This window comes from Bufo bufo, chromosome 1 (genome assembly GCF_905171765.1).
Source record: "Bufo bufo chromosome 1, aBufBuf1.1, whole genome shotgun sequence".
In the NCBI taxonomy this organism is placed as follows: domain Eukaryota; kingdom Metazoa; phylum Chordata; class Amphibia; order Anura; family Bufonidae; genus Bufo; species Bufo bufo.
The window spans coordinates 362,685,881-362,830,059 of NC_053389.1; the positions used below are offsets into that span (position 1 = coordinate 362,685,881).

The window sequence follows — 144,179 nt, forward strand, 5'->3', positions numbered from 1 at the left end:
TGAACTCACACCAAAAGCTGTGAGTGCATTTCATGCATTAAAACTCACTCTCACCACAACACCAGCATTGGGCATCCCCAATTACAAACAAACTTTCACATTGTATTGTAACGAGCAAGGGAGATTTGCCTCAGGTGTACTGATGCAGAAACACGGGGACCGTATGCGGCCCATTGCATACTATTCTACCAGTTTGGATTGTATTGACACACCACCAAACTGAAACATTTGTCCAGAATCGCAAAATATGAGATGACACTCCTCAGTCCCCACATTACCTTGCAGCGATGTACTGTTCTAAATCTAGCTACTTTGATGCCGGTGGATTTAGAAGAGGAGGGGGGAGTGGGAGTAGTAGAAATGTCTGATCCAGTTGCAAATCATAACTGTCATGAATTGATGATTGCAGAAACAAAAGGGTTACCAAATGTTACTGAAACACCATTAACTAATCCTGATGCTGAGCATTTGAGTATTTTGTAGATGGCTCCAGATGGTGGAATGATGAACAAGGACACTTTGTCACCGGGTATGCGGTAATCCAGGATGGTAAGGTAATCATACAAAACCCACTCCCATCTTGTGCGTCTGCACAGGAGGCGGAGTTGAAGGCACTCACTGATGCATGTACAATGGGTAAGGGACTGAGAATAAATTGTTATACTGATTCCAGGTATGCTTTCGGGGTAGCACATGACTTTGGTGTTATCTGGAAAACTAGGGGATTTCTGACTTCATCAGGCAAACCAATCAAAAATTCAGAAGCAGTACAGAGCCTCATAGAGGCCCTAGAGCTGCCCACAGAGGTAGCCATTGTTAAAGTGCCAGCCCATGTGAAGCAAGATGATCCGCTAGCTGTGGGAAATGCTCAAGCAGACCAAGCAGCCAAACAAGCAGCCGGTCTGCCGCTCCTGACATTGTTTTTTCCAACTATGCCAGATTTGTCGCTCTTGCAGGAATTACAGGCCCAGATAACGCCTCAAGACAAAAAAGGTATGGATGGAGGCGGGGGCTACGAAGACAGGAGAGCTCTGGCAGGTAAATGGCAGAACATGTTTGCCTCGGAGTTTGTATCCGATGATGGCCAATTTAGCAAATGGCCCTACTCATTTGTCGAAAGGAGCTATGAGCGCACTAGTGTTAGAACATTGGTTTGCACCTGGAATTTAGACCCTCTTTGAAAAGTTTGTTCAGGGTTGTCTTACATGTGCCAGACATAACCCTGGGAGGTTTGTAAAGACCCCCAAGAAATACACTCCCAAACCCTTGTACCTGTTTCAAAGAGTACAGGTGGGTTACATACAGCTACCCAAGGTGAGCACATATGAGTATGTCCTTGTAGCCATTGATGTATTCTCAGGCTGGCCAGAAGCCTGCCCAGTAACTACAGCTACAGCCAAAAATACTGCTAAGAAAATATTGTCAGAGGTAGTCTGCAGATATGGGATTCCAGAAGTGATAGAATCAGACAGAGGTACCCACTTCACTGGAGAGATAAATGGGACACATACTGAAGACCCTAGGGATCGCACAAGCTCTACATTCTTAACAGTATGGAGTCACTATAGTGGTGGTCCCAGATGGAATCACTCATGTTGTACGGTTACTGCGTTTATTACTTTCTGTTCTGTATTAAGTAGCTCTAGGTCCTAAGTGGAAGTTCGGATGGAGACACATCTTTGGCAGGAAGGAAGTGTCCATCCCAGGTTTCCCATCACTGAAGTGTCCATAACGTTGACTAGAGGAGGATGGAGGTGGACTTTCAAGGCGGTTCCAGGCCTACTCACCATATTGGTCAAGGGATATGCCATGATTGACAGCACTGTCCAACCAAGAGACAGCAACGCCCAAGATGATGTTCATCTTCCTGATTCTACAACAGAGGACCACAGCTACACAGAAACTTTTAGGCTTACTGCTGATGCTCCTAGCAGGTATAGCTAGAGATGCTCCTAGAGATTCCAACACAGGAGCAGAAGAAGGTGTATCCAGAACTATGGACAATGATGCATGGAACAACAATGCTGCACCTACATCCACTTAGTGTGTTTGTGTGCTGTATGTGGTTTTAATAAAATGTATGTATGCTTAACCGAAGGACAACTACTAGACAGACTGGAATCGATGCTTGCATCGCATGGTCTATGCAGCTTATCTGTATACTCTGAGAAGTACGGGCTGTCTAAGGGGTCATTTGTTTGTCCAGGCAGGTTAGTAGTTAACACACACACACACGATACAATGAAGCCTTCAGAACTAAATGTCTACCACGTGAACAGAAAAATTGAAAAAAAAGGAGGGAAATGTTAAGGAAATTATCCAGCTTTTCTGAAAGTGGATATAAAATTCATAAGATGTTTTCATTTTCTCTGTATACGTGATATAATGTGGTGACATTTGAAAAGAACAAGCATAAGCTAAAAAACCTATAGAAGTGAACTGTGTGTGTTAAGAGAAGATAAGATTTGTACGTACTACTAACCAAAAATATGCATCTCTTGCGGAAAACACCTAAACTCATTAGTTAACACATTTTTGCTAAAGTGAAACTGGTAAAATACTAACCAATCAATAGATTGATTCAAAAGCCATTATTGAAATGTCTGTAAACCAATCATGTTTTACTTTGAGGGGTTACACCCTTTTGAACTCTGTATAAATAAAGGGTGCAGGACACATTATGTTGGGATCCTGACAAGGTTTTGAACTAAACTCAGACTTCTGTCATTTTCCTCCGTCGACGTCATTCACCTGAACATGAGGCAACGATCATCACGTGGCTGACCCTTGGCCTGCCACAACACCTGTTATAACCCCCTCCAGTTGTGCTAAACACACTTTCAGACAATACACTGTCTGCAGGGCAAGCCAAAACCTCCAAGGCGTAACAGGGAAGCTCAAGCCATGTGCCCAATTTGGAGAACCAGAAGTTGCAGGGGGCAGAACCATCAGTCAGTTTGTGTAGGCGTGTGCGAACATACTGCCCGACCATGTCGCACGTCTCCGTGATGTTCACCATCCAATTAGATATCTGCTCTATCAACTTTCGATGTTCTTTTCTGCACCTACCATGTTGATAACGGTTATTGGCGAATCAGGGTTCCACCCTGGAGAGGGAGCATGAGAAAGAGAGAGACCACATCCAAGGGAGATCAATAGATGAAATTTAATTGTGATCGAGCGGAAATGTGGGAGAAGCTATTAAAACGGAAGAATTGAAGTAAAGGAGGGGCGCGCGGCAATAATCCACTCCCGACTCGGGGAGGTAGTGACGATAAATAACAATACAGGACTCTTAAGATGCCCTGTTATTTGAATGATTAATAAAAAATTATAGGGAATGTCACTGGGGTATTTTGGATTTGGAAACGTTAGCCAGGAGAAGCCCTGCTGCCGCTTTGTTGACTCTAGATAACTTCTGCCTGATCGCACGTCCCTGTGACGTCCGCCATCCATTTGGATATCTTCTCTATCAACTTTCAATGTTTTTTTTGAGCCTACCATGATGATCACGGTTATCGGTGAATCAGGGTTCCAAGCCAGAGAGGGAGCGTGAGAAAGGAAGACCTCATCCAAGGGAAGTCAATGGCTGCAATGGGATGAAGCGGAAATGTGGGACAAATAATTAAAGCAAAATGATCGAATGAAAGGGCCAATTAAAGATGAATTTTAGAAATTTAAGTCCCTGTCACCTATGCAGAGCAGGGGTTTAGGTAGAACAGTGGGATATCACACCCAAAAATTTGCAAATTTCACCTAAATATGTAACAGACAAATTAATGTTTTTTTTTATTTTACCTGTCTACTAGGTATAGTAGTGGTATATCACACCCAAAAATTGGTGAATTTCACCCGAAAATGTAACAGACAAATTAGTTAAATGACATAATAAAATACGTACAAAAAAAAAAAAAATCTTGATTCATGAGGTGGAGGTCCATATGGAGTAGGAGTTTGAGGAGGTGGACGTAGAGGTGTAGGTGGAAGCGGCGGGGGAGGAGGACAAGGTAGCCAACATTGGTTTTTGGTTTTAATTTTGAATTTTTTATTTATTAGGATACACTCCAAAAGAGTGTGAAATATACAAAATACATGAATGAGCAATTGCGCTGTAGTATAACAATGGCTGCTTAAGGCCGGTATACACGTCTATTCTGCACAAGGTACGGACAAGTCCTATGGGATCCATGCCTGGTTCATTTTAATGAACGTGAGCTTGTCCACATTGGCTGTGGACAGGCGGCTGCGCTTGTCTGTGATAACGTCCCCTGCCGTGCTAAACAAATGTTCAGATGATACACTGGCTGCAGGGCAGGCCAGCACCTCCAAGGCGTAAAGGGCAAGCTCAGGCCACGTGCCCAATTTAGAGACCCAGAAGTTGAAGGGGGCAGACTTATAATTCAGTACTAGTAGGCGTGTGCACACATACTGCTCCACCATGTTGCTGAAATGCTGCCTCCTGCTAAGACGTTCCATATCAGCTGGTGGTGCTGATTGTTGTGGCGTGCTGACAAAGCTTTTCCACATTTTGTCCATGCTAACGCTGCCTTCTGAGGTGCTGGAGGAGCCCAGCTGCATTTTCAAACTCTTTATCGTCCTCTGCCTTCGCCTTGTGCTTCCACTGTGCCCCCGCTGTCAGGTGGGAATGCCACCAGCAGCGCGTCTACCAGCGTGCGCTTGTACTTGCGCATCTTACGATCACGCTTCAGTAAGGGAATTAAGGACGGTCTGTTGTCCTTGTAACGGGGATCCAGCAGCGTGGCCACCCAGTAATCAGCACAAGTTAGAATGTGGGCAACTCGGCGGACAGGCTTCCCAGAGGCAACGAAAAGATGTCCTCTGTCGGAGGTGTATCGTCTGTGTCCTCAGTATCCCCCCAGCCATGCACCGGTGATGGCCATGAGCTGGTCTGGGTGCCACCCTGCTGTGAACATGGTACCTCCTCCTCCTCCATCTCCTCCTTCTCCTCATCCTCCACCTTGTTATCCTCCAGAACTGTGCCCTGGCTGGACAATTGTGTACCTGGCGTTTGTGGGTGCAGGAACCCACCCTTGGAGAGACTTGTAAATGACTGGCCGGAAACCCTATGAAAGGATCCCTCTTCTTCCTCCTCCTGTGCCACATCCTCTTCCATCATCGCCAGCAGCGTTTTTCAAGGAGGCATAGAAGTGGGATAGTAACGCTTAGAACGGCATTATCAGCACTGGCCAGGTTGGTGGAGTACTCGAAACAGCGCAACAAGGAACACAGGTCTCGCATGGAGGTCCAGTCATTGGTGGTGAAGTGGTGCTGTTCCGCAGAGCGACTCACTCGTGCGTGCTGCAGCTGAAACTCCACTATTGCCTGCTGCTGTTCGCACAGTCTGGCCAGCATGTGCAAGGTGGAGTTCCATCTTGTGGGCACGACGCATATGAGGTGGTGAGCGGGAAGGCCGACGTTACGCTGCAGCGCTGACAGGCAAGCAGCAGCAGGGTGAGAACGCCAAAAGCGCGCACAGACGGCCCGCACTTTATGCAGCAGCTCTGACATATCAGGGTAATTTTTAAGGAATCTCTGCACCACCAAATTCAGCACATGCGCCAGGCAAGGTATGTGCGTCAAACCGGCTAGTCCCAGAGCTGCTGCGAGATTTTGCCCATTATCGCACACCACCAGGCCGAGCTTGAGGCACACTGGCACCAACCACTCATCGGTCTGTTGTTTAAGGCCCGTCCACAGCTTCTGCGCGGTGTGGGGTTTGTCCCCCAAACAGATACGTTTTAAAACTGCCTGTTGTGGTTTACCCCTGGCTGTGCTGAAGTTGGTGGTGAAGGTGTTATGCTGACCGGATGAGGAGCCGGTAGAGGATGAGGAAGCAACAGTAGGCAAACTTAAGCGCCCTTTAATCCTCGGTGGTGGAAGGACATGCGGCAAACTTCTATCCGCCTCAGGCCCAGCTACCACTGCATTTACCCAGTGTGCTGTTATGGAGATATAACTGCCCTGACCGTGCTTACTGGTCCACGTATCGTAGTGAAATGCACCTTGCACAGATGGAGTTGCGCAGTGCACACCTGATTTTGCCCCCCACCTGGTTGTGCAGGGAAGGGATGGCACGCCTGGAAATGTAGTGGCAGCTGGGCACGATGTACTGTGGGACAGCCACCGCCATAATGCTTTTAAAACTCTTCATCTCCACCAGACTGAATGATAGCATTTCAAAGGCCAGTAATTTTGAAATGCTGGCATTCAGGGGCAGGGATCGCAGGTGTGTAGGGGTGGGGTACTTCCTCTTCCGCTCCAGTGTTTGGGAGATGGAGAGATGAATGCTTCCGTGGGACATTGTGGAGATACTTGGTGACCCAGATGGTGGTGTTGCTTGCAGATCCTCTGTTTGCGGAGTGGCAGGTGGCACTGTCACTCCAGAGGTGGATGAAGAGGCCGAGACTGCAGCAGAAGAGGAAGCAGGAGGAGCCAGAGACCATTGTTGGTTTTTGAGGTGTCTACTCCACTGCAGCTCGTGCTTTGCACTTAGATGCCTGGTCATGCAGGTTGTGCTCAGGTTGAGAACGTTTATGCCTCGCTTCAGGGTCTGATTGCACAGCGTGCAAACCACTCGTGTCTTGTCGTCGGCACATTGTCTGAAGAACTGCCATGCCAGGGAACTCCTTGGAGCTGGCTTTGGTGTGCTCGGTCCCTTTCTGCGGTGGGCATTAGCAGGCTTACTGTCTAGGGGACGGACGCTCCGCTTTTGCACCCTACTCCCTCTTCTGCTCTGCTGGTGGCTCTGTGCGACCACCGCATCTTCCTCTGAACTATACAGTTCACTCGCATGACCTTGATTCCATGTGGGGTCAAAGACCTCATCGTCCTCCACATCATCTTCCACCCAGTCTTCACCCCTGCCTTTTTTGTCGGTCTGCACACTTTCGAAAGCTCCAGCAGTTGGCACCTCTGTTTCGTCATCATCCGAGACGGCCTGCGATGGTCCTCCCATGTACTCTTGAAACATAAGTGGTTGGGCACCGGTGCACTCAATCTCTTCCACTTCTGGGGCAGGGATAGGTGGATGGCCCTGGTAAACCCTGCTAACAGAGTCATCAAAAAGCAGAAGATACTGCTGCATGACTTGGGGCTCAGACTGCTTGGCTGATTTGCAAGGGTCCGAGGTGAAAGACTGATGGACATCGGCTACAGGTTTCAACTCTGATCTTTCAGCAGGAGACAATGTAAAGGAACTGGAGGCACTGTCAGCAGCCCAATCTACTATCGCGTGTACTTGTTCTGGCCTCACAATTTGTAGAGCCGCATTAGGCCCAGCCAAATAACACTGAAGGTTCTGTCGCCTACTCACACCTGAGGAAGAGGTTTCACTTGTGCGTGTAGCTGGTACAGATTGACCACGACCTCTCCCTGCAACAGGAGCTCCACCAGCAGCACCACGACTGCGGCCACGTCCCTTATTTGACGCTCTCCTCATATTTCTCAAATTTAAGATCTTGCCCTACGTAGTTGTTTTTTGAATAGCAGAATAGAACAACAGTATCTAAAGGGTGTATCTCACAATGACATATGCAGCAAAAGCTGCAAAATTATGATTTTTGCCCTTAATGGGTGTTTTTTTTTAATACCAGAATAGCACAGAAGTATCTAAAGCGTGTCTCACACGGACAGATGCAGACAAGGCCGCAAATTAAGTATTTTGCCCTAAATGGGTGTTTCAAGCTTGTTTTAACAATAACAGATGCAAAGACTGCAATATTAAGTACTTTGGCCAAAAAGGGTGCTTTTTTAATAACAGAATATGACAGCAATATATAACGCTTGAATTTCCCACATACAGATGCAGCAAGGGCTGTAAAATTTTATATTTTGCCCAAAAATTGTGTTTAAAAACCCAGAATCTTAAAGCTGTATTTCTAGCTTAAATTGCACACTGACTAATGCGGCAGAGACCACAGATAGAGGGTATTGCAAAAAAATGTGTGTTTTTTAAAACCCAGAAAATTTTTGAAATATTTAAAGCTTGTTTTAACAATAACAGATGCAGCAAAGGCTGCAATATTAAGTATTTTGCCCAAAATGGGTGTTTTTTGAATAACAGAATATGACAGCAGTATATAACGCTTGAATTTCACACATACAGATGCAGCAAGGGCTGTAAAATTGAGTATTTTGCCCAAAAAGAGTGTTTTTTAAAACCCAGAAAATTATAGCATTGGTGTTTTTTTTTAAACCAAGATTATTATTACAGTATTTCAAGCTTGGATTTCAATGTCACAAAAGCACAGATGCAGTGCTGGTGCACTGAGCTTGCATAAAATGGCCGCCGCCACCCACCAAATTAACAGACGGAAAAAAGTTATTTTTCTCTGTCACTGGGCTCAGGGCAGGGTAAAAAGATTGTGCACTGTACCCACACAACAATATCTATGTAGATCGCTGAGTTCAATTGCAGTTCTGATTAAAGTTTCTTTCCTATTCTCTCCCTCGCAGCAGCAGCATCCTCTCCTTACACTAGTAACTACGTGACTCCAGTTTATATAGAGGCTGGGTCACATGCTGCACTGGCCAATCACAGCCATGCCATTAGTAGGCATGGCTGTGATGGCATCTAAGGGCACAGAGTTAAAAGCTTGTTGATTGGCTACTGTGCAACTTTAAAAAAGCACCATTAACTCGCCGAACACCGAACCCAAACTTTTACTGAAATGTTCGGGTTCGGGGTCCAAAAAACCTAAAGTTCGGGTTCGCTTAACCCCATTCACAAGTTTTCTGAGACTGCCAGTTTTCTGAATATGTATGTTAATAATATATTACATTCTATGGCTCATAATGGCTTCTGTTTATAACAGACTTTTCAAATTCAAATATATACACTGCGTGCAGAATTATTAGGCAAATGAGTATTTTGACCACATCATCCTCTTTATGCATGTTGTCTTACTCCAAGCTGTATAGGCTCGAAAACCTACTACCAATTAAGCATATTAGGTGATGTGCATCTCTGTAATGAGAAGGGGTGTGGTCTAATGACATCAACACCCTATATTAGGTGTGCATAATTATTAGGCAACTTCCTTTCCTTTGGCAAAATGGGTCAAAAGAAGGACTTGACAGGCTCAGAAAAGTCAAAAATAGTGAGATATCTTGCAAAGGGATGCAGCACTCTTAAAATTGCAAAGCTTCTGAAGCGTGATCATCGAACAATCAAGCGTTTCATTCAAAATAGTCAACAGGGTCGCAAGAAGCGTGTGGAAAAACCAAGGCGCAAAATAACTGCCCATGAACTGAGAAAAGTCAAGCGTGCAGCTGCCAAGATGCCACTTGCCACCAGTTTGGCCATATTTCAGAGCTGCAACATCACTGGAGTGCCCAAAAGCACAAGGTGTGCAATACTCAGAGACATGGCCAAGGTAAGAAAGGCTGAAAGACGACCACCACTGAACAAGACACACAAGCTGAAACGTCAAGACTGGGCCAAGAAATATCTCAAGACTGATTTTTGTAAGGTTTTATGAACTGATGAAATGAGAGTGAGTCTTGATGGGCCAGATGGATGGGCCCGTGGCTGGATTGGTAAAGGGCAGAGAGCTCCAGTCCGACTCAGACGCCAGCAAGGTGGAGGTGGAGTACTGGTTTGGGCTGGTATCATCAAAGATGAGCTTGTGGGGCTTTTTCGGGTTGAGGATGGAGTCAAGCTCAACTCCCAGTCCTACTGCCAGTTTCTGGAAGACACCTTCTTCAAGCAGTGGTACAGAAAGAAGTCTGCATCCTTCAAGAAAAACATGATTTTCATGCAGGACAATGCTCCATCACACGCGTCCAAGTACTCCACAGCGTGGCTGGCAAGAAAGGGTATAAAAGAAGAAAATCTAATGACATGGCCTCCTTGTTCACCTGATCTGAACCCCATTGAGAACCTGTGGTCCATCATCAAATGTGAGATTTACAAGGAGGGAAAACAGTACACCTCTCTGAACAGTGTCTGGGAGGCTGTGGTTGCTGCTGCACGCAATGTTGATGGTGAACAGATCAAAACACTGACAGAATCCATGGATGGCAGGCTTTTGAGTGTCCTTGCAAAGAAAGGTGGCTATATTGGTCACTGATTTGTTTTTGTTTTGTTTTTGATTGTCAGAAATGTATATTTGTGAATGTTGAGATGTTATATTGGTTTCACTGGTAAAAATAAATAATTGAAATGGCTATATATTTGTTTTTTGTTAAATTGCCTAATAATTATGCACAGTAATAGTCACTCACAGATATCCCCCTAAAATAGCTAAAACTAAAAACAAACTAAAAACTACTTCCAAAAATATTCAGCTTTGATATTAATGAGTTTTTTGGGTTCATTGAGAACATGGTTGTTGTTCAATAATAAAATTAATCCTCAAAAATAGAACTTGCCTAATAATTCTGCACTCCCTGTACAGTACCAGTTATACCGACAGATATGTTCACACTTGGTGGATAAGCTACAGATCTTTCTTCACAGAATTTGGGTGCAAAATCTGCAGCGTTATACGGTACCAACAAATCTCATATGCATATTTTATATCTGCACATATGCTGCAGGCTTCCATTGCAAATTTTACTATTTGCAATGAACAGTGCCAAATCCACTACATACACGCTTGAAATATAGGAGGAAATTTAAATCAAGTGAAGCAAAAAAAATAAAAAAATTGGCTTAGTCTCTCATAGCAACTAATCAGATTCCACCTTTTATTTTTCAGAGCTCCTTTGGAAAATGAAAGGATCAATCTGACTGATTACTATCGGCAACAAAGTCAGTTTTCCTTTGCACCACTTGATAAATCTTAGAGATATAGTTATTTTTGACAGCAAAAATAGTACACTTCAGATTGCACTATTTAAAAAATAAATCCTAAATACTGGGAAGGCAGTGGATCCCCTTAACAAAAGTGTGAACAGAGGCTGATATTAGTATTGTTTATTGTTAAATACTGAATGGTAAATATGGGCACAGCATCAATAATATCATAACAGAGAAATATGCCAGCAGGAAATCATTAAATCAAATACATTTTTCTCCAGTTTTGAATACAAAACATGTAAATACACATTTTGTGCTGTACTGACACAAGATAATGTGTCATTAGCCATGCTCCTTCACACTTTCTTGGTGTTTTGTCAACACAGTGTTAAAACACTTAAAGGGATTCTGTCATCAGAAATGAGCCCTATAAGCTAAACATATGGCGTTGTCCCTTGTAAAACACAGAATCCTAAAGTGAGTTTATCAAATGCCCCTGTGGCGCTATATTCATAAAAAAGCGGTTTATATCACCTGTCTATCACTTCAAAATGTGTCCAAGGGGACGTCTCATGGTGAAAGGTGCCCGGCCGTTTAGGTGCCCAGCGCCGCCTTGAGCTGAAATCGCCGCCCTCCCTTTCATTCGATCCGCCTACCTCAGGTGACTAACCTTCCTTGTGCCCAGCCGTGCCCAGCCACGCCCGCCTGTGAAGGAGCCCAGCACCGCCTATGTCTCCTCCCTTCATCAACGATAGATAGCCGTAATCTCGCGATGCGTGAGCTCGCGCATGCGCAGTGCCGGTATAGTGTTCCTTCCCTGTGTCCTGGCATCAGCCTCAGGGAAAGAACTGCGCATGCGCGTGTCACGAGGGTGTCGAGGACCACGCCTGACTCCGTTATACCCGGGGTCAGGAAGTCGCAGCGGTTGGCTGCACGCTCTATTTAAGATAGGGCTGTTTTCCTTATGGTAGCTTTCTGGGTTTGCTTAGCAAACCCTTTTGGCTCACTCAGGGATCCGTAGCTCCTTCTCCTCAGCTGTTCCTTGTCCAGCACTCCCAGACCTCCTTATATTTCTCTCTCACACTTCTCTGGTTGCCAGAGATAGAGCTTCCTGCCTGGACATCTATTCTGACCTTCTGGAGCTGTGTTGCTGCGTTCGCTGGTAGTTGGTCCAGTACGCTACCCTCCAGATCCCTGTTGGACCTTTTTGGTTTATTGTGGTCGCCCACCTGGGTGTATGTGTTTGTATGTTTTGTCTGTCCTCTCCCTGGTGTTTCCCTCTTAGTGATAGTGGTGTGGACTAGCGATCCCACCGGCCTGTTCACTATCCAGGGCTCATATTAGGGAAAGCCAGGGTTTAGGCACGCGATCGCCGCACGGGTGAGGAACCCGTCTAGGGACATCAGGGCAGTCAGGTGCCAGCCGCAAGGTGAGTTAGGGGTCACCACCTTTCCCTCTCCCTTGGGCAGGGCTTTCCCTGTTTTCCTCCCTGTGCGTGTCGTCGGTCATTACATTATCTCTGGCCATTATTTTGTGTAGGTAAAAAAAAAAAAAAAAAAAAAAGGTTTTACCTACTTAGAATCCAGTATGGATCAAATTGCTGCTCTGTCCAAACAATTTCATGGCCTGTCTTTGGAGGTGGTAGGGTTGAAGGCGTCGGTCCTCCAGCAACAGCAGCAATTACAACTGACTGCAAGCCCAGCGGTTGCTACTGGTAACCAGGTTGTTGCGGAACCCAAGGTCCCTCTCCCTGACAGATTTTCTGGGGGAAGGGACAAGTTTTTGACATTCCGTGAGGCCTGGAAGTTATATTTTAAACTGCGCCCTTACTCCTCTGGTAATGAAGATCAGCGGGTGGGAATTGTTATCTCCCTGCTGCAGGGGGATCCGCAGTCCTGGGCGTTCTCTTTACCTACTGATTCCCAGGCTCTTCGGTCAGTGGATGAGTTTTTTGGGGCCTTGGGTCTCATATATGGTGACCCTGACCGAGTCGCCCTGGCTGAATCAAGATTACGGAGACTCTTACAAGGAGAGCGGCCGGTAGAGGAGTATTGCTCTGAAATCCGTAGGTGGGCTACGGATACCCAATGGAACGACCCGGCTCTCAGGAGTCAGTTCTGCTCTGGGTTATCCGAAAGGGGTGCCTACAATCTGATTCGTATTAAGGAGGGGGATGAGTGGAAGACAGCGTTTAACACCCCTGAGGGGCATTATGAAAATCTAGTTATGCCTTTCGGTCTGACCAATGCTCCTGCCGTCTTTCAACATTTCGTTAATGACATTTTTAGTCATCTAATCGGCAGGTTTGTGGTAATATACCTAGATGATATTTTAATTTATTCGTCCGATCTGAAAACACATGAGGTGCATGTCAGACAAGTACTGCAGGTCCTACGGACGAATGAATTATATGCTAAAATTGAAAAATGTGTCTTCGCCGTTCAGGAGATACAATTCCTGGGTTATTTTTTTATCTGCGTCAGGTTTCCGTATGGATCCTAGGAAGGTCCAGGCAATTTTAGATTGGGATCTTCCTGAGAACCTCAAAGCACTACAACGGTTCTTGGGCTTCGCGAATTTCTATAGGAAATTCATTAAAAATTATTCACTTATTGTAAAACCGCTTACTGACATGACTAGGAAGGGGACTGATTTTTCTAAATGGTCTGACGCCGCTAAAGTTGCTTTTTCCTCTCTAAAAGAGAGGTTTACCTCAGCACCTGTACTGGTCCAACCTGATGTCTCTCAGCCTTTTATTGTTGAAGTCGATGCGTCAGAGGTGGGAGTGGGGGCGGTGCTGTCTCAGGGTCCGTCTCCTGGCAAATGGCGTCCTTGTGCTTTCTTTTCTAAAAAACTATCTGCAGCAGAAAAGAACTACGATATTGGCAATAGGGAACTATTAGCTATTAAACTTGCGTTTGAGGAGTGGCGTCATTTCTTAGAGGGGGCAGTCCACCCAGTCACTGTAATTAGGGACCACAAAAATCTTCTGTACCTCGAATCACCTAAGCGTCTCACCCCTAGACAGGCTAGGTGGTCGTTATTTTTTACCAGGTTTAACTTTGTGATTACCTATCGTCCTGGGGCAAAGAACACCAAGGCCGATGCACTATCTCGTTGTTTCCCTGGAGGGGGTAATGTGAGTGATCCGGTACCCATTCTTCAAAGAGGAGTGGTTGTTTCTGCGGTACACTCTGTTTTGGAGGGGAAGGTGTTAGAGGCCCAGGGGGACGCCCCGGTCTCTTGCCCCTCAGAGAAATTGTTTGTACCATTGAACTTACGTTTCGAATTATTAAAGGAACATCATAATTCGGCACTTGCTGGGCACCCGGGTAGTAAAGCAACCTTGGAACTATTGTCTCGTCGTTTTTGGTGGCCAAGGTTGCGTCAGGATGTATTGGATTTTGTGTCTTCTTGTTCTACCTGTGCGCGCGCAAAAGTTTCACATACACGTCCTGCAGGGTCTCTATTACCACTCGTCATTCCCAATAGACCGTGGACACATCTGTCAATGGATTTTATCACTGACTTACCTTTGTCTGCGGGTAAAACAGTTATTTTGGTAGTAGTGGACAGGTTTAGCAAAATGGTACACTTCATTGCGTTACCCGCACTACCTAATGCTAAGACTCTTGCTCAGGTATTCGTCAGTGAAATCGTGAAGCTTCACGGGGTCCCCTCCGATGTTGTTTCGGATCGGGGGACCCAGTTTATTTCTAAATTTTGGAAAGCTTTTTGTTCTCGTTTGGGGGTACACTTGTCCTTTTCCTCTGCTTTCCATCCTCAGTTGAATGGACAGACTGAGCGTACCAACCAAAACCTTGAGACATATCTAAGATGTTTTGTGTCTGAAAACCAAGAGTTGTGGTCATCATATTTACCGTTAGCTGAGTTTGCCATAAATAATCGTCGTCAGGAATCCACTGGCAAGTCACCATTTCTTGGTGCATATGGTTTTCATCCCCAATTCTGTACTTTCAAAGAGGGGGGGTCTTCTGGGGTTCCCGAAGAGGAACGGTTTTCGTCATCTCTTTCATCGGTATGGCAGAAGGTGCAAGCTAACTTGAAAAATATGGGAGGTAAATACAAATGCATGGCTGATAAGAGACGGTCGCCAGGTCCGGACCTAGGAGTGAATGACTATGTGTGGTTGTCTACTAGGAATATTAAATTGAAGGTTCCCTCTTGGAAACTGGGTCCTAGGTTTATTGGCCCTTACAAAATTGTAGCCATCATCAACCCCGTGGCTTTTCGCCTGGAGTTACCTCAGACTTTTAAAATTCATAATGTTTTTACATTAAAAATATGTTCCACCTCTAGAACCATCACCGCTGCCACCCCCTCCTGTTGTCGTGGATGGTAACCTAGAATTTCAGATATCCAAAATTGTTAATTCTCGTCGGGTCCGCCGCTCTCTTCAATATCTGGTGCATTGGAGAGGTTACGGTCCCGAGGAAAGAATGTGGGTTCCTGCGTCTGAGGTAAACGCCGACAGGTTAGTTCGGGTTTTTCATGCCTCTCATCCTGGGAGACCTGGTCCTGAGTGTCCGGAGGCCCCTCGTAGAGAGGGGGGTACTGTCACGAGGGTGTCGAGGACCACGCCTGACTCCGTTATACCCGGGGTCAGGAAGTCGCAGCGGTTGGCTGCATGCTCTATTTAAGATAGGGCTGTTTTCCTTATGGTAGCTTTCTTGGTTTGCTTAGCAAACCCTTTTGGCTCACTCAGGGATCCGTAGCTCCTTCTCCTCAGCTGTTCCTTGTCCAGCACTCCCAGACCTCCTTATATTTCTCTCTCACACTTCTCTGGTTGCCAGAGATAGAGCTTCCTGCCTGGACATCTATTCTGACCTTCTGGAGCTGTGTTGCTGCGTTCGCTGGTAGTTGGTCCAGTACGCTACCCTCCAGATCCCTGTTGGACCTTTTTGGTTTATTGTGGTCGCCCACCTGGGTGTATGTGTTTGTATGTTTTGTCTGTCCTCTCCCTGGTGTTTCCCTCTTAGTGATAGTGGTTAGAGATGGCCCGAACTATCCGACGGCGAACAGTTCCCGGCGAACATAGCTTGTTCGCGTTCGCCTCTGCCGGGCGAACACATGCGATGTTCGGTCCGCCCCCTATACATCATCATTGAGCAAACTTTGACCCTGTACCTCACAGTCAGCAGACACATTCCAGCCAATCAGCAGCATACCCTCCCTCCCAGACCCTCCCACCTCCTGCACAGCATCCATTTTAGATTCATTCTGAAGCTGCAGTCTTAGTGAGAGGAGGGAGACTGTAACTGCTGCTGATTTAATTGGGAAATCGATAGCTAGGCTAGTGAATTCAGTGTCCACTCCAGTCCTGAAAGACTCATCTGATCTCTGCTGTAAGGACAGCGTCCTGACAGCACCCCAAAAAGCCCTTTTTAGGGCTGCAACATTAGTCTGCTTTTTTTTTTTCCTTTATATACATATTGCAGTTGCCTGGCCTGCCTGTGTGTGAGGAGCTGCAGGCCCACAGACTGTAGTGTGCCCACTGCCAGTGCTCACCCCTGTCATTCCGTGTGGCACAGGACTTTGCTTAAAAAAAGGCACTTAATTTTTACACTTTAATCTAAGGTTAGTTGCCTGCCAGTGTGTGTCAGGCTGACTTCCACTGACTGTAGTGTGCCCACTGCCAGTGCCCACCACTCATACCGGCTGGCACAGGACTTTGCATAAAAAAGGCATTTAATTTTTACACTTTAGTGTAATTTCAGCTGCTTGCCTGCTGCTAGTGTGTGTCAGGCCGACTTCAACTGACTGTAGTGTGCCCACTGCCAGTGCCCACCCCTGTCATCCCGTGTGGCACAGGACTTTGCTTAAAAAAAAGGCACTTCATTTTTACACTTTAATCTAAGGTTAGTTGCCTGCCAGTGTGTGTCAGGCTGACTTCAACTGACTGTAGTGTGCCCACTGCCAGTGCCCACCCCTGTCATCCCGAGTGGCACAGGACTTTGCTTAAAAAATAGGCACTTAATTTTTACACTTTAATCTAAGGTTAGTTGCCTGCCAGTGTGTGTCAGGCTGACTTCCACTGACTGTAGTGTGCCCACTGCCAGTGCCCACCACTCATACCGGCTGGCACAGGACTTTGCTTAAAAAAGGCATTTAATTTTTACACTTTAATGTAATTTCAGCTGCTTGCCTGCTGCTAGTGTGTGTCAGGCCGACTTCAACTGACTGTAGTGTGCCCACTGCCAGTGCCCACCCCTGTCATACCGAGTGGCACAGGACTTTGCTTAAAAAATAGGCACTTAATTTTTACACTTTAATCTAAGGTTAGTTGCCTGCCAGTGTGTGTCAGGCTGACTTCCACTGACTGTAGTGTGCCCACTGCCAGTGCCCACCACTCATACCGGCTGGCACAGGACTTTGCTTAAAAAAGGCATTTAATTTTTACACTTTAATGTAATTTCAGCTGCTTGCCTGCTGCTAGTGTGTGTCAGGCCGACTTCAACTGACTGTAGTGTGCCCACTGCCAGTGCCCACCCCTGTCATACCGAGTGGCACAGGACTTTGCTTAAAAAATAGGCACTTAATTTTTACACTTTAATCTAAGGTTAGTTGCCTGCCAGTGTGTGTCAGGCTGACTTCCACTGACTGTAGTGTGCCCACTGCCAGTGCCCACCACTCATACCGGCTGGCACAGGACTTTGCATAAAAAAGGCAATTAATTTTTACACTTTAGTGTAATTTCAGCTGCTTGCCTGCTGCTAGTGTGTGTCAGGCCGACTTCAACTGACTGTAGTGTGCCCACTGCCAGTGCCAACCACTGATACCGGGTGGCACAGTAGCTTGCCGATAAATAAGGCATTTAATTTTTAGACAGTAGTCTAAATTCAGTTGCTTGCCTGCTGCCAGTGTGTGTCAGGCCCTCTTCCACTGACTGTAGTGTGCCCACTGCCAGTGCCAACCACTCATACCGGGTGGCACAGTAGCTTGCCGATAAATAAGGCATTTAATTTTTACACTTTAGTGTAATTTCAGTTGCTTGCCTGCTGCCAGTGTGTGTCAGGCCCGCTTCCACTGACTGTAGTGTGCCCACTGCCAGTGCCAACCACTCATACCGGGTGGCACAGTAGCTTGCCGATAAATAAGGCATTTAATTTTTACACTTTAGTGTAATTTCAGTTGCTTGCCTGCTGCCAGTGTGTGTCAGGCCCGCTTCCACTGACTGTAGTGTGCCCACTGCCAGTGCCAACCACTGATACCGGGTGGCACAGTAGCTTGCCGATAAATAAGGCATTTAATTTTTAGACAGTAGTCTAAATTCAGTTGCTTGCCTGCTGCCAGTCAGTGTGTCAGGCCCTCTTCCACTGACTGTAGTGTGCCCACTGCCAGTGCCAACATCATACCTGATCGTATACACACACTGGATGTTTTAAAGCACGTTATTCCAAACAATTTAGGAATGTTAGTTGATTTATGCCCTTTATGGATTAAAACCCGACTCTGCGTCCACTACGTAATTTTCCATGGGAGTTTTGCCATAGATCCCCCTCCGGCATGCCACAGTCCAGGTGTTAGACCCCTTGAAACAACTTTCTCATCACTATTGTGGCCAGAAAGAGTCCCTGTGGGTTTTAAAATTCGCCTGTCTATTGAAGTCTATGGCGGTTCGCCCGGTTCGCCAGTTCGCGAACATTTGCGGAAGCTCGCGTTCGCTGTTCGCGAACTGAAAATTTTATGTTCGCGACATCACTAATAGTGGTGTGGACTAGCGATCCCACCGGCCTGTTCACTATCCAGGGCTCATATTAGGGAAAGCCAGGGTTTAGGCACGCGATCGCCGCACGGGTGAGGAACCCGTCTAGGGACGTCAGGGCAGTCAGGTGCCAGCCGCAAGGTGAGTTAGGGGTCACCACCTTTCCCTCTCCCTTGGGCAGGGCTTTCACTGTTTTCCTCCCTGTGCGTGTCGTCGGTCATTACAGCGCGAGCTCGCGCATCGCGAGATTACGGCTAGCTATCGTTGATGAAGGGAGGAGACATAGGCGGTGCTGGGCTCCTTCACAGGCAGGCGTGGCTGGGCACGGCTGGGCACAAGGAAGGTTAGTCACCTGAGGTAGGCGGATCGAATGAAAGGGAGGGCGGCAATTTCAGCTCAGAAGGCGGCGCTGGGCACCTCAACGGCCGGGCACCTTTCACCATGAGACGTCCCCTTGGACACATTTTTAAGTGATTGACAGGTGATATAAACCGCTTTTTTATGAATATAGAGCCACAGGGGCATTTGATAAACTCACTTTAGGATTCAGTGTTTTACAAGGGACATCGCCATATGTTTAGCTTATAGGGCTCATTTCTGATGACAGAATCCCTTTAACTAGCATTAAGAAGCAAAGTAGAAGATTTGAATTGGATTACATGATGAGCTGTTTATGAGGGTTAATAGCAAAGGTTAATCAATATATATGGAATATCTGCTTCCAATACACAAGGTTTATTTTTTACTAATGAATACTTATTGCAGTTATTGACTTGCTTTGAATGACAGGTCTGAAGGCACTTCAGCCTTTTCTAGATGGATTGGATGTGATGGTTATTTTCTTAACATACATGAACTCTGGCATGGTGTAGTACTGCTATAGTCATAGACTCTTTGAAATGAGTAGGAAATGAAGCACCACCATGGCCAGTTTTTACAATTATAAATAACACAAAATAACCAAATATATTCTCACATTGGTGTTGGGTGTTACTGTCTCTCTAATTAGAATCACTGAAGCACTGATACGCTTTAATAAATGTTACTTTGGATGCTCCAGATGTTAACCCATGTTTTTTTCTTGGAATATATGGTTTTAATTATTCCCATGTGTATTAGAAGTTAATTGGTAAATATAGATTAAGTGCAATAATCACTTATTGTGTATACTTCAACGATGATTAAAGTTCCCCAGAGTATCAATAAAGTTACCTTTCCTTATTAAAGGAATTTGAAAGATAAGAGAAAAAAAGAACAAATGGCAGAATTTAATTTCCCAGTTACCAAAAATTAAAGCATATAGATACACAGATAATGACTCTTGGCTGTATTTTCTTATTAGAATTTTAATGACAGAAATGACCTCTATAGAAGGGTAAGGCCTCCTGCACACGAACGTGTGCTGCCCGTTGCGGTATTGCGGATCCGCAATACACGGGCGCCGTTTTGTGGGCATTCCGAATCACGGATGCGGACCTATTCACTAGAGATGAGCAAACTTCTCAAAAATTGGATTTGGCTGGTTCGACAAATTTTCTGAAAAAATTTGATTTGATCCGAATTTATTTGCGGCAAATCGCGTTTCCAAAACCTAAATTAGATCATGGGGCGGTGATCAGTCCAAGACCTTCAAGCAGCAGCTGTCACCGCCAGATCTCTAAGAAGCTCTGACAGACGTTCTTCTGTACCTCCTGCATGAGGTTCTTTTGTTTTGCTTTCACTTTATCATCTCTTTTCCTTCTCCCAGCTGTCATCTATTCACACTGATTGCCTCCCTTTATATCCCCTCCCATACTGCCTCACTTTGTGCTTTATACTACTTCCTGGATTGTGCTCTCTGCTAGAAGCTGCAACTGCTGGTTCCTCAGATAAGTCGCTTCCTTTATTTGTGTTTTTCTGCTGGCTTGATTCTAGGTGACCCTGACTCCCTCCATATTAAGTGCAGGGAGCCGGTGGTTGTGTCCCCTCACTATTGTAGGGTTTTCAGGTGTCATATAGTCGAGGCACGTAGGCATGCAATTATCTATCATAGAGATCTTTGCATGGGCTGAGCAGTAAGGGAGAGCTTTAGGGCTGTTATAGGGCTTACCCATATGTTCCTTAGTTTGGGATCAAGTCAGTCTGATGTTTATTTGTGACTTCCAGTTTTCTGCAACACCATCCGTGACAGCAGCATGATGATTAAAATGAGTGGCAAGGTGACATAGTGTGGAGATGGAAGCATAAGGAGGCCACATAGTGGCATGGTGACATTGTGTTGAGATGGCAGCAACATGATACCACAGAGTGGCAAGGTGACAGTGTGGAATTGGAAGCATCAAGAGGACACAGAGTGGCAAGGTGACATGGTGTGGAGATGGATGATCGAATCTGCTGCATCAGACATCGGGTGGAAATCCTTCTCGATCCACGTATGAGTCATCTTGACAAAAGTAATTCTCTCCACATTTTGGGTGGACAGGCGAGTTCTTCTTGGGAAAACGATGGCCCCCGCTGCACTAAACACCCTCTCTGATGCCACACTACTGGCTGGGCAGGACAGCTTTTCCAGGACAAACTCTGCCAGTTGTGGCCACAAATCCAGTTTGGCTGCCCAGTAGTCCAGCGGATCTTCAATGTGTGGTGGCAGGGTGCTGTCCAAGTATGCCACCACTAGATATGTTGCGAACATAAAATTTTCCGTTCGCGAACGGCAAACCGAATTTCCGAAACCGCAAACTCCCCATTTGCACAAGGTTGGATACCAAACTAGCCATGTCCCATTCCTTGTCCTCACTGACGTCATTGAAGGTCTCTTCCTCCACCCAGCCACGTACCAAGGGTCCCCGAAAGGTGACAACAAGCCCCCTGGGACGCCTGCTGTGGTTGGTCTTCCACCTCCTCAAAGCCACCTTCCTCCTCTGACTCCTCTTCTTCAGACTCCTCTCTCTGCGTTGCCGCAGGTCCAGCAATCGACGACGACAAGGCTGCTTCTGGTGGTGATGGTGACCACAACTCTTCCTCTTCATGCTCATCTACGGCCTGATCCAGCACTCTTCGCAAGGCACGCTCTAGAAAAAACGAATATGGGATGAGGTCGATGATGTTGCCTTGGGTTTGACTGACCAGGTTTGTCTCCTCCGCAAAAGGAGGCATGAGCCTACAGCCATTGTGCATGAGAGTTCAGTAACGCGGCAAAAAAATACCCAGCTCCGCAGAGGCTGTCCTCTTTTTTTTTTAATAAAAAAAATCTGTTCTTACCAGTTTAATCTCTGTTTTGTCCCCTATCAGGGGCCGTTAGTGGTGTATCGAATAGATTTTAGGAACCGGGAGATGGAAAAAGATGCTTGGTTGGTCCTCTTACTTCCAATTTGGGGCACTGCACATGCGCCATGCAATGTACTGTGCCACCCGATATGAGTGGTATGTTAAGTAGTACTATTCCAATCAGTTTAACCCCTTAAGGACGCAGGGCGTACCGGTACGGCCTATTTCCCGAGTCCTTAACTTAAGGACTCAGGGCGTACCGGTACGTCCTAACTTTAAATGAAGATTCCGGCGCCGCGGGGGTTAATGGGAACGGGATGCCGGCTAAAATCATTCAGCCGGCATTCTGTCACAATGCCAGGGGGGGTCATGTGACCCCCCCTATCGGCGATCGCCGCAAACCGCAGGTCAATTTTTTGTCATCTTACGTCACAAAAAGTGTAATAGCAAGCGATCAAAAAGTCATATGCACCCCAAAATAGTGCCAATCGAACCGTAATCGCATCCCGCAAAAAATGAGACCCTACATAAGATAATCACCCAAAAACTGAAAAAACTATGGCTCTTAGACTATGGAGACACTAAAACATTTTTTTTGTTTTAAAAATGAAATCATTGTGTAAAACTTACATAAATAAAAAAAAAATGTATACATATTAGGTATCGCCGCGTCCGTGACAACATGCTCTATGAAATTACCACATGATCTAACCTGTCAGATGAATGTTGTAAATAACAAAAAAAAAACGTGGCAAAAAATATATTTCTTGTTACCTTGCCGCACAAAAAAGTGTAATATAGAGCAACCAAAAATCATATGTACCCTAAACTAGTTTAAACAAAACTGCCACCCTATCCCATAGTTTCTAAAATGGGGTCACTTTTTTGGAGTTTCTACTCTGGGGGTGCATCAGGGGGGCTTCAAATGGGACATGGTGTCAAAAAAAACAGTCCAGCAAAATCTGCCTTCCAAAAACTGTATGGCATTCCTTTCCTTCTGCACCCTGCCGCGTGCCCGTACAGCGGTTTACGACCACATATGGGGTGTTTCTGTAAACTTCAGAATCAGGGCCATAAATAATGAGATTTGTTTGGCTCATAACCCTTGCTTTGTAATTGGAAAAAATATATTAAAATGTAAAATCTGCCAAAAAAGTGAAATTTAGAAATTGTATCTCTATTTTCCATTAAATCTTGTGCAACACCTAAAGGGTTAACAAAGTTTGTAAAATCAGTTTTGAATACCTTGAGGGGTGTAGTTTCTTAGATGGGGTCACTTTTATGGAGTTTCTACTCTAGGGGTGCATCAGGGGGGCTTCAAATGGGACATGGTGTCAAAAAAACAGTCCAGCAAAATCTGGCTTCCAAAAACCGTATGGCATTCCTTTCCTTCTGCACCCTGCCGCGTGCCTGTACAGCGGTTTACAACCACATATGGGGTGTTTCTGTAAACTTCAGAATCAGGGCCATAAATAATGAGATTTGTTTGGCTCTTAACCCTTGCTTTGTAATTGGAAAAAATATATTAAAATGTAAAATCTGCCAAAAAAGTGAAATTTAAAAATTGTATCTCTATTTTCCATTAAATCTTGTGCAACACCTAAAGGGTTAACAAAGTTTGTAAAATCAGTTTTGAATACCTTGAGGGGTGTAGTTTCTTAGATGGGGTCACTTTTATGGAGTTTCTACTCTAGGGGTGCATCAGGGGGGCTTCAAATGGGACATGGTGTCAAAAAACCAGTCCAGCAAAATCTGGCTTCCAAAAACCATACGGCGCACCTTTCCCTCTACACCCTACTGTGTGCCCGTACAGTAGTTTACGGCCACATATGGGGTGTTTCTGTAAATGGCAGTCAGGGCAATAAAGATACAGTCTTGTTTGGCTGTTAACCCTTGCTTTGTTGTTGGAAAAAATGGGTTAAAATGGAAAATTTGGCAAAAAAATGAAATTCTCAAATTTCATCCCCATTTGCCAATAACTCTTGTGCAACACCTAAAGGGTTAACGAAGTTTGTAAAATCAGTTTTGAATACCTTGAGGGGTGTAGTTTATAGAATGGGGTCATTTTTGGGCGGTTTCTATTATGTAAGCCTCGCAATGTGACTTCAGACCTGTAGTGGTCCCTAAAAATTGCTTCTAAAATTCTAAGCCTTGTAACATCCCCAAAAAATAAAATATCATTCCCAAAATGCTACAAACATGAAGTAGACATATGGGGAATGTAAAGTCATCACAATTTTTGGGGGTATTACTATGTATTACAGAAGTAGAGAAACTGAAACTTTGAAATTTGCTAATTTTTCGAAATTTTTGGTAAATATGGTATTTTTTTATGCAAAAAAATTAACTTTTTTGACCCAATTTTAGCAGTGTCATGAAGTACAATATGTGACGAAAAAACAATCTCAGATCGGCCTGGGTAAGTCAAAGCGTTTTAAAGTTATCAGCACTTAAAGTGACACTGGTCAGATTTGCAAAAAATGGCCAAGTCCTTAAGGTGAAATAGGGCTGAGTCCTTAAGGGGTTAATCCCTGTTACGTCCCCTATCAGGGGACGTGTATGGAATAGATTTTAGGAACTGGGAGATGAAAAAAGAAGCTTGGTTGGTCCTCTTACTTCTAAGTTGGGGCACTGCGCGTGCGCCGTGCAATGTACTGTGCTACCCTATATGAGTGGTATGTTAAGTAGTACTATTCCTATCAGTTTAATCCCTGTTACGTCCCCTATCAGGGGCCGGTGTATGGAATAGATTTTAGGAACCGGGTGATGGAAAAAGATGCTTGGTTGGTGCTCTTACTTCCAACTTGGGGCACGGCGTGTGCGCCGTGCAATGTACTTTGCTACCCGATATGAGTGGTATGTTAAGAAGTACTATTCCTATCAGTTTAATCCCTGTTACGTTCCTCTATCAGGGGACGTGTATCGAATAGAGTTTAGACAACCGCAAAGAGTTGTCAATAGTTGACACACTCATGACATAAATTTTATTCCTCTATGCGTCAATCTTGGTGTAGTGATGACTGTGCTCGTGCGCACGTTTGGGAGATTGCAGGCAATGGCGGTTTTTCAAAGCCTATGGTCGTGCTGAGGTAGTTCAGTGACAGTTAAGTGACCCAGAAAACAATGATTCTGCAGTGTGGCCTAGTAGGCCTTAACCACCTCCGGACCGCCTAACGCAGATTCGCGTTCTGGAGGTGGCATCACTGCGCACAGTCACGCCTATAAGGGTCATCTCGCGAGACGCAAGATTTCGCTCAAAGCCGGCCCGCGCATGCGCATCGCGGGCCGGCAAAAGTTAAAGAACAAGTTCGTCACCAGCCTGCCAGCAACGATCATTGGCTGGCAGGCTGGCGATTTTCAAAAAATCCAATCACAAGCCATATAACAGATCATATTAGTAAATATTATCTGTTATATGGCTTCTCTGCTCCTCTGCTGGTCCTTTTCGTCAGTTGGATCCAGCAGAGGAGCAGACTGAACTGTGAGTAGCACCAAACACTTCACTGTAGCCCCAGATCACCCCCCTGCACCCCAATTAACCCTTTGATCACCCCTTTGATCGCCCCTGTCAATCACTAGTGAAAGGAAAAAAAGTGATCAGTGTAAACTGTCACTTTTTTTTTTCACTGGTATTGACTGTTGGTTAGGTAGTTAGCGTCAGTTAGCGCCCAGCCCACCGCACCGCAGTCACTTTTATTCGCTGATTAGCGTATCGCTAATCAGCATTTGTACTTTTATAGTATCTGTAAGTGATCAAAACTGATCACGGTCAGATCTATAATTGTATTAGTGTCACCTTAGCTCGCCTTCCACCCAAAACGCAGTGTTTGCCCGATCAGGCCTGATCGGTCGCCCACACTTGCGTTCACCCACGCCCGCCCCACCGCAGTGACAAAAAATATATATTTTTTTGATCACTGCACATTCATTTTACACGCACTGCGGCGATAAAAAAAAATCTGTTTTGATATTTTTTATCAACCGCAGCGGCCTCCGGTACTTCGCTAGCCTCCCCTTTGTAAGACAGGCTTGCTTTTTTTCTTGGGTAGTCTCAGGGAATACCCCTAAATTTAGTAGTCCAAAATGTCAAACAGGGGGTATTCTTCTGAAGAGGCCTACAGGATTCTGACCCAGTCGGATGAGGAGTGGGAACCCTCATTTGATGAATCTAGCGGGTCAGAATATGAAGCTGTAGAAAGCAGTGGCTCTCTGACCCAAAGTTTGGACGAGGAGGTGGAGGTCCCTGATAGCACCAGGCGTACCAGGCCCCGTGTCGCTAGACCACAGGTTGTGCAGGATCCGCTTCAAGAGCAGCAGAGTGGGGCTGTCGCTGCCGGATTACGTGGTGAGGCATACACCAGCAGCGCAGCCCTCCCTGGACCTAGTACCAGCACTGCCGTACAACATGGTGACGTGGCGAGCACCAGAAGGGCAGTTGAAGCTGGTACGGTGGCACGTGCAGTAGTTATCCCGTCGCAGCCACCGCACAGACAGGCCCGTAGAGCCCCTAGAATCCCTGAGGTGCTGGCAAACCCTGATTGGCAGTCACCAACTTCAGCCGCACCATTAGTTCCCCCTTTCACCGCCCAGTCTGGAGTTCGGGTTGAGACGGCTCAAATCGGTTCGGCCCTGGGATTTTTTGAGCTGTTCTTGACTGCGGAGCTCTTGGACTTAGTCGTGGCAGAGACAAACCGGTATGCCACACAATTTATATCCGCCAACCCGGGAAGCTTTTATGCCCAGCCTTTCCGGTGGAAACCAGTCCAAGTTTCCGAAATTAATTTTTTTTTGGGCCTTCTCCTCAACATGGGTCTAACTAAAAAGCATGAATTGCGGTCATATTGGTCCACGAACCCAATTCATCACATGCCCATGTTCTCTGCTGCTATGTCCAGGGCACGATTTGAGGCCATCCTCCGTTTCCTGCATTTTAGCGACAACACCATCTCCCGTCCCAGAGGCCACCCAGCTTTTGACCGGCTCCACAAAATTCAGCCACTCATAGACCACTTCAACCAGAAATTTGCAGATTTGTATACCCCCGAGCAAAACATCTGCGTAGACGAGTCCCTAATACATTTTACCGAGCGCCTTGGCTTCAAACAATACATCCCAAGCAAGCGTGCCCGGTATGGGGTCAAATTGTATAAGCTCTGTGAAAGGGCCACAGGCTATACCCACAAATTTCGGATCTATGAGGGAAAAGATCAGACCCTGGAGCCGGTCGGTTGCCCTGACTACCTGGGGAGCAGTGGGAAGACAGTCTGGGACTTGGTGTCACCCTTATTCGGCAAGGGGTACCATCTTTATGTGGACAATTTCTACACAAGTGTGGCCCTCTTTAGGCATTTGTTTCTAGAACGGATTTGCGCCTGTGGCACCGCGCAAACTAGTCGCGTGGGCTTCCCCAAACGGCTTGTAACCACCCGTCTTGCAAGGGGGGAGAGGGCTGCCTTGTGTAACGAAGAACTGCTCGCGGTAAAATGGAGAGACAAGCGTGACGTTTACATGCTCTCCTCCATTCACGCAGACACGACAATACAAATTGAGCGAGCAACCCGTGTCATTGAAAAGCCCCTCTGTGTCCACGACTATAATGCGCTCATGGGAGGGGTGGACTTCAATGACCAGATGTTGTCTCCGTATTTAGTTTCCCGCAGAACCAGACGCTGGTATAAGAAGGTGTCTGTATATTTAATTCAATTGGCGCTGTATAATAGTTTAGTTCTCTACAGTAAGGCTGGGAGAACACGATCCTTCCTCAAATTCCAGGAAGAGATCATCGAGAACCTCCTTTACCCAGGAGGTTCCGTGGCCCCATCCACCAGTGTAGTTAGCCGTCTACACGAGCGACATTTCCCCAGTGTCGTTCCTGGTACCTCAACCCAACCGTCACCCCGAAAAAGATGTCGTGTCTGTAGCAGGAGTGGAATAAGGCGTGACACCCGCTATTTCTGTTCTGACTGTCCTGACCACCCTGCCCTATGCTATGGAGAGTGTTTCCGGAAGTACCACACACAGGTACACTTAGCATAGGGATTGCATCTCACAGGACAGGCACACAGGGCTATTAGGGCCAGGGCCGCTGATAGAAATCATGGGGCCCCGTACAGCATACATGACGGGGCCCCCTTCAGCTCCACCCCCTGATCCCTCCTTCAGCCACACCCCTGGCCCCGCCCTTGGCCCCTCCCCAGACGCCGCCTTGAAACAACATGCAGATTTGTCTACAAGTGATATTTATGGCGCTGGGGGGTCGTCTGTGAATGGCGCTGTTATGGAGGGGATCTGTGAATGGCACTGTTATGGAGGGGATCTGTGAATGGCACTGTTATGGAGGGGATCTGTGAATGGCACTGTTATGGAGGGGATCTGTGAATGGCACTGTTATGGAGGGGATCTGTGAATGGCACTTTTATGGAGGGGATCTGTGGATGGCACTGTTATGGAGGGGATCTGTGGATGGCACTGTTATGGAGGGGATCTGTGGATGGCACTGTTATGGAGGGGATCTGTGGATGGCACTGTTATGGAGAGGATCTGTGGATGGCACTGTTATGGAGGGGATCTGTGGATGGCACTGTTATGGAGGGGATCTGTGGATGGCACTGTTATGGAGGGGATCTGTGGATGGCACTGTTATGGAGAGGATCTGTGGATGGCACTGTTATGGAGGGGATCTGTGGATGGCACTGTTATGGGGGGATCTGTGGATGGCACTGTTATAGAGGGGGATCTGTGGATGACACATACCGCCCACGTCCCTATTATAGTCAATGGGGACGGAGCGGCGGTCAGGCGAAATAGCCGCAGGACGGATCCGACATGGTGAACAGCCTGTCTGATCCGTCCTGCCGCAAGTGTGAAAGTAGCCTAAATGACTTTTTCTAAGATTTTTTTTTTTTTTTGTATGAGAAACAGGCACCTGAAATTCAAGTGCCTATAGTGCTTAATAATCCATACTTTCGTACACCGCTGATATGACAGTGGTGTACAGAAGTACAGATTTCACTAGGGCTGCAGCGAGCGATGTACAGCACACATCACTCTCCCTGCCTGTCTGCTAAAGCCTGGCACAGTGGGCACAGGCAGGAAGAGCGATTTATATGCCAGTAGAGCTGAAGGAGGGCAAGGCAGGAGCTTGCATAGCATCGTTCCTCCTGCTTGTGCCCACTCTGCACAACACCCCCCCTCCATGAACTCTTCTTAATGCTAATGTGACAGAGTTCACTGTAATGGGGGGGGGGGGGGCTGCTAGGGCATCGTTGTCTATATAAGCATCAACAGCAAGCAGTGTTAATGGGGGGGGGGGGGGCTGCTTGAGGCACATTGTTCTGTATATGATAAGATTATGTAGAGGGCCGTGTGCCCCCCCTCCCCTCGAACTCTGCTTGCTGCTGCCCCCTCACACTAACCATTCGCCCCTCCCCCACACTTCCCCATTAACTTTTTTTTAACTGTTGACGGTGCACAGATGCAGTGCACACTACTTACATTGTCCGTAGCTGTGCAGCCTGCAGGGCACGCTCTCTGGAGACATTACTAGTCTCTGGGGATTGGAGTTAACTGAGCCGGGCAGGCAGCGCAGTGGAAGACAAGTCTAGCATCCCGCCCGCTCAGTCCTGTCTCTGTCTACTGAGCTAGGCTAGCCAATCAGCAGCAGGCTATTAACGCTGCTAAATGCTGATTGGCCGGTTCAACACCCAGCAGACAGACAGAGGAAAGCGCACTGGCATAGGCTGGCTGGGCACTGTCTGTCACTGCAGGAGCCGGCAGGAAGATTGATAAAATATGTAAGGGGAGGGGGGCCCTGAGCACAGGGGAAGCAGGGCCCGTCTGAGCCCCAGATAGGGAGAAGTGATAGTGGAGCCACAGCAGCTATGTCAGTGTAATTAGGGGCGGGGCCTTCCATCCACTCCAGGCCCCCCCCCTTCACGGGCCCCATAGCAGCCGCGTGGTCTGCCTCTATTGTAGGTACGCCACTGGGCACAACAACACTGCAGCAGGAGGCCTCCAGCGCACCAGCCGAACAGCGCCGCCCAGAGAGGCTTCCCCGTGACGTCACTGACTCAGTCCCCGCCCCTTTAACCTTTAGAGTCGGCAGCCCGGGCCCCCCTGCCAGCCGGGCCCGGTACAACTGGGCCAGCTGTACTGGCCTATCAGCGGCCCTGATTAGGGCCCTTTTACTCACAGCTGCTGCAAACCTCTCCTTTCACCTGGGATAAAGTGCATAACGTACTTCGCCACATCTTTGGGCGATTTGCGCTTTGCACATTGTCCCATGGGGAAAAAGAGGTTTGTTCTATAAAGGTAAAAAAAACTAAACAAAAAAAAAAATACTGGTAAGTAAAAAAGTTAACGTTCAGTTAAAAAAGTTTAAAAAAGTTTATATGTTCTGTTCAAAAGTTAATAAATTTATTGCGTTGCGGCCTGGTTTTTTCTTTTGTTTTTTTTACCTTCCAGGTGGACCAACCGATCGACTAGCTGCAGCACTGATGTGCATTCGGACAGAAGCATTGCGCTGCTGTCAGATTACACGCAAGTCGGTGTATGCGGCGCTGCAAGACGAGATTTCTCCTCAGCAGTAAAAGATACGTTTGCCGAGGCATATGAGCTGAGGAGGTGGCGGTGTTCATATACTTTGGCAAACACTTTGTATATATAAAAAAAAAATCCCGGCAATGATTTATTCATCCACATCGATTGATGTGAATGGAGAAATCTGGTTTGCCAGGGCATACGAGCTAAGTGGGTATGGATGTTGGGCGGAGCTCCTATGTCCTGGCAGATGCCTTTCCCCTCCTTTTTCTTTTTTTGGCAGAGATTTTTTCATCCACATTGATCAATGCGAATGAAGAAATCTGTGCCGTTCATTTTTTTCTTTCAGCCCAGAGGTTAAACGGAAAAAAAAAATCTCATTACCTGTATGCTCAATATAAGGAGAATAGCAGAAACTCCTAATGCTGGGCATACATGTAATGATTGCGGAGACCCTCAAATGCCAGGGCAGTACAAACACCCCACAAATAACACCATTTTGGAAAGAAGACACCCCAAGGTATTCGCTGAGGGGCATATTGAGTCCAGGAAAGATTGAAATTTTTGTCCCAAGTTAGCGGAAAGGGAGACTTTGTGAGAAAAAAAATCAAAAAAATCAATTTCCGCTAACTTGTGCCAAAATTTTTTTTTTTCTATGAACTCGCCATGCCCCTCATTGAATACCTTGGGGTGTCTTCTTTCCAAAATGGGGTCACATGTGGGGTATTTATACTGCCCTGGCATTTTAGGGGTCCCAAAGCGTGAGAAGAAGTCTGGTATCCAAATGTCTAAAAATGCCCTCCTAAAAGGAATTTGGGCACCTTTGCCCACCTAGGCTGCAAAAAAGTGTCACACATGTGGTATCTCCGTATTCAGGAGAAGTTGGGGAATGTGTTTTGGGGTGTCATTTTACATATACCCATGCTGGGTGAGATAAATATCTTGGTATTTGACCAAGATATTTATCTCACCCAGCATGGGTATATGTAAAATGACACCCCAAAACACATTCCCCAACTTCTCCTGAATACGGAGATACCACATGTGTGACAATTTTTTGCAGCCTAGGTGGGCAAAGGGGCCCACATTCCAAAGAGCACCTTTCGGATTTCACCGGCCATTTATTACAGAATTTGATTTCAAACTCCTTACCACACATTTGGGCCCATAGAATGCCAGGGCAGTATAACTACCCCACAAGTGACCCCATTTTGGAAAGAAGACACCCCAAGGTATTCGCTGATGGGCATAGTGAGTTCATGGAAGTTTTTATTTTTTGTCACAAGTTAGTGGAATATGAGACTTTGTAAGAAAAAAAAAATCATCATTTTCCGCTAACTTGTGACAAAAAATAAAAAGTTCTATGAACTCACTATGCCCATCAGCGAATACCTTAGGGTGTCTACTTTCAGAAATGGGGTCATTTGTGGGGTGTTTGTACTGTCTGGGCATTGTAGAACCTCAGGAAACATGACAGGTGCTCAGAAAGTCAGAGCTGCTTCAAAAAGCGGAAATTCACATTTTTGTACCATAGTTTGTAAACGCTATAACTTTTACCCAAACAATTTTTTTTTTACCCAAACATTTTTTTTTATCAAAGACATGTAGAACAATAAATTTAGAGAAAAATTTATATATGGATGTCGTTTTTTTTGCAAAATTTTACAACTGAAAGTGAAAAATGTCATTTTTTTGCAAAAAAATCGTTAATTTCGATTAATAACAAAAAAAGTAAAAATGTCAGCAGCAATGAAATACCACCAAATGAAAGCTCTATTAGTGAGAAGAAAAGGCAGTAAAATTAATTTGGGTGGTAAGTTGCATGACCGAGCAATAAACGGTGAAAGTAGTGTAGGTCAGAAGTGTAAAAAGTGGCCTGGTCTTTCAGGGTGTTTAAGCACTGGGGGCTGAGGTGGTTAATGATAACCTTAGATGATCACAAAGAAAATTAATGTTTTTTCTATGCAAAATTTTCCAGCCGATCGCTTTTGGTCTGTTCACAAAGAAGCAACGACCTCATCATCTGGGGTGTGCCAACATTGCCATTGCCAACACACTCATAGAGGTGATCGCTTTATTGTGATACGCAAGCCCCTTCACCACAACAAGGTAACAATCCTGAAGGGGAATTGACACATGTATGTGCCTTTTTTTTGTTTTCTTTTTGCAGCCACAGTGCAGCACCAGAGGCCAGAAAAATTTGGCATGTACACATGCCTGAAAAATAAGGTATTGTTGCAGCCGCTGCTGTAGCAGCCGCCGGAAAAATTGATGTTTTCCCAGGCACTAAAACATTGTGGCTTGAACCCTAGTTGGTGGCGGAGAAGTCAAGCAAGTCATCCGGCATGCAGAGATTAAATACTGCAGCATGTGGACCATTTTTAGCCCAAGGCATCTCATCAGGCCTTTTTTAGTCAAATGCATCCATCACTGTCAGTCCCTTGGGGATCCATGCCTCATTCATCTTAATAAAGGTGAGGTAATCTTGACTTTTTTGACCTAGGCGACTTCTCTTCTCAGTGACAATACCTCCTGCTGCGCTGAAGGTCCTTTCTGACAGGACACTTGAAGCGGGGCAGGCCAGAAGTTCTATCGCAAATTGGGATAGCTCAGGCCACAGGTCAAGCCTGCACACCCAGTAGTCAAGGGGTTCATCGCTTCTCAGAGTGTCGATATCTGCAGTTAAAGAGAGGTAGTCTGCTACCTGTCGGTAGAGTCGTTCTCTGAGGGTAGACCCCGAAGGGCTGTGGCGATGCGTAGGACTTAAAAAGCTCCGCATGTCCTCCATCAACAACACGTCTGTAAAGCGTCCTGTCCTTGCCGGCGTGGTCGTGGTAGGAGGAGGATTACTTTCACCTCTTCCCCTGTTAGATTCCCGTTGTGCTGTGACATCACCCTTATACGCTGTGTAAAGCATACTTTTTAACTTGTTTTGGAACTGCTGCATCCTTTCCGACTTCCGGTAATTCAGTAACATTTCAGCTACTTTCTGCTTATACCGGGGGTCTAGTAGCGTGGCCACCCAGTACAGGTCATTCTCCTTCAGCCTTTTTATACGAGGGTCCCTCAACAGGCATGACAGCATGAAAGACCCCATTTGCACAAGGTTGGATGCCGAGCTACTCATGTCCCGTTCCTCGTCCTCACTGATCTCATTAAAGGTCTGTTCTTCCCCCCAGCCACGTACAACACCACGGGTACCAGATAGGTGACAATGAGCACCCTGGGATGCCTGCTGTGGTTGGTCTTCCTCCTACTCAAAGCCACATTCCTCCTCTGTCTCCTCTTCCTCAGACTCCTCTTCCAGCATTGCCGCAGGTCCAGCAAGCGATGCTGATAAGCTGGGTTTCTGGTGGTGATGGTGACTACAACTCTTCCTCTTCACGCTCATCTACGGCCTGATCCAGCACTCTTCGCAGGGCACGCTCCAGGAAGAAAACAAATGGGATGAGGTCGCTGATGGTGCCTTTGGTGCGACTGACTAGGTTTGTCACCTCCTCAAAAGGACGCATGTGTCACGACTGCTATCCCAGCAGCAGTCGTGTCGCACCAGATGGAGGGGAAGGGGGACCCTTATCTATGGATGGGAATAGTATGGCCACCCCTGACTAACCCTAAGCTGGCATCTGTCTGCCCTGATACCCTAGACGGGGTGTGAACCCGTGCGGCAAGCAGGATGCCTAAACCCTCAGTCACCCTAACAAGCCTAGAGTGGGGAAAGGCCGATGGGAGCACTAGTCACCATCACTCATGTCTAGGAGAACAGCAGGGGAAGACGGCAACAAACAAACTATAGCAGAGATAGACTTATCCAGTCACAAGCAGAGAAGGCGATCCCAATCACGACAGTCCACGCCGGACAAGAGCTCCACAGCAACACCATCAAACAATCTCCTTCAAAGGTCAGAATAGAATTGGAAGTAAGGACTATATCTGGCAATGACTGCAAGTGAAACTGAAACTAATATAGTAGCTGGGAGTGGCAGACAGGACACACCTGAGAAGGATGCCTACAAACTCCCAGTCAGGACAAAAAGGTTCACAAGGCAAAACCCGGATGACATACCCTGAACCATGGAGCAAACTCACAAGCTATCGCGAGTAGCAAGTCGCTGCGACCTTCTCCTCCCAGACCTGTCTGGATCAGTCACAGTCGTGACAGTACCCCCCTTTCTACGAGGGGCCCCCGGACCCTCAAGACCAGGCCTCTCCGGATGGGAGCCATGAAAAGCCTGAATGAGTCTGTCCGCTTTTATCTCTGAAGCTGGAACCCACATTCTCTCTTCGGAAGCATAACCTCTCCAGTGCACCAGGTACTGAAGAGAGCGGCGAACATATCGTGAGTCAACAATTTTTTCTACCTGAAACTCAAGACTGCCATCAACAACCACCGGTGGAGGCGGTAGTGGCAATGGTTCAGGAGGTTCTACATATCTCTTAAACAGAGATCTGTGGAAGACATTATGGATCCTTAGAGTCTGAGGTAGCTCCAGACGAAAAGCCACCGGGTTAATGATCTTAATTACCCTATAAGAACCAATAAATCTCGGACCTAATTTCCACGAGGGAACCTTCAACTTGATATTTCTGGTAGACAACCACACCAAGTCATTCCCCCCAAGGTTCGGACCTTCAGAGCGCCTCCTATCAGCCACACGTTTGTATCTACCACCAATTCTCTTCAAACTTTCTTGCACACTCTGCCACACTGAAGAAAATGAAGACGCAAATCGTTCCTCCTCGGGAATCCCAGACGCCCCCCCCTCACTAAATGTACAAAACTGAGGATGGAAACCATACGCACCAAAAAATAGTGACTTATCTGTGGATTCTTGACGACGATTATTAATGGCAAACTCGGCTAACGGTAAATAAGATGACCATTCCTCTTGATTTTCGGAAACAAAGCATCTCAAATATGTCTCTAGGTTTTGATTGGTACGTTCAGTCTGACCGTTGGACTGTGGATGGAAAGATGAAGAAAACGACAGATGAACCCCTAAACAAGAACAAAAAGCTTTCCAAAATTTAGAAACGAATTGGGTACCACGATCCAAAACAATATCGGAAGGGACCCCGTGAAGCTTCACGATGTGGTCAATAAAAACCTGAGCCAGTGTGTTAGCATTAGGAAATGCGGCAAGAGCAATAAAGTGCACCATTTTACTGAATCTGTCAACCACTACAAGAATAACAGTTTTCCGCGCTGATACTGGTAGATCCGTAATGAAATCCATTGATAGGTGCGTCCAAGGCCTGTTGGGGATGGCTAGAGGTAAAAGACGCCCTGCCGGACGAGTATGATCTACCTTAGAACGAGCACAGGTAGCACATGCAGACACATATTTCAACACCTCCTGGCGCCACTTAGGCCACCAGAACCGACGAGACACTATTTCAGAGGTTGCCCTACTACCTGGGTGTCCTGCCAGTGTGGAGTTATGGTGTTCTTTTAGTATCTCCAGGCGTAAATTTTCTGGCACAAACAGTTTACCCGAGGGGCAGGAGGCCGGGGCGTCCCCCTGAGCCTCCAAACACCCTCCCCTCTAAACCTGAGTGTAATGCAGAGACCACCACCCCCTTTTGCAAAATGGGCTCTGGTACCTCAACATCACCCCCTCCAGGAAAACTTCGAGACAATGCATCCGCCTTAGTATTTTTTGCCCCCGGGCGATAGGTTATTACAGAATTAAACCTAGTAAAAAATAACGACCACCGAGCCTGTCTAGGGGTGAGACGTTTAGCAGACTCCAGATATAATAAGTTTTTGTGATCAGTAATCACAGTGACGGGAAGAACCGCCCCCTCCAAAAAATGACGCCACTCCTCAAAAGCCAACTTAATAGCCAAAAGTTCCCTGTTGCCAATATCATAGTTCCTTTCTGCAGTAGACAATTTCTTCGAAAAGAAAGCACACGGACGCCATTCACCAGGGGACGGGCCCTGAGATAGTACCGCTCCCACCCCCACCTCTGATGCGTCAACCTCTACAATAAAAGGAAGCGAGACATCTGGCTGTACGAGAATAGGGGCCGAGGTGAATCTCTCTTTCAGAGATGCAAAGGCAGATTTGACTGCATGTGACTATTTGGAAAAATCGGATCCCTTTCGGGTCATGTCCGTCAGTGGTTTGACCACCAAGGAATAGTTCTTTATAAACTTTCTATAAAAATTGGCAAACCACAGGAAGCGTTGCAATGCCTTCAGGTTCTCAGGCAGATCCCAGTCTATAATCGCTCGGACTTTCTCTGGATCCATGCGGAAACCTGAATCTGACAACACATACCCCAGAAATGGCAGTTCTTTTACGGCGAACACACATTTTTCTAACTTAGCAAACAATTTGTTGGCCCTTAATATCTGCAGCACTTGTCTCACATGGTTCTTATGTGTATCCAGATCCGGGGAATAGACCAGGATGTCATCAAGATATATCACAACAAATCTCCCGATAAGGTGACTAAAAATATCGTTGACAAAATGTTGAAATACCGCAGGCGCATTAGTAAGACCAAATGGCATGACCAGATTTTCATAATGCCCTTCCGGAGTATTAAAAGCCGTCTTCCACTCATCCCCCTCTTTGATGCGAACCAGGTTATAGGCTCCTCTGAGATCCATTTTGGAGAACCATTTAGCACCAGCAACCTGATTAAAGAGGTCGGGAATGAGAGGAAAAGGATAGGGATCTCGGATAGTTATCCGGTTTAATTCCCGGAAATCCAGGCAAGGACGTAGGCCCCCATCTTTCTTTTTAACGAAAAAGAACCCTGCAGCCACAGGTGAAGAAGAGGGTCTGATGTGTCCCTTAGCCAAACTCTCCAAAATATAATCTTTCATAGCCTTCCTCTCCGGGCCGGAAAGATTGTATAACCGGGTTTTAGGTAGTTTTGCCCCAGGTAATAGATTAATCGGGCAATCATATGGACGATGAGGTGGTAACCCCTGACAACCCTTCTCAGAGAACACATCCATAAAATCTGACAGAAAGGCAGGTAAAGATGTTACAGAGAGTGTAGAGCACCTACTACTCAAGCAGTTGTCCTTACAATGTTCACTCCACTCCACAATCTCCCCGGCCTGCCAATCCACAACTACCTCAACGGTAGCGGACAACAAAAACTGAGACATGCGTATGGAGGAAACGAATACGCCCAGACTGTTATCCTCCGCACAATCTGGGGACTCTAGTTTTCCGGCGGCTCCTTTGTTTGTGGTCTCTTGGGTTCTGAGGGAGAAACCTTTACAAAATGACCCCTCCCCCCACAACGAAAACAAACCTCTGACTTACGGCGGAACTTAGGAGGATTCACCCGTCTAGTGGCGCCCCCTATTTGCATTGGTTCGACTGGATCATAACAAACCGATCCCTGCCCTATAGAGGCCTCCGTAAAATTTAATAGTCTCTCCCTGAGTCGTCTGTTGATTCTTATGGACAAAGACATAGCAGCCTCCAGAGACCCAGGGACCTCGTATACCGCCAGCGCGTCTTTTAATTTTTCAGACAACCCCTGGCAGAACTGACTCCTAAGGGCCGAGTCGTTCCATAACGTATCAGTAGCCCACCTACGGAATTCGGAACAATATATTTCAGCAGACCGGTTCTCTTGCTGAAGTCTACGTAGCTTAGACTCAGCCAGTGAGACCCTGTCCGGGTCATCATATACGAGACCCAGGGCTTCAAAAAACTCCTCCACTGATCGTAAGGCCAGAGAGTCTGATGGTAGGGAGAAAGCCCAAGCCTGCGGATCTCCTTGCAGGAGAGAAATTACAATGCCCACCCGTTGTTCCTCACCGCCGGAGGATCTAGGGCGTAACCTGAAGAACAATTTGCAAGCTTCTCTGAAGGTTACAAATTGGTCTCTCCCTCCTGAGAACCTATCAGGTAAAGCCACTTTTGGCTCAGGAGTACCTTGGTTTCCCGTAGCAACGGTGGAACCCAAGGATTGCTGCTGCTGCTGCAGCACTGTTGCTTTTAATCCTGCCACTTCAAGGGATAATCCCTGTAATTGTTTCGCCAAAACCGTAACCGGATCCATAGTGGAACAGAAAAATACAAAGAAAAACAGCAAGCAAAAAAAAAAAAAAAAGAAATGTCACTTTTTTTTTAAAAGGCCAGAATAGAACTGGAAGTAAGGACTATATCTGGCAATGACTGCAAGTGAAACTGAAACTAATATAGTAGCTGGAAGTGGCAGACAGGACTCACCTGAGAAGGATGCCTACAAACTCCCAGTCAGGACAAAAAGGTTCACAAGGCAAAACCCGGATGACATACCCTGAACCATGGAGCAAACTCACAAGCTATCGCGAGTAGCAAGTCGCTGCAACCTTCTCCTCCCAGACCTGTCTGGATCAGTCACAGTCGTGACAGCATGAGCCTACAGGCATTGCGCATGAGCGTCCAGTAACGTGGCAAAAAAAATACCCAGCTCCGCAGAGGCTGTCCTAGCACCCCGGTCATACAAATACTCGTTGACAGCTTTTTCTTGTTGGAGCAGGCGGTCGAACATTAGGAGTGTTGAATTCCAACGCGTCGGGCTGTCGCAAATCAAGCGCCTCACTGGCATGTTGTTTCACCGCTGAATATCGGAAAAGTGTGCCATGGCGTTTAGGAACGCCTGAAATGGCCACACACCTTCCTGGCCTGCTTGAGGACGTCCTGTAAGCCTTTGTACTTATGCACAAAACGTTGTACGATTAGATTCAATACATGTGCCATGCACGGCACATGTGTCAACTTGCCCAAATTCAATGCCGCCAACAAATTGCTTCCGTTGTCACACACCACTTTGCCGATCTCCAGTTGGTGCGGAGTCAGCCACTGATCCACCTGTGCGTTCAGGGTGGACAGAAGTGCTGGTCCGGTGTGACTCTGCTTTCAGGCAAGTCAACCCCAAGACGGCGTGACACTGTCGTATCCGGGATGTGGAATAGCCCCTGGGGAGCTGGGGAGGGTGCAGTTGATGTGGAGAAAGACGCAGCAGCAGAAGAGGACTCAGCCAAGGAGGTTAGCGAAGAGGATGGAGTAGGAGGAGTAGAGGAGGTGGCATAAGGCCTGCCTGCAAGTCGTGGCGGTGTCACCAGGCCTTTATTTCTGGCGAAATGCACCGGAACGGCGTTCTGCCACCTATTTGGCCGACTCGCCCAGCCCCCCTTTAGTTTGGGTCGGGCAGCCGCCCGGGGCGCTGTCAGAAGGGGGGCGCCGGCAGAGGACAGCAGGAGATGAGCGCTGCGCTTCCATTTTGGAAGCGCTCACTCATCTCCAAAGTCATCTCATCTGTATCGCCGTCCTCAGGACGGCAATACAAATGTCTGTATGCGTCAGGGCAGGGAGAGGTGTGTTCCCTCCCTGTTCCTCTGATAGGCTGCCGGCCTAGTGCTGGCAGCCTATCAGAGGCCAGTGCAGGTGGCGTGATGACGTCATCGCGCCGCCTGAGCCAGCGAGGGACACATGCCGGAATAGGCCTGCATCGCATCCTGGAGGAGGTAAGTATAAGTTTTTTTTTTTTTATATGTAAAAATCTAAAATGACAATCCTGGCACATAAGGGGGGCTGCTGGGCTGGCACAGACATAAGGGGGGCTGCTGGGCTGGCAAAGACATAAGGGGGGCTGCTGGCACATAAGGGGCGTTACTGGCTACTGGCACATAAGGGGGGCTACTGGCTACTGGCACATAAGGGTGGCTGCTGGCACATAAGGAAGGCTTCAGTTCTGGCACAGACATAAGGGGGGCTGCTGGCACAAAGGGGGGCTACTGGCACATAAGGGGGGCTGCTGGCACAGACATAAGGGGGGCTGCTGGCACATAAGAGGGGCTTCAGTACTGGCACAGACATAAGGGGGGCTGCTGGCACAGACATAAGGGGGGCTGCTGGCACATAAGGGGGGATACTGGCTGCTGGCACATAAGGGGGGATACTGGCTACTGGCACATAAGGGGGGCTACTGGCACATAAGGGGGGCTTCAGTTCTGGCACAGCCATAAGGGGGGCTGCTGGCACATAAGGGGGGCTACTGGCTCATAAGGGGGGCTGCTGGCACATAAGGGGGCTTCTGGCACAGACAGGGGGGCTGCTGACACATAAGGGGGGCTACTGGCACATAAGAGGGCTACTGGCACATGATAGGAGGCTACTGGCACTTGATAGGTTGGCTATTGGCTGTCACGGGGTTCCGAAGGTGCACTCGGTCCCCCATTGCCCGCAGAACTGTTGCTTAGCTTTTGGAATGAGGTTCTGTGTTTGACCTCATTCCCAGGGCGGCTTTACTAGCTGGGTGGCTCCTTGCTCCTAAGTCTGCCTTGAGGCCGAGCTGATCACTCGGTGCTCGACTGGTTGGTCTGTCGGTCATGTGACGCTGGCCCCGTCACATGACCCTCACTCCCCACTATAAATACAGGCAGCCTGCTGGCTACAGGTTGCCTGTTAATTTCTAGGTTCCTGGTATTTGTTGGACTGCTGAATACTTACCTGATCCTGTTCCTTGACCATCCTTTTGCCTGATCCTCCTGTACTGCGCATCCGTCCTGGTATTGTGACCTCGGTTCCCACCTGACTACTCTCTTAGGACTCCTCTTGTACTTCTCTGCTCTCCTGGTATTTATGACCCCGGCTTCTCCTGACAATTCTCTGCTTGCTCCATTTGTACTTTGCAGCTTTCCTGGTATTGACTCGGTCCGTTCACGTCCTGTTGTTTGTCTGTCTGTCATCCCTGCACTTACTCCAAGTTAGGGATTGCCGTCCAGTTGTCCCCTGTCATTAGGACTCGCGAGGCAAGTAGGCAGGGCCAGGGGTAAGGGTGGAGCGCAGTGGTCACTTCCCTTCCCCCTGTGTGTGTGTGTACGCGGCCGTTACACTGGCACTTGATAGGGGGGCTACTGGCACTTGATAGGGGGGCTACTGGCACTTGATAGGGGGGCTACTGGCACATGATAGGGGGGCTACTGGCACATGATAGGGGGGCTACTGCCACATGATTGGGGGGCATCTATGGGGGCACATCTTACTGGCAGATGATATGGGGGCACATCTTACTGGTACATGATTGGGGGGCATCTATTGGGGCACTTATTATTGCACATTATTGGGTGGCACTATAGGAACATCTACAGAGGCTAAAAAGAAGGGGTATTTTATATGGGGGCTCTGTATAGGGGCATTTTATACTGGGAGGGAAGGAAGGGGCCAGGCCAGGCTGCGCTGCCCATGTGTGCACTAGGGCGGCGGCGGCCGCGGGCACTGGCAGTCTGGCTGTCACTACCGTCACTGGCAATTTTACTTGCATCCCTGTTCTCCAAAGGGGCGGTTTTAGGAGGTGGTCCTAGGGGTGGGTAGGGGCGTGGCCAGGGGAGGGGGGGTGAGTTCCACCACCTTTTCTTTGAGAAAAAAAGCCCTGGGTGTCACCAACTTCTCTGCAGAGCCACACATTCCATGCTTGGCAGCCGTCAGCAGGTTTACCCAATGAGCAGTGTACGTGATATACAGTGGGATGCGAAAGTTTGGGCAACCTTGTTAATCATCATGATTTTACTGTATAAATCGTTGGTTGTTACGATAAAAAATGTCAGTTAAATATATCATATAGGAGAAATACACAGTGATATTTGAGAAGTGAAATGAAGTTTATTGGATTTACAGAAAGTGTGCTATAATTGTTTAAACAAAATTAGGCAGGTGCATAAATTTGAGCACCACAAAAAAGAAATGAAATCAATATTTAGTAGATCCTCCTTTTGCAGAAATTACAGCCTCTAAACGCTTCCTGTAGGTTCCAATGAGAGTCTGGATTCTGGTTGAAGGTATTTTGGACCATTCCTCTTTAAAAAACATCTTTAGTTCATTCAGGTTTGATGGCTTCCGAGTAGAGTTGAGCGAACACCTGGATGTTCGGGTTCGAGAAGTTCGGCCGAACTTCCCGGAAATGTTCGGGTTCGGGATCCGAACCCGATCCGAACTTCGTCCCGAACCCGAACCCCATTGAAGTCAATGGGGACCCGAACTTTTAGGGACTAAAAAGGCTGTAAAACAGCCCAGGAAAGAGCTAGAGGGCTGCAAAAGGCAGCAACATGTAGGTAAATCCCCTGCAAACAAATGTGGATAGGGAAATGAATTAAAATTAAAATAAAAAAAATAAAAATGAACCAATATCAATTGGACAGAGGTCCCATAGCAGAGAATCTGGCTTCACGTCAGCAGAGAATCAGTCTCTTCATGCCATAGCAAAGAATCTGGCTTCATGTCAGCAGAGAATCAGTCTCTTCATGCCATAGCAGAGAATCTGGCTTCATGTCAGCGCAGAATCAGTCTTCATGTCATAGCAGAGAATCAGGCTTCACGTCACCCACCACTGGAACAGGCCACTGTCACACATTTAGGCCCAGGCACCCAGGCAGAGGAGAGGTCCCGTAACAGAGAATCTGGCCTTATGTCAGCGCAGAATCTGTCTTCATGTCATAGCAGAGAATCAGGCTTCATGTCACCCACCACTGGAACAGGCCACTGTCACACATTTAGGCCCAGGCACCCAGGCAGAGGAGAGAGGTCCCGTAACAGAGAATCTGGCCTTATGTCAGCGCAGAATCTGTCTTCATGTCATAGCAGAGAATCAGGCTTCACGTCACCCACCACTGGAACAGGCCACTGTCACACATTTAGGCCCAGGCACCCAGGCAGAAGAGAGAGGTCCCGTAACAGAGAATCTGGCCTGATGTCAGCGCAGAATCAGTCCATGTCATAGCAGAGAATCAGGCTTCACGTCACCCACCACTGGAACAGGCCACTGTCACATATTTAGGCTCAGGCAGAGGAGAGAGGTCGCGTAACAGAGAATCTGGCTTCATGTCAGCACAGAATAAGTCTTCATGTCATAGCAGAGAATCAGGCTTCACGTCACCCACCACTGGAACAGGCCACTGTCACACATTTAGGCCCAGGCACCCAGGCAGAGGAGAGACGTCCCGTAACAGAGAATTTGGCCTGATGTCAGCGCAGAATCTGTCTTCATGTCATAGCAGAGAATCAGGCTTCACGTCACCCACCACTGGAACAGGCCACTGTCACACATTTAGGCCCAGGCACCCAGACAGAGGAGAGCGGTCCCGTAACAGAGAATCTGGCCTGATGTCAGCGCAGAATCAGTCTTCATGTCATAGCAGAGAATCAGGCTTCACGTCACCCACCACTGGAACAGGCCACTGTCACACATTTAGGCCCCGGCAGAGGAGAGAGGTCGCGTAACAGAGAATCTGGCTTCATGTCAGCACAGAATAAGTCTTCATGTCATAGCAGAGAATCAGGCTTCACGTCACCCACCACTGGAACAGGCCACTGTCACACATTTAGGCCCCGGCACCCAGACAGAGGAGAGGTTCATTCAACTTTGGGTTGCCCCACAATATAATGGTAAAATGAAATTAATAATAGTATTGAATGAGGAAGTGCCCTGGAGTAGAATAATATATTGTTAAGGGGAGGTAGTTAATATCTAATCTGCACAAGGGATGGACAGGTCCTGTGGGATCCATGCCTGGTTCATTTTTATGAACGTCAGCTTGTCCACATTGGCTGTAGACAGGCGGCTGCGTTTGTCTGTAATGACGCCCCCTGCCGTGCTGAATACACGTTCAGACAAAACGCTGGCCGCCGGGCAGGCCAGCACCTCCAAGGCATAAAAGGCTAGCTCTGGCCACGTGGACAATTTGGAGACAAAGAAGTTGAATGGGGCCGAACCATCAGTCAGTACGTGGAGGGGTGTGCACAGGTACTGTTCCACCATGTTAGTGAAATGTTGCCTCCTGCTAACACGTTCCGTATCAGGTGGTGGTGCACTTAGCTGTGGCGTGGTGACAAAACTTTTCCACATCTCTGCCATGCTAACCCTGCCCTCAGAGAAGCTGGGCGTGACACAGCTGCGTTGGCGACCTCTTGCTCCTCCTCTGCCTTCGCCTTGGGCTTCCACTGGTTCCCCTGTGACATTTGGGAATGCTCTCAGTAGCGCGTCTACCAACGTGCGCTTGTACTCGCGCATCTTCCTATCACGCTCCAGTGTAGGAAGTAAGGTGGGCACATTGTCTTTGTACCGGGGATCCAGCAGGGTGGCAACTCAGTAGTCCGCACACGTTAAAATGTGGGCAACTCTGCAGTCGTTGCGCAGGCACTGCAGCATGTAGTCGCTCATGTGTGCAAGGCTGCCCAGAGGTAAGGACAAGCTGTCCTCTGTGGGAGGCGTATCATCATCGTCCTGTGTTTCCCCCCAGCCACGCACCAGTGATGGGCCCGAGCTGCTTTGGGTGCCACCCCGCTGTGAACATGCTTCATCCTCATCCTCCTCCACCTCCTCCTCATCCTCGTCCTCCTCGTCCTCCAGTAGTGGGCCCTGTCTGGCCACATTTGTACCTGGCCTCTGCTGTTGCAAAAAACCTCCCTCTGAGTCACTTCGAAGAGACTGGCCTGAAAGTGCTAAAAATGACCCCTCTTCCTCCTCTTCCTCCTGGGCCACCTCCTCTTCCATCATCGCCCTAAGTGTTTTCTCAAGGAGACATAGAAGTGGTATTGTAACGCTGATAACGGCGTCATCGCCACTGGCCATGTTGGTGGAGTACTCGAAACAGCGCAACAGGGCACACAGGTCTCGCATGGAGGCCCAGTCATTGGTGGTGAAGTGGGTCTGATCCACAGTGCGACTGACCCGTGCGTGCTGCAGCTGAAACTCCACTATGGCCTGCTGCTGCTCGCACAGTCTGTCCAGCATATGCAAGGTGGAGTTCCACCTGGTGGGCACGTCGCATATGAGACGGTGAGCGGAAAGGCCGAAATTACGCTGTAGCGCAGACAGGCAAACAGCGGCAGGGTGTGAACGCTGGAAGCGCGAACAGACGGCCCGCACTTTATGCAGCAGCTCTGACATGTCGGGGTAGTTGCGAATGAACTTCTGCACCACCAAATTCAGCACATGCACCAGGCAAGGGATGTGCGTCAAACCGGCTAGTCCCAGAGCTGCAACGAGATTTCGCCCATTATCGCACACCACCAGGCCGGGCTTGAGGCTCACCGGCAGCAACCACTCGTCGGTCTGTTGTTCTATACCCCGCCACAACTCCTGTGCGGTGTGGGGCCTGTCCCCCAAACATATGAGTTTCAGAATGGCCTGCTGACGTTTACCCCGTGCTGTGCTGAAGTTGGTGGTGAAGGTGTGTGGCTGACTGGATGAGCAGGTGGAAGAAGAGGAGGAGGAAGCTGAGTAGGAGGAGGAGGAGACAGGAGGCAAAGAATTTTGCCCTGCGATCCTTGGCGGCGGAAGGACGTGCGCCAAACAGCTCTCCGCCTGGGGCCCAGCCGCCACTACATTTACCCAGTGTGCAGTTAGGGAGATATAGCGTCCCTGGCCGTGCTTACTGGTCCACGTATCTGTGGTTAGGTGGACCTTGCCACAGATGGCGTTGCGCAGTGAACACTTGATTTTATCGGACACTTGTTTGTGCAGGGAAGGCACGGCTCTCTTGGAGAAGTAGTGGCGGCTGGGAACAACATACTGTGGGACAGCAAGTGACATGAGCTGTTTGAAGCTGTGTGTGTCCACCAGCCTAAATGACAGCATTTCATAGGCCAGTAGTTTAGAAATGCTGGCATTCAGGGCCAGGGATCGAGGGTGGCTAGGTGGGAATTTACGCTTTCTCTCAAATGTTTGTGAGATGGAGAGCTGAACGCTGCCGTGTGACATGGTTGAGATGCTTGGTGACGCAGGTGGGGGTGTTGGTGGTACATCCCATGTTTGCTGGGCGGCAGGTGCCCACGTTCCTCCAGAGGCAGAGGAAGAGGCCGAGGCGGCGGCAGCAGCAGCAGAAGAGGCCGAGGCGGCGGCAGCAGCAGCAGAAGAGGCCGAGGCGGCGGCAGCAGCAGAAGAGGCCGAGGCGGCAGCAGCAGAAGAGGTAGCAGGGGGAGCCTGAGTGACTTCCTTGTTTTTAAGGTGTTTACTCCACTGCAGTTCATGCTTTGCATGCAGGTGCCTGGTCATGCAGGTTGTGCTAAGGTTCAGAACGTTAATGCCTCGCTTCAGGCTCTGATGGCACAGCGTGCAAACCACTCGGGTCTTGTCGTCAGCACATTGTTTGAAGAAGTGCCATGCCAGGGAACTCCTTGAAGCTGCCTTTGGGGTGCTCGGTCCCAGATGGCGGCGGTCAGTAGCAGGCGGAGTCTCTTGGCGGCGGGTGTTCTGATTTTGCCCACTGCTCCCTCTTTTGCTACGCTGTTGGCTCGGTCTCACCACTGCCTCTTCCTCCGAACTGTGAAAGTCAGTGGCACGACCTTCATTCCATGTGGGGTCTAGGACCTCATCGTCCCCTGCATCGTCTTCCACCCAGTCTTGATCCCTGACCTCCTGTTCAGTCTGCACACTGCAGAAAGACGCAGCAGTTGGCACCTGTGTTTCGTCATCATCAGAGACGTGCTGAGGTGGTATTCCCATGTCCTCATCATCAGGAAAAATAAGTGGTTGTGCGTTAGTGCATTCTATCTCTTCCACCCCTGGGGAAGGGCTAGGTGGATGCCCTTGGGAAACCCTGGCAGCAGAGTCTTCAAACAGCATAAGAGACTGCTGCATAACTTGAGGCTCAGACAGTTTCCCTGATATGCATGGGGGTGATGTGACAGACCGATGGGCTTGGTTTTCATGCGCCATCTTTGCGCTTTCTGCAGAAGACTGGGTGGGAGATAATGTGAACGTGCTGGATCCACTGTCGGCCACCCAATTGACTAATGCCTGTACCTGCTCAGGCCTTACCATCCTTAGAACGGCATTGGGCCCCACCAAATATCGCTGTAAATTCTGCTGGCTACTGGGACCTGAGGTAGTTGGTTCACTAGGACGTGTGGCTGTGGCAGAACAGCCACGTCCTCTCCCAGCACCAGAGGGTCCACTAACACCACCACGACCATGTCCACGTCCGCGTCTGCGTCCCTTATTAGATGTTTTCCTCATTGTTCCCATTCACCACAATTTTGAGAATGGCAAATTTGGTTATGCTTTTTCAACCCAGAACAAAAAGTCTGCTTTTACGGTCACTACAAATAACTTGACCAGCTAAAACACTGCAGATTTGGTTGAATAGAGATGTGAGACCTGGTTTATTTTTGCGCTGTGTGACAGGTATAGGTTTAATCACAGAATCACACTTCTATCAGCACGCTAGCGTGTGTCTTAGGTTTTTCTGAATGACACTATCAATACCTTCAATGTAAGATTTTCTTTTTGGGATAGATTTCAAGTAGGCCTCAAATACCAGAAACTAGTTATTTTGAGAATGGCAAATTTGGGAATGCTTTTTCAACCCAGAACAAAAAGTCTGCTTTTTCGGTCACTACAAATAACTTGACCAGCTAAAACACTGCAGATTTGGTTGAATAGAGATGTGAGACCTGTTTTTTTTTGCGCTGTGTGACAGGTATAGGTTTAATCACAGAATCACACTTCTATCAGCACGCTAGCGTGTGTCTTAGGTTTTTCTGAATGACACTATCAATACCTTCAATGTAAGATTTTCTTTTTGGGATAGATTTCAAGTAGGCCTCAAATACCAGAAACTAGTTATTTTGAGAATGGCAAATTTGGGAATGCTTTTTCAACCCAGAACAAAAAGTGTGCTTTTACGGTCACTACAAATAACTTGACCAGATAAAACACTGCAGATTTGGTTGAATAGAAATGTCAGGTCTATTTTTTAGGCGCTGGGTGACAGGCTCAACTTGCCCCTGATGTAATATATGGCCAAAAAATAACCACACTGTTGATGGTTAAATGCACTTGGGTGACACAGGCTCAGCCTGCACCAGATGTAGTATATGGCCAAAAAATAATCAGACTGTTGATGGTTAAATGCACTTGGGTGACACAGGCTCAGCCTTCACCAGATGTAGTATATGGCCAAAAAATAACCAGACTGTTGATGGTTAAATGCACTTCGGTGACACAGGCTCAGCCTGCAGCTGATGTAGGATATAGCACAAAATAACCACACTATCGATGGTTAAATACACTTGGGTGACACAGGCTCAGCCTGCAGCTGATGTAGTATATGGCCAAAAAATAACCAGACTGTTGATGGTTAAATGCACTTCGGTGACACAGGCTCAGCCTGCAGCTGATGTAGGATATAGCACAAAATAGCCACACTATCGATGGTTAAATACACTTGGTGATAGCTCGTGCTGGCGCACCACAAGTCACAAAATGGCCGCCGATCACCCCAGAAAAAAAGTGATCTAAAAACGCTCTGGGCAGCCTCAAAAAAGTGAGCAAGTCAATAATAGCACTTCAATGATCCACAGCTGCAGATCGATCACAGAATGAAGTCTTTTGGAGGAGTTAATCTGCCTAATCTCGCCCTAACGTCGCAGCTGCAACCTCTCCCTATACTGATCATAGCAGAGTGACGTGCGGCGCTACGTGACTCCAGCTTAAATAGAGGCTGGGTCACATGGTGCACTGGCCAATCACAGCCATGCCAATAGTAGGCATGGCTGTGATGGCCTCTTGGGCCAAGAAGTATGACGCTTGTTGATTGGCTGCTTTGCAGCCTTTCAAAAAGCGCCAAGAAAGCGCTGAACACCGAACCCAAACTTTTACGAAAATGTTTGGGTTCGGGTCCGTGTCACGGACACCCCAAAATTCGGTACGAACCCGAACTATACAGTTCGGGTTCGCTCATCCCTACTTCCGAGCATGGACAGCTCTCTTTAAGTCACACCACAGATTTTCAATTTATATTCAGGTCTGGGGACTGAGATGGCCATTCCAGAGCGTTGTACTTGTTCCTCTGCATAAATGCCTTAATGGATTTTGAGCAGTGTTTAGGGTCGTTGTCTTGTTGAAAGATCCAGCCCCGGCGCAGCTTCAGCTTTGTCACTAATTCCTGGACATTGGTCTCCAGAATCTGCTGATACGGAGTGGAATCCATGCGTCCCTCAACTTTGACAAGATTTCCAGTCCCTGCACTGGCCACACAGCTTCACAGCATGATGGAACCACCACCATATTTTACTGTAGGTAGCAGGTGTTTTTCTTGGAATGCTGTGTTCTTTTCCCTCCATGCATAACGCCCCATCCTATGGCCAAATAACTCCATTCCAAATTGAAGCTGGCTTGTCCAAATGTGCTTTAGCCCACCTCAAGCGGCACTTTTTGTGCTGTGGGCGGAGAAAAGGCTTCCTCTGCATCACTTTCGCATACAGCATCTCCTTGTGTAAAGTGTGCCGAATGGTTGAACGATGCACAGTGACTCAATTTGCAGCAAGATGATGTTGTAGGTCTTTGGTGCTGGTCTGTGGGTTGACTCTGACTGTTCTCACCATTCGTCGCTTCTGTCTATCTGAGATTTTTCTTGGTCTGCCACTTCGAGCCTTAACTTGAACTGAGCCTGTGGTCTTCCATTTCCTCAATATGTTCTTAACTGTGGAAACAGACAGCTGAAATCTCTGAGACAGCTTTCTGTTTCCTTCCCCTAAACCATGATGGTGAACAATCTTTGTCTTCAGGTCATTTGAGAGTTGTTTTGAGACCCCCATGTTGCTACTCTTCAGAGAAAATTAAAAGAGGAGGGAAACTTACAATTGACCCCCTTAAATACTCTTTCTCATAATTGGATTCACCTGTGTATGTAGGTCAGGGGTCACTGAGCTTACCAAGCCAATTTGAGTTCCAATATTTAGTTCTAAAGGTTTTGGAATCAATAAAATGACAACAGTGCCCAAATTTATGCACCTGCCTAATTTTGTTTAAACAATTATAGCACACTTTCTGTAAATCCAATAAACTTCATTTCACTTCTCAAATATCACTGTGTGTGTCTCCTATATGATATATTTAACCCCTTAGTGACCACCTATACTTGTTTTTACAGCGGTCACTAAGGGGCCTTAGGCTGGCCCGCCGCGTTTTTACGGCGGCCCAGTTTAAGCGCTGCACGGCCCCCCCATGCAGCGGGGAGCGCGGACCTGGCTCTCACATGAGAGCCGGGTCCCTGCTCTAACAGCCCGGAATGGCAGGAGTGCCGATCCGGGCTGTTTAACCCTTTACATGTGTTGTGCATTTTCATAAGTGTACAATGTATCTGATGATACCATATTCAATATGGATGATCATTGCCTTTAACAACATGTGATCAGCATGAACCTGAAAAAAACCAAGATGGGTTCATAGCAAGTTCAATGTGTTAAAAGTGAATATATAGAGAAGACTATACTTTTATTATTGTTTAGAGACATGGATTTATCTACACAGGTTTCTCTAAACTTGTCTGTCTGAGGAACAATGGGTGTTTCATGGCTAAACCATGATCTGATAAGAGACGTCCATAAAACACATCTGGTGTGGAACAGATATCTATTCATATATTCGCATATAGATATATTCCTGTGTGCATTTATTTAGCGTTTGAACTTATTAATGATTCATATATACTATGCAATATTGATGTATTATAACCAAATATTATTAATGTATCTTTATATGTCTATATCTCACTGAGAGGGTATATTCTAGGGGATATAAAATGTGTTTAAGTGGAAATTTCTTAAATAGGGTTTATTTTAGAGGAGCTGATGTTATTTCAAACATCATTACTCAATAGCTGAAGACAGTTAAGGTACACAAACCAGAAAAACCATCATTACTCCTATCTGCCCCATAAATTCAGGGATTAGGGAAACTTCTGATACCGCCAGTCAGTCTGAGCAAAGTGTCAGAAAGAGCCCCTCCTAATTGATTTAAGGTGTGAAAGGGCAAAGTTTAAGTAGTAATAAAACAATCTGTATATATGTTAATTCTTAAAATATTCAAAATTGTTATATGATACAACAGTGCCATCAAGTGGTAGATGGGCAGAAGTTTCTTAGGAATGTCAATTAGATGACATCATCCCCATGTTTAACATACGTCACACCCACCTTATCTAATTGGTAATCCCTAATCCAAGAGGGGATGGGCATAGATAAGGATTGGGATATCTGATCCAGTTTTTGGAAAAGCAGGAACTTCTTCAAACACTTCACAAACTTCACAAAAAGAAAAACTTCACAAGGACTTCTTCACAAGGAACATTTCACAAAGATTCATTCATCAGCATCACTCACACGTCAGGAACATACTGCAGGACGGGACATATCTAAATCTTGGAAAGCTGGGTCCATTCTAAAAGTTCTTTATCCCAAAGCCAGGGGTAATGTATAATCTATTTCATTTGCAGTAATTATAAATCGCTCCAATTGGCATATAGTTGAGACCCCATTATTAGTGGGTCAATAGTGTTTAAACAATAATTTTATGGGAAATTTTAATGAACGTGCACATCATTAGAATTCCTGTAATATTGATATCAGAGTAGAATCTCTGATCGGATATTATTATCCGTAGTTAGGCCAACGGGCGTATTTATAAGGTGTCTCTTACTGCCATATTCTTTGATTGAGCATAAGGGACTTTCCACAGATTCATTTCTATTGTTTTGTTGTTATTGTTACATTATAATATTTTAATAATCGGTAATAATTTGATAATAATTTGAATAACATTGTATTGTACTTGGTGTACTAAATTAAGTAAGCCCGGCGTAAACGGCGGAGCATCATCTTGTGGTCAATTTTGATATTATCCTTGTATTCATTTGTATGCCATTTTGAATGCATGTATTTATTTGTAATAAATTATATTTTATATAATTAATTGCACCCTGTTTCATTATCTGCACAAATTAACTTTAGATCTCATCAATAAAAGAACTGGCGTTTATATGTCCGCCAATAAAAATTTTAATTTTTAATTTTTCATATTTCATAAAAATATGAAATCATAATTTTTATGATTTCATATCTTATATGAAATAAATACCCGACATATTTTGGAGGTCCCACCGAGATTGATTGAGATATTTCTATAACCAATTTGTGCAATTAGTGAAAATATTACTTAATCCTTATTGGCAAGTCAAATTGTTGTTGTTATTGATTATTGATCAAAATCATGAGTGTAACAGGCAGCGACCCAGGTAATGGCCAGGTTTTAGCAGATAGTCCATCTGACCCAGATAAGATAATCTCTAAGGTTATCAAATATGTTTATTCTCGTTTGAAGTTAGATAAAAATATAGATGAATGGACTAATGAGCTGCAGGCAAGAGCCTATGAAGAACGTGGAGATATATGGAAGTTAGGTGGCATGGTTGATAGATACCTGACATATATGGATTTGGCAACTGATAATACCAAAAGGGACCAACACCTCTTATGTGCATTGCCACCTGTTTTGTATGCATTGTTGGCAGTCAGTACTCTCTCAAAAGTTAGGTATGAGTCTATAATGGGTACAAAAATATATGTATCCAAGATAGAATCAGAACTACAATCCGCAGAAGCGAAGATCAAAGACTTAGAGTACAACCTTAGTCACAGCCATGATGCATACCAAAAGGCAAAAAGTGATTTAGAGGATTTATATCTCCAATATTCCAAAATTAAACAGACAGATGGATCAGCTCATAATATAGTCAATGCTGAAAGGGATCCATCTAACGCTGTGGGATATCCTGATCCTCCATGTCTTACTCCCCACTATCCAGACATGCCACCACATGTTCCCCTGAGAAGAGATGTTAGGGTTAAATCACCTGTGCCGTATAAGTCTCATGAATGTTGTGAAAGGGCATGTGAGTCTGACAGTGATGTGGGGAAGCATATGACTTATTCCTTGCCACAGGATCACAGGCGACCAACATATGCTGAGGTGGTTTCTAGGAATAAAAATTCCCAATATTCAGATAAGGATCAGAGCTCCTCCAGCATAATTAAGTTTTTGAATACTACAGTATCCAAATTTTCCAAGAAAGGTTCTTCTCAGATAGCCAATCACTTGGAAATGTATGAATCCACTATGGATTCTTTAAAATTATACTCTGATGCTGACAGGATCAGATTCCTTCCATGGGCATTTGATGATAAGTATCGTCATTACTTTACCTCATTTGGGGAGAGAGGCATTCAAGATTGGCCAAGTGTTTTGCATGAGGTTAAATTGGAATTCGGACCGTACCGAACCACCACTGCTGCAAAACGGGACATATATAGCCTTACATGTAGACCCAATCAGAGTCCCCGTGAATTCCTCTCTGTCCTCAAAAATGCCTATGGGTTAGCATATAGATCCCCAAAATGGGAATCTGAAGAATTCAAACAGTTATTCTATGATGCTATGCCAACCCAGATCAAATTTAACTTAGCCAGAGATCTGGATATTGATGGCCCCTTGGATTGGTTGGTGACTGCTGCCACCACGCTGTATAATATCAGTGAGTGCCATGCAACAGAGGAGAGAAGGTTTAAAAAATCCCCAGAGCAAAAGGTAGCTGAAACTAAGGTAAACCCTAGTTTGGGATTTGAAAGCCAGCCACGAAGGTTCCCTCAGTCTACAGGACCTGCTCAACAAGCCCAGCAACAACAGGTAGGACCGCCCAAACAGACCAAACCCCAAAATACTAATGGATCAGAGGGGAATAATTCAGGTAATGGGAGGTCTAACTACCGTCCCTATTACAATAGAGGCCCCCAGGGGTACGGGCCCTATAACTATAGGAATTACCAGGGTTACAGGCGCTGGGATAATAGACCCAGACAACAGAGGGAAGATAGGCAGGAATCCTCAAATTCACCCAGGAGTAGGTCACCTACCGATAACCAGGGTGCCCAGCAAAGCCAAAATGTGCCCAGACCAAACAGGTTTGATCAGCTGGCAGAACAAGTGGCCCAGTTGAGTGATATTGTGAGAAAGTTGGTATCTCCAGGAAAACAGCCTGAGCCTTTTTTAGGGGCAACTCCAGGTCCCAGCTCAACATCATAAAGCAAATTGGGCCGGGTCAGAACCCAGGCCACTGTAAGGATATTAAGTTGATTGTGGTAGAATCTGATATGATTCATAATTCAATATTTCCTTGCAGTACCTCTGACCCTGAAATTAGGGCCAGGGGGGAAATGTCTAATATGTCATTTGTCTTGCAGTCTAATGATGTCAATTCATATAACCAGATGTCTGTTCCAGTGTGTAATCCCATCGTTCCAGCATCTAGCCGTGAGCCAGCTGTGACTTGTGGTGTCACACAGCTTGTCCCAAAGGCGGGGGCTGACGCTGCTCCTCCAGCTTGTCCTGAGAGACTCAGGAATGCAGAGGTCACGGAGCTGCAAAGAGGTCAACCTCTCAGACAACAGATGGGTAAACATCCTAACTTTCTCTGTGATTTGTTCCAGGTGGATGGCAGATACTTTATGGATATATATCTCCAAAATGAACTTATCGGACCAATCAAAGGATTAATAGACACTGGATCACAAGCCACCATTTTATCTATCAGTTATTTCCAAAAGATTTTGAATTTAACATCAAAGAAGCCACGATTAAGGTCATTTGATGGATCTTTGATAAGTGTAGGTGGAGATGCCTTACAGGTAAAAGGAACATCCTGGTTGACATTTAAGATTGGCAAGAAAACAATTAGACATCCCACATTGATTGTGGATCTTCCATATGATCGGATGATCATAGGAATCGATTTATTAAAAAGATTGAGTCCCATAATTGATTTCATTAATGAAGCAGTATGGACTCAGGTGAAGGCACCCATTGCCTATGAATACTCTTGCAACACACAAGCACAACGCAGTTGTCATGTGATTGAAGAGAAACCTAGCTCTATTGAAGTGCATTTCAGGAACAATCAAACACCAGAGGTCACAATCCTGAAGAATGGTAAACCCGAGGAAGATGTCAATGGTGCCGCTCACATCATTACCATCCAGAGGGACGAAATCAAAAAGGTAACTCTGGATGATGATATTTTAACCATTTCTCTTGAAAGGGGGAATCACGAAGTCGCGGACCTGACAAGGCACATTCAATCGATGGTACGGATTAAAAAGGTCAATGACAATTTATTGATTCCCGTACAGGTAAACAATATAGCCCGGGTGAAATTTGCCAAGTTGGATTTGAAATCCGAAGCAAGTTACATAAGCCTAGGACTCTTGAAACAGATCACCAATCCTAAAATGATTAAAAGTTTCTCTCCACAGGACCAATGGGTTCATGATCTGGATGGAGATTCCCAAAGTCATGATGTGGTTGCAAGATGCGTTTTGTCTATCTCCATAGGAAATAAAACTACGGAGCACGTTTTCATCGTGATAAATGAACCACGGTATCAAATGTATATAGGTAATGACCTTCTGCACCGATTTGCTGTACAAATCGACCTGGTGAATAACACCTTATGGTCCAGATTGCCGGGAAACCCAGAGGGATTCCAGGATGTAGAACAAGCCTTACGATGGGGACAACAGATGCCCTATGCCGTAAGTATCATGGTTGCTGAGAAAGTTGAAATTCCTGAAGGATGCAAACCATTTCTTCTACCCATTAAAATAAAGAAGGGACAGAAGCTGAAGAACACAGACGCGTTGATCTGTTTATCCAACAGAATACAGCAACTCGGCCTAAAGGTAAAGCCTACTCCCCTGATCAATATCCATCAGGATCCGTTACATATGGTAATTCATAACATGGTTTCCCATAGCATATCCCTACAAAAGGACACCGTAATTGGTTTGGCTATGGATTCGGAATACTACACATTTGGATTCCAAAATGATGTTATTGGAATAATTCCTGATGAATACCTGACAGAGGAACAAACAGTGGAACAACATTTTTCCTCAGCCCCTGAGGGGTTATTTAACATCCACTCTGTTTATCCTTTCAGCTCTGAAGAAGGTACATGCCACATTGAAGAATCATCATTGGTTTTCAACCATGAGATCGATGAAAAAGAGTATGAATCGTACCAGCCAGGAAAGGATAAGGTATGCTACACCCAGAACGATTTAACTAGTGAGCTTGAAGAAGCTTACGAGTTAAGTCAACCTGAGATTTTCCCAGAATTTCAGGAGCGGGTGGAAGAACAAATCTCCATGGCTGACGCATGCTCCGACGAGTCGAAGCGTCAACGGCTAAAGGAGCTCTTCACAGAGTTCCAGGAGATGTTCGCCAAGGATTCTTATGACTGTGGGGAAACAGACCTACACGTTACAAGAATCCAGACAGATCCCGATGCACCCCCTGTTTTTGTCAAACAATACCGACTTCCGCTGGCGGCTTACGAGTCACTATCGGAAATCGTCAAAAACTTGGAGAAGAAAGGTATCATCCGTCCAGTACACAGTTCATTCAATCATCCGATACTTGGAGTCCTCAAACCTAACGGTCAATTTCGTCTCTGCTCGGACCTAAGACAGTTGAACAAACGTGTTTACATGTCCGGATGGCCCGTGCCATATATTGACCAGTGTTTGGCACAAATACAAGGATCCAAAATCTTCACTGCCCTTGACTGTGCACAAGGATATTGGACGATTAAGGTAGATGAAAGGGATCAGTACAAACTGGCCTTTACATTTGGCAAACGACAGTATGCATGGACCCGACTGCCCTTCGGGTACATAAATGCAGGCCATGAGTTTGCAGTGTTCATGCATAAGGCAATGCCTGATGCCACTGAACGAGGTACCTTATCATATGTGGATGACATCCTGATAAAAAGTACAACTTTTGAGGAACATATTCAGGAGTTGAGGCATGTACTAACCCAGCTGAGGAAAGCAGGTGTAAAACTTTCTTTGCAAAAGGCTCAATGGTGCCGGAACAAGGTTAATTTCCTAGGTCATGAAGTCACTGCGGATGGAATTAACCCACAGAAAAAGAAGGTGGAAGCAGTGACCAAGACAAAATCTCCTACAAATCTCAAAGAGTTGAGATCATTCCTGGGCATGATGAACTACTCACGTAAGTTCATAGATAATTATGCCGAAATTACAAAACCTCTTTTACAGTTGCTAAAGAAAAGAGTAAAATGGGAATGGAGTGAGCGTCATGAGCAAGCTGTAACCGAGCTCAAGGCCAAACTTATCCAGGCTCCATGCCTTGCTTATCCAGAAGGGGGAAAACCTTTCTTCGTGGAAACAGGTTTCACTGATAAAAGCATAAGTACAGTTCTTTTCCAAAAACAGGAAAACCGAAACAAGATCATCGCCTATGCCAGCAAGTCCTTGTCACCGGTTGAGGTAAAATTCAATGATTGTGAGAAAGCATTGTTGTCAACTGTGTGGGCTTTGCAATATTTTAGGAGTTTCATCCAAGGCGAAAGGATCATTGTGGAGACCGCACATCAGCCACTGCAATACTTGCAGAGTGATCGTATAAGAGATGGAAACTTGTCAAACAGCAGGATAACCGCCTGGACGATGTCCTTAATGGGATGGCCATTGGAAATCAGGTACAAACAAGATAATAAAAACCCAGTTGCTCAAGGATTAGCAGAACTCCATGACTGTACCCATACGGAACGTAAAAGTGAGTCAACGGAAAATGATTTCCTGGATGAACAATCATCATCACCATATAAATCTTATGAAGAGGAATATTGCAAATCGTTACCATGTGTGTACGTAGACGGCTGCTCCTTCCATGTCAATGAAGGATCCGAACGTACATTGGTTGCAGGTATTGGAGTCGTATGGAATAATACCTTCCTGGATGTATCCGTTGGATACAAGATTGGTTCCAAAAGCAGCCAAGTTGCAGAACTTACTGCTGTGTACAAAGCCGTACAAATGGCTATCGAATATGATGTTAAGGAATTTGTAATCATCACAGATTCTGACTATATTCGTAACAGCTTTGTGGAGTACTTTCCCGGATGGAAAAGGTCAGACTGGATGAGAAGTAATAACAAGCCAGTGAAGCATGGTAAGATGTTTTGTAAAATTGATGAGATGGTTACCGCCCACAGTCTTACTATTTATTGGAAGAAGGTAAGAGGTCATTCAAAATATCCAGGCATGGATAAAGAGGGGAATGACCTAGCGGATTCCCTTGCCAAGCAAGCAACCATTGATGGAGAAGTCTTTGACGTTGATGACCTCATGGGAACTATCCAAGTGGATGCTATGACAAGGAGTCAGGCCCAAAAGGGAGCTGAAGCCAATGTGGCGCAGTGGAGCCAAAATTCCCCTAGTGAGGATCTCATTGCAAGCCAAAAGGGGGATCCAATTATTGGTCTCTTTTATAAGCACATTGAGGATCCACACAACTTCCCCATAACCACAGAAGACTGTGTGGGTAAGGAGGAGTTACGAATTTTGATGAAAGGTAAGTCCCAAATCTCATTACTGGATGAACTGCTGATAAGAACCTCCAAGAATGGTATCACGCAATGGATAGTACCTGCAGCATACCGAGGTCTGATGTTACAACATGCACATGATGCCCCAACAGCTGGTCATCGAGGTGAGAAAATAACGTACGAGTTACTACGGGACTACACTTACTGGCCACATATGTTACAAGATGTGCGAACATATTGTCAGGGATGTCTAATCTGCCCTCAATTCCAGCCACAAGGACCCACTCATCGGGCACCATTGATGAAAAGGGGGATGTCCATGCCATGGTCAGACATCCAAATTGACTTCATTGGACCAGTAACAACCTAATCAAGAGGCAACAAGTATATGTTAACCGTAACTTGTTTGTTCACCAAATGGGTGGAATGTTTGCCGTGCAAAACATGCAGTTCAAGCGCATGTGCATCTCTACTCATTAACCATGTATTTTCTAGATTTGGTCTTCCCCAGCGCATCGAATCCGATCGTGGAAGTCACTTCACCAGTGAGGTGATGACAAAGATGTGGGAAATCCTGGGGGTAAAGAGGAAGCTACATATAGCTTATCGACCAGCCTCTAGTGGTGGAGTAGAACGTTACAACCAGTCCATTGTGAACATCCTGAAAAAGTTTGTCAATGAATCTGGTAAGGACTGGGATGTCAAGTTGCCTTTGGTGCTTATGGCCATCAGAGCCACCCCAAGCGCAGCAACTAAACTTTCTCCCTTCGAGATGATCACAGGAAGGAAGATGGTGTTACCCCAGCATTTACTTTACAGGACAACAGACCATAACTTGATCAATGCTACAACGTCGCATCAGTATGTGGAAAATTTACGCAAGCACCTTCAACATGCTTTTGCGTTCGCCCAGAAAAATATAGAGAAAGCCGCAGTGAGTGCTAAGACATACTATGATCTGAAGACTACACAGAAGGAGTATCAAATTTCCGATCGGGTATATCTCTATAACTTCGCTCGGGATCAAGTGAAGGAGAGAAAATTCCTACCTTCCTGGAAAGGTCCCTATGTCATCACTGACAAATTATCTCCAGTGGTCTACAAGATCAAAATCCCTAAGGGGGATGAATTTATTGAAAAATGGGTGCACATTAATCAGCTACGTGTTTGTCATCCCAGTGCACGACTTCGAGAGATTGAAGGAGTTGGATGAAAAGAGGTGAAAAGACTTTATGGTTCCAGCTAAAGACGGAAATAAGGATTGGTATCGTATGAACGGAAAAACGTTATCTGTTATTCTACATCTTTAACGCATACTAACCCATCCTGATGTATGTTTCCTCTGTAACAAAATGTCTCCTAACTCACCTCTGAAACCAGAACTTACTCTGTTCAAGAAAATAACTTATGCCAATCAGAGGTATATGGTATTAGTAACTCTTTTCTTGCAGGATAAAGTAAAAAAAAAATGTATATACTCATATGTGTCATATAATATTTTATAGGCGTAAGATGTCATCAAAGATGATTGCCATTATCTACGTCGTCCTGATCTTGGGGAAGGAGTTCCATGCTGAGCCGATTGCTGTGCCAGGTCGGGGGATCATGTGGAAATCGGGGATCATGCTACAAGATACAGCGGGGTTCATCTTGACGAACAAGAGGATATTATCCCAGAAGGTCTACATCAGCCTGGATTCACGCGTTTTCGTCGAAAGGCAATTCAACGTGTCCGAAATCCAGTCCCCGGAAATCCAAGCCTGGTACCAGATGCACATCGGATATTCCCAAGAACGGATTACGCAAATCCTGGAGCAAGCAAGGAAGACTTTGACCAGAGAACAGTTTTCTACAAACCAAAGTGATTCATGTTTTTGCAGTCGTAGCCGCCATAATCTTTGGCGTAGTGGGCACTGTTATTACTACCGGTATGACAGTTGCCGATTCCATCTCCATCAAGATATTGGAACTTGAAATTGATTCATTGAAAAGGAACCTATTAAACATTCACGTGGAGATGGAGAATCAAAACAAACCTTTATCGAACTTATATCCTGTTTTGCAGGATCTATGGGATGGTTGAGTTTGTTGACCATCCAAGTCATGCGTTAGATAAGGTTCTCCAGAAGAACTTTAGTCAAGCTCTGGTTAGAACATTATAAGCCAAGTCTACGCATCGAAGAAGATATATGAAAAGCCCTTTTAAGCATTCCAAATACATTCACATTTTATGGAATATTTTGGAATGAAGGGGGATTTGTTGTGCATTTTCATAAGTGTACAATGTATCTGATGATACCATATTCAATATGGATGATCATTGCCTTTAACAACATGTGATCAGCATGAACCTGAAAAAAACCAAGATGGGTTCATAGCAAGTTCAATGTGTTAAAAGTGAATATATAGAGAAGACTATACTTTTATTATTGTTTAGAGACATGGATTTATCTACACAGGTTTCTCTAAACTTGTCTGTCTGAGGAACAATGGGTGTTTCATGGCTAAACCATGATCTGATAAGAGACGTCCATAAAACATATCTGGTGTGGAACAGATATCTATTCATATATTCGCATATAGATATATTCCTGTGTGCATTTATTTAGCGTTTGAACTTATTAATGATTCATATATACTATGCAATATTGATGTATTATAACCAAATATTATTAATGTATCTTTATATGTCTATATCTCACTGAGAGGGTATATTCTAGGGGATATAAAATGTGTTTAAGTGGAAATTTCTTAAATAGGGTTTATTTTAGAGGAGCTGATGTTATTTCAAACATCATTACTCAATAGCTGAAGACAGTTAAGGTACACAAACCAGAAAAACCATCATTACTCCTATCTGCCCCATAAATTCAGGGATTAGGGAAACTTCTGATACCGCCAGTCAGTCTGAGCAAAGTGTCAGAAAGAGCCCCTCCTAATTGATTTAAGGTGTGAAAGGGCAAAGTTTAAGTAGTAATAAAACAATCTGTATATATGTTAATTCTTAAAATATTCAAAATTGTTATATGATACAACAGTGCCATCAAGTGGTAGATGGGCAGAAGTTTCTTAGGAATGTCAATTAGATGACATCATCCCCATGTTTAACATACGTCACACCCACCTTATCTAATTGGTAATCCCTAATCCAAGAGGGGATGGGCATAGATAAGGATTGGGATATCTGATCCAGTTTTTGGAAGAGCAGGAACTTCTTCAAACACTTCACAAACTTCACAAAAAGAAAAACTTCACAAGGACTTCTTCACAAGGAACATTTCACAAAGATTCATTCATCAGCATCACTCACACGTCAGGAACATACTGCAGGACGGGACATATCTAAATCTTGGAAAGCTGGGTCCATTCTAAAAGTTCTTTATCCCAAAGCCAGGGGTAATGTATAATCTATTTCATTTGCAGTAATTATAAATCGCTCCAATTGGCATATAGTTGAGACCCCATTATTAGTGGGTCAATAGTGTTTAAACAATAATTTTATGGGAAATTTTAATGAACGTGCACATCATTAGAATTCCTGTAATATTGATATCAGAGTAGAATCTCTGATCGGATATTATTATCCGTAGTTAGGCCAACGGGCGTATTTATAAGGTGTCTCTTACTGCCATATTCTTTGATTGAGCATAAGGGATTTTCCACAGATTCATTTCTATTGTTTTGTTGTTATTGTTACATTATAATATTTTAATAATCGGTAATAATTTGATAATAATTTGAATAACATTGTATTGTACTTGGTGTACTAAATTAAGTAAGCCCGGCGTAAACGGCGGAGCATCATCTTGTGGTCAATTTTGATATTATCCTTGTATTCATTTGTATGCCATTTTGAATGCATGTATTTATTTGTAATAAATTATATTTTATATAATTAATTGCACCCTGTTTCATTATCTGCACAAATTAACTTTAGATCTCATCAATAAAAGAACTGGCGTTTATATGTCCGCCAATAAAAATTTTAATTTTTAATTTTTCATATTTCATAAAAATATGAAATCATAATTTTTATGATTTCATATCTTATATGAAATAAATACCCGACACATGCCAGGCGCAATGGCGCCCGCTGCATGTAAAGTGGTGACAGAGGGAGCGGACTCCCTCTGTCTCCCATCAGCACCCCGAAAATGCGATCGCGGGGTGCTGATGTGCTGGGAAGCTTACCTTTCTTCCAATCAGGGCCCCGAGCCTGTCTTCTGTTACTTCCAGCAGGCTGTGCCTCTCTGGCGCAGCCTGCCGGTCAATGTTCGAATAGCATTGCTATTGAAATGCAATGCATTATAGAGATAATGCATTACATTTTAAAAGCAATCAAAATACTGTATATTATAGTCCCCTTGTGGGACTATTAAGTAGTAAAAAAAATAGAAAAAAAATACACATTTATTAAATAAAAAAAATTCCATAAAATAAAATATCCCCCACATGTTTGGTATTGCCGCGTCCGTAACGACCGGGACTACATAAATATTACATAAATTATCCCCTATGGTGAACGCCGTAAAAAATAAAAAATAAAAAAAGACAGAATTTCAAATTTATTCTTAGTTTCCACCGAAAAAAAACGTAATAACAAGCGATCAAAAAGCGGCATTTACTCCAAAATCATACCAATGAAAAATACAAGTCGTCTTTCAAAAATCAAGCCCTCACACAATTCCATATAAAAAATTTAAAAAAAGTTATGGGTCTTGTGAAGTCGCAATGCAAAATAATTTTTTGGGTTAATAAAAGGTGTTTTATTGCAAAAAAAGTAGTAAAACGTAAACAAAATTATAAGTATTTAGTATCACTGTAATCGTACTGACCCAGAGAATAAAGATATTATGTTATTTGTACCGAAAAATGAACGCCAAAAAATGTATAATGTAAAAACGCAGTGGCAGTATTGCTATTTTCCCCATCTCCCTCCCAGAAAGAGTTAATAAAAGTTAATCAGAAAGTTATGTGTACCCCAAAATGGCGCCATTAAAAACTACAACTTGTCCCGTAAAAAAACAAGCCCTCATAAAGCTATATAGATGAAAAAATAAAACAGTTATAGCTCTTGGAACGAGACCATAAAAAAAAGGAAAAAAAACGCTTGGTCATAAAGGCCCAAACAAACTTGGTCACTAAGGGGTTAACTGAAATTTTTTAATCGTAACAACCAATGATTTATACAGGAAAATCCTGACGATTAACAAGGTTGCCCAAACTTTCACATCCCCCTGTACCTGCCCTGACCGTGCTTTTCAGACCAGGTATCAGTGGTCAGATGGACCCTTGCCCCAACACTGTGTGCCAGACATGCCATGACTTCCTTTTCCACAATAGAGTACAGGTTGGGGATTGCCTTTTGTGAAAAAAAAAAAAATCGGCCGGGTACCTTCCACTGCGGTGTCCCAATAGCTACAAATTTTTTGAAGGCCTCAGACTCCACCAGCTTGTATGGTAAAAGCTGGCGGGCTAAGAGTTCCGACAAGCCAGCTGTCAGACGCCGGCAAGGGGTTTACTCTGTGACATTGACTTCTTACGCTCAAACATTTCCTTCAAAGACACCTGACTGTGGGCAGATGAGCAGGAACTGCTGAAGGTGAGAGGCGGAGTGGAGGATGGTTGAGAGGGGGCAAGGAGGACAGCAGTGGTTGACGTGGCTGAAGATGCTGGACCAGGAGGAAGATCGTGGCTTTGAGTTTGTGTGCTGCTTGTACTCATTATGTGTTGATCCCATAGGCGTTTGTGATGTGAGATCATCTGCCTTTGCAAAGCAGTTTTACCTAGGTGGGTGTTGGACTTCCCACGACTCAGTTTCTTTTGGCACAGGTTGCAAATGGCATCGCTGTTATCAGAGGCAGACACACAAAAAAAATGCCACACTGCTGAGCTTTGCAATGACTGCATTCTGGTGGTGGCAACAGTATGCGTTGATTGGCGTTCTGTCTAGTTGACCCCGGGTGCCGATACATGCTGTCCGACTGTGCCACTAGCTCCTTGCGACGACCTCCCCCTGCTTCCAACTCGTCTCCTCCTCCTCTGTCTCCCCATCTGAACTTTCCCCCTGTTCTTCTTCTCTTCGAGCGGGCACCCACGTGACATCCACGGACACATCGTCATCATCAACCGCTTCACTTGAATCTGAACTCAGCAAAGGAAGCAGCAGCGTGTACAACATCATCATCATCATCATCATCATCATCATCACACAGTACGTCCATGTGTGTAATGCTGCCTGACTGAGACATATCCCTGTTATCTACATCCTCTGGCAATAATGGTTGTGCATCACTCATTTCTTCCAACTGATGTGTAAATAACTCCTCTGACAGATCAAGTGAAGCAGCTGTGGTGCTAGTGTTGGTGGTGGCGGCAGGCGGGCGAGTGGTAACTTGAGAGGTGCCCGAAGCTGAGTTGGAGGAGGATGGTGTGTCAAGGTTCCAAGCGGAAGCTGTAGAAAATTGGGTGTCCTGGGTTAGCCAGTCAACTATATCCTCAGAACTTTTCGAGTTCAGGGTACGTGGCCTCTGAACACTGGGCATTATTATAGGGCCAAAGGAAATCACAGCACCACGACCACGACCTGCCTCTGCCTGTCATTTTATTTTTGAATAGTGGTACTATGCGTGCGAGCTCCTGTGACACCAGATATGAGTGGTGGGCACTGGCAGTAGTGGGCACAGTACACGCTGTGGGCCTGACACACACGCTGGCAGGCAACTGCAATTATATTACAGTGAAAAAATTGTTTTACTGTTTTAAATGCAAGCTACTGTGACACCAGATATGAGTAGTGGGCACAGTACACACTGTGGGCCTGACACACACGCTTGCAGGCAACTGCAATTATATTACAGTGAAATTTAAGATTACACTTACCGGTAATCACTTTTCCATAAGCCCATGACAGCACCCTTGAGAGACCGCCTCCATCCAGGACAGGAAACAGGAACTTTCGTGGAGAGCTCATAAGGAGGAGGATGGCCCCAAGACCAGCAGTTAATCGCAAGAACTTGTCCTAGACCACACTCTTCCACATATTTTTTTTTTATATATTTTTTTTTTTTGTAAATGATTCCTTTTTTTTTTTTTTGTATATACGATTTAATATTTTTTTTTTTTTTTTCATATATATCTATATTTTTTTTTTTTGGTATTAATTCTATATAGGGTGGGAATAAACCCGGGTGCTGTCATGGGCTTATGGAAAAGTGATTACCGGTAAGTGTAATCTTAAATTTCCCTTACGCCCATGACAGCACCCTTGAGATACGAATAGAATAGAAACCCCTTTATTTTTTAGGGTGGGACTACTGCCTGGAGGACTTTCCTACCGAAGGCTAGTTGTTCTCTAGTGCCTAGGTCTAATCTGTAGTGATGAAAGAAGGTGCCCGGCGACTGCCATGTGGCTGCTCTACAAATCTGTTCTAAGGTAGCGTCGGCCCTTTCTGCCCAAGTGGTGGAAACTGATCTTGTGGAATGAGCACCAAAACCCCCCGGGGGAGCCTTTCCAGTTGAAGAATAGGCCAAATTAATGGCTCTCACGATCCATCTGGAAAGGGTTTTAGTAGAAGCTGGGAGACCCTTATTTTTCCCACTAAATTGAATGAAAAGTTTTGAGGTTTTCCTCCACTGACTAGTAACCTCCAGATAATGGGATAGACATCTTTTTACATCTAAACAATGGAGTTTTTCCTCTTTTTCATTTCTCGGATTTTGACACAGGGAAGGAAGGATAATATCCTGTGTTCTGTGAAACATAGAAATCACTTTCGGTAAGAAGGAAGGGTCTGGTTTAATGGGTACCCTTAAAAAACCGAAATCTCACCAACCCTCCTTGCTGAGGTAATTGCTACAAGAAAAGCTGTTTTGAAGGACAAGATTTTTATGGGTAACTCTTTAAGTGGCTCAAAAGGAGGCTCCGTGAGGCTAGTGAGGACCAAGTTGAGGTCCCAGGGGGGAACTGAAGGTCCAGATATAGGTCTAAGCCTGCTGATGGCTTTAAAAAATCTTCGGACCCACGGGTGGTTGGCGATGGGAGAATCAAAGAATGCACTCAAAGCGGATACCTGTACCTTAAGAGTACTTGGCCTCAAATTCTTTTCATGACCGGCTTGCAGAAAATCTAAAACCTTACACATAGGTGGAGGATTTAAAGGATTCACCGGATCTTTGGCAAACTTTTGGAAGGTGTTCCAAATTCTGAGATAAATGGAAGATGTCATATCCTTTCTGCAGGATAGTAAAGTGGAAACTACCTTCTTGGAGAGTCCTCTACTTTCTAGGATTTCCCCCTCAAGAGCCATGCTGTTAAGTGTAACTGCCTCACATTCGGATGGTTGACCGGTCCTTGGGACAGAAGGTCTTGCCTCTCCGGGAGAATCCAAGGGTCTGTCAAGGATAGCTTCCTCAACCAAGTGAACCAGGTTCTTCTGGGCCAGAATGGAGCAATTAAGATCACTGTCGTTCTTTCTTGTCTCAACTTCTGTAGGAATCTTGGAAGAAGTCTTAACGGAGGAAAGGCGTAGAGGAGCTGGTTCGGCCAGTGAAGGGAGAAGGCATCAATCCCTGTTGGTGAATCTCTCGCGCTGAGGGAAAAGAAAAGAGGACACTTTCTGTTTTCTCTGGTAGCAAATAAGTCCAGATGAGGGCGACCCCAAAGTTGAATTATTTGATCGAAGACCATTTGATTCAAACACCATTCCCCCTGGTCTAGTGTATTTCTGCTTAAGAAATCTGCCACCTTGTTTTCTGTACCTTTTAGATGTACTGCCATAAGGAACGGAACAGAGGGAACTATAAGGGAAAAGATATCCGTTGTTAACTGCATAAGATTTTCTGATCTGGTTCCTCCTTGCTTGTTTAAGTAGGAGACAACTGTGGCGTTGTCCGAAAAAACTTTTATAGCTTTTCCCTGAAGTAGAGGAAGAAATTCTTTTAAGGCGAAAAAAACCGCTCTCAGTTCCCTCATGTTTTGGGAGTCTAGACTCTGCTCTCTCCCCCAAACACCTTGCCTTAAGTACCCTAGGCAACAGGCCCCCCCCCCGGAAGGACTTGCGTCGGTGGTAAGGGTAACAAAATTTTGTTGGATCCAAGGGAGCCCCTGGGACAAGGTTTACAGGATTCAGCCACCAGCGAAGAGACTGGATCACTTGGGGGGTGAGTGTGAGGGGTGTGTCTAATGGGCGTAAGGTGCCCTGCCATTCCTTCAGAATTTGCCACTGTAGGGGTCTGGAGTGAAGATGGCTCCAACTGACCGCTGGTATAGTGGAAGTCATTCTGCCCAAGACCGCCATTGCTTGCCTGATAGTAGCTTTTTTTGAAGATATCAGGGACTGAACCTGTTGTATTAATCTCTGAATCTTGTCTTGGGGTAGGATACAAAGTAGTTTCTTTGAGTCCAGCATCATTCCTAGGAAGACACGAACTTGGGAAGGTATTAGATGTGATTTTTCCCAGTTTATTTGCCAGCCGAGGTCTTCTAGGATCTGCATTACTTTTTTGAGTTGTATTTCGAGAAGGGATTCTGACTCTGCTACCACCAGGAGGTCGTCTAGGTAAGGAATCACTAGAATGTCTCTTTCTCTTATATGAGCCATGACTTCTGCCATGACTTTCGTGAAAAGCCTGGGAGCTTGAGAAATCCCAAAGGGAAGGGCTGTATATTGTAGGTGCTGAATGTGACTTCCTATTGAAACAGCGACTCTGAGGAATTTTTGACAGTCTGCCTGAATAGGGATGTGATAGTACGCATCTCTTATATCTATCGTAGCCATGAAACAGCCCCCGAAAAGATGTTTTAAAACTGATTGGATGGATTCTATTCTGAATTTTTTGTAGGAGAGATACTGATTTAGATCTTTTAGATTTATGATTGTTCTGAATGTTCCATCCGGTTTAGGAACCAGAAAAAGGGAAGAGTAGAAACCTCTGCCTCTCTCCGCCTCTGGCACCGGAACTAGAACATTTTTTTGAAGTAAGGATGCAATCTCCTGTTGTAAAGCTAGATTTTTGCCTGAATTTCCTAGAAAATTTGTAATTTTGAATCTGTCCGGTGGGTGAGAGACAAACTCTAGACAAAACCCTTCTCTTATTACGCTTAAAATCCAGGGGCTTGAGGAGATTTTTTCCCAAGCGTAAGGGAAGAGAGAAAGTCTGCCACCCACGGGAGAGAGACCGTCATTGCTGTGATGGTTTAGAGGTTGAGGAGGATTGGGAACTAAAGAGGAAACCCTTACTTTTCCTATTCTTGTTGTCTGCTCTAAAGTCTTTCCTCTGGCCCCTAAAAAAATCTTTCTTGTTTTTGCGAAAAAAACGTTGTTTTTTCAGGGGTCTGGAGACAGGGAATCCTTTTTTATTGTCCGAAGCTTTATCCAAAAGGTCGTCCAAGACGGACCCAAAAAGATAATCGCCCTGACAAGGAATTGCCCAAAGTTTATTTTTTGATCCAGTGTCTCCCGACCATCCTTTTAGCCAAATAGCTCGTCTGGCTGAATTAGAAAGTGCAGCTGACCTAGCATTTAATTTTAAAGCATCTGCCAAGGCATCAGAAATAAAGTCTACTGCTTTAAGTAGAGTGGGAAAAACGGCTAACAATTGATCTCTCGGGGTTTTATCTTGAATGTGGGATTCTAATTCTTCCAGCCATAATTTCAGAGACCTAGCAGTGGATGTCGCGGCAATATTTGGTTTGAACGCTTGAGCTGAGGTCTCCCAAACTTTTTTTAAGGTAACCCTCTGCTCGTTTATCCATAGGGTCTTTAAGAGTACCCAAGTCCTCAAACGGTAGAGCCGATCTTTTTGAGATTTTTGCAACCGGTGCATCCAACTTAGGAGGCCTGTCCCAATTTACTGAGTCTGCCTCATCAAAAGGATATTTCCTTTTCACATTTTTAGGGCCAAAAAATTTTTTATCGGGTTTTTGCCATTCCTTCTGTATCAAGAATTTTATATTCTCGTTTACGGGAAAAACTCTAGATTTTTTCTGCCCGAGGTCACCAAACATGATATCCTGAACAGATTTTGGGTCTTTGGATTCGTCTAGCTTCATGGTCGCACGAACCGCTTTTAATAAAGCTTCCGTATCATCCGGGGAAAAAAGTGGCCTGCCCGTGGATTCTTAATCCTGGGACGAGTCTGGGCTATCTAGGATTTCTCCTGTATCACTATCTTCTAAGGGATCCGAGTCAGATTTATTAGCTGTGCCTGATCTGGTTCCAAGGGAGCTCGAGGCTACAGAGGGGAAGCTCTTTTTGAAATCTTTCAAAGAATCCGAGACCTCTGTCTTCACCATCTCCCTAATACTCTGCAAAAGGGATGGGGACTCCTCCTCCACTAGTTTCTCAATGCAATGTTGACATAATTTTTTCGACCAAGAGGGGGCAAGTTTCTTTTTACAGACGGCACATTCCTTCCCTCTGGTTTTTGAAATTGCCTTTCCAGGGCCCTCTTTTATAGTCTAAAAAGCAAGAAAGAAAAGAGGGAAAGGAGATTTAGCCTGACTAAAAACAACAAGTGATGGGGAATGATCCCCCTTACCCCACCAGGAGTACCAGTCTGCATTCATGACCCTCCTGTTGATCGGCGCGGTGGGCACTCTCCTCCTCCATACCGCTGTGGGGTAGAGTGACTCCCAGGATCCAAAAAATACGGCTTCCTATAAGGCTGGCTGGGCTGCTGCTGCCCGTGCGCCTCCTGTGGGTCCGATTCCCTCGGTCGGGTCCTGCTGAAACCATCTGCGGCCCTAAGTAGGAGAAGCACTTCCTACTTCCGGAACGCACGCTACATGCGTTCCAAATACCGGAAGTCTCGACACCGAGACCGGATCTCGCTTGGATCGCGAGATTTTGTCTCCCCAGAGAAGGATGGTGAGGAGGAGGCCCCGGCCCGCCTGAACACTGTCAGGAGGGACTGGCGTGTCGGACGCACCTCTCAGTGCGACCGGGACTGCAGAGTAGTGGCAGCGCGGCGTAAGCCAGACCCCAGCAGCAAGCACCAGACTCCGGCCGGTGGCTCCTAGAGGAGACTTACGCCGGAACAGGTAACCCCACTTCGAACTATTCTCAGGGGCCCTGCAGCCTAACCTTCTTCTTTTCTCCACGAACCGTCCCTGTCTAGGACAGGAAACAGGAACTGGTGGTCTTGGGGCCATGCTCCTCCTTATGAGCTCTCCACGAAAGTTCCTGTTTCCTGTCCTGGATGGAGGCGGTCTCTCAAGGGTGCTGTCATGGGCGTAAGGGAAAAAATGGTTTTACTGTTTTAAATGCAAGCTACTGTGACACCAGATATGAGTGGTGGGCAGTGGCAGTAGCGGGCACAGTACACGCTGTGGGCCTGACGCACACGCTGGCAGACAACTGCAATTATATTAGTGAAAAAATGGTTTTACTGTTTTAAATGCAAGCTACTGTGACACCAGATATGAGTAGTGGGCACTGGCAGTAGTGGGCACAGTACAGGCTGTGGGCCTGACACACACGCTGGCAGGCAACTGCAATTTTATTACAGAGATTTTTTTTTTACTGTTTTAAATGCAAGCTACTGTGACACCAGATATGAGTGGTGGGCACAGTACACGCTGTGGGCCTGACACACACGTTGGCAGGCAACTGCAATTATATTACAGTGAAAAAATGGTTTTACTGTTTTAAATGCAAGCTACTGTGACACCAGATATGAGTAGTGGGCACAGTACACGCTGTGGGCCTGACACACACGCTTGCAGGCAACTGCAATTATATCTAGTGTCACAGTAGCTTGCAATTAAAACAGTAAAACAATTTTTTCACTGTTATATGAGTGGTGAGCACTGGGCACTGGCAGTAGTGGGCACAGTACACGCTGTGGGCCTGACACACACGCTGGCAGGCAACTGCAATTATATTACAGTGAAAAAAATGTTTTGCTGTTTTAAATGCAAGCTACTGTGACACCAGACATGAGTGGTGGGCACTGGCAGTAGTGGGCACAGTACACGCTGTGGGCCTGACACACACACTGGCAGGCAACTGCAATTATATTACAGTGAAAAAATTGTTTTACTGTTTTAAATGCAAGCTACTGTGACACCAGATATGAGTAGTGGGCACAGTACACGCTGTGGGCCTGAAACACACGCTGGCAGGCAACTGCAATAATATTGCAGTGAATTTTTTCTTACTGTTTTAAAAGCAAGCTACTGTGACATCAGATATGAGTGGTGGGCACTGGCAGTAGTGGGCACAGTACACGCTGTGGGCCTGACACACACGCTGGCAGGTAACTGCAATTATATTACAGTGAAAAAATGGTTTTACTGTTTTAAATGCAAACTACTGTGACACCAGATATGAGTAGTGGGCACAGTACACGCTGTGGGCCTGACACAAACGCTGGCAGGCAACTCCAATTATATTACAGTGAAAAAATTGTTTTACTGTTTTAAATGCAAGCTACTGTGACACCAGATATGAGTAGTGGGCATAGAACACTCTGTGTGCCTGACACTCACGCTTGCAAGCAACTGCAATTATATTGCAGTGAAAAAATTGTTTTACTGTTTTAAATGCAAGCTACTGTGACACCAGATATGAGTGGTGGGCAATGGCAGTAGTGGGCACAGTACACGCTGTGGGCCTGACACACACGCTGGCAGGCAACTGCAATTATATTACAGTGAAAAAATCTTTTACTGTTTTAAATGCAAGCTACTGTGACACCAGATCTGAGTAGTGGGCACAGTACACACTGTGGGCCTGACACACACGCTGGCAGGCAACTGCAATTATATTACAGTGAAAAAATCTTTTACTGTTTTAAATGCAAGCTACTGTGACACCAGATATAAGTGGTGGGCACTGGGCACTGGCAGTAGTGGGCACAGTACACGTGTAACGGTCGCGTACACACACACACAGGGGGGAGGGAAGTGACCACTGCGCTCCACCCTTACCCCTGGCCCTGCCTACTTGCCTCGCGAGTCCTAAAGACAGGGGACAACTGGACAGCAATCCCTAGCTTGGACTAAGTGCAGGGATGACAGACAGACAAACAACAGAACGAGAACGGACCAAGTCAATACCAGGAAAGCTACAAAGTACAAATGGAGCAAGTAGAGAAATGTCAGGAGAAGCCGGGGTCATAAATACCAGGAGAGTCGTGTAGTACCAAAGGAGTCCGCAGAGGATCGTCAGGAGGAGGCCGGGCTCAGAATACCAGGAGAGCAGCAAAGTACACAAGGAGCAGGCAGAGGATCAACAGGAATTCAGCAGGAGGTAAGTACTCCAGGAAGGACAAAACCACAGGTGGAACCTAAATTAACAGGCAACCTGTGGCCAGCAGGCTGCCTGTATTTATAGTGGGGAGTGAGGGTCATGTGACGTGGCCAGCGTCACATGACCGACAGACCAACCAGTCGAACACCGAGTGATCAGCTCGGCGCTCAAGGCAGACTTAGGAGCAGGGAGCCACCCAGCTAGTAAAGCCGCCCTGGGAACGAGGTCAAACACAGATCCTCGCTCCCGAAGCCAAGCAGCAGGTCTGCGGCTAATGGGGGACCGAGTGCACCCTCGGAACCCCGTTACAACACGCTGTGGGCCTGACACACACGCTGGCAGGCAACTTCAATTATATTACAGTGAATTAATCGTTTTACTGTTTTAAATGCAAGCTACTGTGACACCAGCTATGAGTAGTGGGCACAGTACACGCTGTGGGCCTGACACACATGCTGGCAGGCAACTGCAATTATATTACAGTGAAAAAATTGTTTTACTGTTTTAAATGCAAGCTACTGTGACACCAGATATGAGTGGTGGGCACTGGCAATAGTGGGCACAGTACACGCTGTGGGCCTGACACACATGCTGGCAGGCAACTGCAATTACAGTCTTGTGAAAAAATTAGGACACCCTTTGAAAGCATGTGGTTTTTTGTAACATTTTTAATAAATGGTTATTTCATCTCCGTTTCAACAATACAGAGAGATTAAAGTAATCCGACTAAACAAAGAAAACTGAAGAAAAGTCTTTTCAAGATCTTCTGTAAATGTCATTCTACAAAAATGCCTATTCTAACTGAGGAAAAAGATAGGACACCCTTGCCCCTAATAGCGAGTGTTACCTCCTTTGGCTGAAATAACTGCAGTGAGACGGTTCTTGTAGCCATCTACCAGTCTTCGACATCGGTCTGAGGAAATTTTACCCCACTCCTCAATGCAGAACTTTTTCAGCTGTGAGATGTTTGAGGGGTTTCTTGCACGTACAGCCCTTTTCAAGTCACCCCACAGCATCTCAATGGGATTCAAATCTGGACTTTGACTTGGCCATTCCAGGACTCTCCATTTCTTCTTTTTCAGCCAATCTTTGGTTGATTTACTAGTATGTTTTGGGTCATTGTCATGTTGCATGGTCCAGTTCCGCTTCAGCTTTAATTTTCTAACTGATGGTCTCACATGTTCTTCAAGCACCTTCTGATACACAGTAGAATTCATCGTGGATTCTATGATGGTGAGCTGACCAGGTCCTGCTGCAGCAAAGCAGCCCCAAACCATGACACTTCCACCTCCATGCTTCACAGTTGGTACGAGGTTCTTTTCTTGGAATGCTGTGTTTGGTTTACGCCAAACATGTCCTCTGCTGTTGTGTCCAAATAATTCAATTTTGGACTCATCTGTCCAAAGAACATTATTCCAGAAGTCCTGGTCTTTGTCAACTTTATCGCTGGCAAATGTCAGTCTGGCCTCGATGTTTCTCTTGGAAAGCAAAGGTTTCCTCCTTGCACACCTCCCATGCAAGTTAAACTTGTACAGTCTCTTTCTGATTGTAGAGGCATGTACTTCTACATCAACAGTAGCCAGAGCCTGCTGTAGTTCTCGAGATGACACTTTAGGGTTTTTGGATACCTCTTTTAGCATCTTGCGGTCTGCTCTTGGGGTGAACTTGCTGGGGCGACCAGTCCTGGGCATGTTGGCAGTTGTTTTGAAAGCCCTCCACTTGTAGACTATCTTCCGGACAGTGGAATGGCTGATTTCAAAATCTTTTGAGATCTTTTTAAATCCCTTCCCAGACTCATAGGCTGCTACAATCTTTTTTCTGAAGTCCTCTGACAGCTCTTTTGCTCTCACCATGGTGCTCACTCTCACTTCAACAGTCAGGAGCACACCAAACTAAATGTCTGAGGTTTAAATAGGGCAAGCCTCATTCAACATGCAGAGTAACGATCTACTAATTATGTGCACCTGGTGTGATATACCTGTGTGAGATCTGAGCCAATTTAAGAGGGAATACATGTGAGGGTGTCCTATCTTTTTCCTCAGTTAGAATAGGCATTTTTGTAGAATGACATTTACAGAAGATCTTGAAAAGACTTTTCTTCAGTTTTCTTTGTTTAGTTGGATTACTTTAATCTCTCTGTATTGTTGAAACGGAGATGAAATAACCATTTATTAAAAATGTTACAAAAAACCACATGCTTTCAAAGGGTGTCCTAATTTTTTCACATGACTGTATATAAAAGTGAAAAAATTGTTTTACTGTTTTAACTGCAAGCTACTGTGACACCAGATATGAGTAGTGGGCACAGTACACGCTGTGGGCCTGACACACACACTGGCAGGCATCTGCAATTATATTACAGTGAAAAAATTGTTTTACTGTTTTAAATGCAAGCTACTGTGACACCAGATATGAGTGGTGGGCACTTGCAGTAGTGGGCACAGTACACGCTGTGGGCCTGACACACACGCTGGCAGGCAACTGCAATTATATTACAGAGAAAAATAAAAAGCAGACTGATGTACTAGCCCTAAAAAGGGCTTTTTGGGGTGCTGTCAGGACGCTGTCCTTACAGCAGATCAGATGAGTCTTTGAGTACTGGAGTGGACATAGAACACTGGCCTAGCTAACGATTTCCCTATTAAAGCAGCAGCACTCTCCCTGCTCTCACTAACACTGCAGCTTCCGAATGAATCTAAGATGGATGCTGTCCTTGCTTTTTGATAGGTGGGAGGGTCTGGGAGGGAGGGTATGCTGATTGGCTGGAATGTGTCTGCTGACTGTGAGGTACAGGGTCAAAGTTTGCTCAATGATGACGTATAGGGGGCGGACTGAACATCGCATATGTTCGCCCGCTGCGGCGAACAAGCGATGTTCTTAGGGAACTGTTCGCCGGCGAATAGTTCGGGACATCTGTCCTGTTCTCACAACATGTACCCCCAGGGTCTGTGCGCAGTTCAACAGGCAGATATCACCATTCTACTAGTTAATAAGATGAGACTTGTTTCTGTAGTCTGTGGTTTTTATTAACCGGCAGTAGATAAGGTAAACTATAAGAAAATGAACATACAAGAACTGAATATACAGTACAGTGTACACAAAACTTACACAAAAACATAAATAAATCCCTTACCGACGATGCTTTAGTAAGAGACACACAATGTGTAGCAGCTCCTTCCATGAGGTGAGGAGAAAAGGAAGCAGGAGCCTGTCTCTTTCCCAGAAAGCACTGTGAGCAGGAAGTCAGGTGACCTAATGAATATGCATAACTTAACAAGGCAAAAGATGCACTTACAGATAAAGGTCACTAGATGGTGCTGAAGGCACACAAATGAACAGACTATGCAATAGTGAAGACAGCACACTCCCCGCTTGACATCAGCCGATGTCACTATTAGAGTCCTCAACAGATAACAGTAGGATTAGTTCGGAAGTAGGTCTGATAAACAGTTTGATCTCATTTTGTTTGAAAATCTTGACCTTAACTCTACGCACATGTCCGTCTTCACTTGGAAACACTTTAGTAATGAGGCCCAAAGGCCAATGATTTCTTTGAGCCTGAGAGTCTTTAACAAGAACAATGTCATCAGGTTTTAGGTTGGGCCTAACTGTGTGCCATTTGGTTCTTGTCTGTAAGGTGGGAAGATATTGCTTCTTCCACCTATTCCAGAAAGTATCGGCAAGGCCTTGAACTTGTCTCCATTGGCGTTTGTAGAGATCTTTGATGCCAAACTCTCCAGAAGGAGAACTCACTATACCAGTCTTTTGGGTAAGTAGAGAGGCAGGCGTAAGCAGTATTGGATCTCCTGGGTCTTTGATATCGGAGCCAAGGGTCTGGCATTGATAATGGCTGAGACTTCGGCCATAAAGGTTGTAAGGCATTCATGAGAGAGTCTAGCATTGCCTACTTATAAGAAAATAGAGTTCAAGATTATGCGGGCTATGCCAATCATTCTTTCCCAGGCTCCTCCCATGTGAGAAGAATGAGGGAAATTGAAAATCCAAGTGCATCCTTGTTCACTAAGGAATCTTTTTACACTGTTATTATCCAAGTTGGAGAGAATCCTTAGCTCATTAGCAGCTCCAACAAAGTTTGTGCCTCTGTCAGAGCGGATTTGTTTTACAGGACCTCTGATTGCTATAAAGCGCCTGGGGGCATTTATGAAGCTAGAAGTGTCCATAGACTCAATAACTTCAATGTGGACGGCTCGAATTGACATACAAATGAAAATGACTGCCCATCGCTTGGAGCTAGCGTGGCTACTTCTTGTTTGGTGTGTGATAACGGACCAGGGACCAAACACGTCAAGGCCCACATTAGTAAATGGAGGGTCCATGTTAACCCTGTCAGATGGGAGATTGGCAATTTTTTGCGTTTGTAAACCCCCGCGTAGCTTGCGGCAAGTGATACATTTGAATATACATTTGTTAATACACCTTTTTGCACCAACGACCCACAGCCCAGCAGCTCTTAATGCTCCTTCGGTGAATAGTCGGCCCTGGTGTTTTATCTTACTGTGGTAGTGCTCTACAAGCAAGCAAGCAAGCTAAATGATGATGACCAGGTATTATGATGGGATGTTTCTCATTAAACCCTAATTTGGCCTCTTTAAGCCGCCCTCCCACTCTTAGCAGACCATTCTCATCAAGGACTGGATCGAGCTTCACTAACACACTGTCTTTTGACACAGGTTTTTTGTTGTTGATGCAGTAGAGTTCCTTGGCGAATGTCTCTTGTTGCATGGAACAAATAATTAGATTTTTCGACTGTTCTAGCTCATTTACTGAGTATCCATTCTTACAATGGTGCCAACCTTTGCAGTTACATTCCATAACAAATGGGGCATGCTTGAAGGAACGGGCTACGTGTGCTAAACAGGTGATAGCTCGCATGAGTGACTTCCAGGTGGAAAACCTGATGAAACGGTGGCTATCGAGCTGATTGTACGAATTTACAGTAAGTAGTACAGATACCTGGGGGCGGATTTCTTTGTCAGAATCTGCATCTAACAGCTCATATGAGTCACAGGCAGAAGAATGTTCTGAGTTGTATAGAAAAGCAGGACCCGTGAACCAAACTGTGTCCTTAAGGTGACTGGCAGCAACTGACGTGGTTGCTAAGTCTGCTGGGTTATGGTCAGTGGGGTACAAAGTGCCATTGCTTTGGGAAAGTGGACCTCCTGATTCTTAACACTCGGTTGTTAACGTAAACATAGAAACGCCTAGTTTGGTTGTAAATGTAGCCCAGGACCACTTTACTGTCTGTATAAAACTCGGTGTCTCGAATCTCTAGGTTTATCTCTGATGTAATTAATTCAGCTAGTTCAACGGCTAGTACAGCGGCACAGAGTTCTAACCTGGGTATTGTATGTTCGAGAAGTGGTGCGAGTGTTGCTTTGCCCATGACAAACCCTGTGTGGCACTGACCTTTGTTGTCTATAGTTTTAAGATAAGCTACAGCTGCAATTGCTTTGACGGACGCGTCAGAGAATACATAAAGTCTTTGTGTTTTTACTTCTGTGGATGGCACAGGAGCATAAGAACGGGGAACATGCAGGTTAGATAAAGTCTTTAGGGAGTTTCTCCATTCTATCCATATGTTTCTTTTTTCAGGGGAAAGTGGGTGATCCCAATCCAATGTCTCCTGAGTTAAGTCTCTAAGCAGTGATTTGCCCTGGATTGTAACGGGGGCCGTGAATCCCAAGGGATCATAAAGACTGTTTATGGCAGACAGGACACCTCTACGGGTAAAGGGCTTATCTTCCTGGCTGACTTGGAAGGTAAACGTATCTGATTTTAGATCCCAGAGGAGACCAAGGCTACGTTGTATAGGAAGGGAGTCAGTCCCTAAGTCTAAGCTCTGTAGGTCATTTGAGTGGTCTTGAGAGGGAAATGCTTCTATCAGCTGCTTACTATTAGAGGCTATTTTGTGGAGTCTCAGGCTTGAGCATACGAGCATTTCTTGAGCTCTCTTAAGGCTACTTTCCCACTTGCGTTTGGTGCGGATCCGTCTGGTATCTGCACAGACGGATCCGCACCTATAATGCAAACGCTTAGATCCGTTCAGAACGGATCCGTTTGCATTACCATGAACAAAAAAAAAAAAAAATTATTATTATTATTTTTTTGTTCATGATAATGCAAACGGATCCGTTTTGACTTTACATTGAAAGTCAATGGGGGACGGATCCGTTTGAAAATTGAGCCATACTGTGTCATCTTCAAACGGATCCGTCCCCATTGACTTACATTGTAAGTCTGGACGGATCCGTTTGCCTCCGCACGGCCAGGCGGACACCCGAACTCTGCAAGCTGCGTTCAGGTGTCCGCCTGCTGAGCGGAGCGGAGGCTGAACGGAGCCAGACTGATGCATTCTGAGCGGATCCGCATCCACTCAGAATGCATTAGGGCTGGACGGATCCGTTCGGGGCCGCTTGTGAGAGCCTTTAAACGGAACTCACAAGCGGAGCCCCGAACGCAGGTGTGAAAGTAGCCTTAAGGAGACTTACTGCGCCCTCAACAGTGGGTAGTGATTTTAGACAGTCATCTACATAAAAGTCTCTTTCTACGAATTGTCTGACGTCTGACCCATATTCTAGTTCGCCTTCCTGAGCAGAGTGTCTGAGACCATAAGTTGCAACTGCAGGAGAGGGGCTGTTACCAAAGATATGTACCCGCATGCGGTACTCCGCAATATCTTTTGTGGGGTCATTGTCAATAAACCAAAGAAATCTTAAGAAGTTTCTGTGTTCCTCTTTAACAAGAAAGCAATGAAAAATCTGCTGAATGTCCGCCATGAAGGCAACAGAGTCTTTACGAAAACGAAGCACTACTCCTAGGAGCTTGTTGTTAAGATCTTGACCTGAGAGCAGGATGTCGTTTAAGGAGACTCCTTCATATTTAGCACTAGAGTCAAACACTACTCTAATTTGACCTGGTTTCTTTGGGTGATAAACCCTGAATATGGGTAAATACCAACATTCTTCTGAGTTTTTAAGGGTGGGAGCTACCTCTGCATGACCATTCTCAAATATTTTCTTCATGAAAGTAAAGAAGTGATCTTTCATTTCTGGCTTCTTGTGGAAGCTACGTCTTAGAGAGACAAAACATCTGTAGACTTGCTCTCTGTTGTTAGGCAAACGTTGTCTTTGAGGCCTGAAGGGAAGGGGTGCGACCCAACTATTTGTTTCATCCTTAGTGATTTTCTTTTACATGGTTTCTACAAACAATCTGTCTTCATGGGACATTGCTACCTGATTGTCCTCCTTGGTCCTTTGGAACACTGAGCAACCTAAGTAGTCTTCGTCACTGTCACAAGCTATGTCGTGGTCTATAGAGTCTATGAAAGAACAAGGTAGTTGAGTACTATGTGGCAGTTCCTTTATGAGGAAGTTGTTTTTACATGGTTGGAAAATAGAGGGACGTCCATTATCTAATGTGCTTGTGAGCATGCTATTAATGGAGGTTGGTTTGTGTATGCTTCCTAAGCAGACATCTCCTACTATGACCCATCCTAGGTCATGCCTTTGGGCATAAGGAGCATGATGTGGGCCATTAATCTGTTCTCTAGTTTTATGAACTTGTAAGATATCTCTCCCTAGGAGTAGGATTATCTGAGCGTTAGGATCGAGTTTTGGTATGAGATGGGCTATACGCTGTAAATGGGGGTGATGTATGGCTACCTCTGGTGTAGGGATCTCGTGTCTATTATCAGGGATTTGGTTACATTCAGATAGTTGGTACGGAAAGACACGTTTTACCATCTATGGATTCAATTAGGTAGCCACTAGCTCTCCTCCCCGCTGTTTCTACAGTACCCGCACAAGTCTTTAGAGAATAAGGAGTGTTAGGCCCTTTGATGTTGAAAATGTCAAAGAAAGTAGATTTGGCTAGGGACGCATTACTTTGGTCATCTAGGATAGCGTAAACATTGATGGATTTGTCTCTGCAGCCCTTTGGGTATACTTTTGTAAGGCAGATTTTTGAGCAGGACCTGCCGCCTATGAGCCCTTTACAGACTTCAGTGCATTGTGAAGTAACTGCTGGTGGGTTAGCTTCAGAGTTACTTTCCTCGCCGCCATGCTCTCTTGCACTGTTACTCTGTGATGAGGTCCATGGGAAAGGCCCAGGATGTAGGGCTGTGTTGTGATCTGAGTTGTTGCATTCTGTGCATTTTACACTAACCTGACAGTCTTTGGCAATATGTGATGTTGATGAGCAGCACTTGTAGCAAATGTGGTTCTCCTTGAGGAAGGCTTTGCGATCTCCTATGGACATTTCTCTAAAGGAAACTTTAGAAGAGGGTGTGGCTTCTTGTGTAGAGGGCACTGCTTACCAGGATCTTTGACTGTTTCGTGGCTGGCGGAGCTGTAATGCCTGTAAGAATCTGCAGGTGAAATGTTAGTTTTGTGCACTGCCACTGATCCTTTGTGTGGTCTGTGGTCATAGGGAATGGCACAAGACTGTGATAGATCAAAGCTAGGTGTCACGGCCACGGTTTTGGCCGTGACTCCTTGGGAGCCGCATACAGTTGCCCGCGGTTTTGGTTGTTGTTTCAACCGCAGCTTGAGGCTTGATGTTGTATGCCTCAGGTGCGGTTGCCGCGGACAATAGGTATGTGTGCGGTCCCTTTGGAGTTTGTGTGCGTGTATGTATGCACTGTCGTTTGTCTGTGTGCACTCTGTGTAGTGTGTGGTGTGCTCAGACACATTTCCTGCACTGTGGTTGCCCGTGGCAACGTTTGTCGTGGTATACATGTGGTGGCAGTGTCCCGGCCTTGGGGCTGACTCCCAGGACACGGTTGCCACCCATGTCGTTGCCTGCGGCAACAACCACAGTGTGTTTGTTGTGTTCGACACTGTTCCTTTAAGTTGGTGTTTTCCCTTTCCTGTGGTGCTGGAAGGGTTAACTCCCTTCCCAGTGTGTGTGATGTCACTGGGTGTGTCTGACCGTTGGGTGTGGTCTCTTAGGCCTATAAAGCCTCTCACTTTGGCATGGCTCAGTAGGTTGCTTCAGTCATGCTTTGCTGTTGCAGCCTCCTGTGATTTCCATCTTCTTGTAAGGGCCACCCTTCCGGTCATAAGTTCTAATACCGAGATGTGTTGTTGATGTCTTGTGTCTCTGTGTTTTGTGCAGCTATGGATGTCCTGGTCCCTGTGTGTCTTCATGTGTGTGCTGTTTACCTTGTCTGTGTGGACAGCCTTTCCTTAGCACGGGTTCCAGTCAGCAAGGCTGAGACAGGCTTGTGTGGAACTGTTTGGTTCACCTGTCTTATCCATAGTCCTGTTTATGTACCCCCTTCTTCATGCTGCTTGGCCAGTGAGACTCCTGCTCCTCTGTGCCTAGGAGGAGTGGGTTGTCTTACCCTAGGGACCGGTCGGAGGGTAAGTCAGGGATCCGAGGTTCCTGCGCATTGGTCCTCCTACCATCAAGGTCGGCCCATACAGTTAGGAGACAGGGTCAGCGTTAGGGACACAACAGGAGGTGACCTGCTCCCTGATTCTGTGTTCCTGGCGAGTAGCGACTGGACATCTTCCGCCACCGCACGGCTGAGGATTTCCCCCATCCTCAGCCGTGACACTAGGGTTATTACGAATATTGGCCTCTAGCCTTACAAAGTCAACAAACACACTGAAGGGAGGGAATGGCACATTGTGGATATGTTTGTACCTTGACCCGTGGGAGACCCATTTCTCCTGCAGGTTGTGGGGAAGCTTTAATACAATAGGTTTGACACCTCTGGCAGTGTCGAGGAAAGCAAGCCCCGGTAAATCCCCTTCGGCTTTGGCAACCTGTAGATCACTTAAATCCCTAAGTTTCTGGAACCCTTTGCTAGATATTTTAGGGAATTTGTCAATTCTTTTAAACAACGCATCCTCTATGACCTCTGCAGAACCATAACATTCATCAAGTCTATCCCAGATCATTTTTAGGCCAATCTCTGGGTAGTTTATATTAATATCCCTGATTATCTTGGCATGTTCTACAGAGTCTTTTCCAAGCCGATCTACAAGGAAGTCTATCTCCTCACTGTGTGACAGACCCAAGTCTTTTGTAATGTTATAAAAGGAGGCCCGCCATGCTCTATAGTTTTCAGGGCGATCACTGAACTTCGCCAGTCCCTTTTGTAACTAGCTCACGTTTAGTAAAGAACCTGGCAAAGTCTATTGTGCTTTGGTTACTACTAAGGTTGGTTGGAGGTGGAAAGTCACAGTGAGAATGTGGTGGGCGATCATACCTGTATGGAGTCTCTGACTTAGGCCAGCCCATATCATACCGTCTTGTGGGATAAGGTCGTTCTGCAGGCTGGACTGGAAGCTGGCTTCCTTGGTGTGCAGGGAAGTTAGCTGGAGTTTTGTCACATGGCTCTGGGCTCTCTTGTTTGTAGGACTGGGATCCGAGTGTGACTCTTTCTTTTGGACGGTATGATTCTTCTGTGGCATAGGTGACGTCTTCGGTTCCTGGGAAAGGATCAGCATTGCTGTTTGGTCTAGACTGTTGACGGACGTACTCTGAAGTGCGTTGTACAGGATCTTGCTGGCCGAGTTCTGGGCTAAGCACACTGCAGTGACTTCCGGTTTTTGGGTATTCCATTGCTTCCAAGAACTCTGCTTCAGCTATGGCGGCTGCCGTTTCTTTCTCTACGGCGAGTTTCTCTAGCTTTGCATCTAAGAGGACCTTTTGCATGTCTATTGAAGCCTGTTGCTTTGCTTTCTCAGCCTCTAGCTTTGCTTTCTCAGCCTCTAGCTGTGCCTTTTCTTCTTTCATCTTCATTTCCAGCTGTGCCTTTTCTTCTTTCATCTTCATTTCTTGTTCGGCCAAGGCTGCTTTGACCTTCGCGGCTTCTGCCTTTGCGCGGGCAATGGCAGCCGCATTGCTAACGGAAGACGACTTAGTGGAACCATCCTTCCTAGATCTTGTCTTGTAGCTTGATACTGTGCTACGCGACATGGTGTTGGTGAAGACACTTAACTGCGTGGAGACTACTGTGCTGTGGAATGCCGGTCGCTGTGCTTAGAGAGTGGTCACAGTATGCAATCAAATGTGTCTACATTGCTTGAAGCGGCTATCCCCTTGCAGCACTGGACTGTATAGAAGTCGCTGTGGTGTCCGTTTGCAGATATTGCGTGGACCGTAACAGACTTTTGTGTAGTCAGGTGCGTCTCTCTCGCTAGAAGTCGTCGTTTACTGTCCTGTTCTCACAACATGTACCCCCGGGGTCTGTATGCAGTTCAACAGGAAGATATCACCATTCTACTAGTTAATAAGATTAGACTTGTTTCTGTAGTCTGTGGTTTTTATTAACCGGCAGTAGATAAGGTAAACTATAAGAAAATGAACATACAAGAACTGAATATACAGTACAGTGTACACAAAAACATAAATAAATCCCTTACCGACAATGCTTTAGTAAGAGACACACAATGTGTAGCTGCTCCTTCCATAAGGTGAGGAGAAAAGGAAACAGGAGCCTGTCTCTTTCCCAGAAAGCACTGTGAGCAGGAAGTCAGGTGACCTAATGAATATGCATAACTTAACAAGGCAAAAGATGCACTTACAGATAAAGGTCACTAGATGGTGCTGAAGGCACACAAATGAACAGACTATGCAATAGTGAAGACATCACAACATCTCTAGCCACCACCTGCTGGTTCAGGTCCTGCTCCAGGTCTACCTGCTTCTGCTGGTGAGTAGTTTCTTCATTATGTGGGTGAAGAAAGCTGCTCATCATGGACTCTAGACTCAGGCTGTTGCTGATGGAGCTGTTACTGTTCCTGCCACCGCACCCTTCCCCAGCAGCCATGGCAGTGGAATGTGAGCGCAGAGGGCCCCTCCGGTCAGACCTGCAAGAGGATGGACGATGGAGCAGATAGGATGTCTCTGTAGTACTTCATTTTGTTCTCCCTTTCAGTGGGTCTAAAAAAGGCCCCCATTTTGGAACAGTGGTGAGGGTCCAACATGGTGGAGAGCCAGAAGTCGTCCCTCTGACGAATGGTGACAATTCTGCTGTCACAACGCAAACAAGTGAGCATGCAGTGGGCCATTTGTGCAAGTGACTCTGAGGGATTACCTGCATTCATCTCCACTGCATACTGCCATAGTGTGTCTGGGTCCTCTGTATCGTCTTCCTCATCGCTCTCTTGCTCCTCAGGCTGCTCCTGCTCCTCCTCTCCTGTCACCGTAGTAGAAAAAACACTCAATTGGCTACATATTGTCTGTGCTCCAATGTCCTCCTTCCCCTCCTCCTTCTCTTCCAGTTCAGCCCCCACAGGGCTCATGTGGCCATGAGATTTAGGCGTCACGTCTCCATCTCCAGTCCCCTGACAAGCCTTATTCACCAGCCTCTGTTCCAGGACATGAAGCAGTGGAATGACGGCGTTCATCCCGTAGTCCTGGCGACTGACAAATAATGTGGCCTCCTCAAAGGGCCTGAGCAAACGGCAGGTGTCACGCATGAGCTGCCACTGGCTGACATCGAAGTTACAAAGTGGAGTACTCCTATCCACGTGGATCATCAAGAAATAGTCGATGGCCTTTCTCTGTTCATACAGTCGGTCCAACATATGGAGGGTGGAATTTCAACGGGTGGATATGTCGCATATCAGTCTATGTTGGGGAATGCCGTTCTGCCTCTGCAGCTCAAGGAGGATGTGCTTTGCGGTGTATGAGTGGCTGAAGTGCATGCAAAGTTTCCTGGCCATTTTTAAGATGTCTTGCAGATGGGTGGAAGACTTTAGGAACCGCTTGACAACCAACCATGGGTCAGCCTTCCTTGATGCAGCGCTGACAACATGTTCTTCCCATTGTCGGTTACCATAGTTCCGATTTTCAGTTGTCGCGGAGAAAGCCAGCAGTCGATTTCTTACTGAAGGACACAGAGCAGTTTCTCCCCTGTGTGACTACGTTCGCCCAGGCAAACCAGGTGCAGAACCGGGTGACACCGCCGTGTCCTGTAGATGTGAAATGCTGGAGGGGCACTGTGACTTGTCCCTGCAGTGGAGGATGAGGACATGGTGGAGGATGAGGAGGTAGAGGCGGACATTGTCGCAGGACAAATGGTGTGACAACGTGGAGGCGAAAGCGGCGTAACCTGGCCAAGTTGCTAGTGGAGCTATGTAGGAACCACATTCACTTAGTGGGCCGTAAAGGACATGTATTGTCCTTGACCGTAGTTTCAGCTCCACACATCGGCGCTACCGTGCACTTTGGCAGACACAGACAGGCTCAAGGACTGGCCCACTTTCTGTTCTACATACGTGTGCAGGGCTGGTTCTGCTTTTTGTGAAAATAAATGACGGCTTGGGACTTTCCACCTCGGCCCGGCACAATACATAATTTCTATGAAAGGTGCAGAGTCCACCACTTGGAAAGGGAGGGAATGCAGCACCAGCAACTTGGCCAGGAGCACATTCAGCTTCTGTGCCGTTGGATGCGTGCATGCATACTGCTGTCTCTTGGCAATCGCTTCAGTGATTGATTGCTGGCGGAATGTCTGACAAGGAGTAGAAGGTGGAGGAGCAGGAGCTTCAGGACCAGCAGACGATGGGAAAGACAGACAGCTCCCTTCTGATTAGCCGGTGGAGCCTTGACTGCCTGCAATGGGGTGCGTGCAATGGTGGCTGTGGCAGGCTGGACCACCACATCAGAGCCACGATTGTACCAGGCCACTTTATGAAGCGCCTTCTTCACCCGGCTCCCAAGTGCGATCAGCTTCATCATCATCGATTAGTGTCTGCAAGTCACTGATGTCCTCCTCAAAGCTCTCTGGGTCAGGAGCCTGACAGCTCGCAACACCACCTCCAACGCCACTCTCTATCACTACATGCCCACCTAGCGGAGGAAGCAGCGGATGTCTCCTCCAAATATTGGCTGGGCAATAGCTGCTGACTGTCGTCGAGTAGCTCCTCCTCGCTGAATAGTGAAGCTGAGCCCACAGCAGATAGTACTTCTGTGGCTGAGGGAACAGCAAAGGACAGAGGCAGTTTGAAGACAGGTGAGGGCACGTGGCCTGATCCCGGGCCATGCTAAGGGTTGTGTCTGGCGAACCCACCGACTGTTGGCTGGGGGTGTCCGATGTTATTGGGATGAATTGGATGACCGAGTTAGGCCTCATGCACATGACCATTGTTGTGTTCCGTTCCGCAAAATGTGCTTCAGTTGTTCCGTGATCTGTTTCCATTTTTTCTTCAGTTGTGTTTCCGTGTGTCTTCCGTTTTTATTTGCGGACTGTCAGAAAACAAGTAAGGGTGAAAAAAATGTAATTTTAATAGCTCCACCCAGGATACTGGTATATATGCAGGTCACCTGAGTTTGGTTTTGTGGCCATTTTCTGTAGTCTTTACAGGGTACAGAGGTTCTTTTGGTTGCTTGTCTTTGCTGTTTCACCATGGCGGATAACTCCGAGGAAGAGTTCTTACTGCATTGGCTTATTTCTCGGCGATGGGGACAGCGCACTCTTTTGTTGCACGATGAACCTAGTAGAAGGCAGCGATTTTGGGTCCATCCGATTGTTTCTCAACGCTACCGGAAAGGACACTTTCATACCCTCTACCAAGATCTTCGCCTGCATCCTGAGAAGTTTTTTGCCTTCTGTAGGATGTCAGTGACTACATTTGATTGCTTGCTGTCTTCTCTACGTACTGTCCTTACCTTCATGGACACCAATATGAGGCGCAGCATTTCTCCTGAGGAAAGGCTCATCGTCATGTTGAGGTAAGCAATATTTTACGTTTAAAGTTTCAACAGTAATGTGCACTGCTTCTGTCAGGAGGAACATGTTTCAGGAAATGGCTGCTGTTAGACATGTGCTACTGTTTGCTGAAGTAACCTTTCTTTGACCATAATGTTTTGTGAACATTGTTATGTCCTTTTTATAGTTAACCACCTCAGCCCCCAGTGCTTAAACACCCTGAAAGACCAGGCCACTTTTTACACTTCTGACCTACACTACTTTCACCGTTTATTGCTCGGTCATGCAACTTACCACCCAAATGAATTTTACCTCCTTTTCTTCTCACTAATAGAGCTTTCATTTGGTGGTATTTCATTGCTGCTGACATTTTTACTTTTTTTGTTATTAATCGAAATTTAACGATTTTTTTGCAAAAAAATGACATTTTTCACTTTCAGTTGTAAAATTTAGCAAAAAAAACGACATCCATATATAAATTTTGCTCTAAATTTATTGTTCTACATGTCTTTGATAAAAAAAAAATGTTTGGGTAAAAAAAATATGGTTTGGGTAAAAGTTATAGCGTTTACAAACTATGGTACAAAAATGTGAATTTCCGCTTTTTGAAGCAGCTCTGACTTTTTGAGCACCTGTCATGTTTCCTGAGGTTCTACAATGCCCAGACAGTACAAACACCCCACAAATGACCCCATTTCAGAAAGTAGACACCCTAAGGTATTCACTGATGGGCATAGTGAGTTCATAGAACTTTTTATTTTTTGTCACAAGTTAGCGGAAAATGATTATTTTTTTTATTTTTTTATTTTTTCTTACAAAGTCTCATATTCCACTAACTTGTGACAAAAAAAAAAAAATTCTAGGAACTCGCCATGCCCCTCATGGAATACCTTGGGGTGTCTTCTTTCCAAAATGGGGTCACTTGTGGGGTAGTTATACTGCCCTGGCATTCTAGGGGCCCAAATGTGTGGTAAGGAGTTTGAAATCAAATTCTGTAAAACATGACCAGTAAAATCCGAAAGGTGCTCTTTGGAATGTGGGCCCCTTTGCCCACCTAGGCTGCAAAAAAGTGCCACACATGTGGTATCTCCGTATTCAGGAGAAGTTGGGGAATGTGTTTTGGGGTGTCATTTTACATATACCCATGCTGGGTGAGAGAAATATCTTGGCAAAAGACAACTTTTCCCATTTTTTTATACAAAGTTGGCATTTGACCAAGATATTTATCTCACCCAGCATGGGTATATGTAAAATGACACCCCAAAACACATTCCCCAACTTCTCCTGAATACGGAGATACCACATGTGTGACACTTTTTTGCAGCCTAGGTGGGCAAAGGGGCCCATATTCCAAAGAGCACTTTTCGGATTTCACAGGTCATTTTTTACAGAATTTGATTTCAAACTCCTTACCACACATATGGGCCCCTAGAATGCCAGGGCAGTATAACTACCCCACAAATGACCCCATTTTGGAAAGAAGACACCCCAAGGTATTCGCTGATGGGCATAGTGAGTTCATAAAAGTTTTTATTTTTTGTCACAAGTTAGTGGAATATGAGACTTTGTAATAAAAAAAAAAAAATCATCATTTTCCACTAACTTGTGACAACAAATAAAAAATTCTAGGAACTTGCCATGCCCCTCACGGAGTACCTTGGGGTGTCTTCTTTCCAAAATGGGGTCACTTGTGGGGTAGTTATACTGCCCTGGCATTTTCCAGGGGCCCTAATGTGTTTAAGTAGGTAAATGACGAAATCCGAAAGGTGCTCTTTGGAATGTGGGCCCCTTTGCCCACCTAGGCTGCAAAAAAGTGTCACACATCTGGTATCGCCGTACTCAGGAGAAGTTGGGGAATGTGTTTTGGGTGTCATTTTACATATACCCATGCTGGGTGAGATAAATATCTTTGTCAAATGCCAACTTTGTATAAAAAAATGGGAAAAGTTGTCTTTTGCCAAGATATTTCTCTCACCCAGCATGGGTATATGTAAAATGACACCCCAAAACATATTCCCCAACTTCTCCTGAGTACGGCGATACCAGATGTGTGACACTTTTTTGCAGCCTAGATGGGCAAAGGGGCCCACATTCCTTTTATGAGGGCATTTTTAGACATTTGGATCCCAGACTTCTTTTCACGCTTTAGGGCCCCTAGAATGCCAGGGCAGTATAAATACCCCACATGTGACCCCATTTTGGAAAGAAGACACCCCAAGGTATTCAATGAGGGGCATGGCGAGTTCATAGAAATTTTTTTTTTTTGGCACAAGTTAGCGGAAATTGATTTTATTTATTTTTTTCTCACAAAGTCTCCCTTTCCGCTAACTTGGGACAAAAATTTCAATCTTTCATGGACTCAATATGCCTCTCACGGAATACCTTGGGGTGTCTTCTTTCCGAAATGGGGTCACATGTGGGGTATTTATACTGCCCTGGCATTCTAGGGGCCCTAAAGCGTGAGAAGAAGTCTGGAATATAAATGTCTAAAAAATTTTACGCATTTGGATTCCGTGAGGGGTATGGTGAGTTCATGTGAGATTTTATTTTTTGACACAAGTTAGTGGAATATGAGACTTTGTAAGAAAAAAAAAAAAATTTCCGCTAACTTGGGCCAAAAAAATGTCTGAATGGAGCCTTACAGAGGGGTGATCAATGACAGGGGGGTGATCAATGACAGGGGGGTGATCAATGACAGGGGGGTGATCAGGGAGTCTATATGGGGTGATCACCCCCCTGTCATTGATCACCCCCCTATAAGGCTCCATTCAGATGTCCGTATGTGTTTTGCGGATCCGATCCATGTATCCGTGGATCCGTAAAAATCATACGGACATCTGAATGCAGCCTGACAGGGGGGGGGGGGGTGATCAATGACAGGTGGGGTAATCAATGACAGGGGGGTGATCAGGGAGTCTATATGGGGTGATCACCACAGTCATTGATCACGCCCCTGTAAGGCTCCATTCAGACGTCCGTATGCGTTTTGCGGATCCGATCCATCTATCAGTGGATCCGTAAAAATCATGCGGACATCTGAATGGATCTTACAGGGGGGTAATCAATGACAGGGGGGTGATCAGGGAGTCTATATGGGGTGATCACCACAGTCATTGATCACGCCCCTGTAAGGCTCCATTCAGATGTCCGTATGCGTTTTGCGGATCCGATCCATCTATCAGTGAATCCGTAAAAATCATGCAGACATCTGAATGGAGCTTTACAGGGGTGTGATCAATGACAGGGGGGTAATCAATGACAGAGGGGTGATCAGGGAGTCTATATGGGGTGATCAGGGGTGATCAGGGGCTAATAAGGGGTTAATAAGTGACGGGGGGGTGTAGTGTCGTGGTGCTTGGTGCTACTTTACTGAGCTACCTGTGTCCTCTGGTGGTCGATCCAAACAAAGGGGACCACCAGAGGACCAGGTAGCAGGTATATTAGACGCTGTTATCAAAACAGCGTCTAATATACCTGTTAGGGGTTAAAAAAATCTTATCTCCAGCCTGCCAGCGAACGATCGCCGCTGGCAGGCTGGAGATCAACTCTCTTACCCTCCGTTCCTGTGAGCGCGCGCGCCTGTGTGCGCGCGTTCACAGGAAATCCCGGCTCACGCGAGATGACGCGTACAGTGGCGGAAATAATTATTTGACCCCTCACTGATTTTGTAAGTTTGTCCAATGACAAAGAAATGAAAAGTCTCAGAACAGTATCATTTCAATGGTAGGTTTATTGTAACAGTGGCAGATAGCACATCAAAAGGAAAATCGAAAAAATAACTTTAAATAAAAGATAGCAACTGATTTGCATTTCATTGAGTGAAATAAGTATTTGAACCCTCTAACAAAAAAAGACTTAATACTTGGTGGAAAAACCCTTGTTTGCAAGCACAGAGGTCAAACGCTTCTTGTAATTGATGACCAAGTTTGCGCACATTTTAGGAGGAATGTTGGTCCACTCCTCTTTGCAGATCATCTCTAAATCCCTAAGGTTTCGAGGCTGTCTCTGTGCAACTCTGAGCTTGAGCTCCCTCCATAGGTTTTCGATTGGATTAAGGTCCGGAGACTGACTAGGCCACTCCATGACCTTAATGTGCTTCTTCTTGAGCCACTCCTTTGTTGCCTTTGCTGTATGTTTTGGGTCATTGTCGTGCTGGAACACCCATCCACGACCCATTTTCAGTTTCCTGGCAGAGGGAAGGAGGTTGTCGCTCAGGATTTCACGATACATGGCTCCGTCCATTTTCCCGTTTATGCGAATAAGTTGTCCTGTGCCCTTAGCAGAAAAACACCCCCAAAGCAAAATGTTTCCACCCCCATGCTTGACGGTGGGGACGGTGTTTTGGGGGTCATAGGCAGCATTTTTCTTCCTCCAAACACAGCGAGTTGAGTTAATGCCAAAGAGCTCTATTTTGGTCTCATCAGACCACAGCACCTTCTCCCAGTCACTCTCTGAATCATTCAGGTGTTCATTGGCAAACTTCAGACGGGCCTGCACATGTGCCTTCCTGAGCAGGGGGACCTTGCGAGCCCTGCAGGATTTTAATCCATTGCGGTGTAATGTGTTTCCAATGGTTTTCTTGGTGACTGTGGTCACTGCTAATTTGAGGTCATTAACTAACTCCTCCCGTGTAGTTCTAGGATGCTTTTTCACCTTTCTCAGAACCATTGACACCCCACGAGGTGAGATCTTGCGTGGAGCCCCAGAGCGAGGTCGATTGATGGTCATTTTGTGCTCCTTCCATTTTCGAACAATCGCACCAACAGTTGTCACCTTCTCTCCCAGCTTCTTGCTAATGGTTTTGTAGCCCATTCCAGCCTTGTGCAGGTCTACAATTTTGTCTCTGACATCCTTGGACAGCTCTTTGGTCTTTCCCATGTTGGAGAGTTTGGAGTCTGCTTGATTGATTGATTCTGTGGACAGGTGTCTTTTATACAGGTGACTAGTTAAGACAGGTGTCCTTAATGAGGGTGACTAATTGAGTAGAAGTGTCTAACCACTCTGTGGGAGCCAGAACTCTTAATGGTTGGTAGGGGTTCAAATACTTATTTCACTCAATGAAATGCAAATCAGTTGCTATCTTTTATTTAAAGTTATTTTTTCGATTTTCCTTTTGATGTGCTATCTGCCACTGTTACAATAAACCTACCATTGAAATGATACTGTTCTGAGACTTTTCATTTCTTTGTCATTGGACAAACTTACAAAATCAGTGAGGGGTCAAATAATTATTTCCGCCACTGTATATGCGTCGCTGAGCGCAGGGCTGCCACCTCCGGAACGCGAATCTGCGTTAGGCGGTCCGGAGGTGGTTAAACTTGAATCCCTGAAACATAACAGGGCAATATTAAAGCTTGTAGATTCTTTTTAGCAGGTTTTCAATTTGTGTTCACCTAACGTCATCATCATGCATAATGTTCACATCATTCTTAAGTCGCCCATAACCTTCTGCATTTAAAGGGTCTAAACACAGTTGTTGGAACTTAGTTGTGGTAGTACGGCCAACACCCCAATCGCTGGTAGTGTGTGGTTCATACCCACAAATTCTAAATTTTTATTTTGTTTTAGTCGACAAGCATAGAATGTTTAAAATCATGTCTTGTATACAAGATTATAGGCAAATCATGTATCTGATGTTCCCTTTGATTTGCTGTTTACTGATATATATTTTTTCTTTGTCCTACAGATTCCTTGTAACTGGGAACTCTTTTGCATCCCTGCATTTTGAGTTTCTTTTAGGAACCTCAACGATCTCTCGGATTGTCCGTCACACTTGCCATGTCATCTGGCAGCAACTTCGAGAGACGGTGATGCCACAGCCCAAGGCGGACGATTGGGTTCGGATTTCTGAGGGCTTCAATTTTTCTGCGTAGTTTCCAAACTGCATCGGGGCAATGGATGGCAAGCACATCCGTGTGAAGAAGCCTCCTCACTCAGGGTCCCGATTCTTCAATTATAAACATTATTTTTCGGTAGCCTGGTTGATATTGGGGCCTATGGAAGCACTGCGGATGCTCGTATCTTTAGTGCTTCTAGAATGGGTGAGCGGCTTCGTGCCAACCAGCTTGCCCTGCCAGAGTCCAGAAGACTGCCTGGATATGCAGGTCCGCCGGCTCCATTTGTCATCGTGGCGGATGAAGGTTTTGTGCTTCATTATTTGTGGTGCATGTTGCTCCTGATGAAATGCATGTTTAATGCATGGAAACGCGTAGAGCATTTACCCCTGAGGACAGTGTCAGGGTAATCGGTGCTCCAAGTACATTAAACGGAGCCAAGGGTTTTGCCCTGCCACAGTTCTGCACCTGTATTATGTTAGTGCAGTGGATGTCTGCGTGCTGACATTCACTGTTAGGAGTGATACCTGGTGTCTACTTGGTACCAGATATCCACCTAGATAGTACCTCACCCAGGTCACACACCTAGGACCCTGTGGTGTTTTGGCCCCCCTAAGTGTTGGTGGGTTTTAGTTTGTGGGATCCATCCTTCATTTATCCCGATATGGCCCCACCGCCATATATGTGGTTATTATGAGGGTGGTCCCATAAATAAGTGACGATTTAAGTTGCTGCTTTGTGCAGTTTGGGTAGATACCCTATATTTTATTGAGACAATTTAATAAAGTATTTGTTATTTTGTTTTAGCGTCCTATCCCCACATATACAGGGTGGGCCATTTATATGGATACACCTTAATAAAATGGGAATGGTTGGTGATATTAACTTCCTGTTTGTGGCACATTAGTATATGTGAGGGGGGAAACTTTTCAAGATGGGTGGTGACCATGGCGGCCATTTTGAAGTTGGCAATTTTGAATCCAACTTTTGTTTTTTCAATAGGAAGAGGGTCATGTGACACATCAAACTTATTGGGAATTTCACAAGAAAAACAATGGTGTGCTTGGTTTTAACGTAACTTTATTCTTTCATGAGTTATTTACAAGTTTCTGACCACTTATAAAATGTGTTCAATGTGCTGCCCATTGTGTTGGATTGTCAATGCAACACTCTTCTCCCACTCTTCACACACTGATAGCAACACCGCAGGAGAAATGCTAGCACAGGCTTCCAGTATCCCTAGTTTCAGGTGCTGCACATCTCGTATCTTCACAGCATAGACGATTGTCTTCAGATGATACGAGATGTGCAGCACCTGAAACTACCAATACTGGAATCCTGTGCTAGCATTTCTCCTGCGGTGTTTCTTTCAGTGTGTGAAGAGTGGGAGAAAAGGGTTGCATTGACAATCCAACACAATGGGCAGCACATTGAACACATTTTGTAAGTGGTCAGAAACTTGTAAATAATTCATGAAAGAATAATGTTATGTTAAAACCAAGCACACCATTGTTTTTCTTGTGAAATTCCAAATAAGTTTGATGTGTCACATGACCCTCTTCCTATTGAAAAAACAAAAGTTGGATTCAAAATGGCCAACTTCAAAATGGCCGCCATGGTCACCACCCATCTTGAAAAGTTTCCCCCCTCACATATACTAATGTGCCACAAACAGGAAGTTAATATCACCAACCATTCCCATTTTATTAAGGTGTATCCATATAAATGGCCCACCCTGTATTTATTTGACTGTGTATAAGGACACTTACCCATTACACCATTTTTAAGTTTTTAGAACAACACAAGCTTGAATCACCAGGGTAGCATATATTACATCATTTGCCTACAACATTTCAAAAGTAGTTAATGTTTACTAAATAAAGACAACTGTGTGTGAACTACATATACGTTGAGCATGCAAACATCACAGATTTTATCATAATTTAGAATTTTGTCCATCAATGTGAATTTTGAAAATAAGAATAAATTACTTTTTTCAGGTCAACTAGCTCACAACGCCAAATATGAAACTATTTTGAAAAATAGGATTGGCGTTTGGATCAGTCAAGCACAAAACGAGGTATACACATTCAAGGACCAAAAGCAGTGCTGATATTCTGTCCGTCTCTTCTATATCTGGACTGCTTTGAACTTCCTACCATCCATATGTAATGTAAACCAAAAAGAACATCATTTCCTAAAAAATAACATGGAGCACGCATCACAAGGCCATGGTGGTAGTAGTAGTTACTATTCAGCTTTACGGATACTGTTGGAGCATGATTATACTCTATTTAATAAAGCGGATTATGTATGTGTCTTTTTTTAATATATAGTTGAGGTTTATAAGAAAACCTTAAAACTATGTAAATGTCAATTACAGTACAGAAGAGGTACCAAATCCTAAAACCACCATAATAAAATTAGCGTGTATGTTCCAGAAATTATGAACATAACAAAACTTACACAAATGGGTACGCTATTCAGGGCCACAAAAAGGAAACAGGCTTTTATAAAACTTTACACATGTATTACCTATCCACAGGATAAGTACACAAGATCATATTGGCCGGGGAACAACAGCCAACCACCATGACGATCAACTGTATGAGGAGACAATGCATGCAGTGGGCACGGGCCATCTCCCTTTTTGATTTCTGCTCTAATTGCTGAGATCTATGTGACTTGTTCAAGAAAATAGTGCCAGTCAGGGAAAAAAAGAAACAGGAGGCGGCATGTGAGCTCTGCACGTGTCGTCTCATCATACTGCTCATCATCGGTGGTGGCCGGTGTTACTAACCCACAAAAATGATTTGGTTCACCGACACAAAGGATAGGTCAACGCCACACAACTCGTTTCATTGTAGACCACTATGGCTTAAACCAAAATTTGGAACTAATAATTGCCAGGAAAAAAGGATTTTATCACAACAAAATAACTTACGGCCTCAAATCCATCACCGGACGCAAAAACTGCAATTGAGCAGCGTATTTATATGGCCTCTTTTTTGAGCTGCCTTCCCCACTCCGGCCTTGACTATTCGACTCCCGGCGAAATTGGTCCCGGCAGCTGTTCCACCTTGTTTTCTTCTGTTTCACTGTAAAGAAATTAAATTTGACATTTAATGTAAACAAATGTCAGTCAAAACATTAAAAATATATCAGTAGAAATAGCAAAGGGCAAAGTTTATTCAAAATCAAGTTGCTAGCTCAGAAAAATGTATGAATAGGCCAGATTATACCGCACATGGTACAGTACTGCAGGTGTGAGATACTAATGTACAATAAGTTCAGGAAGGAGGAGATTAGTCGTGCAAGCCATTTGGACTAAAAGAATTTATAATATGACATGGAGACAACTATATAGGATGCTCAATTACAAAAGGCACACGTGTGACGAAATAACAAGTGCACATACAGGTTTGAGACATGAGTACTGTTTGCTGGAGCAAAGGGAGGCTCAGCCATTTTTCAAAAAAACAAATGGGGTATGGTATTTAGTGCATGACTGTTCCCAAAACCATGTGCAGGTTTTATGCCAAATGAAGCTGGCCCACAAAATATACATTCTTCTGACCGCATGGAATTTATAGCTACATCATTTTATAGGGACAGACTGGGCAAGGACAGTACAACAACATTGCTGGCACTTACCTAAAGCTGCACAGCCACGGCCATCAGCTTTGGACCATTCTTGCCACCTCATGTTACGGGCCACTTGCTCCCAAGTCGACTCCTTGCAAACTCGGTCCAGATAATTCTTTGACCGGGTGTCCCATAGTTCGGGCCTCTCCTGCACCAAACAAATATGTCGCTCTACATTCCAGCGTGGCATCTTATTTTGCACAAAATAGAATAGCCAGACACTCACTGCCACACCACAGTATGGATTTTCACCACAGGTGCCTAGCAATTTGCATAACCTGTGACCTTAAACTTCCTATATCTGATTTATTTTTATTTTATTGGCACAAGTTCTGGCAGACAGTTTTGCCATGGCAAATGAGAGAAATAAAACGGACGCGGATGACAATCGGATGTGCCTCTGCGTTTTTTTGCAGACCCATTGACTTGAATGGGTCTGCGAACCGTTATCCGCGAAAATAATAGGACAGGTTATATTTTTTGGACGGACTGTAACCACGGATCACGGACGCAGATGACAAACGGTGCATTAGCCGAGTTTTCAACGGACCCATTGAAAGTCAATGGGTCCGCAGAAAATCACAAAAAACGGCACAACGGACACGGAATAAAACAACGGTCGTGTGCATGAGGCCTTAAACAACCAATAACCGCTGGGTTGCTGGTCAAGACATGACCAGTAGATGACACCGAGAGCTCAGGCTTCTCGCTGTGACTCCTGCTGCCAAGACCCGTTAATCTGCTACAACCTCTGCCTGCGCCAGAAACATTTATGCCTCTGCCACTCCTCTGTGCATGTCCTGGTACTTTTATGTCTGACAATCTTTTAGCTGAACTAAAATTAAAAGCAAATTAAAACAATCCTAAAAGCCCAGAATATATTTCTCTTTTTGGACAGAAATAGGCCACAAAATTATTATAGCGGAAATAAAAACAAACGTGACCGGCGTATATATTTCTCGTATTCGACTGAAAAAGGCCAATAAATGATTTTGGCGTAAATAACAGGAAAAGTTAACTGCGTATATTTTTCGCTTTTGTGTCTTACATATGGCAATAAATGCTTTTAGCACAAATAACACCAAAATGTGAACTGCGTACATTTTTCTCTTATTGTACTGAACTGGCAATAAATGGTTTGAATGCAAATAACACCAAATGTCAACTGTGTGTATGAAATAACTGCAGAAGTGACCTCAGTAAATATATTTCTAGTTGAACTGAAATAGGCCACTATACGCTTTCACCAGAAATAACTGCAACAGTGCAGTGGGTATATATTTTTCTTGTATTACTAAAATACTGCCCTATACGCTTTCAACAGAAATAATTGCAACAGTGCAGTGGGTATATATTTTTCTTGTATTACTGAAATAAGGACACTATACGATTTCTCCAGAAATAACTGCAGAAGTGACCTGACAAAATATATTTCTTGTTGGACTGCAATAGGCCACACTATATGCTTTCACCAGCATTAACTGCAACAGTGCAGTACGTAACTATTTTTCTTTGTTTACTGAAATACGTCCCTAAACGCTTTCAACAGAAATTACTGCAGAAGTGACCTGAAAGTTTATTTTTCGGGTTGGACTGAAATAGGACACTATACACTTTTACCAGCAGTGTGTATATATATTATTTTTTTTTAATGAAATAAGCCCTATACTCTTTCACCAGAAATGAATGCAACCATGCAGTGCATTTAAATGTTTTGTGTATTAGTAAAATACTGCCCTATACTCTTTTACCAGAAATGAGTGACCTGCGTATATATTTCTTGTATTGAAATGGGCCACTAAAGGATATCAGCGCAGTTAACAGCAAAAGTGACCTGCGTATATATTTATCTTTTTCCACAGATAAAAGACACTAAAGGCTTTTCAACATCGCACTTGCACCCCAATAACTAATTGCTGGAATGACAGAGAGGTATTATGAGACTATCTGGATCCCCATGTAATGTTTCCCTGCTCTTGTAAATCGATTTTTTCCACAATGAGGATTTTACTATAACTCTCCCTAGCATCTGCACACATCTCTCCCTGACTCTGAAAAAATTCCTCTCACTATCCTTTTACTTCACTAGTAAATTGCGTCTTTCATTTTTTTATTTTTTTTTTGCAATTCGTTTTTCTTTCACTCTCCCTAGTGCCTGCATACACATATGTCCCTGGCCAATGTATGATGTTGAATGGCAGCATCTAAGATGGCCACCGTATTTATAGGGCTGTGACATCACTGGACTGGCTGCTGATTGGCTGCATGCATGGCATTATGGGTCATACCACCTTCCCACAGTTCCTTGACCCATGTCCTCACACGTGTAGCCGCCATTTTAGCCGCCCGCCATTGTATGAAATAATGCGATTCGTTACCACGAAGCCTGAGGAAATTCACATTCGTTCAGAATAGAGTTTTTCCTGAAATTCGTCAGCTTCGATTCGCTCATCTCTACTATTCACTTCAATGGGTCCGCAAATCCGGAGATGCGGAACGGAACCACGGAATGGAAAATGACGGAAGCACTATGGAGTGCTTCCGTGGGTTTCGTCCAGTACTTCCGTTCCGCAAAAAAAAAAAAAAAAAAAAAGAAAACTGGGCGCACACGTTCGTGTGCAGGAGGCCTTACCTTTAAGATAAGGCCTAATATCTTTTGAGACTATCAGAAATTCATTCTTTTAGGTATTATAATTTTCTGTGTTAAATATTATTTAATAAAATAAAAAGACAAAGAAAACATCTCTTAGTATTATTATAAGTATGTAGTCATATGAATGAAGAAAATGCAATGAGCTGTACACTTGGTGTTCGGCCTCTTTCACACGGGCGAGATTTCCGCGCGGGTTCAATGTGTGAACGTATTGAACCCGCACTGAATACGGACCCATTAATTTCTATGGGGCTGTGCACATGAGCGGTGATTTTCACGCATCACTTGTGTGTTGCGTGAAAATCACAGCATTCTCTATTTTGTGCGTTTTTCACGCAACGCAGGCCCCATAGAAGTGAATGGGGCTGCGTGAAAATCGCAAGCATCCGCAAGCAAGTGCAGATGCGGTGCGATTTTCATGCATGGTTGCTAGGAGACGATCGGGATGGGGACCCGATCATTATTATTTTCCCTTATAACATGGTTATAAGGGAAAATAAAAGCATTCTTAATACAGAATGGTTAGTAAAATGGTGATGGAGGGGTTAAAAATAAATAATTTAACTCACCTTAATCCACTTGCTCGCGCAGCCCAGCTTCTCTTCTTTCTTCCTCTGTGAGGAAAAGGACCTGTGGTGACATCTGTAAAGAAGTCCGGGTTTGGGTACCAAACATGCTGATTTTTCTCACGTGCGTGCAAAACGCATTAAAATGTTTTGCACTAGCGCGGAAAAATCGTGCATTTTCCCACGACGCACCCACATCTTATCTGGCCCAAATCCGTGACGCCCGTGTGAAAGAGGCCTTAGAAGTCTTATAGAAAAATGCAGTAACTGAATAACCTTTAAGATACATCCTGACATTTTACAGTAGCAGAAAAGTAGATGACGTTTATGCTGGTTTCACATGTAGGTTCTTAATGGTGTTTTCTTGCACGTTTGATTATGGTGCTTTTTGCATTTTTTTACGGATTTTTGGGGTTAAGAAAAGGTTATGGGAAATATGAAGCAGGATACACAAGTGCCTTTTAGGTATTGGCAGTTTTATTAATTAGGTGGTGTTTTTTTTTTGTTTTGCTATTGTGTGGTAGAAATGCCAGCTTCAGATTGTAACGGTCACGTCCACACACACACAGGGGGAAGGGTAGTGACCACTGCGCTCCACCCTCACCCCTGGCCCTGCCTACTTGCCTCACAAGTCCTGATGACAGGGGACAACTGGACGGCAATCCCTAACTTAGGATATGTGCAGGGAAGACAGACAAGACAAAATACGGAACATGAACGGACCGGGTCAGAACCAAGAGAGCTACGCAGTACAACGGATTAAGCAAAGAATGGTCAGGAGAAGCCGGGGTCAAATACCAGGAGAGTAGCGAAGTACAAGAGGAGTCCTAAGAGAGTAGTCAGGTGGGAGCCGAGGTCACAATACCAGGATGTATGCGCAGTACAGGAGGAGCAGGCAGAGGATCGTCAGGGAACAGGATCAGGTAAATGGAAAATGCAAATGTGATCGCACACTACATCCAGCACTCTGCCCTCCATGCTGGATGAGACATTGGTTTATATTTTGGCCAAAGCATAGTAAGCCACTCACCGCGTCAAGGTCGTCTCATGAGTGGTCCCTAACTCTTGTTCCTACCTGTTCATGGGCCATGACAGCCACATAAAATCCAGGGAATGCAGGTCAGCATGCAAGCCAAGTACACTTTGCTTGTAACCCCGTCCGGTGCCATTACAGCTTTCATCGGATCCAGGGATGCAAGTACCAACATGCATGCTGAATCCACCATATACTTCTCCTGGAGCCAGATGGCTAATGGTAGGTTCTATACAAGCAGACTCAGTTTTATACTGACTTTAAAACCAGCCTCAAGGACAGATTAACTGGTCAGGTGTGCAATGACTCCAAGGAGATCGCCACGCCTCCAATATATACTACAAAGAAAAAAATAAGGGGTTGGGTCAGCACAACCTGCCTGTAGGTGCAGATCACTATGGCGAAATACATATATAAACGGAAAATGCAAATGTGATCGCACACTACATCCAGCACTCTGCCCTCCATGCTGGATGAGACATTGGTTTATATTTTGGCCAAAGCATAGTAAGCCACTCACCGCGTCAAGGTCGTCTCATGAGTGGTCCCTAACACTTGTTCCTACCTGTTCATGGGCCATGACAGCCACATAAAATCCAGGGAATGCAGGTCAGCATGCAAGCCAAGTACACTTTGCTTGTAACCCCGTCCGGTGCCATTACAGCTTTCATCGGATCCAGGGATGCAAGTACCAACATGCATGCTGAATCCACCATATACTTCTCCTGGAGCCAGATGGCTAATGGTAGGTTCTATACAAGCAGACTCAGTTTTATACTGACTTTAAAACCAGCCTCAAGGACAGATTAACTGGTCAGGTGTGCAATGACTCCAAGGAGATCGCCACGCCTCCAATATATACTACAAAGAAAAAAATAAGGGGTTGGGTCAGCACAACCTGCCTGTAGGTGCAGATCACTATGGCGAAATACATATATAAACGGAAAATGCAAATGTGATCGCACACTACCTGGATTTTATGTGGCTGTCATGGCCCATGAACAGGTAGGAACAAGAGTTAGGGACCACTCATGAGACGACCTTGACGCGGTGAGTGGCTTACTATGCTTTGGCCAAAATATAAACCAATGTCTCATCCAGCATGGAGGGCAGAGTGCTGGATGTAGTGTGCGATCACATTTGCATTTTCCGTTTATATATGTATTTCGCCATAGTGATCTGCACCTACAGGCAGGTTGTGCTGACCCAACCCCTTATTTTATTTTTCTTTGTAGGATCAGGTAAATATTCAGTAGTCCAACAAATAGCCATGAGCCTAGAAATTAACAGGCAACCTGTAGCCAGCAGGCTGTCTGTATTTATAGTGGGGAGTGAGGGTCATGTGACGTGGCCAGCATCACATGACCGACAGACCAACCAGTCGAGCACCGAGTGATCAGCTCGGCGCTCAAGGCAGACTAGGAGCAGGGAGCCACCCAGCTAGTAAAGCCGCCCTGGGAATGAGGTCAAACACAGAACCTCATTCCGAAAGCTAAGCAACAGTTCTGCGGGCAATGGGGGACCGAGTGCACCTTCGGAACCCCGTGACCGTACCCCCCCTTTTACGAGGGGCCACCGGACCCAAGACTTCAGGCGATGGCTTTTCAGGGTGTTCTAAATGAAATTTACGAACCAGTCTAGGAGCATGAACCTCCCTGGCAGGTACCCAAGATCTCTCTTCGGGTCCATACCCCTTCCAGTGAATCAGATACTGCAAGGAGTTACGCACCTTCCTGACATCCACTATTTTAGACACGACTTACTCGACAGCATCATTAACAAGAACCGGCGGAGGCGAGGCTTTCGATGGTACTACCGGTTCAAAATATTTTTTAAGTAGAGATTTATGGAACACATTATGAATGTGGAATGACTCGGGCAGCTCCAACCTAAATGATACCGGGTTAATCACCTCCGTGATCTTATATGGACCAATAAAACGAGGAGCAAATTTTCTAGAAGCTACCTTGAGAGATAGATTCTTGGAGGACAACCATACTTTATCCCCAACCTGAAAATTCACCCCCCTTGAACGTCTCCTATCGGCCTTGAGTTTTTGAGAACTTTGAGCCTTTTCTAGGTTCGATTGAACCCGGGCCCAAACTGTGCACAGTTCGGAGGAGAGTTTATCAGCTTCAGGGTTAGAGGAGGAGACGGACGACCCAGAATGAAAACGGGGATGAAAACCATGGTTACAAAAGAAAGAGAGACCCCAGCAGAAGAATTGACACGGTTATTCAGAGCAAATTCAGCCAACGGAAGGAATTTGACCCATAATTGCTGGTCATCAGCAACATACAACCTCAGGAATTGTTCCACAGACTGATTAAGGCGTTCAGTCTGCCCATTACTCTCAGGATGGTAGGCGGAAGAAAAAGACAACGAAATTTTACATCTTTGACAGAAGGCCCTCCAGAATTTGGACACAAACTGCACACCCCTGTCCGAAACAATATTTTCCGGGATGCCATGTAAACGAACAACCTCTCTCACAAAAATAGACGCCAGGGTTTTAGCATTCGGAAGTTTAGACAGGGGAATGAAATGAACCATCTTGCTAAACCTATCGACCACTACCCAAACCACAGTCTTACCCTCCGCCAGCGGTAGGTCAGTTATAAAGTCCATCGAGATATGGGACCAGGGTCTACTGGGAATGGGTAGGGGTCGTAGGTTACCAGCAGGGCGAGTCCTAGGTGTCTTAGACCTGGCACAAACCTCACAGGCTGACACGTAGGACTTGACATCCCTGGTCAGAGTGGGCCACCAATAAGATCTAGTAACCAGATCCTTAGTGCCCTCAATACCCGGATGTCCACAAAAGGCAGAATCGTGACACTCACCCAACAGCTGGAGACGAAATTGTACGGGAACAAACAACTTATCTGTTGGGGTGGATGCTGGTGCCAGATGTTGTTCAGCCTTAATGCGAGCCGAGATATCCTGGGTTAGAGCCGCTAAGAAGATGTTTGCTGGTAGGATGGATTCAGGCGGCGTCTCAGTGGGTTGAAAAGCATGGAAGCTCCGAGATAATGCGTCTGCCTTCACATTTTTACTTCCCGGCCTGAACGTAATGGAGAAATCAAAACGGGTAAAAAACAGAGCCCATCGGGCTTGTCGGGGATTCAACCTCTTAGCGGACTCGAGAAACATTAGGTTTTTATGGTCAGTGACAACAGTTACTCGATGCCTTGCCCCCTCCAAAAAATGTCTCCACTCCTCAAATGCCCATTTAATGGCCAACAGCTCCCTATTCCCTATGTCATAGTTTCTCTCCGTGGGAGAGAATTTCCTAGAGAAGAAGGCACACAGTCTCAGGTTAGTGAGGCTAGCAGGACCTTGTGAAAGGACTGCTCCTGCGCCGTCCACGGACGCATCCACCTCCACAATAAAGGGTCTCTCCTGATCAGGCTGGATCAGAATGGGAGCGCTACTAAATGCCTTTTTTAATGTTTCAAATGAAGAAATGGCCTTGGTAGACCAATTCTCCAAATCCGCCCCTTTCTTAGTAAGGTCGGTCAATGGCTTAGCAATTACAGAAAAATTCATGATAAATTTACGGTAGTAATTAGCGAAACCCAAAAACCGTTGTAAAGCCTTTAAGGATGAAGGCCTTACCGAATCCTTAATTGCTAAAACCTTACCAGGATCCATCTTAAAGGCGTGAGGAGTCAAAACATGCCCTAGAAACAGTATCTCCTGTACACCAAAGACACATTTCTCTTGCTTAGCGGATAGCTGGTTCTCCCTCAACACCTCTAATACTTGTTTGACATGGGACACATGAGATTCGAAATCAGGAGAGAATATCAAAATGTCGTCAAGATAGACAATAATAAATTTACCTAAGAACTCCCTAAGAATATCGTTCATTAAGTTTTGGAACACAGCTGGGGCATTGCTGAGTCCAAAAGGCATCACCTGATATTCAAAGTGTCCTATCGGAGTATTGAACGCTGTCTTCCATTCGTCTCCCTCCTTGATTCGGATTAGATTGTATGCCCCTTTCAGGTCAATCTTGGAAAACCAGGTTGCCCCCAAAACCTGGTTAAATAAATCCGGAATCAATGGGAGAGAGTATCTATTTTGGACAGTGATTTTATTTAATCTCCGGTAATCAATACAAGGCCTAAGACCACCATCCTTCTTTTTAACAAAGAAAAACCCTGCTCCCATAGGAGAGACTGAAGGTCTAATATGCCCTTTAGCAAGGCTCTCCTTAATATAATCCTCCATAGCCTTGCGTTCGGGCCCTGAAAGATTATAAATTCGACCTTTAGGAAATTCGGCACCCTCAATTAGCTCTATGGCGCAATCATAAGGTCTATGGGGGGGTAGAACCTCTGGAGTAAGGGACGAGAACACATCAGAATATTCCTTAATAACAGAGGGTAATGTATTAGACCTTACTGAAACCCCAGCCTGGACCACGGACAAGCATGAGTCACACTTAGGTCCCCATTTCACCAACTCTCCTTTGGACCAATCAATTGTGGGGTTATGTAAACGGAGCCAAGGCAACCCTAGTACCACCTCAACCGGTAGGTTCTCCAGGACTAGAAGAGAACATCTCTCAGAGTGGCACACACCCACGGACAGAGAAATTTCAGAGGTACATGACCTCACCGTACCACCAATCAGGGGAGTAGCATCAATAGCCATGACATGGATAGGTGTAGGTAAAGCAAACATTGGAATAGCCAATTTACAAGCAAACTCAAAGTCAATAAAGCTGGCCGCTGAACCGGAGTCAATAAAGGCCTTACCCGGCCACTTATTAACCCCCAGAGAAATTGTTATGGGTACCAAAAGCTTACCTTTAGAAAAATCAGGGTGTACCTGGTCTTTAGGTTGTCTTGCTTTAGATGACTTGTCAGAGAGGTCCCTCTTAGGACACTTGTTGATCCAATGGCCAGGATCTCCACAGTAGAAGCACTCTCCGCGTCTGCAACGAAGATTACCCCGGGTCATGCCAACCTGCATGGGTTCCTCGGTGGAGACCTCAGTGTTGTCCCTGGAAAAGGCCTCTGGCTGGACCACCATCTGAGAACTGAACTGTCGTTCTTGTCGTCTCTCTCTAACTCGTCTGTCAAGTCGGACAACTAGGGTCATCATCTCCTCTAAGGTCTCAGGAATTTGGTAATTGACCAATAGATCTTTTAAATTATCAGATAGACCAGACCTAAACTGACTCTTCAGGGCTGGTTCATTCCATCCTGAGGGGACACACCACCGTCTGAATTGGGTGCAATACTCCTCCGCAGGGAGATGGGCCTGAACCAGTGCCCTAAGAGCTGTCTCGGCTACCAGGGCCCTGTCTGGTTCGTCATAGAGGGTACCCAGGGCCTGAAAAAACCCCTCCACAGAAGTTAGACAACTGGCCCCAGGAGGTAACGAAAATGCCCAGTCCTGGGGATCACCCTGTAGTAGAGAAATGATAATCCCCACGCGTTGGCTCTCGGGACCGGAGGACACGGGGCGCAAACGGAAGTAGAGTTTGCAATTCTCCTTAAAGGAGAGAAACCTCTTCCGGTCTCCAGAAAAGGGTTCTGGGAGCTTGATCTGGGGTTCAAAATATGGACTGGAGGACAGAGGAGTGGAAGAACCTTGCCCTAACTCACAAGAACGGAGTTTCTCTCCTAGCTCCTGCACCCTCTGTGTCAAGTTAGAGACATGGTCAGTCAGGGTAGTAAGAGGATTCATGATACAGTGGTTATTGGGCCTGTTAATCTGTAACGGTCACGTCCACACACACACAGGGGGAAGGGTAGTGACCACTGCGCTCCACCCTCACCCCTGGCCCTGCCTACTTGCCTCACGAGTCCTGATGACAGGGGACAACTGGACGGCAATCCCTAACTTAGGATATGTGCAGGGAAGACAGACAAGACAAAATACGGAACATGAACGGACCGGGTCAGAACCAAGAGAGCTACGCAGTACAACGGATTAAGCAAAGAATGGTCAGGAGAAGCCGGGGTCAAATACCAGGAGAGTAGCGAAGTACAAGAGGAGTCCTAAGAGAGTAGTCAGGTGGGAGCCGAGGTCACAATACCAGGATGTATGCGCAGTACAGGAGGAGCAGGCAGAGGATCGTCAGGGAACAGGATCAGGTAAATATTCAGTAGTCCAACAAATAGCCAGGAGCCTAGAAATTAACAGGCAACCTGTAGCCAGCAGGCTGCCTGTATTTGTAGTGGGGAGTGAGGGTCATGTGACGTGGCCAGCATCACATGACCGACAGACCAACCAGTCGAGCACCGAGTGATCAGCTCGGCGCTCAAGGCAGACTAGGAGCAGGGAGCCATCCAGCTAGTAAAGCCGCCCTGGGAATGAGGTCAAACACAGAACCTCATTCCAAAAGCTAAGCAACAGTTCTGCGGGCAATGGGGGACCGAGTGCACCTTCGGAACCCCGTGACACAGATGTTAGCTAAAAGTCTATGGGAAACATAAAATAGACATAAGAATTTTGTTAATTAGGATTTTTTTTTTTTTTATCTTTTCTGATTCTTATCAAATGCAGCATGTGGTATCACTTGGTATTTTTCAGACCTTTTGCTATTGTCTGCTCTATAGGGAAAAACTTAATGGAGAAAACACTAGCAGTAAGACACAGTATGCCAAAATTGGCATAAAAACAACAGCAAAAATGTAGCTTGCACTTATTTTTACTTTTTAAATTTTTAATTGCCAGAGCCAAGCTCATGGCTGTGTGAACCATTCAGCTAACTTTGTTCACACCCTACATAATTAAATCAGTGTGACATGTAATGCAGATCTTCAGTATGTCAATGTACGCTGCCGATTTCTGCCACAGAGTAGTTTGATGCAGTACATCTTCAGGAATTACACCCAATTATGTGGCATGTTTAACTTTTTTTGTCCTGCATTGAAAACAAAATGGTTTGGACAAATATTAGCTGTAATTCAATAGGAGAATGAAAAATGCCTTATTAAGGCCTCATGCACACGACCGTTGTGTGCATCCGTGGCCGTTGTGCCGTTTTCCATTTTTTTTCGCGGCCGGTTAATCGTGCATATCATAGCCCCCTATAAGAGATCAGGGGCTGCCAGGCAGCAGGGGGCAGACCCCCCCCCAGTTTGAATACCATTGTTGGCCAGTGTGTGGCCCCCCTGCCCCCCCTATTGTAATATCATTGGTGGCCAGTGTGCGGCCTCCCCCAGCCCCCACCTCCCTCTATTGTAATATCATTGGTGGCCAGTGTGCAGACCCCCCTGCCCCCCCCCATATTGTAATATCATTGGTGGCCAGTGTGCGGCCTCCCCCGGCCACCCCCCCTCCCTCTATTGTAATATCATTGGTGGCCAGTGTGCGCCCCCCCGCCCCCCCCTCTATTGTATTAATATCATTGGTGGCCAGTGTGCGGCCTCCCCTCCTCCCCCCTCCGATCATTGGTGGCAGTTGAGATTCCGATCGGAGTCCCAGTTTAATCGCTCTGGGGCTCCGATCGGTAACTATGGCAACCAGGACGCTACTGCAGGCCTGGTTGCCATGGTTACTTAGCAATATTACAATATTAGAAGCATCATACTTCCCTTCTGGCTGCTGCGCTGTCTGTGTCCGGCCGGGAGCTCCTCCTACTGGTAAGTGACAGGTCTGTGCGGCGCATTGCTTAATGATCTGTCACTTACCAGTAGGAGGAGCTCCCAGCCGGACACAGACAGCGCAGCAGCCAGGCGGTAAGTATGATGCTTCTAATATTGTAATATTGAACCCCGTTTTGCGGACCGTGAAAAAATACGGTCGTGTGCATGAGGCCTAACAGTGTAGCTTTTGTGGCATTGTCCTTCAGTGTTGGTAAGTTTTTTGGTAGTGCTGTGAATAAAGATCAGGAAGCATAATGTTGCTTCCTAACAAGTCTCAGCAGTCATATGACCTCCAGGGGTTGGGAGTTTACATAAGCTGCTGGAATCGAGATCAATTCTACAGTGAGGATGTACAGTGATGTACAACCTCTCTGGGGGCTGTATTCCCCATGTAACTGGGGCGGCAATAAAACCAGCAATAGAAACCAGCAATAAGGTCTTGTATGACCTTATGGTTTCCACAAAGTGTAAAATAAAATAAAAAAATAAAAATAAATAGATTTATAAAAATATAGGGGGTCTATAAAAATACCACTTCCCCGGGCAGGTGATTGCGACTAATTATATATATATATATATATATATATATATATATATATATTTATAAAGAAAATATATGGCAGCACCAATTCACAATGTTAGTCACGGATGCTATGTCCCAGGGTGTAACTTCTTACCCAAAAATATAGAAGGAAACGGAAAGCACATCCAATAGAAAACCGTGATTTATTCAGCCACAGTGGCACAGTGAGGCAACGTTTCCTCACTGTGCCACAATGGCTGAATAAATCACGGTTTTCTATTGGATGTGCTGTCCGTTTATATATATATATATATATATACACACTGCTCAAAAAAATAAAGGGAACACTTAAACAACACAATGTAACTCCAAGTCAATCAAACTGTCCACTTAGGAAGCAACACTGAGTGACAATCAATTTCACATGCTGTTGTGCAAATGGGATAGACAACAGGTGGAAATTAAAGGCAATTAGCAAGACACCCCCAATAAAGGAGTGATTCTGTAGGTGGTTACCACAGACCACTTCTCAGTTCCTATGCTTCCTGGCTGGTGCTTTGGTCACTTCTGAATGTTGGCGGTGCTTTCACTCTAGTGGTAGCATGAGACGGAGTCTGCAACCCACACAAGTGGCTCAGGTAGTGCAGCTTATCCAGGATGGCACATCAATGCGAGCTGTGGCAAGAAGGTTTGCTGTGTCTGTCAGCTTAGTGTCCAGAGCATGGAGGCGCTACCAGGAGACAGGCCAGTACATCAGGAGACGTGGAGGAGGCCGTAGGAGGGCAACAACCCAGCAGCAGGACCGCTACCTCCGCCTTTGTGCAAGGAGGAACAGGAGGAGCACTGCCAGAGCCCTGCAAAATGACCTCCAGCAGGCCACAAATGTGCATGTGTCTGCTCAAACGGTCAGAAACAGACTCCATGAGGGTGATATGAGGGCCCGACGTCCACAGGTGGGGGTTGTGCTTACAGCCCAACACCGTGCAGGACGTTTGGCATTTGCCAGAGAACACCAAGATTGGCAAATTCGCCACTGGCGCCCTGTGCTCTTCACAGATGAAAGCAGGTTCACACTGAGCACATGTGACAGACGTGACAGAGTCTGGAGACGCCGTGGAGAATGTTCTGCTGCCTGCAACATCCTCCAGCATGACCGGTTTGGCATTGGGTCAGTAATGGTGTGGGGTGGCATCTCTTTGGAGGGCCACACAGCCCTCCATGTGCTCGCCAGAGGTAGCCTGACTGCCATTAGGTACCGAGATGAGATCCTCAGACCCCTTGTGAGACCATATGCTGGTGCGGTTGGCCCTGGGTTCCTCCTAATGCAAGACAATGCTAGACCGCATGTGGCTGGAGTGTGTCAGCAGTTCCTGCAAGACGAAGGCATTGATGCTATGGACTGGCCCGTCCGTTCCCCAGATCTGAATCCAATTGAGCACATCTGGGACATCATGTCTCGCTCTATCCACCAACGTCACGTTGCACCACAGACTGTCCAGGAGTTGGCAGATGCTTTAGTCCAGGTCTGGGAGGAGATCCCTCAGGAGACCGTCCACCACCTCATCAGGAGCATGCACAGGCGTTGTAGGGAGGTCATACAGGCACGTGGAGGCCACACACACTACTGAGACTCATTTTGACTTGTTTTAAGGACATTACATCAAAGTTGGATCAGCCTGTAGTGTGTTTTTCCACTTTAATTTTGAGTGTGACTCCAAATCCAGACCTCCATGGGTTGAAAAATTTGATTTCCATTTTTTTTTTTTGTGTGATTTTGTTGTCAGCACATTCAACTATGTAAAGAACAAAGTATTTCAGAAGAATATTTAATTAACTCAGATCTAGGATGTGTTATTTTTGTGTTCCCTTTATTTTTTTGAGCAGTGTATATACAGTCAGGTCCATAAATATTGGGACATCGAAATAATTGTAACATTTCTGGCTCTATACACCACCACAATGGATTTGAAATGAAACAAACAAGATGTGCTTTAACTGCAGACTTTCAGCTTTAATTTGAGGGTATTTACATCCAAATCAGGTGAACGGTGTAGGAATTACAACAGTTTGCATATGTGAATCCCACTTGTCAAGGGACCAAAAGTAATGGGACAATTGGCTTTCTCAGCTGTTCCATGGCCAGATGTGTGTTATTCCCTCATTATCCAAATTACAATTAGCAGATAAAAGGTCCAGAGTTCATTTCAAGTGTGTTATTTGCATTTGGAATCTGTTGCTGTCAACTCTCAAGATGAGATCCAAAGAGCTGTCACTATCAGTGAAGCAAGCCATCATTAGGCTGAAAAAACACAACAAACCCATCAGAGAGATAGCAAAAACATTAGGCCTGGCCAAAACAACTGTTTGGAACATTCTTAAAAAGAAGGAACGCATCGGTGAGCTCAGCAACACCAAAAGACCCGGAAGACCACGGAAAACAACTGTGGTGGATGACCGAAGAATTCTTTCCCTGGTGAAGAAAACACCCTTCACAACAGTTGGCCAGATCAAGAACACTCTCCAGCAGGTGGGTGTATGTGTGTCAAAGCCAACAATCAAGAGAAGACTTCACCAGAGTGAATACAGAGGGTTCACCACAAGATGTAAACCATTGGTGAGCCTCAAAAACAGGAAGGCCAGATTAGAGTTTGCCAAACGACATCTAAAAAAGCCTTCACAGTTCTGGAACAATATCCTATGGACAGATGGGACCAAGATCAACTTGTACCAGAGTAATGGAAAGAGAATAGTATGGAGAAGTAAAGGAACTGCTCATGATCCTAAGCATACCACCTCATCAGTGAAGCATGGTGGTGGTAGTGTCATGGCGTGGGCATGTATGGCTGCCAATGGAACTGGTTCTCCTGTATTTATTGATTATGTGACTGCTGACAAAAGCAGCAGGATGAATTCTGAAGTGTTTCGGGCAATATTATCTGCTCAAATTCAGTCAAATGCTTCAGAACTCATTGGACGGCGCTTCACAGTGCAGATGGACAATGACCCAAAGCATACTGCAAAAGCAACCAAAGAGTTTTTTAAGGGAAAGAAGTGGAATGTTATGCAATGGCCAAGTCAATCACCTGACCTGAATCCGATTGAGCATGCATTTCACTTGCTGAAGACAAAACTGAAGGGAAAATGCCCCAAGAACAAGCAGGAACTGAAGAGAGTTGCAGTAGAGGCCTGGCAGAGCATCACCAGGGATGAAACCCAGCGTCTGGTGATGTCTATGCGTTCCAGACTTCAGGCTGTAATTGACTGCAAAGGATTTGCAACCAAGTATAAAAAAATGAAAGTTTGACATCTATTCTGACCCTCTGGAGCTGTGTTGCTGCGTTCTCTGGTTGTTGGTCCAGAACGCTACCCTCCGGATCCCTGTTGGACCTTTGTGGTCTGCTGTGTTCGCCCACCTGGGTGTATGTGTTTGTCTGTATTGTCTGTCCTCTCCCTGGTGTTTCCCTCTTAGTGTCAGTGGTGCGGACTAGCGATCTTACCGGCCCGTTCACTATCTAGGGCTCATTTTAGGGAAAGCCAGGGTTTAGGCACGTGATCGCCGCACGGGTGAGGAACCCGTCTAGGGACGTCAGGGCAGTCAGGTGCCAGCCGCAAGGTGAGTCAGGGGTCACCACCTTTCCCTCTCCCTTGGGCAGGGCTTTCCCTTTTCCCTCCCTGTGCGTGACGCCGGTCATTACATTATATCTGGCCCTTATTTTGTGTAAGTAAAAATAAAAATACATTTTTTTTTTTTTTACCTACTTAGAATCCAGTATGGATCTAATTGCTGCTGCTCTGTCCAAACAATTTCATGGCCTGTCTTTGGAGGTGGCAGGAATGTGTCTTCGCCGTTCAGAAGATACAATTCCTAGGTTATTTTATAGCTGCTTCAGGTTTCCGTATGGATCCTAGGAAGGTCCAGGCAAATTTAGATTGGAATCTTCCTGAGAACCTCAAAGTACTGCAACGGTTCTTGGGCTTCGCAAATTTCTATAGGAAATTCATTAAAAATTATTCACTTATTGTAAAACCCCTTACTGACATGACTAAGAAGGGGACTGATTTTTCTAAATGGTCTGACGCCGCTAAAGTTGCTTTTTCCTCTCTAAAAGAGAGGTTTACCTCAGCACCTGTACTAGTCCAACCTGATGTCTCCCAGCCATTTATTGTTGAAGTTGATGCGTCAGAGGTGGGAGTGGGGGCGGTGCTGTCTCAGAGTCCGTCTCCTGGCAAATGGCGTCCTTGTGCTTTCTTTTCTAAAAAACTATCTGCAGCAGAAAAGAACTACGATATTGGCAATAGGGAACTATTAGCTATTAAACTAGCGTTTGAAGAATGGCGTCACTTTTTAGAGGGGGCAGTCCACCCCGTCACTGTGATTACGGACCACAAAAATCTTCTGTACCTCGAATCAGCTAAGCGTCTCACCCCTAGACAAGATAGGTGGTCGCTATTTTTTACCAGGTTTAACTTTGTGATTACCTATCGTCCTGGGGCAAAGAATACCAAGGCTGATGCACTATCTCGTTGTTTCCCTGGAGGGGGTAATGTGAGTGATCCGGTGCCCATTCTTCAAAGAGGAGTGGTTGTTTCTGCGGTACACTCTGTTCTGGAGGGGAAGGTGTTAGAGGCCCAGGGGGATGCCCTGCAGGGTCTCTATTACCACTCGTCATTCCCAATAGACCATGGACACATCTGTCAATGGATTTTATCACAGACTTACCTTTGTCTGCTGGTAAAACAGTTATTTTGGTAGTAGTGGACAGGTTTAGCAAAATGGTACACTTCATTGCGTTACCCGCACTACCTAATGCTAAGACTCTTGCTCAGGTATTCGTCAGTGAAATTGTGAAGCTTCACAGGGTCCCCTCCGATGTTGTTTCGGATCGGTGTAGCCAGTTTATTTCTAAATTTTGGAAAGCTTTTTGTTCCCGTTTGGGGGTACACTTGTCCTTTTCCTCAGCTTTCCATCCTCAGTCGAATGGACAGACTGAGCGTACTAACCAAAACTTGGAGACATATCTAAGATGTTTCGTGGTCAAGGCTACGGCCGAGCTCGTGCCTGAACGTGCCGAACCTGACAGAGGAAAACCACCATGCCTACCTGATATGGCTGGAGAGGTGCCCTTAGCCATGCCGCGGGTAAGCCTAAAAGGGGGCATACCCTGATGAGTATGAAAGAGAAAAGGGAAGGGTGGGTGGGGCACCAGAAACGCACGCAAATGGGGAGAGGGCGTGCTCCCTTTTAAGGGCGCCTACGCCCCTCCCACAAATGCAGGCTGACATGTCAGCCTTAAGCTACTTGTGGTCAAGGCTACGGCCGAGCTCGTGCCTGAACGTGCCGAACCTGACAGAGGAAAACTACCATGCCTACCTGATATGGCTGGAGAGGTGCCCTTAGCCATGCCGCGGGTAAGCCTAAAAGGGGGCAAAAAGACAAACAGGTAGGGAGGAAAAAACCTTTATTGGCAGTGAATCGAGTTACAAAACCAACTTGTGGAAAGCCTGGGATATCTCGACCTGGGGGTTAGGTATGTAGCGTGTAAAGCATGAGGAGCGCCAGCGACCCATTTTCCGGATGATGTGACCGGGGACGTTGTGCTTTGACGCTGCGGATGCAGCTCCAATGCGGAATGAGTGCCCTGAAATGGCCTTGGGGTCGAAACCCCAGCCCATTGCCAGAGTGCGGACGTGTGAGATGAACTGCGAAGCTGTGAGGGCGGTGGCCCGAAACGGGAGCAAAGGTTGATCAGGGGCAGAGTCCCCTAGAGCCGACAGCAGACTCTTGAGTACCTGGACCGGGCACCATGCGTTGGCAAAAGGGAAAAAATCCACCTCCACTGATGGACCTACCTGCGAGGTTTTGGAAGTGAGGAGGTGCAGGGAGAAATGGTCGTGGTGCCAGACTAGCTGACCCCTAGTGAGACCCTTGGACCTAGCTGAAGTGCGGGTGAATTCGCCGGGTCTTAAGAACCCATAGAAACCAAGGTACATGGCGGCCTTGATGACTATGCTGGGAAGGAGCCCAAAAGGAAGACTAACTAGGGAGGTTGAGAGTTTCCTAAAAAGTTCGCCAGATACGGGCTGCCTGCTCGGGATAGCTGCGTGACTACTTTTCTGAACCCCCCTAAGGGTTGCCCTGGCGGCTTGGGATAGAAAAACCGACCTGCTTTCGGGGTCTTCCAACATGGAAAAATGTTGGACTCCGGCTAAATACAATTTAATGGTATTGAAGGACAGCTTGAGATCGAAATGACAGAAGGCTATGAAAGCTGTGATGTACGTGGTTTTGTTGGTGTCTTGACTTGGGTGTAGGCCCCTGAACCTGTTGAAAGTGTTCCAGGCGGTCCTGTAGTTCCTGGCAGTGTTGTGAGACAAAGACTTCTACATCAATGTTTCTGCTGAATTAATTAAATTGTTTAATCCAACACTAGAAATTGGTACGTTGGAGGAGGTAGCCCCACACGGTCTGCCTCTGGCATGACCTGAAAGAAAGTTTCGTAATTAAAACGAGATAGGGCATCTGCGGCCACATTGTGAACCCCCTGGATGTGCCTGCATGCCACGTGAAAATTGTACATCAGCGAGAGCCAGACCAGCCTGCGGACAAATGACATAATCCGAGGTGACTGAGACCTGCCCTTGGTGATGATGTCCACCACTGTCTGGTTGTCAGTGATGAACGCCACAGAAGAATTGGCCCACTGGCTGCCCCTCGGGTGGCAAAGGGCCCGCAAACCATTGGTTCCCACAGATCGCCGCGAACCCCCCGGAGGCGGCGGCGTCCGAGAAAATCAAGGTGGATTCCGGGCCTAGCCGAGGAACAAACAAAGAGACTCCGTTCCAAGAGGCCAGGAAGTTCTCCCACATGGCCAGGTCGGCCATGGCCTGGACGTCTAAGGTGACGAGGCTGTCCTGCTCTGGGGCTGAGGGGAGTAATTGGAGAAGCCTGGACATGAAGGCCCTGCCCTGAGGCATGACTTTGGTGGCAAAGTTGAGCATGCCTAAAAGGGACTGCAACTCGACCTTGGTGCATGTCCTGCAGCCTGCCGCTGTTGAGATGGCTTCCTTAATCTTTGCCAACTTCTCGGCTGGAAGCCTGGCCTCCATCTTCCCTGTGTCTAGAACTATGCCTAGGAAGGTGATTACCGTGGCGGGCCCTTCGGTTTTTGAAGCTGCCACCGGAACGTTGAGTCGACCGAACAGTTGTAGCAGAGCCTGGAGTTTACAAGGCTGGTGGTCTGGGCTTTCGATGATGAGAAAATCATCCAAGTAGTGGATGGTCATAGGGCAATCGCAGTGGTTGACCAGAATCCAATGCAATGCCTGAGCGAACTGGTCGAACAGCCAGGGACTGCTCTTGGACCCGAACGTCAGGCGATTGGCAAAGAAGTACTGATCTTGCCACTTGATGCCGTAGAACCTCCAGAGCCGTGGATGAATGGGCAGCAACTTAAAAGCGTCGGCGATATCTGCCTTTGCCAACCAAGCCCCCCGACCTACTTGGAGGATCAGTTGTATGGCCTCGTCTATGGTGGCGTAGCTCATGGAGAACTCCTCGGATGGCACTAAGGAGTTAAGACTGGGTACGCTGGAGCCATGAGGCGCCGACAAGTCATAGATTAGACGCTTTTTATTTGTGAACTGCTTGGTCACAATACCAATAGGGTTGATCCTCCAGCGGTCGAATGGAATGAAGGGGAAGGGGCCAATGAGAAACCCCTTCTCCAACTCTGACCTGATCAGAGTCCCCACTGGCTCAGGATCCCTGCTTGCTGACAGCAGGTTGGGCCCTTCCCAGGAAGTTTGTGGGAGAGCTACCAGCCCCGTGTGGAACCCGGTGGTGAACCCGGACACCAAGAACTGCACCCAATGCGGGCTGTGATGCTCGCGCAACAGGGACTCTAACAAGACCACGTTGACCCCGCTTAGTCAGGATGGCCTTGCTCTTTGTGGACACGCCGTCTGCGGGTGAGCCCTGAAACAGCCTGCACAGACGTGGAGAGCCCTGCACTTATTATAATAACAAGCCTCCTGGTTGAAATTATTGCAGACTTGGCTGTTGCCCAGGAAAACTATTGGCCGGCCTACCTTATCCGTGGTTGCGCCAGGTCGTGGGAGGGACCCGGAGCTACTACGGAGGGATCTGCCCTGAGACGTGGAGGGACCTGAGTTGGGGCACCAATCCGATGAGTGAGTAATGGACTGGCAAGACGCACATGCCGGGGCCCTGAGGCACGCGAAATGTCGGCAAAAAATCTCCATGTCCATGACCGCCCAGTTCGTGAGGTGCTGGAATTGGACCAGTGAGGCGGCGGCTTTCGCTGAAAAAGAGCGATGATAATCGTAGAAAGCCAGCCCACCGTACTTGTGGCCCAAGTCCGTGACCCTGTAGAGGTAGGTATCCAACTCCTCCCGCCTCTCAGGGTGGACGGAGCAGATGACGTCCCTGAATAAGCTAAACGCCAGGACAAACTCCGTGGTGGTTAGCTTCCTGTTGAGGCGAGGGTCCCTCGCTTTGAGGACGATGGACATGTCGCCGCAAGCAATGGTCTTGCTCTCTACTGTGTCATGGGTTGCTATCAAGATGGACGCCAGATTGACGTCCTTGCCCTCTAAAATGTCCTTCTTGATGTTGCTGGGGATGAAGTGGGCCGGAGCTACCTCGGGTGCGCAAAGGGCACTACCTGGGGGAACCAACCCTGCCGTGGGGGCAACCGGCAATGGAGAGGCGGCACGCTCATGGCGTGCAGTTGTGTCAGGGACACTTGCAAAGTGGACATGGAGACTTGCTCCAAGTCCGGGGCTGCTGGCTCTGCCATGAGTAGCCTGGATAGTTCGGCTTTCCGGGCGGAAGCGGGGTGTTGGATCCCTCTTCTGTTGAGCTCCGCGATTAATTTAGCGATCGTCCAACTCCTCAGTGATGAGGAGCTGGGCCGCTCGGATGCGGGTGTCTCCGGGATGGACAGGGCTTCCTCGATGTTAGACGCCTGCGACATGTCGTGGCTGTGAGGTGATAAACAAAAAGTTAACAGCTGAGCTGGAGGCCCCACATGACAGAAAGACGACACCTGAGCCGTGAATGGTGATGAAGAGAGAACTGGGGCGGGCGAGTGCCTAGAACTATGAAGGGGGTACTACTGTGGAAGACCTTACCAGCCTAACAAGTAAAAAACAAGACGTAAGCGCTACGAGGCCGTGGCTATCGACAGGGGTTTATACACATGGAAAAAACACCAAACCTGGGGTCGTACCGTTGAAAATAATATCGATCGAATCTGGAAAATAATGATGCGACAAAGAATAGAGATTAACCGCATGAACCTGACCTGTAACCGGTAATGGAAAACGTAAAACCGACAGCGTAACGGGGAATAAAACATGAGAGAAACGTAAGCCTGACAACGTGACAGGCAACAGACGGGGTACAGTAGATACGTAAGCCTGAAGCGTAACAGGCGATAATTTGGAAAAAAACGTAAGCCTGAAGCGTGATAGGCAGCATGACATATTTTAAAAACGTAAGCAGGAGAAAAACCGGCAAGAGAAAAGGAAAAACGTAAGCCCGAAGACGTGGCGGGCAACAGACATGAAATAGCGAAAACGTGAGCCAGGAACGTGACTGACGTTTAGACAGAGAAAAACGTAAGCCTGAAACGTAACAGGCAGCAGACATGTTATATTAGAAACGTAAGCCAGAAACGTAACTGGCAACAGAAAAGAACACAAAATGTAAGCCTGAAACGGAAACAGACAGCAAACATGAAAATAAACCTTTTTTTTTTTTTGAGTGTCCCTGACACTGGCTCTGACGGCAACTGAAACGTAAGCCTGAAGCGCGACTGGCAACCGATACGGTATGAGGAAAAACGTAAGCCCGTAGCGCCATGGGCAATGAAAACAAGTAATACGTAAACCTAACACGAAATAGGCCCCAAACATGGTGGAGCATGCTATGACATTGAAAAATAAGTATTTACCGAACAACGTCCGTAGATGTGGTAGCGCAGAATGGCGGTGCTTGCAGCGGGTAGAACTGTTGAGAACCTTTGGCAGACGATGGATGGCTAGCACGGCAGAGTAACCAGAGTCTGCAACAATAACCAGTAGTATGAGGGGGGGGGGTGACGGCCCCTGCTGCGCCATTTACTCGACCCTTAACCCAGGGAACTGTATGTCCCTGTGAACTAATGAAACTGCGTTGTGGAAGCTGACGTGTGAGGTAGCGGAACCGCTGCCGTGGGGTGTGGAAGGTTAACTTGGTCTGCCGCGCAAAAATGACAGGGGAGGGCACGTAGGAGCCATGCGGCGTACCATGACCCTGGCAAGCGCTACGATTGTATGTGAGTGGCGAGGGCCTGTGATGAGGCTTATTATGATGAGCCAGTGCTTGTAAACCCCTGTTTTCACCTTTATTTTTTATTTTTTTTCAAAACTTTATTGATAGTGAAACAGCAGCCGGCCGCCGGCCAGTAGCTGCATGGGAAGAAGCGGCACCCCTGGGTCTGAACGGACCCGCCCGTGGGGAGAGAGCCTGGACCGGCAAGAAAAGGGGGGTGCGAGCTGCTGCGGCGGCCGGCGCCGGGAAGAGAGCCCGACCACAGAGGCAGGCCGGGACGCCGGCTCCGTCGTCACGGCAACGGAGGCGCTGCCCGGCGTCCCGCGTGATTGCTCAGGGCGGCGCCTGGGCGAGGACGTGCCGGCCGTACCACCCGGGATGCAAGGTGGGTAGCGAGCAGACCGGACCGGATCGGGCCGGGGGGGGGGGGGGAAACACGCCGGAGAGGGGTACAGGAGGAGTGTGAACTTACCCAGACAGCTGAGCGGAGAGCGTTGGAGGGGAACCCTTAGCAAACTTACCTGCACAGCAGCACAGCAGGACGGGGCGTGACGTCAAAGGCGGGAAAGGCACCAGAAACGCACGCAAATGGGGAGAGGGCGTGCTCCCTTTTAAGGGTGCCTACGCCCCTCCCACAAATGCAGGCTGACATGTCAGCCTTAAGCTACTTGTGTCTGAAAACCAAGAGTTGTTTACCGTTAGCTGAGTTTGCCATAAATAATCGTCGTCAGGAATCCACTGGCAAGTCACCATTTCTTGGTGCATATGGTTTTCATCCCCAATTCTGTACTTTCAAAGAGGGGGGGTCTTCTGGGGTTCCCGAAGAGGAACGGTTTTCGTCATCTCTTTCATCGGTATGGCAGAAGGTGCAAGCTAACTTGAAAAATATGGGAGGTAAATACAAATGCATGGCTGATAAGAGACGGTCGCCAGGTCCGGACCTAGGAGTGAATGACTATGTGTGGTTGTCTACTAGGAATATTAAATTGAAGGTTCCCTCTTGGAAACTGGGTCCTAGGTTTATTGGCCCTTACAAAATTGTAGCCATCATCAACCCCGTGGCTTTTCGCCTGGAGTTACCTCAGACTTTTAAAATTCATAATGTTTTTCATAAGTCGTTACTCAAAAAATATGTTCCACTTCTAGAACCATCACCGCTGCCACCCCCTCCTGTTGTCGTGGATGGTAACCTAGAATTTCAGATATCCAAAATTGTTAATTCTCGTCGGGTCCGCCGCTCTCTTCAATATCTGGTGCATTGGAGAGGTTACGGTCCCGAGGAAAGAATGTGGGTTCCTGCGTCTGAGGTAAACGCTGACAGGCTAGTTCGGGTTTTTCATGCCTCTCATCCTGAGAGACCTGGTCCTGAGTGTCCGGAGGCCCCTCGTAGAGAGGGGGGTACTGTCACGAGGGAGTCAAGAACCACGCCTGACTCCGTTATACCCAGGGTCAGGAAGTCGCAGAGGTTGGCTGCGCGCTCTATGTAAGATAGGGCTGTTTTCTTATGGTAGCTTTCTGGGTTTGCTTTGCAAACACTTTTGGCTCACTCAGGGATCCGTAGCTCCTTCTCCTTAGCTGTTCCTTGTCCAGCACTCCAAACCTCCTTATATTCCCCTCTCACACGTCTCTGGTTGCCAGATATAGAGCTTCCTGCCTGGACATCTATTCTGACCCTCTGGAGCTGTGTTGCTGCGTTCTCTGGTTGTTGGTCCAGAACGCTACCCTCCGGATCCCTGTTGGACAGTTGTGGTCTGCTGTGGTCGCCCACCTGGGTGTATGTGTTTGTCTGTATTGTCTGTCCTCTCCCTGGTGTTTCCCTCTTAGTGTCAGTGGTGCGGACTAGCGTGGCCCGTCAGTGGCCCGTTCACTATCTAGGGCTCATTTTAGGGAAAGCCAGGGTTTAGGCACGTGATCGCCGCACGGGTGAGGAACCCGTCTAGGGACGTCAGGGCAGTCAGGTGCCAGCCGCAAGGTGATTCAGGGGTCACCACCTTTCCCTCTCCCTTGGGCAGGGCTTTCCCTTTTCCCTCCCTGTGCATGACGCCGGTCATTACATTCCCAAAAAGTGGAAAAAAATAAAATAAAAAAGTTGTTTGTAGCCCATGGGGTGTCTCAGATGGCACAAGCTGGGCAGAGCATATAGGCCACTAAAATGTTATATATATATGTGGTGTAAGGGATCGCTGTACTTGGGGGGGGTCATTCTCACAAGAATAGTCATCCACCGCAGCTTTCGGGGCCAAACATTGCATTTATTGGGACATTTTTCATACACGGAACAGTCCAGTTAACCACCTCAGCTCCCCTAGCTTAAACCCCCTTAATGACCAGACCACTTTTTACAATTCTACACTACACTATTTTCACGGTTTATTGCTCGGTCATACAACTTACCACCAAAATTAATTTTACCTCCTTTTCTTCTCACTAATAGAGCTTTCATTTGGTGGTATTTCATTGCTGTTGACATTTTGACTTTTTTTGATATTAATCGAAATTGACCGAAACTTTTGCAAAAAAATTTCATTTTTCACTTTCTGTTGTTAAATTTTTTAAATATAACTACATTTCTATATAAATTTTTCTCTAAATTTATTGTTCTACATGTCTTTGATGAAAAAAAAAATGCAATAAGTGTATATTTATTGGTTTGGGTAAAAATTATAGCCAGGGCTTTTTTTCTCAGAGAAAAGGTGGTGGAACTCACCCCCCCCTCCTCTGGCCACGCCCCTACCCACACCTAGGACCGCCCCCTAAAACCGCCCCTTTAGAGAACAGGGATGCAAGTAAAATTGCCAGTGACTGTCGTGACAGCCAGGCTGCCAGTGCCCGCGGCCGCCGCCGCCCTAGTCCACACATGGGTAGCGCAGCCTGGCCTGGCCCCTTCCTTCCCTCCCAGGATAAAATGCCCCTATACAGAGCCCCCATATAAAATACCCCTTCTTTTTAGCCTCTGTAGATGTCCCTATAGTGCCACTCAATAAAGTGCCAGTAATAAGTGCCCCAATAGATGCCCCCCAAACATATACCCGTAAGATGTGCCCCCATATCATGTGCCAGTAAGATGTGCCCCCATAGATGCCCCCCAATCATGTGCCAGTAATAAGAGCCCCCCACCATCATGTGCCAGTAGCCTGAGTGCCCCCCTATCATGTGCCTGTAGCTCCCCTATCATGTGCCAGTAGCCCCCCTATCATGTGCCTGTAGCCTCCTATCATGTGCTAGTAGCCCCCCTTATGTGCCAGTAGCCACCTTATCCCTTATGTGCCAGTAGCCTCCCTTATGTGCCAGTAGCCCCCCTTATCCCTTATGTGCCAGTAGACCCCTTATGTGCCAGTAGCCAGTAGCCCCCCTTATGTGCCAGCAGCCCCCCTTATGTATGTTCCAGCCCAGCAGCCCCCCTTATGTCTGTGCCAGCAGCCCCCCTTATGTCTGTGCCAGCAGCCCCCTTATGTGCCAGTAGCCAGTAGCCCCCCTTATGTGCCAGCAGCCCCCCTTATGTCTGTTCCAGCCCAGCAGCCCCCCTTATGTCTGTGCCAGAAGCCCCCCTTATGTGCCAGTAGCCCCCTTATGTGCCAGCAGCCCCCTTATGTCTGTGCCAGCAGCCCCCCTTATGTCTGTGCCAGAAGCCCCCCTTATGTGCCAGCAGCCCCCTTTATGTGACAGTAGCCAGTAGCCCCCCTTATGTGCCAGCAGCCCCCCTTATGTCTGTGCCAGCCCAGCAGCCCCCCTTATGTGCCAGGATTTTACATATAAAAATATATATATATATTAACTTATACTTACTTACCTCCTCCAGGATGCGATGCAGGCCTCTTCCGGCCTGTGTCCCTCGCTGTCTCAGGGGGCGCGATGACGTCATCACGCCGCCTGCACCGGCCTCTGATAGGCTGCCGGCCTAGTGCTGACAGCCTATCAGAGGAACAGGGAGGGTACACACCTCTCCCTGCCCTGCCGCATTACAGACATTTGTATTGCCGTCCTGAGGACGGCGATATAGATGAGATGACTTTGGAGATGAGTGAGCGCTCCCAAAATGGAAGCGCAGCACTCATCTCCTACTGTGCCCTGCCAGCGCCCCCCTTCTGACAGCGCCCCGGGCGGCTGCCCGGTCCTGCAGTAACTAAAGGAGGGACGGGACGAGTCGGCAGAAAATAGGTGGCGGAACGCCGTTCCGGGGTGTTCCGCCAGAAAAAAAGGCCTGGTTATAGCGTTTACAAACTATGGTGCAAAAATGTGAATTTACTCACTTTGACTTTCTGAGCACCTGTCATCTTTCCTGAGGTTCCACAATGCCCAGACAGTAGAAACCCCATTTCTGAAAGTAGACACCCTAAGGTATTCGCTGATGGGTATAGTGAGTTCATGGAAGTTTTTATTTTTTGTCACAAGTTAGCGGAAAATGATTTTTTTTTTTATTTATTAATTTTTTTTCTTACAAAGTCTCATATTCCACTAACTTGTGACAAAAAATAAAATTTTACATGTACTCACCATACCCCTCACGGAATACCTTGGGGTGTCTTCTTTCTAAAATGGGGTCACTTGTGGTGTATTTATACTGCCCTTGCATTTTAGGGACCTAAAGCGTGAGAAGTAGTTTGGAATCCAAATGTGTAAAAAATGCCCTGTAAAATCGTAAAGATTCTCACTGGAATTTGGGCCCCTTTGCGCACCTAGGCTGCAAAAAAGTGTCACACATGTGGTATCGTCGTACTCAGAAGAAGTAGGGCAATGTGTTTTGAGGTGTATTTTTACATATACCCATACTGTGTGAGATAAATATCTCTGTAAAAGACAACTTTTCCAATTTTTTTATACAAAGTTGTCATTTTACAGAGATATTTCTCTCACCCAGCATGGGTATATGTAAAAATACACCCCAAAACACATTGCCCTACTTCTCCTGAGTACGGCGATACCACATGTGTGACACTTTTTTGCAGCCTAGGTGCGCAAAGGGGCCCAAATTCCAATGAGAATCTTTACGATTTCACAGGGCATTTTTTACGCATTTGGATTCCAAACTACTTCTCACGCTTTAGGGCCCCTAAAATGCCAGGACAGTATAAATACCCCACAAGTGACCCCATTTTGGAAAGAAGACACCCCAAGGTATTCCGTGAGGGGCATGGCGAGTTCATTGAAGTTTTTTTTTTGTCACAAGTTAGCGGAAAATGATTTATTTATTTATTTTTATTTTTTTCTCTTACAAAGTCTCATATTCCACTAACTTGGGACAAAAAATTTAATTTTACATGAACTCGCCATGCCCCTCACAAAATACCTTGGGGTGTCTTCTTTCCAAAATGGGGACACATTTGGGGTATTTATACTGCCCTGGCATTTTAGGGGAACTAAAACGTGAAAAGAAGTCTGGAATATAAATGTCTAAAAAATTTTATGCATTTGGATTCCGTGAGGGGTATGGTGAGTTCATGTGAGATTTTATTTTTTGCCACAAGTTAGTGGAATATAAGACTTTGTAAGAAAAAAAAAAAAAAAAACAATTTCCGCTAAATTGTGCCAAAAAAAAATCTTATATGAATTCGCCATGCCCCTCAAAAGTGATCTTTATAGCGCCGCAGCGATTTTACCGTGTTTTTGCAGTGATCAGAAAAAAATATATTCTGTCACTGCGGTGGGGCGGACTGAACGCAAGTGTGCGCACAAGACCAGGCCTGATCGGGCGAACACTGCGTTTTTTGTAGAGCCTATAGATCATGTCCTATTTTTGTCCGCAATTGCGAACAATAAAAGGCATTTTCTATATAGTTTTGGCAATGTGCAGATCCGCAAAATGCGGAAAGCACATTGCCGGTGTCCGTGCTTTGTGGATCTGCGGATCCGCAAAACACATACGGACATCTGAATGGACCCTTACAGGGGGGTGATCAATGACAGGGGGGTGATCAGGGAGTCTATATGGGGTGATCAGGGGTTAATAAGGGGTTAATAAGTGACGGGGGTGTAGTGTAGTGTGGTGATTGGTGCTACTTTACAGAGCTGCCTGTGTCCTCTGGTGGTCGATCCAAGCAAAAGGGACCACCAGAGGACCAGGTAGCAGGTATATCAGACGCTGTTAACAAAACAGCGTCTGATATACCTTTCAGGGGTTAAAATAAATCGCATTTACAGCCTGCCAGCGAATGATCGCCGCTGGCAGGCTGTAGATGAACTCGTTTACCTTCCGATCCTGTGAACGCACGCTCCTGTGTGCAGGGAAATCTCGTGTCTCGCGAGAGGACGCGCCGATGCGTCCAGGAGGAATAACCCGGCCGCCTGCAGGACGCATTCCTGCGTTAGACGGTCGGGAGGTGGTTAATAATCACTGGGTGTGGTGAGGTTCCCACATACATCAAAACAAAACAAATACAGTCCTGATCAAAAGTTTAAGACCACTTGAAAAATGGCAAAAAAATCATATTTAGCATGGCTGGATCTTAACAAGGTTCCAAGTAGAGCTTTAACATACAACAAGAAGAAATGGGAGTAAGACAAAACATTTTTTGAACATTCACTTTAATGATCTGGCTTGCAATGAGGTTTCAAAGGTGAAATAAGCTTTTCACACACTTGGAAAGGATATACGAGAGGTTTCATCAACTGTTTCATTCTCTGCAGTTTTGCCTGTGCATAACCTTCAGCATGACAGGAAGATGCGCATTAAGGAATTCAATGTATGGCTTGGTGAATGGTGTCTGAACCAAGGGTTTGACTTTGTGTCTCATGTTAGCTTCTGTTGGAATGGAAAAGAACTGTACAAGAAAGATGGTTTGCATCTTTCTTTCACGGGAACGAATGTCCTCGGTGAACAGTTCCAAGTATTTGCTAAGGAGCATTTAAACTAGGAAAGGGGGGCAAAAGAGTGACAATCCAGCAGTCCAACTGTTCCCCGGAACAATGCCAGAAGATGCCAGTAGCACAAAGGTTAAGAAATGACAAGCTCAGATTCTTGTCTACAAATGCTCGCAGTTTAGGAAATAAGATCAATGAACCTAAGGCTATAATGGTATCTGAGAATATAAATGTAGTGGCTGTTACTGAGACGTGGTTCAATGGGAGTAATGACTGGGATATAACAATACTAGGGTTCTCTCTATACAGGAAAGACAGAGAAGGCAAGAAGGGGGGAGGGGCGGCCCTGTATGTGAAAGATAGCATAAAATCTAATTTGATACAAGTTAGCGAGAACAATTTAGAGTCAGTTTGGGTTACCTTGTAGCTTGATAATCATAAGGTAACTCGTGTAGGTGTGATATATAGACCACCTAGCCAAGTCAAAGAATTAGATGATCTACTAGTTGAGGAAATAGCTAAAATTATATTGAAAGGGGAAGTTATCATTATGGGAGACTTCAATCTTCCTGATGTAAACTGGAAAACCAAAATAGCTAGTTCTGCCAGGAGTACAGATATTCTAAATTCCCTACTGGGATTATCTCTACAGCAAGTAGTTGAGGAGCCAACCTGGAAGGAGGCCATTTTAGATTTAGTATTCACAAATGGGAATTTGGTATCTGATATTACTGTAGGGGAAAGCTTGGGATCTAGTGATCACCAGTCAGTGTGGTTTACTATAAGTACAGTGACTGAGTCACACCACACAAAAACAAAAGTTTTAGATTTTAGAAAAACTGACTTTTCTAAAATTAGATTAGTGGTATACGAGTCCCTATCAGATTGGAACAGTTTCATTGAAGTCCAGGAGAAATGGGACTACTTAAAAGTGGCACTATTGAAGGCAACAGAAAATTGCATTAGGCTTGTCAGTAAAAGCAAAAAAGGAAGAGACCACTGTGGTACTCAGCAGAAGTGGCCAAAATCATGAAAAAAAACTAAAAGATAGCATTTAGGAATTATATAAAAAAAAACAAGTTATAAGAGCTTCTAAAGCACAGGCAGAAGAGAAATTAGCTCAGTCAGGGCAAAAAGGCGATAAGTAGTAATGATTAGTGTTGAGCGAACCCGAACTGTAAAGTTCGGGTTCGTACCGAACTTTGGGATTTTTGGACCCCGGACCCGATTCCGAACATTTCCGTAAAAGTTCGGATTCGGGTTTGGTGTTCGGCGCTTTCTTGGCGCTTTTGAAAGGCTGCACAGCAGCCAATCAACAAGCGTTATACTACTTGCCCCAAAAGGCCTACTAATGGCATGGCTGTGATTGGCCAGAGCAGCATGTGACCCAGGCTCTATATAAGCTTGAGTCACGTAGCGCTGCACGTCCCTCTGCTGTTACAAGTGTAGGGAGAGGATGCTGCTGGACTTGTGATTTCAGGGAGAGAATAGGAGAGAATCTAACTCAGCGATCTACCTAGAAATAGTTGTGTGGGTGCAGGACACAATCGTTTTATCCTGCCCTGAGGCCATTGACCAGAAAAAAAAATTATAATTCTGTTAGTTAGGTGGGTGGCGGCGTCCATTTTATGCATGCTCAGTGCACCAGCACTGCATCTGAGCTTTTTGGACATTGCAAATCACAATTTTTTGGGGGAAAACTACAACATTTGGATTAGTCAGTGTGCAATTTAAGGTAGAAATACACCCAGCATTTTCTGGGGTTTGAAAAACACACTTTAAAAAACAAACCAAAAAAAAAAATGTATTTTCCAGATCTGCAAGTGTTAAATTCAAGTTTAATATATACAGCTTTCATATTTTGTTACCAAAAAAAAGACTTTTTTGGCAATCTACAACATCTGGATTAGTCAGTGTTCAATTTAAGGGTAGAAATACACCCATCATTTTCTGGGGTTTGAAAAACACACTTTTTTGACAAAAACACTATTTTCAGGCCTTGCAGCATCAGCACGTGTGAAATTACAGGCTTATATACTACTGTCAAGTTCAGTTGTTAAACATAAACTCGTTTGTGCACAAAATTTTTTGTTGGCAGCCTTTGATGCAGATGTCATTGTAAGATACACCCTTAATACACTGCTCAATAAAGGGAACACTTAAACAACACAATGTAACTCCAAGTCAATCACACTTCTGTGAAATCAAACTGTCCACTTAGGAAGCAACACTGAGTGACAATCAATTTCACATGCTGTTGTGCAAATGGGATAGACAACAGGTGGAAATTATAGGCAATTAGCAAGACACCCCCAATAAAGGAGTGGTTCTGCAGGTGGTGATCACAGACCACTTCTTAGTTCCTATGCTTCCTGGCTGATGTTTTGGTCACTTTTGAATGCTGGCGGTGCTTTCACTCTAGTGGTAGCATGAGACGGAGTCTACAACCCACACAAGTGGCTCAGGTAGTGCAGCTTATCCAGGATGGCACATCAATGCGAGCTGTGGCAAGAAGGTTTGCTGTGTCTGTCAGCGTAGTGTCCAGAGCATGGAGGCGCTACCAGGAGACAGGCCAGTACATCAGGAGACGTGGAGGAGGCCGTAGGAGGGCAACAACCCAGCAGCAGGACCGCTACCTCCGCCTTTGTGCAAGGAGGAACAGGAGGAGCACTGCCAGAGCCCTGCAAAATGACATCCAGCAGGCCACAAATGTGCATGTGTCTGCTCAAACGGTCAGAAACAGACTCCATGAGGGTGATATGAGGGCCCGACGTCCACAGGTGGGGGTTGGGCTTACAGCCCAACACCTTGCAGGACGTTTGGCATTTGCCAGAGAACACCAAGATTGGCAAATTCGCCACTGGCGCCCTGTGCTCTTCACAGATGAAAGCAGGTTCACACTGAGCACATGTGACAGACGTGACAGAGTCTGGAGACGCCGTGGAGAACGTTTCTGCTGCCTGCAACATCCTCCAGCATGACCGGTTTGGCATTGGGTCAGTAATGGTGTGGGGTGGCATTTCTTTGGAGGGCCGCACAGCCCTCCATGTGCTCGCCAGAGGTAGCCTGACTGCCATTAGGTACCGAGATGAGATCCTCAGACCCCTTGTGAGACCATATGCTGGTGCGGTTGGCCCTGGGTTCCTCCTAATGCAAGACAATGCTAGACCTCATGTGGCTGGAGTGTGTCAGCAGTTCCTTTAAGACGAAGGCATTGATGCTATGGACTAGCCCGCCCGTTCCCCAGACCTGAATCCAATTGAGCACATCTGGGACATCATGTCTCGCTCTATCCACCAACGTCACGTTGCACCACAGACTGTCCAGGAGTTGGCAGATGCTTTAGTTATACAAACTAAGAAGACAGGTTGGCATTAGCAGGAGGTGCTCGAACCCACATGCAGTTGTGCATATATACAGGGGAGCAAATCCTGCACTTGTGGCCCGTTGCTAATGGCAATCCCCAGCAAAATGCATACGGTGGAGGATGCCCGCGGCGAGCCACAAGTACCACAATAGACATCCTACACAAGGTAACAAGTGCGGATGTGATAATTAATATAACAATATAACAAAACAATAACAAACACAGGTGCACTCTGTAATCTCACTAAACCTTGGTGTGGTGCCCGGGCTTAGACATGTTCTACACCGTAAAACATGTTGACTAATCTCTCAATTTTAAAATCAGTTTGAGGGTTTAGTGAGATTACAGAGTGCACCTGTGTTTGTTATTGTTTTGTCAGATGCTTTAGTCCAGGTCTGGGAGGAGATCCCTCAGGAGACCGTCCGCCACCTCATCAGGAGCATGCACAGGCGTTGTAGGGAGGTCATACAGGCACGTGGAGGCCACACACACTACTGAGCCTCATTTTGACTTGTTTTAAGGACATTACATCAAAGTTGGATCAGCCTGTAGTGTGTTTTTCCACTTTAATTTTGAGTGTGACTCCAAATCCAGACCTCCATGGGTTAAAAAATTTGATTTCCATTTTTTTTATTTTTGTGTGATTTTGTTGTCAGCACATTCAACTATGTAAAGAACAAAGTATTTCAGAAGAATATTTAATTAATTCAGATCTAGGATGTGTTTTTTTTGTGTTCCCTTTATTTTTTTGAGCAGTGTACATTTGGGTTACATTCAGAGATTTTAAATACCGCCATTTGGTGCACCAATATTGAATTCAGGCCTACACTGGTTCAGACCGTGTGAGATACCCCCCTACATACAGGGGTTTGAATCAGGCACTTGAAATACAGCCATTTGAAATACAGTAATTTTGTGCAAAGATATATTTATTTTAGGCCTACAGTGGTTCAGGCCTTGTGAGATACCCCCTCTACATACAGGGGTTTGAATCAGCTTTTTGAAATACAGCAATTTTGTGCAAAGATATATTTACTTCAGGCCTACACTGGTTCAGACCGTGTGAGATACCCCCCTACATAAAGGGGTTTAAATCAGGCATTTGAAATACAGCCATTTGAAATACAGCCATTTTGTGCAAAGATATATTTACTTCAGGGCTACAATGATTCAGGGTATGTGTGATCCTTCCTATGCATACAGGGGTTTGATTAAGCCATTTGAAGTACAGCCTTTTGAAATACTGCCATTTTGTGCAAATAAATCTTTAATTCAGGCCTACACTGATTCAGGGCGTGTGAGATCCCCATTATACATACAGGGGTTTGATTCAGCCATTTTAAATACAGCCATTTGAAATACAGCCATTTTGTGCAAAGAAATATTTAATTGAGGCCTAATCTGGTTCAGGCCGTGTGAGATACACCCTTTACATACTGTCGTTCTTTTCTACTATTAATTAAACACCCATTTAGGGCAAGATCCTAAATTCCAAAAATATGAAGAGAGCATCAAATAAGGGACATGGCCCAGGTGGTGGTGCTGCTGGTGGAGCTCTTGTTGCAGGGAGAGGACATGGTCGATCTGTGCTAGCTACACGCACAATTGAAACCCCTTGCTCAGGTGCGAGTAGGCGACAAAACCTGCAGCGGTATTTGGTCGGGCCTAATGCTGCTCTACGAATGGTGAGGCCTGAATAAGTACAGGCGATAGTAGATTGGGTTGCTGACAGTGGATCCAGTTCCTTCACATTGTCTCCCACCCAGTCTCCTGCTGAAAGACCACAGTTGGCACCTCAGCCGATGTCCATCAGTCTTTCACCTCACCCCTTTGCAAATCAGCCAAGCAGTCTGAGCCCCAAGTCATGCAGCAGTCTCTTCTGCTTTTTGATAACTCTGTTAGCAGGGTTTCCCAGGGCCATCCACCTAGCCCTGCCCCAGAAGTGGAAGAGATGGAGTGCACCTATGCCCAACCACTTATTTTTCAAGATGAGTACATGGGAGGACCATCGCAGCACGTCTCGGATGATGACGAAACACAGGTGCCAACTGCTGGGGCTTTCGAAAGTGTGCAGACCGACAAGGAAGTCAGGGGTGAAGACTGGGTGGAAGATGATGTGGAGGATGATGAGGTCCTCGACCCCACATGGAATCAAGGTCATGCGAGTGACCGATGTAGTTCGGAGGAAGAGGCGGTGGTCGCACAGAGCCACCAGCACATCAGAAGAGGGAGCAGGGTGCAAAAGCGGAGCGGCCGTCCTCTAGACAGTACGTCTCCTACTGCCCACCGCAGCAAGGGACCGAGCACACCAAAGCCAGCTCCAAGGAGTTCCCTGGCGTGGCAGTTCTTCAGACAATGTGCTTATGACAAGACACGAGTGGTTTGCACGCTGTGCAATCAGAGCCTGAAGCGAGGCATAAACGTTCTCAAAATGAGCACAACCTGCATGACCAGGCATTTAAGTGCAAAGCACGAGCTGCAGTGGAGTAGACACCTCAAAAATAAAGAAAGGTCTCTGGCTCCTCCTGCTTCTTCTTCTGCTGCAGTCGCGGCCTCTTCATCCACCTCTGGAGTGACAGTGCCACCTGGCACCCCACAAACAGAGGATCTGCCAGCAACACCAACACCCGGTTCACCAAGCATCTCCACAATGTCCCACGGAAGCGTTCAGCTCTCCATATCCCAAACGCTGGAGAGGAAGATGAAGTACCCCCCTACCCACCCGCGATCACTAGCCCTGAATGCCAGCATTTCTAAATTACTTGCCTTTGAAATGCTGTTATTCCGTCTGGTGGAGACTGATAGTTTTAAATGCCTTATGGCGGTGGCTGTCCCACAGTACGTCATGCCCAGCCGCCACTACTTTTCAAGGCGAGCCATCCCTTCCCTTCACAACCAAGTAGGGGACAAAATCAGGTGTGCACTGCGCAACGCCATCTGTGGCAAGGTGCACCTGACTACGGATACGTGGACCAGTAAGCACGGTTAGGGCCGTCATATCTCCATAACAGCACACTGGGTAAATGCAGTGGCGGCTGGGCCTGAGGCGGATAGCAGTTTGGCGCATGTCCTTTCACCACCGAGGATTGCAGGGCGTTTCAGTTTGCCTACTGTTGCTTCCTCCTCCTACTCTGCTTCCTCATCCTTAACCAGCTCCTCATCCGGTCAGCGTAACACCTTCACCACCAACTTCAGCACAGCCAGGGGTAAACGACAGCAGGCAGTTTTAAAACTTATCTGTTTGGGGGACAAACCCCACACCACGCAGGAGCTGTGGACGGGCCTTGAACAACAGACCGATGAGTGGTTTGTGCCAGTCAGCCTCAAGCCCGACCTGGTTGTGTGCGATAATGGGCAAAATCTCGTAGCAGGTCTGGGACTAGCCGGTTTGACCAGGGGCGGATTAAGTGCATGATAGGCTCGGGGCTGTCTAACCAACGTCCCCCCCCCCCCCCCATCCCCATTTTAGTTTAGTTTTTTTTTTGTATAAAGAGGCTGCGGTGCTTCATGAGCGCCACAGTCTCTTTCTAGGCCATATGACATTTTCAGACAAAAAAAATACCCCAAATTGGGTCCGAAACTGAAAAATTTGGTCGCCAAATTTAAAATACATATAATTATAATAAAAAAGACATGGAGGAGAATACAGCACCACATACCTCTTACATCCAGTGACATCTCCTGTCATGTAGACCTTCTCTTTCCTCTTCACCTCCATTTGACCCAGACCACCATGGCAAATTCTTTCAGCCGCATCTCGTCTCTACAGTTTGTAACACAGACACATTAGATTTCTCAATTCCTCCTCATCCTGGTGTCCCCACGGTGTCATCCTGCTGCCACTCCCAATACTGTGCCGTTGTGCCCCCCAATGTCCAAGGTACTATACTGCTTAAAAAATAGTGACCCTAATAGACATAATTGGAGTCATTTATCAAACTGGTGTAAAGTAGAACTGGATTTCCAAAAGAGCTGTCAAATATGAAAGGTGGAATCTGATTGGATGCTATGGGCAACTAATCCAGTTCTACTTTACACCAGTTTTATAAATTACCCCAAATGTCCCTATAGTGTCCACAGCAGCTATAATGTCCCCTAGAGTGCCCCAGTAATAATAACACCCTCTATTGTGCTCCAGGCAATAATCCCTGTATAGTGTCCCCAAAAATAATAGAATTGCCCCTACAGTGCCTCCCCAATAGCAACACCCCATATAGTAATTTCCACCACACTGCCCTCACATAGTAATTCCCCCATAGTAATTTGCCCCACACTGTCCCTACATAGTATTTTCCCCCACATAGTAATTTGCCCCCACATAGTAATTTGCACCCACACTGCACTCACATAGTAATTTCCACCACACTGCCCCCACATAGAAATTACCCCCACACAATAGTTTCCCCCACACTGCCCCCACATAGTAATTTGCCCCCACATAGTAATTTCCACTACACTACCCCCACATAGAAATTACCCCACACTGCCCCCACACAATAGTTTCCCCCACATAGTAATTTGTCCCCACATAGCAATTTCCCCAAACTGCCCCCCACATAGAAATTACCCCACACTGCCCCCACATAGAAATTACCCCTCACTGCCCCCACATAGCAATTTCCCCCACACTGTCCCAACACAATAGTTTCCCCCACATAGTATTCCCTCCCATAATAATTTGGCCCCACACAGCCCCATATAGTAATTTTCCCCCACACTGCCCCCACATAGTAATTACCCCACACTGCCCCCACACAATAGTTTCCACCACACTGCCCCCATATAGTAATTTGCCCCCACATAGTAGTCCCTCCCATAATAATTTGCCCCCACACTGCCCCCACATAGTAATTTTCCCCCACACTGCCCCATATAGTAATTTGCCCCCACATAGTAATTGGCCCCCACACTGCCCCATTAAGTAATTTGCCCCCACATAGTAGTCCGGCTCCCATAATAATTTGCCCCCACATAGTAGTCCCTCCCATAATAATTTAGCCCCACAGAGCCCCCACATTCCCCCTCCCATGTACTCGAGGTCCCTTCCCTAATATGTCCTCCTCTGTGTCTTGTCCCCCGCATGTCCCCCAAAGTAGGCACATGAAATCAAAAAATTAAAATTGAAAAAAAAATAATGAAAAGCTAAATACTTACCGTCCAAGGCCAGGCACTTGATCACAGACGAAGGCGGTGTGCACACGTCAATGAAAGGCAGGTGTGCACACGTCAATGTGCTGTGTGCCGGCACAGGCGCGTGATGACGTCACCACGCACGCCTGCGCCGGGATTTCACTACCGCTTAGGCCTCAGGCCTACTAGGCCTGAAGCCTATGGCGGTGATAGGCGACCGGACAGGGAGCTATGCGCTCCCGTGCCCCGCGGCAGTATGTGGGTGTTCGGGTCGGCGCGTGGCCCCCCAGAGGTGCTGGGCCCGAGGCTGCTGACCCGAACGTCCCTATTGTAATCCGCCACTGGGTTTGACGCACATCCCTTGCCTGGCGCATGTGCTGAAATTGGTGGTGCAGAGATTCCTTAAAAATTACCCGGACATGTCAGAGCTGCTGCATAAAGTGTGGGCCATCTGTGCGCGCTTTAGGCGTTCTCACGCTGCTGCTGCTCGCCTGTCAGCGCTGCAGCGTAACTTCGGCCTTCCCGCTCACCGCCTCATAAGCGACGTACCAACAAGGTGGAACTCCACCTTGCACATGCTGGCCAGACTGTGCGAGCAGCAGTAGGCGATAGTGGAGTTTCAGCTGCAGCCCCCACGAGTGAGTCGCTCAGCGGAACAGCACCACTTCACCACCAATGACTTATCCTCCATGCGAGACCTGTGTTCCTTGTTGCGCTGTTTCGAGTACTCCACCAACATGGCCAGTGCTGATGATGCCATTCTCAGCGTTACTATCCCACTTCTATGCCTCCTTGAAAAAACGCTCCTGGCGATGATGGAAGAGGATGTGGCACAGGAGGAGGAGGGATCATTTCGTAGGGTTTCCGGCCAGTCATTCCCAAGTGGCTCCGAGGGTGGGTTCCTGCACCCACAAACCCAAAGTACACAATTGTCCAGTCAGGGCACAGTTCTGGAGGATGAGGAGGTGGATGATGAGGAGGAGGAGATGGAGGAGGAGGAACCATGTTCACAGCAGGGTGGCACCCAGACCAGCTAATGGCCATCACTGGTGCGTGGCTGGGGGGATACAGAGGACACAGACGATACACCTCCCACAGAGGACAGCTTTTCGTTGCCTCTGGGTAGCCTGGCACTCATGAGCGATAACATGCTGTAGTGTCTCCGCAATGACCGCCGAGTTGCCCACATTCTAACTTGTGCTGAATACTGGGTGGCCACGCTGTTGGATCCCCGTTACAAGGACAACATACCGTCCTTAATTCCGTCACTGGAGCGTGATCATAAGATGCGCGAGTACAATCGCACGCTGGTAGACGCGCTGCTGGTGGCATTCCCACCTGACAGCGGGGGCACAGTGGAAGCACAAGGCGAAGGCAGAGGAAGAGGTCGCCAATGCAGCTGGGGCACCGCCAGCACCTCAGAAGGCAGGGTTAGCATGGCCGAAATGTGGAAAAGCTTTGTCAGCACGCCACAACAACCAGCACCACCAGCTGATATGGAACGTCTTAGCAGAAGGCAGCATTTCACCAACATAATGGAGCAGTATGTGTGCACACGCCTACACGTACTGAATTATGGGTCTGCCCCCTTCAACTTCTGGGTCTCCAAATTGGGCACATGGCCTGAGCTTGCCCTTTACGCCTTGGAGGTGCTGGCTTGCCCTGCAGCCAGTGTATTATCTGAACGTGTGTTTAGCACGGCAGGGGGAGTCATCACATACAAGCGCAGCCGCCTGTCCACAGCCAATGTGGACAAGCTCACGTTCATTAAAATGAACCAGGCATGGATCCCTCAGGTCTTGTCCGTACCTTGTGCAGAATAGACATGTATACCGGCACTAAGCAGCCATTGTTATACTGCAGCGTAATTGCTCATGTTTGTATTTTGGATATTTCACACTCTTTCGGAGTATACCTTAATTTTACAAAATTAAATTAAAACCAAAAACCTGTGTTGGCTATCTCGTCCTCCTCCACTGCAGCTTCGACCTACTCCGCTACGTCCACAGCCTCCTCAAACTCCTATTCCATATGGAACTCCACCTCATAAATCTATTTTATTTTTTTTGTACGAGTTTTATTTTATATCATTTCACTACTTTGTCATTTACATTTTATGGTGAAATTTACAAATTTTTGGTTGTATAGTACCACTGCTATACCTAGTAGGCCGGTTTAAAAATAAATAAATTGTCATTTACATTTTAGGGTGAAATTCACCAATTTTGGTGTGTATAGTACCACTGCTATACCTAGTGGAACGGTAAAAAAAAAAAAAAAAAAAAAATTGTCAGTTACATTTTCTGGCGAAATAATTGTTTTTTGGGTGTATAGTACCACTGCTATACCTAGTAGGCAGGTTAAGAAAAAAAAAATTGTCAGTTATATATTCTGGTGAAATTCACCAATTTTTGGGTGTGATGTACCATTCCTATACCTAGTAGACCAAAAAAAAAGAAAAAATTTTCAGTTACATTTTTTGGTGAAATTCACCAATTTTTGGGTGTAATATACCCTCCTCTACCTAGTTCACAGCTTAATAAATTTCAATAATTTTTCTGTTACATTCTTGGGTTGACATTATACAATTTTCAACGTGATTAAACACCTGCTATGCATAGGTGACAGGGAATAAAATTTTATAAATTATTCAGTAATTAATGCGCACCACATCCTTACATTCAATGCTTAAACTTTGAAAAGTTGTCACACTTTTATGCTCTAATAATTTCTCCCATATTTCTAATTTTAAATTTGAAAAATGGATCCTCCCTTAAATTTAGTCTCTTTTTCTCACGCTCCCTCTCCGGCCTGGAACCCTGATTCTCCGCCACCCGTAATCACCATGGTAAGCGCATAAAAGAACATCGAAAGTTGATAGAGCAGATATCAAATTGGATCGTGAACATCACGGGAACGTGCGACATAGTAAGTGTGCACACGCCTACACGAACTGACTGACAGGGGTCAGCCCCTGCAACTTCTGGGTCTCCAAATTGGGCACATGGCCTGAGCTTGCCCTTTATCCCTTGGAGGTGCTGGCCTGCTCTGCAGCCAGTGTATTGTCTGAACGTGTGTTTAGCATGACTGGAGGGGGTTATCACATGTTATATTTGCCAATGTTTTGGGGTGTACCCTAATTTTTAAAAAATGTAAAACAAAAAAACAGTGTGGGCTACCTCCTCCTCCACTGCCGCTTCCAACGGCACCGCCACCGCCTCCTCAACCTCCTACTCCATATGGACCTGGTCCTCGTAGATCAAGATTATTATTTTTTATTTTTACGTATTTTACGTATTTTTATGTATTTTATTTAAAGTAATTTCCCTATCCACATTTGTTTGCAGAGCACTTGTCATACTCTTAACCACATTGTTATGCCATTTGCAGCCCTCTAGCCCTTTCCATGACATTTTTACAGCCATTTTAGTGCTCAAAAGTTCGGGTCACCATTGACTTCAATGGGGTTCGGGTTCGGGGTCACGTTCGGGTCAGGTTTGGGTCCCGAACTCGAACTTTTTTCTGAAGTTCGGCCGAACTCGTCGAACCCGAACATCCAGGTGTCCGCTCAACTCTAGTGATGATCTAGCACCCCGATGCTCGGTGTTCGGGTGCTCTGCCCTATGGAGCATTAAACCAGGCACCCCCTGCTCTGAAGAGGGGAGGGTGCCTGGTTCATAGGAAAAGGTCAGACATTGATGGAAACACCACCGAAATAGGTCAGGGACAGCATGGGGAGGATGTCTGGATGCATCTTGGACTACAATGTCGCTGCTAGTAACAATGTTGCCCGAGCTGTACGCCACTTTTACAGACTGACCATAAAACTCACAAAACCGAAGATAAAAGCGATTTTAGATTAAAAATTGTTAGGAAACATTCTTTCCTGTATATTTACTTTTATATAAAGAGCAAGTTCAGACAAAAATTTTCATGATTTTCGGAACTGGGGCCATGACTAAGAGGGACGGCCGGTGGTTTTGATTGTGTTGACCGGACTCTTGGACGATCAAATTGAACTCATTGGAAGAGGAACAGCCGGTGGCATCCGTATTGTACCTGTAGAGGTGAAATTTTTGTACCTGCGCAAGCCGAACCACAGCTGAAACCTTTGTTGCCACAAACATTTTCATTAATCAACAACTTAAGTTGGAGGTTGGAAGACGATCCCCGGGTGCATTATTCCCATTTCCCGCCAAGCATTTTCTGCGAAACTAAAGTCTTTCGGTTCCGGGGGAGTATGGTTGCAAAGCTGACACTTAAACTAATTGATGGAAGGGCACCACCAGGAGTGGCTTAATTTGACTATGCACGGGAAGCCTCACTCAGCCCGGACACAGAAAGGATTGACAGATTGATACCTATTTCGCGATTCTGTGGGTGGTGGTGCATGGCCGTTTTGAGCGTGTGGATCGAGTTGATTTGTGTGGTTCATTCCGATAACCAAAGACACTCCTCCGTGCTAATTAGTTACTTGACCGCCGATTGTGTTGACCAGACTATCATCTCATGATAATGAACTTGGAAGAGGAACGGACATTGAGCTGACCGTGTAAAAAATTGTAGGTTAGGGCCTGCTGCCGCTTTGTTAACTCTAGATAACTTCTAAGCTGATTGCACGTCCCCGTGATGTTGACAATCTTTTCGGATGTCTGCTCTATCAACTTTCGATGTTCTTTTTTGCGCCTACCATGGTGACCACGGGTAATGGGGTATCAGGGTTCGCTTCCGGAGAGGGAGCCTGAGGAATGGCCACGGCTACCACCTCCAAGAAAGGCAGGCGGGGGCGCGCAAATTTGCCAGTACCGACTCAGGGAGGTAGTGACGATAAATAACAATACAGGACTCTTAGGAGAGCCTGTCATTGGAACGAGTAAAAAAAAATTACAGGGAATGTCATAGGTATTTAGGATGAGGAAACATTATACAGGAGAAGTAAAGTATGATAGATGGCCTGCTGGTGACCCACTAAAATATTAGGGGTGAGTGTCTTCAGCTGAGCTGACCATCTAAAACATTATGGGTGAGGGCCTGATGGTGAGCTGACCATCTAAAACATTATGGGTGAGGGCCTGCTGGTGAGCTGACCATCCGAAAAATTATATGAGAAGGCATATACGTAATGGACGAGGAGGAGGAGGATGAGAAAAGGTAGATTCAACCATATACCCTTTTTAGTGGCGGAAGGGGTGCATGGGAATACAGAGTATTCAGTACATTCTAAACAACACATTTAACCACCTCCGGACCGCCTAACGCAGGATCGCGTTCCGGAGGTGGCAGCGCTGCGCACAGTCACGCATATACGCGTCATCTCGCGAGACGCGAGACTTCCTGTGAACGCGCGCACACAGGCGCGCGCGCTCACAGGAACGGAAGGTAAGAGAGTTGATCTCCAGCCTGCCAGCGGCGATCGTTCGCTGGCAGGCTGGAGATGTGTTTTTTTTAACCCCTAACAGGTATATTAGACGCTGTTTTGATAACAGCGTCTAATATACCTGCTACCTGGTCCTCTGGTGGTCCCCTTTGTTTGGATCGACCACCAGAGGACACAGGTAGCTCAGTAAAGTAGCACCAAGCACCACTACACTACACTACACCCCCCCCCCGTCACTTATTAACCCCTTATTAGCCCCTGATCACCCCTAATCACCCCTGATCACCCCATATAGACTCCCTGATCACCCCCCTGTCATTGATTACCCCCCTGTCATTGATCAACCCCCTGTAAAGCTCCATTCAGACGTCCGCATGATTTTTACGGATCCACTGATAGATGGATCGGATCCGCAAAACGCATCCGGACGTCTGAATGAAGCCTTACAGGGGCGTGATCAATGACTGTGGTGATCACCCCATATAGACTCCCTGATCACCCCCCTGTCATTGATTACCCCCCTGTAAAGCTCCATTCAGACGTCCGCATGATTTTTACGGATCCACTGATAGATAGATCGGATCCGCAAAACGCATCCGGACGTCTGAATGAAGCCTTACAGGGGCATGATCAATTACAGTGGTGATCACCCCATATAGACTCCCTGATCACCCCCCTGTAAAGCTCCATTCAGATGTCCGCATGATTTTTACGGATGCACTGATACATGGATCGGATCGGCAAAACGCATCCGGTCGTCTGAATGAAGCCTTACAGGGGCATGATCAATGACTGTGGTGATCACCCCCCTGTCATTGATTACCCCCCTGTAAAGCTCCATTCAGATGTCCGCATGATTTTTACGGATGCACTGATAGATGGATCGGATCCGCAAAACGCATCCGGACGTCTGAATGAAGCCTTACAGGGGCATGATCAATGACTGTGGTGATCACCCCATATAGACTCCCTGATCACCCCCCTGTCATTGATTACCCCCCTGTCATTGATTACCCCCTGTAAAGCTCCATTCAGATGTCCGCATGATTTTTACGGATGCACTGATAGATGGATCGGATCCGCAAAACGCATCCGGACGTCTGAATGAAGCCTTACACGGGCATGATCAATGACTGTGGTGATCACCCCATATAGACTCCCTGATCACCCCCCTGTCATTGATTACCCCCCTGTCATTGATTACCCCCCTGTAAAGCTCCATTCAGACGTCCGCATGATTTTTACGGATGCACTGATAGATGGATCGGATCCGCAAAACGCATCCGGACGTCTGAATGAAGCCTTACAGGGGCGTGATCAATGACTGTGGTGATCACCCCATATAGACTCCCTGATCACCCCCCTGTCATTGATTACCCCCCTGTAAAGCTCCATTCAGACGTCCGCATGATTTTTACGGATGCACTGATAGATGGATCGGATCCGCAAAACGCATCCGGACGTCTGAATGAAGCCTTACAGGGGCATGATCAATGACTGTGGTGATCACCCCATATAGACTCCCTGATTACCCCCCTGTCATTGATTACCCCCCTGTAAAGCTCCATTCAGATGTCCGCATGATTTTTACGGATGCACTGATAGATGGATCGGATCAGCAAAACGCATCCGGACGTCTGAATGAAGCCTTACACGGGCGTGATCAATGACTGTGGTTATCACCCCATATAGACTCCCTGATCACCCCCCTGTCATTGATCACCCCCCTGTCATTGATCACCCCCCTGTCATTGATCACCCCCCTGTCATTGATCAACCCCCCTGTCATTGATCACCCCCCTGTCATTGATCACCCCTCTGTAAGGCTCCATTCAGATATTTTTTTGGCCCAAGTTAGCGGAATTTTTTTTTTTTTTTCTTACAAAGTCTCATATTCCACTAACTTGTGTCAAAAAATAAAATCTCACATGAACTCACCATACCCCTCATGGAATCCAAATGCGTAAAATTTTTTAGACATTTATATTCCAGACTTCTTCTCACGCTTTAGGGCCCCTAGAATGCCAGGGCAGTATAAATACCCCACATGTGACCCCATTTCGGAAAGAAGACACCCCCAGGTATTCCGTGAGGGGCATATTGAGTCCATGAAAGATTGAAATTTTTGTCCCAAGTTAGCGGAACGGGAGACTTTGTGAGAAAAAAATTAAAAATATAAATTTCCGCTAACTTGTGCCAAAAAAAAAAAATTTCTATGAACTCGCCATGCCCCTCATTGAATACCTTGGGGTGTCTTCTTTCCAAAATGGGGTCACATGTGGGGTATTTATACTGCCCTGGCATTCTAGGGGCCCCAAAGCGTGAGAAGAAGTCTGGTATCCAAATGTCTAAAAATGCCCTCCTAAAAGGAATTTGGGCACCTTTGCGCATCTAGGCTGCAAAAAAGTGTCACACATCTGGTATCGCCGTACTCAGGAGAAGTTTGGGAATGTGTTTTGGGGTGTCATTTTACATATACCCATGCTGGGTGAGAGAAATATCTTGGTCAAATGCCAACTTTGTATAAAAAAAATGGGAAAAGTTGTCTTTTGCCAAGATATTTCTCTCACCCAGCATGGGTATATGTAAAATGACACCCCAAAACACATTCCCCAACTTCTCCTGAATACGGCGATACCACATGTGTGACACTTTTTTGCAGCCTAGGTGGGCAAAGGGGCCCATATTCCAAAGAGCACCTTTAGGATTTCACAGGTCATTTACCTACTTACCACACATTAGGGCCCCTGGAAAATGCCAGGGCAGTATAACTACCCCACAAGTGACCCCATTTTGGAAAGAAGACACCCCAAGGTATTCCGTGAGGGGCATAGCGAGTTCCTAGAATTTTTTATTTTTTGTCACAAGTTAGTGGAAAATGCTTATTTTTTTTTTTTTTTTTTTTTTTCATACAAAGTCTCATATTCCACTAACTTGTGACAAAAAATAAAAACTTCCATGAACTCACTATGCCCATCAGCGAATACCTTGGGGTCTCTTCTTTCCAAAATGGGGTCACTTGTGGGGTAGTTATACTGCCCTGGCATTCTAGGGGCCCAAATGTGTGGTAAGGAGTTTGAAATCAAATTCTGTAAAAAATGACCTGTGAAATCCGAAAGGTGCTCTTTTGAATATGGGCCCCTTTGCCCACCTCGGCTGCAAAAAAGTGTCACACATCTGGTATCTCCGTAATCGGGAGAAGTTGGGGAATGTGTTTTGGGGTGTCATTTTACATATACCCATGCTGGGTGAGAGAAATATCTTGGCAAAAGACAACTTTTCCCATTTTTTTATACAAAGTTGGCATTTGACCAAGATATTTATCTCACCCAGCATGGGTATATGTAAAAAGACACCCCAAAACACATTCCTCAACTTCTCCTGAATACAGAGATACCAGATGTGTGACACTTTTTTGCAGCCTAGGTGGGCAAAGGGGCCCACATTCCAAAGAGCACCTTTCGGATTTCACAGGTCATTTACCTACTTACCACACATTTGGGCCCCTAGAATGCCAGGGCAGTATAACTACCCCACAAGTGACCCCATTTTGGAAAGAAGAGACCCCAAGGTATTCGCTGATGGGCATAGTGAGTTCATGGAAGTTTTTATTTTTTGTCACAAGTTTGTGGAATATGAGACTTTGTATGAAAAAAAAAAAAAAAAAAAAATCATCATTTTCCACTAACTTGTGACAAAAAATAAAAAATTCTAGGAACTCGCCATGCCCCTCACGGAATACCTTGGGGTGTCTTCTTTCCAAAATGGGGTCACTTGTGGGGTAGTTATACTGCCCTGGTATTCTAGGGGCCCAAATGTGTGGTAAGGAGTTTGAAATCAAATTCAGTAAAAAATGACCTGTGAAATCCGAAAGGTGCT

General features: G+C 46.1%; 1 long non-coding RNA gene across 1 annotated transcript in view; it reads right to left on the bottom strand.

Annotated features, from left to right (window-relative positions):
- The window catches only part of LOC120977133, a 12,530-nt gene extending 9,894 nt beyond the window's left edge, over window positions 1-2,636 (bottom strand). Inside the window, exon 1 of the long non-coding RNA XR_005773832.1 lies at window positions 2,512-2,636. This is a non-coding gene — a long non-coding RNA (uncharacterized LOC120977133). The remainder of the gene's footprint in view (window positions 1-2,511) is intronic.
- Window positions 2,637-144,179: the final 141,543 nt, after the last annotated feature.